The 141,390-nt window shown below is 44.2% G+C and overlaps 6 protein-coding genes, 4 non-coding genes and 2 pseudogenes across 18 annotated transcripts; 9 read left to right on the top strand and 3 right to left on the bottom strand.

Annotated features, from left to right (window-relative positions):
• The first annotated feature begins 48,653 nt into the window (after window positions 1-48,653).
• Window positions 48,654-52,094, top strand: LOC121444518 (zinc finger Y-chromosomal protein 2-like). The gene is made up of 2 exons (XM_041646335.1): window positions 48,654-49,188; window positions 51,925-52,094. The coding sequence occupies exons 1-2, from the start codon at window positions 48,654-48,656 to the stop codon at window positions 52,092-52,094; spliced, it is 705 nt and encodes a 234-aa protein (XP_041502269.1).
• A 134-nt stretch (window positions 52,095-52,228) lies between these two features.
• On the bottom strand, window positions 52,229-56,572 carry LOC121444503 (PIH1 domain-containing protein 1-like). Its single transcript, XM_041646319.1, has 4 exons — window positions 56,532-56,572; window positions 54,091-54,184; window positions 53,502-53,568; window positions 52,229-52,790 (listed from the first exon to the last, which is right to left on the bottom strand). Exons 2-4 carry the CDS (start codon window positions 54,178-54,180, stop codon window positions 52,519-52,521), a joined length of 429 nt encoding a protein of 142 aa, XP_041502253.1. The 5' UTR covers window positions 54,181-54,184; window positions 56,532-56,572; the 3' UTR covers window positions 52,229-52,518.
• Window positions 56,573-56,587: 15 nt separating this feature from the next.
• LOC121444504 (aldehyde dehydrogenase family 16 member A1-like) lies at window positions 56,588-70,619 on the top strand. Its single transcript, XM_041646320.1, has 17 exons — window positions 56,588-56,678; window positions 61,536-61,638; window positions 63,051-63,177; window positions 63,661-63,839; window positions 63,917-63,994; window positions 64,140-64,321; window positions 64,406-64,558; window positions 64,968-65,153; window positions 65,460-65,555; window positions 65,701-65,837; window positions 65,958-66,063; window positions 66,136-66,266; window positions 66,646-66,813; window positions 66,937-67,138; window positions 68,673-68,858; window positions 69,090-69,212; window positions 69,848-70,619. The coding sequence occupies exons 1-17, from the start codon at window positions 56,589-56,591 to the stop codon at window positions 70,007-70,009; spliced, it is 2,409 nt and encodes an 802-aa protein (XP_041502254.1). The 5' UTR covers window position 56,588; the 3' UTR covers window positions 70,010-70,619.
• Window positions 70,620-78,140: 7,521 nt separating this feature from the next.
• On the top strand, window positions 78,141-84,990 carry LOC121444510 (fms-related tyrosine kinase 3 ligand-like). Of its 8 annotated transcripts, none has more exons than XM_041646327.1 (8): window positions 78,141-78,200; window positions 78,459-78,572; window positions 78,894-78,947; window positions 79,551-79,694; window positions 80,032-80,176; window positions 82,247-82,431; window positions 82,532-82,600; window positions 84,642-84,779. In XM_041646327.1, the coding sequence occupies exons 1-7, from the start codon at window positions 78,168-78,170 to the stop codon at window positions 82,553-82,555; spliced, it is 699 nt and encodes a 232-aa protein (XP_041502261.1). In that variant the 5' UTR covers window positions 78,141-78,167; the 3' UTR covers window positions 82,556-82,600; window positions 84,642-84,779. The 8 variants fall into 8 exon arrangements, with proteins under 8 accessions (XP_041502261.1, XP_041502262.1, XP_041502258.1 ...); XM_041646328.1 differs by lacking the exon at window positions 84,642-84,779 and adding an exon at window positions 83,193-83,799; XM_041646324.1 differs by lacking the exon at window positions 82,532-82,600 and having other exon boundaries at window positions 80,086-80,176; window positions 84,642-84,990.
• Window positions 84,991-85,992: 1,002 nt separating this feature from the next.
• LOC121444508 lies at window positions 85,993-88,574 on the top strand (annotated as a pseudogene).
• Window positions 87,262-87,344, top strand: LOC121444527. Its single transcript, XR_005973792.1, has one exon. It is a non-coding gene; the product is annotated as a small nucleolar RNA Z195/SNORD33/SNORD32 family (small nucleolar RNA).
• Window positions 87,817-87,883, top strand: LOC121444528. Its single transcript, XR_005973793.1, has one exon. It is a non-coding gene; the product is annotated as a small nucleolar RNA SNORD34 (small nucleolar RNA).
• On the top strand, window positions 88,051-88,139 carry LOC121444525. The gene has a single exon (XR_005973791.1). It is a non-coding gene; the product is annotated as a small nucleolar RNA SNORD35 (small nucleolar RNA).
• Window positions 88,575-90,859: 2,285 nt separating the features above from the next.
• LOC121444501 (40S ribosomal protein S11-like) lies at window positions 90,860-91,849 on the top strand. Of its 2 annotated transcripts, XM_041646316.1 has the most exons (3): window positions 90,860-90,931; window positions 91,435-91,566; window positions 91,708-91,849. In XM_041646316.1, exons 1-3 carry the CDS (start codon window positions 90,917-90,919, stop codon window positions 91,789-91,791), a joined length of 231 nt encoding a protein of 76 aa, XP_041502250.1. In that variant the 5' UTR covers window positions 90,860-90,916; the 3' UTR covers window positions 91,792-91,849. The 2 variants fall into 2 exon arrangements, with proteins under 2 accessions (XP_041502250.1, XP_041502249.1); XM_041646315.1 differs by having other exon boundaries at window positions 91,435-91,835.
• Window positions 91,820-91,906, top strand: LOC121444529. Its single transcript, XR_005973794.1, has one exon. It is a non-coding gene; the product is annotated as a small nucleolar RNA SNORD35 (small nucleolar RNA).
• Window positions 91,907-91,972: 66 nt separating this feature from the next.
• On the bottom strand, window positions 91,973-113,953 carry LOC121444517 (trifunctional purine biosynthetic protein adenosine-3-like). Its single transcript, XM_041646334.1, has 18 exons — window positions 113,831-113,953; window positions 109,060-109,143; window positions 108,344-108,412; window positions 107,480-107,605; window positions 106,251-106,338; window positions 105,702-105,787; window positions 105,236-105,404; window positions 103,533-103,764; window positions 100,946-101,040; window positions 100,569-100,678; window positions 100,103-100,301; window positions 98,342-98,593; window positions 98,033-98,167; window positions 96,791-96,925; window positions 96,177-96,296; window positions 93,646-93,776; window positions 93,186-93,327; window positions 91,973-92,106 (listed from the first exon to the last, which is right to left on the bottom strand). Exons 1-18 carry the CDS (start codon window positions 113,951-113,953, stop codon window positions 91,973-91,975), a joined length of 2,430 nt encoding a protein of 809 aa, XP_041502268.1.
• A 14,954-nt stretch (window positions 113,954-128,907) lies between these two features.
• Window positions 128,908-133,769, bottom strand: LOC121444516 (annotated as a pseudogene).
• Between the last annotated feature and the right edge of the window lie 7,621 nt (window positions 133,770-141,390).

The raw sequence follows: 141,390 nt of genomic DNA, 5'->3' as shown, positions 1-141,390 counted from the left end.
GATCAAAAAAAAACATCCCCTCGCCATATAATAATCAAAACACAAAATACACAGAATAAAGAAAGAATATTAAGAGCCGCAAAGGAAAAAGGCCAAGTTACTTATAAAGGTAAACCTATCAGACTTACACCTGACTTCTCTATGGAAACCATGAAAGCCAGAAGGTCCTGGATAGATGTACTGCAAAAACTAAGAGATCATGGATGCAAGCCCAGACTACTATATCCAGCCAAGCTTTCATTCACTATAAATGGAGAAAACAAAATTTTCCAGGATAAAAACAAATTCAAACAATACGTAGCCACAAATCCAGCCTTACAGAAAATTATAGAAGGAAAATCACTAACCAAGGAGTCCAACAATGCCCACAATAACTCAGTCATCTAGAGACCTTTCACCAGCACAACTCAAAGAAGGGAAACACACAAACCCTACTACTAAAAAAGTGACCGGAGTTAACAACCACTGGTCATTAATATCACTTAATGTCAATGGGCTCAACTCACCTATAAAAAGGCACAGGCTAAGGGATTGGATACGAAAACAGGATCCAACGTTCTGCTGTCTACAAGAAACACACCTCAACCACAAAGACAGGCACCTACTCAGAGTAAAGGGCTGGGAAAAGGCTTATCAAGCAAATGGTCCTAAGAAACAAGCAGGTGTGGCCATACTAATTTCTAACAAAGTTGACTTCAAACTTAAATCAATCAGAAGAGATGGAGAGGGACATTTTATACTCATAACAGGAACAATTCATCAGGATGAAGTCTCAATCCTGAATATCTATGCCCCGAATATAAAAGCGCCCACGTATGTAAAAGAAACATTACTAAAACTCAAGGCAGCCATCAAACCACACACACTAATAGTAGGAGACTTCAACACTCCTCTCTCACCAATGGACAGGTCAATCAAACAGAAACCTAACAGAGAAATTAGAGAATTAAGGGAGGTAATGAAGCAAATGGACTTAACAGACATCTATAAATTATTCCACCCGAAGAGGAAAGAATATACCTTCTTCTCTGCAGCTCATGGAACCTTCTCGAAAATTGACCACATACTCGGTAACAAAGCTAAGGTACACAGTTACAAAAAAATATTAGTAACCACCTGTGTCTTATCAGATCACCATGGATTAAAGTTAGAATTCAACAACAATGCTACCCCCAGAAAGCCTACAAACTCATGGAAACTGAACAGTCAACTTCTGAACCATACCTGGATTAAGGAAGAAATAAAGAAAGAAATTAAAGTCTTCCTTGAATTCAATGAAAATAAAGAAACAACATACTCGAACTTATGGGACACTATGAAAGCAGTGCTAAGAGGAAAGTTCATCGCACTAAGTGCCCACTTAAAGAAAACAGAGAAAGCACATATTGAAGACTTAACAGCCCACCTGAAAGCTCTAGAAAAAAAAGAAGCAGACTCACCTAGGAGGAGTAGAAGATTGGAAATAATCAAACTGAGGGCTGAAATCAACAAAATAGAAACACAGAAAACAATCCAAAGAATCAATGAAACAAAAAGCTGATTCCTGGAGAAAATCAACAAGATTGATAAACCCCTATCCAAACTAATCAAACGGCAGAGAGAGAATACGCAAATTAATAAGATCAGAAATGAAAAGGGAGACATAACCACAGACACAGAGGAAATTCAGAGAATCATCAGATCATATTACAAAAGCCTGTATAACACAAAACTGGAAAATGTAAAAGAAATGGACACTTTTTTAGATAAATACCATATACCAAAGTTACACCAGGACCAGGTGAACAATCTAAACAGACCTGTTGGTCGCGAAGAATTAGAAGCTGTTATCAAAAACCTCCCTACCAAAAAAAGCCCAGGACCAGATGGTTTCAATGCGGAATTCTACCAGAACTTCCAAGAAGAGCTAATAATACCCATACTCCTTAATGTATTCCACAAAATAGAAACAGAAGGGTCATTACCTAATTCCTTTTATGAAGCTACAGTTACTCTGATACCAAAACCACACAAAGACTCAACCAGGAAAGAGAATTACAGGCCAATCTCATTCATGAACATCGACGCAAAAATCCTCAACAAAATACTGGCAAACCGAATCCAAGAACACATTAGGAAAATTATCCATTATGATCAAGTAGGCTTCATTCCTGAGATGCAGGGCTGGTTCAACATATGAAAATCTATCAATGTAATCCAGCATATAAATAAACTGAAGGAAAATAACCATATGATCATCTCATTAGATGCTGAAAAAGCATTCGACAAAATTCAACATCCATTTATGTTAAAAGTCTTGGAGAGATTAGGGATACAAGGGTCATACCTAAATATAATAAAAGCTATATACAGCAAGCCGACAGCTAACATCAAATTAAACGGAGAGAAACTCAAAGCCATCCCGCTTAACTCAGGAACACGACAAGGATGTCCACTCTCTCCATAACTCTTCAATATAGTACTTGAAGTTCTAGCAATAGCAATAAGACAACATAATGGGATCAAGGGGATTCGAATTGGAATGGAAGAAGTTAAACTTTCGTTATTCGCAGATGATATGATAGTGTACTTAAGCGACCCCCAAAACTCCACCAAAGAACTTTTACAGCTGATAAACAGCTTTAGTAATGTGGCAGGATACAAGATCAACTCCAAAAAATCAGTCGCCCTCTTATACACAAAGGATAGGGAAGCAGAGAGGGAAATCAGAGAAGCTTCACCATTCACAATAGCCACAAACAGCATTAAATATCTTGGGGTAAATCTAACCAAGGAAGTGAAAGATCTATTTGACAAGAACTTTAAGGCATTGAAGAAAGAAATTGAAGAGGATACCAGAAAATGGATGGATCTACCTTGCTCTTGGATTGGGGGGATCAACATAGTAAAAATGGCAATTCTACCAAAGGCAATTTATAGATTCAATGCAATCCCCATCAAGGTCCCATCAAAATTCTTCACAGATCTGGAGAGGACAATAATCAACTTTATATGGAAAAACAAAAAGCCCAGGATAGCCAAAACAATCCCATACAATAAAGCATCTTCTGGAGGCATTACCATCCCTGACTTCAAACTCTATTACAGAGCTACAGTAATGAAAACAGTGTGGTACTGGCATAAAAACAGAGAAGTCGACCAATGGAATCGTATAGAAGACCCGAATTTTAACCCACAAACCTATGAACACCTCATTTTTGATAAAGGAGCCAAAAGTATACAATGGAAGAAAGAAAGCATCTTCAACAAATGGTGCTGGCACAACTGGATGTCAACCTGTAGAAGAATGAAAATAGACCCATATCTATCACCATGCACAAAACTCAAGTCCAAATGGATCAAAGACCTCACTATCAGTCAGAACACATTGAACCTGATAGAAGAGAAAGTGGGAAGTACCCTACAGCAGATGGGCACAGGAGATCGCTTCCTATGTGTAACCCCAACAGCACAGACATTAAGGGCAACATTGAATAAATGGGACCTACTAAAACTGAGAAGCTTCTGTAAAGCAAAGGACACTGTCACCAAGACAAAAAGGCAACCTACTTACTGGGAGAAGATCTTCACCAACCCCGCAACAGACAAAGGTCTGATCTCCAAAATATATAGAGAACTCAGGAAACTAGACTTTAAAATGCTAATTAACCCAATTAAAAAATGGGGCACTGATCTGAACAGAGAATTCTCAACAGAAGAAGTTCAAATGGCCAAAAGACACTTAAGGTCATGCTCAACTTCCTTAGAAATCAGGGAAATGCAAATCAAAACAACTTTGAGATATCATCTTACACCTGTCAGAATGGCTAAAGTCAAAAACACCAACGATAACCTTTGCTGGAGAGGTTGTGGAGGAAGGGGTACCCTCATCCATTGCTGGTGGGAATGCAATCTTGTGCAACCACTATGGAAGTCAGTGTTTCGGTTTCTTAGGAAATTCGGGATCAACCTACCCCTGGACCCAGCAATACCACTCTTGGGAATATACCCAAGAAATGCCCTATCATATGACAAAAGCATTTGTTCAACTATGTTCATAGCAGTATTATTTGTAATAGCCAGAACCTGGAAACAACCTAGATGCCCTTCAATGGAAGAATGGATGAAGAAAGTATGGAATATCTACACATTAGAGTACTACTCAGCGGTAAAAAACAATGACTTCTCGAATTTTGCATGCAAATGGATGGAAATAGAAAACACTATCCTGAGTGAGGTATCCCAGACCCAAAAAGATGAACATGGGATGTACTCACTCATAGTTGGTTTCTAGACATAAATAAGGGTCACGGAGTCTACAATAGGTGAATTTAAAGAAGCTAAGTAAGAAGGGGAACCCAAGGAAAAACATATAGTTATCCTCTTGGCTAAGGGAAGTAGACAAAAGTGCCGGGGAGAAAATTGGGATCTTGGGGTGGGGTGGGTTGGGGGTAAGGGGAGATGGGGAGAGAAAAGTTAGAAGGGAAGGAGGTCGGGCCTTGGGAAAGCAGGAGGATTGGGATATAGGAAGGTTGGACAGGGGAGCACGGAACCACAATTCTTAGTTAAGGGAACCACTTTAGGGTTGGCAAGAGACCTGACCCTAGAGGGGCTCCCAGGTGCCCAAGCTGAGGTCCCCAGTTAGTTCATTGGGCAGTTGAGAATAGGGAACCTGAAATGACCCTATCCTTGAGCAATACTGACGAATATCTTGCATATCATCATAGAACCTTCATCTGGTGATGGATGGAGATAGAGACAGAGACCCACACTGGAGCACTGGACTGAGATCCCAAAGTCCCAATGAGGAGCTGAAGGAGGGAGAACATGAGCAAAGAAGTCGGGACCACGAGGGATGCACCCACCCACTGAGACAGTGGAGCTGATCTATTGAGAGCTCACCAAGACCAGCTGGACTGTGACTGAAAAGCATGGGATAAAACTGGACTCTCTGAACATGGCGAACTATGAGGGCTGATGAGACGCAAAGGACAATGGCACGGGGGTTTGATCCTACGTAATGTGATGGCTTTGTGGGAGCCCAGCCAGTTTGGATGTTCACCTTCCTAGATATGGACGGAGGGGGGAGGACCTAGGACTTACCACAGGGCAGGGAACCCGGACTGCTCTGTGGACTGGAGAGGGAGGGGGAGAGGAGTGGGGGGAGGGGGAGAAGGGTGGGAGGAGGGGGCGTAGTGGGGGAGGAGGGGGAGGGAAATGGGAGGCTGGGAGGAGGTGGAAACTTGTTTTTTTTCTCCTTTTCTCAATAAAAAAAATAAAATAAAAAAAAAAGATACTCTTCAGTCTGACTACAGGACAAGGCCAGTTCAGTCACCCTCTCCTCCACTGCTCAGTGTCCTGGGAACCCTCCAGAGCCCAAAATGGCTCCCTCAATTAAGATATCTTCTTCCATGCTCCCATATCCAGGTGTGTGTGTGTGTGTGTGTGTGTGTGTGTGTGTGTGTGTGTGTGTGTATGTATGTTTTTCTTTGGGTTCACCTTCTTATTTAGCTTCTCTAGGATCATGAATTATAGGCTCAGTGTCCTTTTTTTATGGCTAGAATCCACTAATGAGTGAGTACATCCCATATTTATCTTTCTGGGTCTGGGTTACATCACTCACGGTAGTGTTTTCTACATCCACTCATTTGCATGCAAAATTGAAGATGTCATTGTTTTTTACCTCTGAGTATACTCTGCTGTGTATATATTCCACACTTTCTTTATCCATTCTTCCATTGAGGGGCATCTTGGTTGTTTCCAAGTTCTGGCTATTATAAATAATACTGCTAAAAAATCAGTCGCCCTCTTATACACAAAGGAGAAAGAAACTGAGAGGGAAATCAGAGAAACTTCACCTTTCACAACAGTCACAAATAACATAAAGTATCTTGGGGTAACAAGAACCAAAGAAGTAAAAAAAAACCTATTTGACAAGAACTTTAAGTCTTTGAAGAAAGAAATTGAGGAGGATACCAGAAAATGGAAGGATCTTCCTTGCTCTTGGATTGGGAGGATCAACATAGTAAAAATGACAATCCTACCAAGAACAATCTATAGATTCAATGAAATCCCCATCAAAATCCCATCAAAATTCTTCACAGATCTTGAGAGAACAATAATCAACTTTATATGGAAAAACAAAATGTGAGACCCTCACCCCTTATTCTCAAAGGGGTGAGAAGAAATTTCCTAGCAGAATATTTTAAAAATAGAAACACTGCTTGATACAGGCAGATTTTTAGCTAGCTCTTACATCTTAAATTAACACATTTCTATTAATCTGTGAATCATCATGAGGTTGTGGCTTACTGGGTTAAGTTTTGTTCTGGCATCTGCCACCTTCAGCAGTTACATAATGTCTCCCTGACTCTGCCTACTTTATCTCTATCTCTATATCTCTGGATTCCTTCCTGCCTTTACTCTATGCCATTGTTCAAAACAGCTTCTTTAGTATCCAATGATAATAAAATGTATCCATAGTATACAGAGGGGAATCTCACATCATCTCCACTTTACTGTCTAAATATAAAGGAAAGTTTTATATTTAACATCATAAAATTGCATATAACAAAACAGTTATGAAGCAAGAAATAAAGTTACAATTTACATTTGAGAAAATAAGAAAAACACTTTATCATCTATTCTAACTTTGTGAGTCTAAAATTTTATATCTAATTTATTGTTTATAATTAAAACTATCTTTCTTCAACTCCATCAAAGACTCCAGAAGGAGATAACATTGCTAAGAAAACAAGAAGTGCATTGTAGGCAACTTCCAAAACTCTAGAATTAACAGAGATACCTTGCTGCCAAATTTCTTCTGTATCATCCATCTTCAGTCTACAGCGCATAGAATCTGGCAGATTTTTCCATAAAGCAGGAAATTTAAAAGACTCCTTTTTTATATATTGGTAGTTTGTCAGTTATTTTCCTTTGTGTCCTGCAGAATGTCTGGCAGTTTCTTCTGTGAAACAGGAACCCTGAAGGATCATTTCATCTTTTGGAAAATTCAGTAGTCAATTTTCTGAGGGTCCTGCATGTGTAGTTCATATAGCATACCATCCAATACTCCAGGTAAGTTTCTTGCCCAAAGAGCTAGCTAGTCTTGTCACACTGAAGGCAAATTCCATAATGAGTTTATTCAAAGCCCATCAACCTCTCTGAAGTAATTGATGTTTCCAGAAGCAGACTTGTCTCACTGTCAAGAAAAGTCTTAGTTCTTAAAACATTTTAAATGCCATATTCTGTTAGTCTTCGAAAGGTTGGAAGAATACCTATCTGAAATATATCTTTGTGCATCTAGAAAACCTAACTAACAAGACTACAAGCTTGACTATTATAGATGACTATCTATTAATCTGTATTTCTTAATTATACATTACATTTTAAATGAGCTGCATGAACACAATATCTTAATCAAGAGCAGAAATATACATATAACAAAATTGACCTTAAATTTGTATCAGTAGACCAAGATGAATGCAAAGAATGCATCTCTATATAATACCCCCTTTAAATGTAAACAAACTTTTATAACTAATATTTGGGAATTTGAGCTTAGTTCTGTCCAAACTGCTTCCTGCTTTCTGTTGGGCAAAATTTTTCAGGGGTTTATAGAGACTTATTGGGGGTTTTGGTCCATCATTAGTCTGGAAGGAAGCCACAGAGTCTCATTCTCTGTGGAAAAAAAAGAGCGGAACCTCTTTTCCAAAGAAATATATCCATAGACCCAAATTTTGAAATATATATCTTGGTTTAGCTTAACAGTACCCAGGACCAAATGTCTCTCTGTACTTAGCTCATTCACAGTCAAATTTGAAAGAATCACAACCCAAACTCTGTATGTATATTCCATTTTTATGTGGCCTATGTTTTTTCTCCTTTAGTCTATAACTCTCTGTACTCTTTTATATTACTTTTACTGTCTCTTCAAAAACATTACTTCTTTTAATAACTGTTCATACTCTTTTTCCTTTCTCTCTTAAACCTATATACATTATTAAACATACTATGACCCATTCAGAGCTTTATTTCAGTCTGTATTTGACTTAATTGCATATCGATAATCATTTTCTGGCCAGGAGAACCTTTTGATTTAATACTCAGTGGGTATGGCTAGGACTAAGACTGCTTTGCCTTTTGGTTCCACCCAGTACAACATGGCAGAGGTAAGTTTATTGTTCACTCTATAAGCCATACTCTCTTCCCCCACTCCAGGGATGCAACAGGTTTACTTTGCCATTAATCAACCTGTAGCTCTCTGCTCATAAAACCCATTCAAATGCTCCATAACCAGACCTTCCAAAAGATCAAGAACCTTTCATGCCAACACAAACCATGAAGCCCTATCCTAAAAAAGCCGTGCAACCTTTTCTGCCAATGCTGAGTCTGGAAGACCTCTCTTAAAGAAGCTGTAGGTACACTGCTCACCACCAGAAAACAGAACCCATTTGAAAAATACCATTATTTTGTGTCTAGAATTCCTTTTAAAGCTCTCTAAGGTTTTTTTTCCATTTTTTTATTGAGAAAAGGAGGAAAAAAAACAAGTTTCCACCTCCTAGCAGCCTCCCATTTCCCTCCCCCTCCACCCACCCTTCTCCCCCTCCTCCCACCTTTCTCCCTCTCCCCCCACTCCTCTCCCTCTCCCTCTCCAGTCCAAAGAGCAGTCAGGGTTCCCTGCCCTGTGGTAAGTCCTAAGTCCTCCCCTCTTCGTCCATTTCTAGGAAGGTGAACATCCAAACTGGCTAGGCTCCCACAAAGCCAGCACATTACGTAGGTTCAAAACCCCGTGCCATTGTCCTTGGCTTCTCATCAGCCCTCATTGTTCGCCATGCTCAGAGAGTCCAGTTTTATCCCAAGCTTTTTCAGTGACAGTCCAGCTGGCCTTGGTGAGCTCCCAATAGATCAGCTCCACTGTCTCAGTGGGTGGGTGCACCCCTCGTGGTCCCGACTTCTTTGCTCATGTTCTCCCTCCTGCTCCTCATTGGGACCTTGGGAGCTCAGTCCAGTGCTCCAGTGTGGGTCTCTGTCTCTATCTCCATCTATCACCAGATGAAGGTTCTATGATGATATGCAAGATATTCGTCAGTATTGCTCTAGGAAAGGGTCATTTCAGGTTCCCTATCCTCAGCTGCCCAAGGAACTAACTGGGGACATCGCCTTGGGCATCTGGGAGCCACTCTAGGTTCAAGTCTCTTGCCAACTCTAAGGTGGCTCCCTTAACTAAGAATTGTGCTTCCGTGCTCCCCTATCCAACCTTCCTTTATCCCAATCCTCCTTTTTCCCCAAGTTCCCCCCATTCTCCCCTTCTCCCTTTTCTCTCCCCATCTCTCCTTACCCCCATCCCACCCCACCCCCAAGATCTCAATTTTCTCCCCGGCAATTTTGTCTACTTCCCATAGCCAAGAGGACAACTGTATGTTTTTCCTTTGGTTCACCTTCTTACTTAGCTTCTTTGGAATCACCAATTGTAGACTCCGTGACCCTTGTTTATGGCTAGAAACCAATTATGAGTGAGCACATCCCATATTCATCTTTTTGGGTCTGGGTTACCTCACTCAGGATAGTGTTTTCTATTTCCATCCATTTGCATGCAAAATTCGAGAAGTCATTGTTTTTTAACCGCAGCCTAGTACTCTAATGTGTAGATATTCCACACTTTCTTCATCCATTCTTCCATTGAAGGGCATCTAGGTTGTTTCCAGGTTCTGGCTATTACAAATAATACTGCTATGAACATAGTTGAACAAATGCTCTTGTCATATGATCGGGCATCTCTTGGGTATATTCCCAGGAGTGGTATTGCTGGGTCCAGGGTTAGGTTGATCCCGAATTTCCTGAGAAACCGAAACACCGATTTCCAAAGTGGTTGCACAAGATTGCATTCCCACCAGCAATGGATGAGGGTACCCCTTCCTCCACAGCCTCTCCAGCAAAGGCTATCATTGGAGTTTTTGATTTTAGCCATTCTGACAGGTGTAAGATGATATCTCAAAGTTGTTTTGATTTGCATTTCCCTGATCGCTAAGGAGGTTGAGCATGACCTTCGGTGTCTTTTAACTATTTGAACTTCTTCTGTTGAGAATTCTCTGTTCAGCTCAGTGCCCCATTTTTTAATTGGGTTAATTAGCATTTTAAAGTCTAGTTTCCTGAGTTCTCTATATATTTTGGAGATCAGACCTTTGTCTGTTGCGGGGTTGGTGAAGATCTTCTCCCAGTAAGTAGGTTGCCTTTTTGTCTTGGTGACAGTGTCCTTTGCTTTACAGAAGCTTCTCAGTTTTAGTAGGTCCCATTTATTCAATGTTGCCCTTAATGTCTGTGCTGTTGGGGTTACACATAGGAAGCGATCTCCTGTGCCCATCTGCTGTAGGGTACTTCCCACTTTCTCTTCTATCAGGTTCAATGTGTTCTGACTGATAGTGAGGTCTTTGATCCATTTGGACTTGAGTTTTGTGCATGGTGATAGATATGGGTCTATTTTCATTCTTCTACAGGTTGACATCCAGTTGTGCCAGCACCATTTGTTGAAGATGCTTTCTTTCTTCCATTGTATACTTTTGGCTCCTTTATCAAAAATGAGGTGTTCATAGGTTTGTGGGTTAAAATTCGGGTCTTCTATACGATTCCATTGGTCGACTTCTCTGTTTTTATGCCAGTACCACACTGTTTTCATTACTGTAGCTCTGTAATAGAGTTTGAAGTCAGGGATGGTAATGCCTCCAGAAGATGCTTTATTGTATGGGATTGTTTTGGCTATCCTGGGCTTTTTGTTTTTCCATATAAAGTTGATTATTGTCCTCTCCAGATCTGTGAAGAATTTTGATGGGACCTTGATGGGGATTGCATTGAATCTATAAATTGCCTTTGGTAGAATTGCCATTTTTACTATGTTGATCCTCCCAATCCAAGAGCAAGGGAGGTCCTTCCATTTTCTGGTATACTCCTCAGTTTCTTTTTTCAATGCCTTAAAGTTCTTGTCAAATAGATCTTCCACTTCCTTGGTTAGAGTTACCCCAAGATATTTTATGCTGTTTGTGGCTATCGTGAAATGTGAAGCTTCTCTGATTTCCCTCTTTGCTTCCATACCCTTTGTGTATAGGAGGGCGACTGATTTTTTGCAGTTGATCTTGTATCCTGCCACATTACTAAAGCTGTTTATCAGCTGTATAAGTTCTTTGGTGGAGTTTTGGGGGTCGCTTATGTACACTATCATATCATCTGCAAATAACGAAAGTTTAACTTCTTCCTTTCCAATTTGAATCCCCTTGATCCCCTTATGGTGTCTTATTGCTATTGCTAGAACTTCAAGCACTATATTGAAGAGGTATGGCGAGAGTGGACAGCCTTGTCGTGTTCCTGAGTTAAGTGGGATGGCTTTGAGTTTCTCTCCGTTTAATTTGATGTTAGCTGTCGGCTTGCTGTATATAGCTTTTATTATATTTAGGTATGACCTTTGTATCCCTAATCTCTCCAATACTTCTATCATAAAGGGATGTTGAATTTTGTCAAATGCTTTTTCAGCATCTAATGAAATGATCATATGGTTTTTTTCTTTCAATTTATTTATATGATGGATTACATTGATAGATTTTCGTATGTTGAACCAGCCCTGCATCCCTGGGATGAAGCCTACTTGATCATAATGGATAATTTTTCTAATGTGTTCTAGGATATGGTTTGCCAGTATTTTGTTGAGGATTTTTGCGTCGATGTTCATGAGTGAGATTGGCCTGTAATTCTCTTTCTTGGTTGAGTCTTTGTGTGATTTGGGTTTCAGAGTGACTGTAGCTTCATAAAAGGAATTGGGCAATGACTCTTGTGTTTTTATATTGTGAAATACATTAAGGAGTATAAGTATTAGTTCTTCTTGGAAGTTCTGATAGAATTCCGCATTGAAACCATCTGGTCCTGGGCTTTTTTTTGGTAGGGAGGTTTTTGATAACCTCTTCTAATTCTTCGCGACTAACAGGTCTATTTAGATTGTTCACCTGGTCCTGGCCTAACTTTGGTATATGGTATTTATCTAAAAAAGTGTCCATTTCCTTTACATTTTCCAGTTTTGTGGCATATAGGCTTTTGTATTAAGATCTAATGATTCTCTGAATTTCCTCTGTGTCTGTGGTTATGTCCCCCTTTTCATTTCTGATATTATTAATTTGCAAATTCTCTCTCTGCCGTTTGATTAGTTTGGATAGGGGTTTGTCAATGTTGTTTATTTTCTCCAGGAACCAGCTTTTTGTTTCATTGATTCTTTGGATTGTTTTCTGTGTTTCTATTTTGTTGATTTCAGCCCTCAGTTTGATTATTTCCAATCTTCTACTCCTCCTAGGTGAGTCTGCTTCTTTTTTTTCTAGAGCTTTCAGGTGGGCTGTTAAGTCTCCAATGTGAGCTTTCTCTGTTTTCTTTAAGTGGGCACTTAGTGCTATGAACTTTCTTCTTAGGACTGCTTTCATAGTTTAAGTATGTTGTTTCTTTATTTTCATTGAATTCCAGGAAGACTTTAATTTCTTTCTTAATTTCTTCCTTAATCCAGGTATGGTTCAGAAGTTGACTGTTCAGTTTCCATGAGTTTGTAGGCTTTCTGGGAGTAGCATTGTTGTTGAATTCTAACTTTAATCCATGGTGATCTGATAAGACACAGGTGGTTACTAAAATTTTTTTGTAACTGTGGATGTTTGCTTTGTTACCGACTATGTGGTCGATTTTTGAGAAGGTTCCATGAGCTGCAGAGAAGAAGGTATATTCTTTCCTATTTGGGTGAAAAGTTCTATAGATGTCTGTTAAGTCCATTTGATTCATTACCTCCATTAATTCTCTAATTTCTCTGTTAGGTTTCTGTCTGATTGACCTGTCCATTGGTGAGAGAGGAGTGTTGAAGTCTCCTACTATTAATGTGTGCGGTTTGATGGCTGCTTTGAGTTTTAGCAATGTTTCTTTTATGTATGTGGGTGCTTATATTAGGGGCATAGATGTTCATGATTGAGACTTCATCCTGATGAACTGTTCCTGTTATGAGTATAAAATGCCCCTCTTCATCTCTTCTGATTGATTTAAGTTTGAAGTCTACTTTGTTAGAGATTTGTATGGCCACACCTGCTTGTTTCTTAGGTCCATTTGCTTGATAAGCCTTTTCCCAGCCCTTTACTCTGAGTAGGTGCCTGTCTTTGTGGTTGAGGTGTGTTTCTTGTAAACAGCAGAATGTTGGATCCTGGTTTCGTATCCAATCTCTTAGCCTGTGCCTTTTAATAGGTGAGTTAAGTCCATTGACATTAAGTGATATTAATGACCAGTGGTTGTTAACTCAGGTCATTTTTTTAGTAGTAGAGTTTGTGTGTTTCCCTTCTTTGATTTGTTTTTTTTTTTTTTTTTTTTTTTTTTTGGTTTTTTTTTTTTGAGACAGGGTTTCTCTGTGGCTTTGGAGCCTGTCCTGGCACTAGCTCTTGTAGACCAGGCTGGTCTCGAACTCACAGAGATCCACCTGCCTCTGCCTCCCGAGTGCTGGGATTAAAGGCGTGCGCCACCACCGCCCGGCTCCCTTCTTTGATTTGTGTTTGTGAAGGGTCTCTAGATGTCTGAATTGTTGGACTCCTTGGTTAGTGATTTTCCTTCTATTACTTTCTGTAAGGCTGGATTTGTGGCTGCGTATTGTTTAAATTTGTTTTTATCGTGGAAAATTTTATTTTCTCCATTTATAGTGAACGAAAGCTTGGCTGGGTATAGTAATCTGGTCTTGAATCCATGGTCTGTTAGTTTCTGCAGTACATCTATCCAGGACCTTCTGGCTTTCATGGTTTCTATGGAGAAGTCAGGTGTAAGTCTGATAGGTTTACCTTTATAAGTAATTTGGCCTTTTTTCCTTTGCAGCTCTTAATATTCTTTCCTTATTCTGTATGCCTTGTGTTTTGATAATTATATGGCGAGGGGATGGTTTTTTTTGATCCAGCCTATTCGGTGTTCTGTATGCTTCTTGCACCTTCATAGGTTTATCTTTCTTTAGGTTGGGAAAGTTTTCTTCTATAATTTTATTAAATATATTTTCTGGACCATTGAGCTGCACTTCTTCTCCTTCTACTCCTATTATTCTTAGGTTTGGTCTTTTTATTGTGTCCCATATTTCCTGAATATTTTGTGATGAGAGTTTGTTGGACTTGCTGTTTTCTTTGATCAGTGCATTTATTTTCTCTATGGTATCTTCAGAATCTGAGATTCTTTCTTCTAACTCTTGTATTCTGTTGGTTGTGCTTGTTTCTGTAGACTCTGTTTACTTAAATTTTCCATGTCCAGCCGGCCCTCTGTTTGTGTTTTCTTCTTTGCCTCCAGTTCAGTTTTCAAGTCTTGAACTGTTTCCATTATCTGTTTGATTGTTTTTCCTTGGTTTTCTAGGGTATCATTCACTGATTTATTCAATTCTTCAAACTTTCTGTTATATTTCTCATCCATTTCTATAAGGGCATTTTTTACATGCTGTTTAAGGGCATCAATCACTTTCATGAAGTCAATCTTTTCTACTTCTTCTTGATTAAGGTGTTCATGTCCTCCCGTTGTGAGGTCGCTGGTTTCTGGTGGCTTCATGTTGCTTTTCAGCTTGTTGGGCGAATTCTTGCCTTGGCGTCTGCCCATCTCTTCTTCCAAATGCTCCCTTATGAATCTTCTTTTACCAGATCAGGTCTCCTTGCCTACCCAACGCTGGCTCTCCCCAACGTTGGCTCTCCTGGCGCCAAGAGATCAGGTCTCTGTGCTGGTTGGGAGCTTGCAGCCAAAAAGCCTACCCCCAATGCTGTCTCTCCTGGCGCCGAGAGATCAGGCCTCCGTGCTGGTGGGCAGGTCACAAACAAAGCGCCTACCCTGCTTGGTGCAGGCAGGCGATAGAAACAAAGGGAGTCCTGCCCACTTGAGTGGCCCGAGGATTCGGACCCAGTGCCCAGACAGGCTGGGCTGGGTGATGTTATTTGCAGAAAGAGGACAGTGGGGCCGAAGTGGGGAGGGTTCTGGATGGGAGCTGGGTGGCTAGGTAGAAAGAGGAGGTATGCAGGGAGTGGAGGCCCTGCAGAGAGCCCAAGAAGGATAGGGGACCAAGGAACCTCTGATCTCCCCTTCCGAGGCTGGCGCCCTGGGGCCAGACACTCACCCCAATGCTGTCTCTCCTGGCACCGAGAGATCAGGCCTCCGTGCTGTGGGCAGGTTTGCAAACAAAGCGCCTACCCTGCTTGGTGCAGGCAGGCGATAGAAACAAAGGGAGTCCCGCCCACTTGAGTGCCCCGAGGATTCGGACCCAGTGCCCAGACAGGTCTCTAAGGTTTTATGAACTCCTCATGGTCTTGAATTCATTGCTAAGACTCTGACTCCTTCCACTCTTCAACTGGACCTTGGAAACTCAGTCCAGTGCTCCGATGAGGGTCATTGCCTCTGTTCCCATCTGTTGTTGGTGATATTTAAGATAATCATCAGTCTGACTACAGGGTAAGGCTAGTTCAGACACCCTCTCCTCTACTGCATAGCGTCTCAGCTGGGTTCATCCCTGTGGGTTCTTGGGCATTTTTCTAGAACCAGGTTTATTGCTAGCCCCATAATGGCTCCCTCAGTCAAGATATCTCTTTCCTTGCTCTCATATCTGTCCTTCCTCCATCTCAACTATCCCATTCCCTCAAGTTCTCCTCAACCCTCTCCTCCTTTCTACTCTTGTCCCAGTGCTTCCAAATTTTTGTCTGTTTCCATTTCCAGGAGGTTCTATATGTTTTTCTTTGGGTTCACCTTATCACTTAGTTTCTCTAGGATCATTAACTGTGGGCTCGATGCCCTTTGTTTATGACTAGAATCCACTTATGAGTGAATACATACCAAATCATTTTTCCAGGTCTGGGTTACCTCACTCAGGGTAGTGTTTCCTATTTCCATCCATTTGCATGCAAAATTCGAGAAGTCATTGTTTTTTACCACTGAGTAGGACTCTAAATTGTATATGTGCCACACTTTCTTTATCCATTCTTCAGTTCAGTTCTAGGTTGTTTCCAGGTTCTGGCTATTAAAAATAATGCTGCTATCAACATAGTCGAACAAATGCTTTTGTAGTATGATTGACCGTTTTTTGGGTATGTTCCAAGAGTGGAATTGCTGGATCCTGAGGTAGGTTGACTCCCAATTTTCTGAGAAACCACCACACTGATTTCCAAAGTGGTCACACAAGTTTGCATTCCCACCAGCAATGGATGAGTGTACCCCTTACTCCACATCCTCTCCAGCATAGGCTATCATTGTTTTTGATTTTAGCCATTCTGACAGTAGTAAGATGGTATCTCAGAGTTTGTTTTGATTTGCATTTCCCTGATAGCTAAGGAAGTTGAACATGTCCTTAAGTATCTTTTGGCCATTTGAAATTCTGTTGAGAGTCTCTGTTTAGTTCAGTACACCATTTTTAATTGAGTTATTTAGAATTTTAATGTCTAACTATATATACACATAAAATTATATATATAATGATATATATATATATATACCTATTCTTGACAAAGAAGCAAAAATTTTACAATGGAAAAAAGAAAGCATTTTCAACAGTTCTTACTTCTTATTGGATAGTTCTTATATCTTAAATGAACATATTTCTATTATTTTGTGTATTTCCACAAGGCTGTGGCTTACCAGATAAAGTTCTGGCATCTGTCTCCTGAAGTAATAAGGGCAGCGGCAGGGCTGCATCCCCAACACCCCATCCACCTGCCCGGCTAGCTTATGCCCCGAAATAATTACACGGACACTGTATTCTTTTAATCACTGCTTGGCCCTTTAGCTCTAGCCCTTACTGGCTAATTCTGATATCCCGATCAACCCATCTCTAATAATCTGTGAGAACCAGTCTTACCGGGAAGATTCTAGCCTAGTCCATCCTAGGTCGAGCTTCATGGCATGTGTCTGCCCGGGAGCCGGAAGTATGGCATCTCTCTCAGGCGTCTGCTCCAGAGAGCAGAGCTGTCGAGACTCTGAGCTTACTTCCTCTTCCTCCCAGCGTTCTGTTCTGTTTACTCCTCCCACCTATCTTTGAACCAATAAAATGGGCCAAGGCAGTTCCTTTATTAGCCAATGACCTTCCTCCATCAGTCTCCTTCAGCAGCTACATGGCATTTCTCTGATTCCACTTTCTTTCTTCCAGCATTTTGTTCTATTCTGCTCTGCCACAGGTCAAAACAGTTTCTTTATTAATCAATGATAATAAAACATAGTTGCAGCATCCAGAAGGTAATCCTACATCATATCTCTCACTGATTCTATGTATTGCTTTTTTGTTTCTATTTTATTGATTTCATCACTCAATTAGATTATTTCTTGGCATCTAGTCCTCCTGAATGAGTTTGCTTCTTTTTGTTCTAGATCTTTCAGATATACTGTTAAGTTGCTTATGTGAGATTTCTCCATGTTCTTTATGTGGACCCTTAATGCTATGAACTTCCCTTTTGGCATTGATTTTAAAGTGTCTTAGAGGTTTGATTATATTGTGTATTCATTTTTATTAAATTTTAGGAAGTCTGTAATTTCTTTATTTTTTTTCTAGACCCAGGGGCAGTAGATTTGAGCCTTGTTCATTTCCATGAGTTTGTGGGTTTTCTGCAATTAGTGTTTTTCTTGAATTCTAACTTTATGTCATATTGATCTAATGAGACACAGGGAACCCCCCTATTTCTCTTTCTTTCTTTCTCTTCTTTTCTTTTTTTGCATCTGCTGAGGTTTGCTTTGTTACTGAGTATATGGTCAATTTTGTAAAGGTTCCATGAGGTGGTGAGAAAAAGGTATATTCTTTTATGTTTTTGTATAGATGTCTATTAAGTCCATTTGAGTCATGATATCTGTTATTTCCTTTATTTCTGTTTAGTTTCTGTAACAATACTGTTCAGTCATGAGAGTGGAGTGTTGAAGTCTCCTACTAACTATGTGTAGGGTTTAATGTGCAATCTAAATTTTAGTAATTTTTTTTTTTTACAAATGTGTGCTCCCTTATATTTGGGTGTAAATGTTCAGAATTGAGACTTCATCTTAATGGATGTTTCCTGTGATGATTATTCTTCTTTATCTCTTTTGATTAATTTTAGTTTGAAGTCATTTTGTTAGATATTAGGATAATACACCCACTTGTTTCTTACATACATTTCATTGCAAATCTTTCTCGAATGCTTTACTCTGAGCTTTCATCTGTCTTTGTGGTTGAGGTGTTTTTCTTCTATACAGCCTAAGAATGGATCCTGTTTTCATATCCATTGTTTTAGCCTGTGTCTTTTTATTGGTGAATTGAGACTGTTGATTTTAAGAGATTTAAGAACTAGTGATTGTTAGCACCTGTTATTTTTGGTTTTGTTGTTTGCACTGGTATTGTCTGTATTTTCTTTCTTTGGGGTTTTTTTGGTGTGGGTGTGTTTTTGTAGGTATAAATAACTTCCTTTGGTTGTTGTTTTACTTCTTATACTTTCTATAAGGCTGAATTTGTGAATAGATACTTTTTATATCTGTTTTTTTCATGGAATGACTTGTTCTCTCCATTTATCATAATTGAAAGCCTTTCTGGACATAGTAGTCTGGTCTGGCATTTGTGTTCTCTTAGTTTCTGCGGAAAATCTACCCAGGACCATCTTGCTTTCAGTTTCCATTGAGAAGTCACGTGTAGTTCTGATAGGTCTATCTTTATATGTTACTTGGCTATTTTCCTTTGCAACTATTAATATTATTTTTCTGTATGTTTAGTGTTTTGATTATTATTACTGAGGGGACATTTTTTTTGGTTCAGACTAATTAGTGTTTAGTAAGCTTCTTGTGCCTTCATAGGGATATACTTCTTTAGGTTGGGAAAGTTTTATTTCCTATTTATTTTGTTGATATATTTTCTGTGCCTTTGAACTGGAGTTTTTCTCCTTCTATCCCTGTGGTTCGATTCTGTGGTTCGATCTTCATGGTGTCCCAGATTTCCTTTGTGTTAAATATTTTTTGGATTTAACATTCTCTTTTACCAACTAATCTATTCCCTCTATCGTATCTTCAACAACTGCGATTCTCTCTTCCATCTTCTGTATTCTGTTGGTTAGGCTTGCATCTGTAGTTGCTGTTTTTGTTGTTGTTGTTGTTGTTGTTGTTGTTGTTTTTCGAGACAGGGTTTCTCTGTGGTTTTGGAGCCTGTCCTGGAACCAGCTCTTGTAGACCAGGCTGGTCTCGAACTCACAAAGATCCGCCTGCCTCTGCCTCCCGAGTGCTGGGATTAAAGGCGTGTGCCACCACCGCCCGGCCGCATCTGTAGTTTCTGATCATTTACCCAGATCTTCCATTTCCAGAATTCTCTCAGTTTGTGTTTTCTTTATTGCCTCTATTTCAATTTTCAAGTCTTAAACCACTGTCTTCACCAGTTTAATTGCTTTCCCTTGGCTTTCAATGCTTTCCCTTAAGGGAATTTGTTGATTACTTCCAATTTTTTGTTTGTATTTTTCCCCATTTCTTTAAGGGAATTTTTTATTTCCTCTTTCAGGTCCTCTATCAAATTTATAAAGTTATTTTTAAAATTATTTCCTTCTGCTTCATGTGTATTTTGATATTCAGGTCTTGCTGGTATAGAATCACTAGTTTCTGGAGGTACCATACTGCTCCTTGTCAGAAATATTTTCTAACAGGAATTCTCTGTCGATGCAAAAAACCCAGTCATGCTGAATCAAAACAAGCTGAATTAAAAGATATCCAGGTTTAACAGGACTGCTGTGCTCTTGGGTTCCAAGGCAAACCTGGAAGCTACTAACATGACCACCGGAGGGGGGTGGGAAGTAGAGAAAAGACCATGAGTTGACTTTCTGGGGAGAAGTTTAAATAGACTGGGGAAGTTTAAATAGACTCCTGACCTCTGGGGAGGAGTCAAGGTTTGGCAGGCTACCTTGACCCTCCTTTGGGAAGGAGTCAAGGCTTGGCAGGCTACCTTAACTCTCCATGGGGAAAGGGTCAACTCATGGTCAAGGTGCAAGGGGCACAGGGCAGGGCCTCCAAAGATGAAGGCCAGAGACTGGGATTTACATGCTTTATGTTGTTAAATGTGTTCTTTCATTGCCGTCTGCTCATATTTTCCTCTAGTGAGTGCAGTGGGACCTGTGCTTCAGGAAGGGGGCATGTCCTACTCGAATTGGTGAAGGTGGGTCTCCTGCCTTGATACTGTTCTAGATGCAGAATTCTGAGGAGACTGTACCAGCGGCATTTTGAAATATTGGATCACCTGGACCACTAGTTTTTTTATTGGTGTCTGGTTTCCTAGCTCTGAAAATACACAATCTTTCAAAGGTAATATGCATATCTGTATTAATACAAATATAGACTGTGTGTTGTACAAAAGTCAGTCAAAGATGATTTTTTATGTGTTTGAGCAGGTGAAATATGTGTTATGTTTTTGTAGTTTTTTATGTATGAACATAAGTTATGTCTTTAGTCAGTATTTCAAAGTCTCTTTCTCAATTAAACCTGACTTGTCTTAATCTGGAATAAATCCATAGCCTCTCCTTTCTTGTGGAAACAAAAGCATAACCTCTCCCCAAAAGTAACATATCCTTTGATTTAAATTTTGAAATCAAGATAATTTAAAATATCTAGGTTGATTTAATCTGGAGGTTTCCACAATGCAAGCTCTCTTAGCAGTCAAAAATTTAAAGACAAGACAATAAAATGCACAGTCCAGACTCTCTGTGTATTTCCCATCTTTATGTGGCTTACTTACTTCATGTTACTTTACTCCCCCCTTTAAGGACTTTTTTATTACGTTAAAACTATATTTTTAATCTAAGACTGTATGTACTCTTTCTCTTCTCTCTCCGAATTCTCTCAAGCCCCCCCCCACACACACACACATTGTAACCCATTTAGAGGTTTTTCCATCTGAATCTGTTCTTACTGTGTATCGGTATCTTTTTGTCTGCATGAGCAAAAAAGCCTGCTGTGTAACGTAGATCATGGCATGCTGGTACTAGTGTTGATGACTCCCTCTTTGTTCCCTGAAATTCTAGTCTCATGACAGAGGTATGTTTACTGCCAGCTCTAAAAATCATATTTACCATCCCTACACTGGGGTCCACTTCTCCGCTGAGGAACATGCTGCCCTCTGCTCATAAACATTTTAAGTGTTTGGCAGCAGGACCTCTCAAAAGAACTGCCCATTTTTGTGACTAATACCAAGCCCATACAGAGGCTTAATATTATTTATAAATGCTTAACCAACATCCCAGGCATATACCTTGCCACCTTTTACATTTTAAGTTAACCTGTGTTTATTATTTATGCTCTGCCATATGGTGGTGATGGCGGAAGGTTAAAAAATAAAGAAACTGCCTTGGCCCATTTAATTGGTTAGAACATAGGTGGGTGGAGTTAACAGAACAGAATGCTGGGAGGAAGAGGAAGTGAGCTCAGAGATGCCATGCTCCTCTCTCCTGGGCAGATGCGATAGCTCTGCTCTCTGAGGCAGACGGCGATGCAGCCAGCCACCAGGTCAGACATGCTGAATCTTTCCCGGTAAGACCGGTGCTTCACAGTTTATGAGAGATGGGTTGATCGGGATATCAGAATTAGCCAGTAAGGGCTAGAGCTAATGGGTCAAGCAGTGTTTAAAAGAATACAGTTTGTGTGTTGTTATTTCGGGGCATAAGCTAGCAGGCAGCCGGGGAGCTGGGGATGCAGCCCCGCCGCTCCTTTTACTACATGGTGGTACCTTTATTAACATGCCAATTCATCTCCTGCTCCCTTTGCATCTGGCTTCACCCTTCTTCATCCCAGTATTCTCAAGTTTGATTGGCCTGCCTAATTTTAACCTGTCTTGCTATAGACCAATCAGCTTCCTTATAAACCAATGAGAATAATACATATTCACATTGAACAGAAGGATTATTCCACAGTATTATACATGATGATTTCAGTAAAGATAATAAATAATAGTAATGAACTCTTTTTGTAACTTTAAAAAATCATGTAAACTTCAAGAAGTCATAACTTGAACCCATATGTCACAGATCAAAATATCAGGCAAGCACTGCTATCGTATCAATTAACAGCTTAACCTTCCTTATTCTTGAGGGGAAGTTCTAAGAGTAAGATTATTCTTCAAGTTCCTTAAATTTAACTTTTGTCTCTAGTCTATAGCTTATCCCAGCAGATTTTTACTTAGTTTTCAGACAACAAAGAATCACATGCAGATTACAAACTGCTTCAAAATTGCCATGAGTACTGGTTGCAGAAAGTTGATGATTTGATTTGGATGACTAGTAGGGAAGGTAATGGTTAAAAAAATAGCTCCATTTCAAACTGAGTTTCAAATTAAGTTACTGTCTAAAAAAGAAAAACTTAGAAGTCAACAGGACCTTCTTCTCATTCTAACGATTGTTAGTCACAGGATGCCTGGAGTATAATCTAAGTCATTCCATCAGCAAGTGAATCTTGACAGCAATCTAGAAGACTCATTTCAGAACCTCTTCCACTTATGGTGTAATTGTTATCTAAAAATATTAACCAGATAATAATTATGCTTCTGTATTTCAGTGAGCCACTGATTGTACAGAAAAACAAATAAAAACATAATTCATCACATAGCAGAAAAATGCCGTGTTGAGACAACTTGGGTTTGTGCCTGTAAAACTCTAGTCACTTTCTTCTCCCTTTGAAGTAGTTCTTACTGTGAATCGGGAATACTGTGAGTCTAGGATTGTACAAAGACTCACCAGTTTGACTCACATTTAGATTTCAGTCAACTAAAGATTTTATTAAATACTGGCACTGAAAAGCCATGGCACCAGGACTGCATTCAAGAGTGCTCCCAAGATGAAGCAGCATCTAGTCATATCAGTCTAGGGTTTAGAATGTGTAACCCACAAAATCACCTGTATTTTAATCTATGCTTAGGCATGCTCTAATTTGATCAAATGTCTTGCAGTTGTCCTAGTCATTGAGCAGAGTAAACAAGTTTGATTACGAAGTCAGAAAATAGCAATTAGTGGTATGACCTATTGTCTTGCTAGAAAAGCACATTTTACATGACCCATCTATTTAAGAATAGTCTTTAACATCAGGGAAGAAAAGGAAGTGTGCTGTTAGGGTATAGCTTCTACAAGTTATGGGTTTACATGTTAGAGTCAGTTTTGGTTTTGGTGTCTCATAGTAAGCCTAAATATAATGTTATATAATGTTAAACATCACAGTATCAGATTGGAAAGGAGGCTCTTTGTTGCAACATTTACATGAAAAATAAGCAAACAAAAGAGTTGTTTTTTATATTTCAATTGAAAACAGTCGTAGGAAGCCTAAATATAACATTAACTATCACACTATCAGATTGGGAAGGAGGCTGTTTGTTGCAACATTGTATGGAAAAACAAAGAAAAAAACTTGCTTTACATCTTTGAACTGAAAAATGTTTTGTCTTGTGTTTTCTTTCCTTGGTAGTCTCAAACTGTAAAAACTATCATTTAAATTTCAAAGAAGTTGAACAGTTTTTCTAGGGTAACATGCTTTTTGTTTTCATTTTCAAAAAGATTATTTATGAAATTAAAAAAAGGCAGAGCCTTACATAAATCTGCGGAAGCTTCGAGGAAATAAAAAGGTTTCATTGCTGGCAGGAGTCAGAGAATCTATAAATTTTGGCCTCAACCAGAACAGAAAGACCTCTAGATTTCCATGCCGAGTTCAGTGAACGGTCTAAGCCTCCAGAAAAACAGAAAAACTAGCTCCGAGGAAATCCCTTCAGTGAGATTCAAGACAGAGAACCCACTCTCGCGCTGTCACGCTCTGTACTTTGTTCTCGCGTGCACATGCTGTCTTGTTCTCGCGCATGCGTACACAGCCGTGCCTTCTCCGTTGCCGTTTGACAGAGAGGGGCGTGGAGGAGAGAAAGAACTGAAGGACCGGTAAGTGAACCTAATTTGGCCCTTAAACATTTTGCAGTGTTTGCATGACGCTGAGGTTCAGTGTTAACAGTAATGTCAGCATCCGGAAGTCCGGATTCTTTTTGTTGCTGAGGTTAGGTGTTGATAGTAATCGCCCAGGGTCCGGGAGTTCGGTCTCTTTTTGTCAGCTACTCTGTTAGGCCCCTCTTTCTTCCCTCAGCCTGCCACACCAGGTCCAGTAGCTACCCACCATCATTACCAGCACCAACAACACATTGTCCTCATGAGTCCTGGGTATGGCCTTTGCGTTGCGGCCTAGTGTGAATTTAGAAGCCTGTTTTTGAAGGCCACGGTTTTACCTAACTCTCTTGCTAGTTTATAAGGCACAATTCCTTCTTAGGTTTGTTGATTATTTGGCCCAGAGAGGACGGCATTAGCTGGGCTTATGGGAAGAGCAGTGCTGTTGGGCCTATTTTTATAGCAGCAATAGTGGGCCTAAGGGAATAACAGTATTGTTCAGGTCTAAGAGAATAGCAGCCTGGAATAACAGCGCAGCAGTTTTAGGCAATATCTGTGCAGTTTGGCTTTAGGGAATAGAAATACCTGTATTATTTAGCCTTATGGAATACTGTCTGGAAACCAGCTCAGCTGGGTTTTAGGAAATAACAATGCTATTTGGCCTTAGGAAATCGTGTCTGGAATAGGGGTGCAGCAGGTTTTAGGGAACAGTGCCTAGAATAGCAGTACAGCAGGATTTAGGGAATCCTAAACGTGGACTAGCAACACAGATGGGTATTACACAATAGAGATGCTATTGGGATTTAGGGAATAGTGCCTAGAATAGTGGTGCAGCAGATTTTATGGAATAGTGCCTTGAAATATGACACAGCTGGGTTTTAGAGAATAGCAGTGTTGTTGGGCCTTAGAAGTGCCAGGAATATCAGGGCAGCAGGTTTTACGATATATTGCCTGGAAGAGCTACTCAGCTGGCTTTTAGGAAATAAACGTGATGTTGGGTCTTAGGGGATAATGCCTGGAATAGTGGCTCAGATGAATTTAAGGCAATCGTCGTGCTATTGGGCCTTAGGGAAATAGTGCCTGGAATTGCACCTCACTAAGTTTTAGGAAATACTGCCTGGATTACTGGCACAGGTGGGTTTTAGGCAATAATGGTGCTGTTGGGCCTTAGGGAATAGTGCCTGGAAGTGGTTCTGCTGGGCTTTAGGAGAAAGTGCCTGGAATACTGGCTCTGCTGGGTTTTAGGCAATAAAGGTATTATTGGCCCTAAGGAAATAGTGCCTGGAATACAAGCTCTGCTGGGTTCTAGGGAATAGTGGCACTGTTGGGCCTTAGGGGTAGTGCCTAGAATAAAGGCTTATGTGGGTTTTAGAGAAATAGATGTGCTTTTCGGCGTTAGGTAATAGTGCCTGCAATAGTGGCTAACATTGATTTTAGGGAATAGTGCCACTGTTGGGCTCTAGGGAAGAGAGTTTCACCTGTGTTTTAAGGAATAGCAGTACTGTTGGAGCTAGGGAATAGTATCTGGGATAGTGCCTCATCTGTGTTTTAGAGAATAGTGGGGCTGTTGGGCCTTAGTAAAGAGCATCCTTGAATAGCTGTGCACCTGCATTTTAGGTAATAGTGCCTGGAATACAGACTCAGCTTGGTATTAGGGAATAGTGGCACTATTGGGCCTTTGAGAATAGCCACTCACCCAGGTTTAAAGGGAATGATGGTGCTTCTTGTTTTTAGAGAATAACAGTGCTGTTGGGCCTCGGGGCATAGTGCTTAGAATAGAGGTACAGCTGAGTCTTAGGACATAGTGCCTGGAATAGAGACTCAGTTGAATTTTAGGGAATAGGAGTGCTGTTGGACCTTAGGGAGTAATTCTTGGAATAGAGACTCACCTATGTTTTTGGGAAGGTAATGCTCTTAGACTTTAGGGAATAGTGCCTGGAATAATGGCACAGCAGGTTTTAGGGAGTAGTGCCTAGAATAGCAGCACAGCAGGTTTAGGCAATAGGAGTACTGTTGTGTCTTATGGGGTAGTGCCTGGAATACAGGCTCAACTGACTTTTAGGAAATAATAATGGCACTGTTGGGCTTTAGAGAATAGCATCCTTGAATAGATGTTCACCTGCATTTTAGGGAATGGTACCTGGAATAGGGTTATTGTTCAGCCTTAGGGAATGGTGCCTGGAATAGCAATGCAGCAGGGTTTTGGAGATAGTACCTAGAATAGCAGCACAGCTGGGTTTTAGGGACTGGTACCTGGAATAGGGCAGCTGCTCCACCTTAGACAATAGTGCCTGGAATAGCAGTGCAGCAGGGAATTAGGAAATACTTTCTCTGTTGGGCCTTAAGGGATTGTGTTTGGAATAGCAGCACACCTGGGTTTAGAGAATAGTGGTGCTTTGGAATCTTAGGAGACAGTGTCTGGAATAGCAGCACAGCTGGGTTTTAGGAAATAGTGGTCTTGTTGTGCCTTAGGGAATATTTCCTGAGGTAGTGGCTCAGCTGGGTTTTAGGAAATAGCAGCACTGTTGGGCCTTATGGAATAGTGGTGCTTTGGGGCTTTAAGGGAATGGTGCCTGAAATAGCAGTGCAGCAGGGTTCTAGGGAATCGTGCCTAGAATAGCAGTACAGCTGGGTATTAGACTATAGAAGTGCTGTTGTCTTTAGGGAATAGTGCCTTGAATAGGATTTTAAGGAATAGTACTTGCAATAGCAGTGGAGCTGGGATTTAGGGAATAGTGGTGTTAGACCTTAGGGAGTAGTGCCTATAATAGTTGCAATAGTGGTTCTGTTGGGTCTTAGGGGATAGTTCATGCCATCCAGTAGAGGCATACCTGGGCTTTAAGGAATAGTTCCCGTAATAGTAGCTCAGCTGGCTTTTAGGGAATAGTGACAGTTTGGGGCCTTTGGGAATAGTGGCTCATCTGGGATAGATGGGAATAGCATTTCAGATTGGTTTTAGAGAATACTGACACTGTTGGGCCTCAGGGGATAGTACTTGGAATAGTAGCACATCAGGGCTTTTAAGGAATAGCTGTGTTGTTGAGCCTTAGGGAATAGTACCTATAGTTGTGTCTCAGCTGTTTTTGAGGTAATATTGGTGCTATTGGGCCTTAGGGGAAAATGCCTGGAATAGAGACTCATCTGGGTTTTAGGGAATGATGGCACTGTAGGGGATATTGCTTGGAGAAGTGTCACAGCAGGTTTTAGAGAACCATGCCTGGGATAGCTGGGTGTTAAACAACAGAGGTGATTTTGTGCCTTAGGGAATATTGCCTGGAATAGCAGTGCAACAGATTTTAAGGAATAGTTCCTGGAAAGAGGTGTTATAGTACCATGGGGAATAGTGGAATAGCAGCCAGGTGGGTTTTAGAGAATAGTGCCTGAAATCGCAGCACACTTGTGTTTTGGGGAATAGAGGCATTAGTTAGGCTATAGGGAATAGTGCTGTATTTAGGTTTTAGGAGAAGGCAGCAGTTAGGCAATAGGGAAAAGCATTGCAGCTACAAGCACAGGTAGAAGTGTTAAGTAAATAGGCAGGAGTTTGAGGAAGAGAGGTACAGTAAACAGCAAAGGGTTCCTACTTACTCTTCTCTGTCTTGTCATGCTAGTAAGGCCTCCTGAAAAGGTGACTGACAAAAGTTAAAGGCCATAGCCAGCCTGGTTGATTTGGGCAGTATATAATTGGATGCAACATCATGATGATCTCAAAGCAAGATGTTGGCCTCTTGCTGTCTGAAATGAACTATAATTGAAGGGATTGAGGGGAGAGGAAGCCACTATTTTAAATGTTGGGTTATGATGGAAAATCCTCCTGTAGAGCAAAAGAAGGTGTAGTAGAGCTTGCAACAGTAACTGATATCGATCAGCAGGTACCCTTGTGAAAGGGTTTGTTGGCTCTGCCTGGTGCCTGACTTATGAGAGCACCACCTTAATATTTCTGGTTCAGTCTGTTTTACTAAGTGCTGAACTTAGGTAGTCAGGCAAGGACACATGGAACTTTATAGGAAATTATAATTTAATTTTTGTTCTGTAAAATAAAGCACAAACTATATGGGAAATCATGCGGTGGGGAAGAATAAAACCTATTTTCTAATTTATCTGAAATTATTTTCAAATGGTCAGTTTAAAATTCTTACTGTTTTTAGGAAGTGTTTGGAAGAGAGGCATATTTTAAGCACTGAAAGATATGCGTATATAAGATTTAATTTATCTACAATGTTAAATTGTTCATTTTAATTTGAAAATTCTTAACTTTTCTGAAAGTATTGTTTTTTTTGCATGCTGTACATATTTTGTGGGAATATCAGAATCCTGTCTTTGTTTACTGTGAAGAAGAGATTCAGAGTGTGTCTGTCTTCAGAAAGTTCTGTGTTGAAACTTCGCTGGAAAAAAAAAATTATCCATCAAGAAAATGATCTTGAAATAGCATGGCCTGTTCATAAGGCTACTAAAAGATGAGAAAGGTTTTGTTTGCTAGCTAGTCTTTTTTTTATCAGATAGAAATATTTTCTGAGAATATCGATTTCACTGATTGTCTAGAGTTGATTTACAGGAAGGAGTATGACATAAATACAGATCAGAAAAGCCTGTAATTATGAAATACACAGTGACAGCAGACTTGATTGACATTCACTTAGTTCTGACTACAGCCAATTCTAGGTCTATTGCAGATATGACAAAGTTGAGGAATAATGGGCACTATTAGAAAGTTTTTATTATTACTGAAAAAAACAAAACATCTTATTTTTTAAACTAAAAATGTTGCTTCATAAGTAGTAATTTTCCCTAGAATTAGCTCTATTTTCTTGTAGTCAGTTTTTTGTTTTGTGAATTCTGATAATTTTATTTCTGCTTGATAATAAGGGTAATTTGAAATTTTTCTTAAATTAATTGTTGACAGATACTTTAGAGAAAGCTCTTAATAGGTTTCCTTGTCCCTAAAGATTTACTTGATGATATAATCTTATATTATTTCTCTTATTTCTCATGTTTTAATTTAGAAATGACCTAGGTATAGAAGTTTCAGCAAATAATGTGATCGGGCACTTATTTTATAAAATTTGTGATGAATAAAAAGAAAACATGTTTTCTATTTTTTTAGGTTACAACAAATAAAAGTAGTTATGTTTTATGAAGTCATTCAGTAAAACAAGATTCTCAAGTCTTTCATAGACCATGACTAAGAAGAGGGCATTGCAAAAGGTAGATTAGAAGCAAGTTATAAATGTGTTGTTTGTTGGCAGTTGTTAATTCTCTCTGTTGACCGTAGAAGTAGTTTCTTGATATCTTGACAGCTGAAGAACTTTAAAAAGGAGAGTTGTGTGTTGCACAGTAAGAAGCAAAAGAAGTTCCAGTGTATCAGTTATGAATATGCAAGATTAAGATAAAATCAGAAGCATATTTTCTATAAGCCAGGTAAGAATATAACTTTCTACAGAAATGGTTACATATTACTTTTAATCCTCATTTTTTAAATTTAAATTGTTTTTGTCCAGGTGGGAGGACCTTAATAATTAGGTGAAATTATTAATAAAAAAACTTTATTAGACATTGATGTTGATGTTAATTTGTTACTTGTGTATATGGGTGTATGTGGATATGCATATATGTATGTAAGCTTATATATATGGAAATGAACACATGGATGTAGTCTGCACATACGTTAATAGATAGAAAATAACTCAGCTGTTGTCTCTTAGGTGTTTATCTTGACTTTTGAGACAAAATCTCTCATGGTTTTTTCAAGTAGGCTGGACTAGCTGATCATCAATCCCATTTTCCCAGATCTGGATCACTAGTGTGTGCCATAATGCCTGGTATTGTTTTATGCTAGGTCTGGGAATCAAACTCAAGGCTTTGTGTTTGTAAGACAAGCATTTTCTGGACTATGCTATCTCATCAGTAGTTTAGATGTTGATTTACTGCTTTTCAAAATTGACCGTGTTTTTCATAATGGTTTATAGCACAACCCTTAAAATATACTTTCAAAACTATCAATTTTCTATACACCCTGATTTAAATCCTTTTTTTTTAAGAGTAAAATTTGGGGCTCACCTCAAAAATGAGGAATGAAAAGGGTAAATTTCCCTACAATAGTAATTTCTTGTTATCTCTCTATAACAATAATTTCTTCCTACTATATCTTAAATAACTTGCATTGGACTAAATATAGTCTAAATTTTATTATTCATTTTTTTCTTAGACATATGTCAGTTGAATATGGATGCAGAAAAAGGAAATAACCTTGAGCTCCCTGTTTTCATCATGTGTTCATGTAAAATGGATATGGTTGGAAAATAAATATTTCTAAGATATGTCAATCTGTTTGATATATTGCCTTATTTAAGTTAACATGGAGAACCATTGAATTACATTTAACCCTCGTTTGACCTCCAAAGGCATATAAATAATAAGAAACAAAAGAACTATCAATTACTTGTCATTTTTAATTGTTTATTTTTGTTTTTGAATTTTTTTCAATGTAATATTTGCTGGCCTGGTACTTATTATATAATGTCAGTCATGTTGTCTCAGAGTTGTTAGTTCTCCTGCCTGTGACATAGTAAAAGTATTTTTGTAGGATTTTTCCTTTACCCTGCATCCTTCAAATTGCTGAGACTTAAGTGAACATTTACACAATATTAAAATAGGTTAATAGGAGATACTGTGTGAGATTTAAAATAAAAGAATAAAATGTTATTATATAGTTGAAATATAAAAATGAATTTATGTACTTCAGTAAGTACACTACCTGTGTGTCCTTTATTAGATCTTATAACTTAAGTATCTTTACTTCAAATTTGAATTAGTACTTAGTGTTAATTAAAGTGGAGATTAAAAGACAGAATGCATATAAATGATTTAATACTGATTTTTTCCAATTACAGAATTGTGACAACTTTTTCTTGATTATTATATAATTATATTTCTCCTCTGCCTTTCTTTCTTCAAACACTTCTGTATGCCCCATCTGTTATTCTTCAAATTAATGAACTCTTCTTTCATTGTTATTGCACGTGTGTATGCATGGATGTATGGATGTGTGAATGGATATATATATATATATCTCAACCTCTGTCTGTATGATGTTACTTGTGTGGAGGAATTCAGGGCTGACTATCTGGAACTAGACAGCTAATTGGTGTGCTTTTCCTTGGGAAAGATCACCTATTCCCCTCTCGGCTTTTTGTTCAGTTGCTTGAGCCATTTGTATGGGGTTGAGATCACATGGGTTTATTCCCATCCACTTTAGCATGTCAGTTGATGCAGTCCTTTTGCAATTAATGATTGGGAGTTCACATTGCTTAGACTTCATGATTGTAGCTTCTGATGTTACTAGGAGACACAGTCTCAACAAATTCCCTGGAGCTTTGGTAATTGTCCCTCTTCTACAATATTCCAAAAATTGATGTGAAAGTATTTTATAGACAAATCAATTGGGATTGGAATCCACAAAAGTAATTTGGTTGTTTCTGGTTTTCTGCAGTTTCCTTCTATTTAAAATGAACTCTCTTTGAAGAGATTTGAAGGCTACACTTATCTATGCTTATGAGAAAAATGTTTTTTAGATTGTTTTTAGGAAGTATACTGGTTTATGTAAATTAATTGAAAGTTCTTCTAATAACCATGATTTTATTAGCACTTAGTAGTAGGCTAGTTTTCCAGGATCAGTATTCCTGTTATTAGGGACATCTTTTTTTTTATTTAAATTTATTTATTTATTAAGGATTTCCGCAACCGCTTCCCATTTCCCTCCCCCTCCCCCGATCAAGTCCCCCTCCCTCATCTGCTCGAAGAGCAATCAGGGTTCCCTGACCTGTGGGAAGCCCAAGGACCGCCCACCTCTATCCAGGTCTCCTAAGGTGAGCATCCAAACTGCCTAGGCTCCCACAAAGCCAGTACGTGCAGTAGGATCAAAAACCCACTGCAATTGTTCTTGAATTCTCAGTATTCCTCATTGTCCGCTATGTTCAGCTAGTCCGGATTTATCCCATGCTTTTTCAGTCCTAGGCCAGCTGGCCTTGGTGAGATCCGAACATCCCCATTGTCTCAGTGTGTGGGTGTACCCCTCGTGGTCCTTTTTTTTTTTTTTTGGTTTTTCGAGACAGGGTTTCTCTGTGGCTTTGGAGCCTGTCCTGGAACTAGCTCTTGAAATCACAGAGCTCCGCCTGCCTCTGCCTCCCAAGTGCTGGGATGAAAGGCGTGCGCCACCACCGACTGGCTAGGGACATCTTAAGCCCAATTAGAGAGCTATTACTTTCCCATGAGATGTGTGTCACACAATTGCCTCTAAAGTATTATCATACCATGGTAGTCACTGGTTGTAATTGTTTCATAGATATCATAATTGGGTAGGACTGTTGATTGCTTCCCTGTGGAAGCTTGCATGGCACATTCTGGTACCATGAAAGCTAGACCTTGTGGAGAAGGCATTTATGTAAGATCCAACTCAAAATTTTCTAAACCCTGTTTCTGAAGGGCATGGTGTCTTCAGCAATAAGGACTAACCTACCACCTCTGGAAGTAAACACAGGCAAGAGCAACAGGTCATGTGTTTTGGGAGTGTCTTGGAAAGCCCTAGCTAAAAATTCTAAAGAGGGTTTCTTATATTTGATTCTGAGGTTTCTGTTAGGTAATTTTGGCTCCTGGAGTAAATACTATCAGCACAAATAAGAAATGTTATTAAAATTGTGTGTGTGTGTACACACTGAATTATATGCATTATAGTCTTTTGTTTTTTAGGTAAATTAATAGCCTTATTTCTCCTGACTTTTTTTTTAGATTTTTGTACCCACTTCCCTTCTTCTGTATTTACTTCCATTCTACTTCCATAAAGTATTCTCTTTTCCCCTATCGCATCATTTGAATCCTGCTATTCTCATTTACCTTCCTCCCACCTTCTGTGTTTTTCTATCCTACCTTTTTTCAAAGAGTCCACCTTTATATTTGTGTCACTTGTACATTACTGTGCCTCTCTCTATTGCTACCCATAAAATGGTTCCATTGACTTTCCTGTTTTTTGTAGTTGTGACAGACTATGTACTTAGCTGAACATTTGGAGCTAAGAGCTTCCAGTGAGAGGAAACATGTAATATTTATCTTTATGGGTCTGGGTTGCTTCAATTTCATTTACCTGGAAAATGTATGACTTTGTTCTTCTTTACAACTAAATAATACTCTATAGTATGGATGTACCAAATTTTCATTAGCTATTCCCTAATTTAGGATATTTATATAATATTCATTTCCTAGCTGTTGTGAATAAAACATTAATGAGCATAACTGAATAATTATCTGTGGAGTAAGACATTAAGTCCTTTGGGTATATACCAAAGACTGTTATAACTGCATCATATGGTAGATTTATTTTTAGTGCTTGAGAATTCTTTACAATGATTTTCATATTGGCTGCACCATTTTGCTATCCTACTGGCAGTGAGAGAGGGCCTTTTACTACTTGCCCTTTAGCATTTTTTATCAATTGTTTGGTTGATCATTGCCCTTTGCCTGGGCAAAATCTCAAAGTTGTTTTGATTCCCATTTCTCTAATTACTAAGGACACTGCACATTTTTAAAGATATTTCAAGTCTTTATTGTGTGTGTGCGTGTGTGAGTGGGGGGGGTGTGGATGTAACTCCCAATTCAGAGGTCGTGTGCCCTTTCTTCAAATAGGTCATTTGTTTCTTTGACTTTTTTGAGTTGTGTATATTCCAGTAAATAATCCTTTGTCAAGTTTATTGATGAAAAAAATTCTCTCTCATTTTGTAACTTTCTCTTTACCTGGTTGATAGTTTCTTTAGCTGTGCAGAGGTTTGTAGCTTTTTGTTAGTGTGTTTATTTTGCTTTTTTTTTAAAACTTGTTTTCCGAGACAGGGTTTCTCTGTAGCTTTGGAGCCTGTTCTGTAACTAGCTCTTGTAGACCAGGCTGGCCTTGAACTCAGAGATCTGCCTTCCTCTGCCTGGGTTAAAGTGCTGGGATTAAAGGTGTTTGCCACCACTGCCTGGTTGTGTTTTGTTTTGTTTTGTTTTGTTTAAGGCAGGGCTGCTCTGTGTAGCCTTAGCTATCCTGGAACTTACTCAGTACACCATGCTGACCTTGAACTAACTGAGATCAACACCCACCTGCCTCTACCTTGGAATGCTGAGATTTAAGACCTGTGCCACTACGACTGACTGAAGATTTGTAGTTTTATTAAATTTCATTTCTCAATTGCTGACCTTAATTCTTGGCCGTGAAGTCATAATCTGGAGGTTCTCTCCTATTCCTATATCATGTAGGTATACTGCATGTTTTGTTATTATTGATTCTGTGTATTAGGTTTCATGTTGAGGTCTTTGATCCACTTACAAGGTAATAGACCTGGATCTAATTTCATTCTCTTGAGTGTGGACATCTAGCTTTCCCAGCAGCATTTTTTGGAGATGCTTTCTTTTCCCAGGCATATATTTTGGTGTCTCAAATATTAAGTGGCTAACATTATATGTGCTCATGTTTGCATCTTCCGTTTTGTTTCATTGCTCTGTGTCTGGATTTGTGCCAGAAATATATTGCTTTTATTACTATGACTGTAAGTAACTTAAGATTAGTAATTTTATTTCCTCCAGATTGAAGAATTGAGGCCATTCATGCTTAAATTTGTTGCTGAAATGTATGTGTTAACTGTAGTCATTGTACTGTTAATTTTTGATACTTTTTTGTGTTCTTGGTACTTTGTGTTTTGATAATAATGGCTTCTGGTTTCTTTTTATAGTCTCTCTCCTGTGCTCTCTTCAACTCAAAATTACATTTCCTGTATTTTATTTAGGTTTTGTTCATTTGTTAGGAATTGTTTACTATGCTTACATCATGGAAAGTTTTTGGTTAGCTTTCAATTATAGTTAAATCATTTCAAATCAAGCAGATAGCTTTACTCTGTACCTTAGTCTAGCCTGCCTGTCATTTTATTTTAGGACTAGGAATTTATTCCTCCTGGCTATTCTGGCTTTCAAAATTTTTATTAATAAATCATTCATTAATTTTTCTTTATGAATCTTGCATTTTTCTCCTGTGACTTTCAGTCCCTATTCTTTGGGTATTTTCTTTTCTATTTGGTGTTCTTTGTGGTTGTTGTTATTGTATGAATAGGTCTTTTCCTCAGTTTGGTAAAGTTTTTTGTATTCTATTGTTAAAGATCTCTGTGCCATTGACTTACTGACTGGAGGTACTTCTCTCTCATCTATGCTATTTGAAGGTTATGTTTTCACATGGTGTTCCAAGATTTTGTGAGTTCCTTTCCTCCCTCCCTCCCTCCCTCTCTCTCCTTTCCTCCCTCTTTCCTCCCTCTTTCTCCCTTCCTCCTTCTCCCTCTCCTTCTCCCTCTCCCTCTCTTTCTTCCTCTTCCTCTGTGTGTGTGTGTTTATGTTCCTCTGTTATTTGGTAAATATCTGTCTCATTGCATATAATAGGAGAATCCTATGATTTGGAGAATAGGTATCTGTTCAGACACGGAAGGACAGACTAGGTTGGTGGACTATTGGGGGATGATGACTAAATCTGGTGGGGTGTAGGAGAAAATGGTAAGGATGGTGAGTACAGGTGTGTTTATTAAGATAGACACTGGAGGAGGATGTAGGAAGCTTGAGTATATACTGGGGTAGTGAATTGGGCACACATGGAACCTATAGATGGTTGCAGGTAGGACAGATTGAACCTGCCCGAAGCTGAGAGCTTGGTATCAGTATGAATGGGGGTGGTCAGCCTAGACTGGAGCAAGGAATGTAAGACCCTGCGGAAACCTAGAGGTTGGCTGCTGGGCAGGTGGATGTGTCTACACTTGGCAGGAACACTGTTGTGGATCCCTAGTAGGTTTCAGGAAAATGAGGTAGTAATAACCAGACTAGACCCTAGATGATGGTGTGGGAAGCATTCATGTCATATGGGTTATTGGAGGTAGCACTAAAGTAATTGTAGCTATTTGTTTTTAAGGTACAAGCAAAATACCCCAATACAGAGATGCAAGTTGAAAAGCTATGCTTTTGTTAGAGTTTAGCAGCAAAACAACCACAAAACTATTCATTGACTCTATGGTAATTTGTAAGCCTATCCCATAATAGTTGAGTCATTTCTCTAGTCCTGGCACTAAAGTAACTTTACTATTTGTGCAGTGTTTCTCTAATATATCTACTTCTTTTTTTTGAAATAGGTTTTTTTTTCTGTAGCTTTGGAGCCTGCCCTGGAACTAGCTCTTGTAGACCAGACTGGCCTTGAACTCACAGAGATCCGCCTGCAGATTTCAACTGCTAGTATGACAGGTGTATAGTACCATTCCTTTCTAAAATTTCTAAATAGAGTTAGTGGGATATTTTTAAACTGAAAGTGGGAAGTCCCCTAAATAATTCAGTTATTTCTTTAATTCATATTTCTTCAAGTATGCTAGGTACAATGAGAGGATGAATTTGGATCTGTTGTTTTATAAGTGACATCTTTTTGTTTGCTTTTTTGTTTTTCAAGATAGGGTTTCTCTGTGCAACTTTGGTGCCTGTTTTGGAACTTTGCTCTGTCGATCAGGCTGGCCTCATACTCACAGGGACCCGCCTGCTTCTGCCTCCCAAGTATTGGGATTAAAGGCATGCTTTACCATGACCCAGTTTATGAGTAACATCTTAAAAAGATAAAATAAAGGAAAAAAACAATCATTTGGGTTTTTTGTTTAGAAAATAGATTTTAAAAATTTATACAATTTTTAAATGTGTATATATTGTTTTGTGCCCAAGTGCCTTAGAACAAAATCATTGTATATGTTCTTCCAAGCCTCCAAATATGCATACTGGATTGTAGGGTTAGCCCAGCCCATTAGGGGGCATGTTTGCCTTGGGCTAATGTTTACATATAAATCTGGCGGGCGTGAGCCCCACCGCTCTCTTTTTTGTATCTCCTGCTCATCACTGGATCCCTGGTGTTGTAAGCTATCCCTTTATTAAAATTTGCTGTTTCATATTAAGCTAGCCTGGTTATTAATGCCACTTACACTGGATACAAAACTTTCAAGAGCAGTATATGCCCTTAATGACTGGGCCATTTTTTTTTTATTGAGCTCAACATTTCTCTCTGCTCCTTTAACCCATGCTCCCAATTTACTCAGATCTTGTCTTTTTCTACTTCCCATGTAGATTAGATCTATGTAAGTCTCTCTTAGTGTCCTCATTGTCGGCTAAAGTTCTCTGGGATTATGATTTGTGGACTGGTTTTCTTTGTTTTATCTTTAAAAACCACCTATGAGTGAGTACATTTGGTAATTATCTTTCTGGGTCTGGGTTACCTCACTTAAATAATGTTTTCTAGCTCCATCCATTTTCCTGCAAAATTCAAGGTGTCATTATTTTTTCTGCTGTGTAGTACTCCATTGTGTAAATATACCACATTTTCCTTATCCATTCTTTGGTCGAGGGGCATTTAGGTTGTTTCCAGGTTCTGACTGTGACAAACAAAGCTGCTATGAACATAGTTGAGCACATGTCCTTGTGACATGATTGAGCTTCCTTTGGATTTATACCTAAAAGTGGTATCACTGGGTCTTGAGGGAAGTTGTTTCCTAATTTTCTGAGAAATTGCCACACTGACATCCAATGGGGTTGTACCAGCTTGCATTCCCACCAGCAATGCAGAAGTGTTCCCTTTTCCCCACAACCTCTCCAGCATAAGTTGTCATCAGTGTTTTTGATTTTGGCCATTCTTACAGGTGTAAGATGGAATCTCAGAGTTGTTTTGATTTGCATTTCTCTGATGACTAAGGATGTTGAGCATTTCCTTAAGTGTCTTTCAGCCATTTTAGACTCCTCTATTGAGAATTATTTGTTTAGGTCTGTACTCCATTTTTGTATTGGATTATTTGTGCTTTTGATGACCGATTTCTTGAGCTCTTTGTATATTTTGGAGATCAAACCTCTGTCTGATGTGGGGTTAGTGAAGATCTTTTCCCATTCTCTAGGCTACCATTTTGTCTTGTTGATTGTGTACTTTGTTACAGAAATTTCCCAGTTTCAGGAGGTCCCATTTATTAACTGTTTCTCTCAGTGTCTGTGCTGCTGGGGTTATATTTAGGAAGTGGTTCCCTGTGCCTATGCATTCAAGTGTATTTCCCATTTTTTTCTTCTATGAGGTTCAGTGTGGCTGGCTTTATGTTGAGGTCTTTGATCCATTTGGACTTGAGTTTTGTGCATGGTGATAGATATGGGTCTAGTTTCATTTTTCTACAATGATATCCAGTTATGCCAGCACCACTTGTTAAATATGCTGTCTAAGCCATTTCCTTAGCTGCCAGAAAATATTAGCATTATTATCCTAATCCTTTTATATGAAGGCATGAAACATAACTTCCTGGGAAGTAAATAAGATCAACATTTGAAAACTAATTTATTATATAAATTACAGTTGATTTTATTCTCTGTCTATTTTCTTGAGGACTGTCTAGCTCATATGTGTTGATGTCATGTTAAGAAGTGAACATGAGACTTTCTCTAGGAGCAGTAGAATCCAAGAACAAGCCTAAATTTGAATTTTCTACTTCTCTTTTAAAATATAATAATGCTCTTAACCACTAAAACATCACTCTGTCCCAACTGCATAGTTTTAAATTATCTCAAGGTTTATTTTTTGTGTCAGTGTCTGGCAAAAGTTCAGAAGATAAAAAGTATTATCAGAAAAAGCTTCAAGTATTTTGAACATCTGAAAATTTAGACATAAGTAAGTGTTATTAAGCATACTGGCCAAGGTAACAATGCTACGGAAACTGACAGGATAGTAAAACTTTATTAGTAGCTTTTGATGTTTATGTAGAGGAGAAAGAATACATGTTTGGGATGGAAAATCAATGACATATGATAGGGCAATACTTTTTATTAGAAAATAAAGAACCAGGTATAGAATTTTGAATTTAGAAAAACATTACATTTTACTTACTTTAAAGATTTATTTTCTTTTCTATTATCTGTTAAAGAGAAGTATTTGTACATAGGTACACGTGCATGCAGAAACAAGGAGATGATATCCTTAAGAGCTGGAATTATAGGCAGTTAAACCAGGAACTGAATTCAGGTGTATTGCTAAAGCAATACACACACTAACTACTGAGTCATTTATCCAGCCCCCTTATTATTTTTGACATTTAGATATTTGTCTTAGTGTGCTCACACAAATGTACATGTTCCATGTTCTATTTAGGTGTGTACATGCCATTAAATATGCACATGTAAAGGTGAAATGGTAACAGTAGGAATCAGTTGTCCCCTTTATCATGTAGGTCTTGGGGATCAAACTTAAGTCTTCATACTTGGCAATGGCCTACTTTATCCCCTGAGCAATTTTGGTACCACCAACCCTCCTTTTGTTTTTTGGGCAACTTCCTGAGCCATTTTTTTTCTAAAAAATAAGAAGTCAACTGTAGGAGCAGGGCCAGCTTGCTTATCCTGGCCACCCGGCTAGCTTAGACCTGAAATAACCACACAGAAACTATATTAATTAAATCACTGCTTGGCCCATTAGCTCTAGCTTCTCATTGGCTAACTCATACATCTTAGTTTAACCCATTTCTAATAATCTGTGTATCACCACATGGCAATGGCTTACCAGCTAAGTTTCGGTAGCATGTCTTACTCTGCTGGTGGATAAATGGCATCCCCCTTACTCTGCTTTCTTCCTCCCAAAATTCAATTCCATCTTCCCCACCTACCTAAGTTCTGCCCTATCAATAGGACAGGGCTGCTCATGAACAGAAGACCTCATATCAGTCAACAAATCTCAGAATACTACAATCTGCAGAGACTGATACTGAATTAAGTTACCTGTGATCCATTAAACATTTTGAATGGAGGACTGCCAATATTTGAAATTTGTTTTAGAGAATTCACTTGTTTTTACATGAATTTGTGTGTATATTGTATGTAGAATGTGTGCATTTACATGCATATTACACATGGAATTTGTTTTAATAAGATACAGGCTAAGAATTAGTTATCATGAAGACTATTATAATTTCAGATATCCCAAAATAAAAAGTACAGAGCATACTAGATAGGATCTTATGAGAAGCCACCAGAGATGGCCATGGAGTGCCTGTAGGAGAGAATACCCAAGTCTTTTAAGGTTTTGGGGGACAGAACAAGTGAGAAATTATATGTGAATAAGATTCAGATTGCATAGTTTAATATTTTTTCAGGCTTTGTGATTAGTAGTAGTCCCTAGAGGTATAGAGAATATGACCTGAGGTAAGTTATAGCAAAGAGCATTTTACTTGTACAAAGTCATGCTAACAGTGTTTGGTATTCTAAAAATTATTTCTAGTTTATTGATCAAGTTCTCATAATTCAGAGGATTGGCAGATCAAACAAAAATATTATGTTACTTTTGAGTTTTAAGCAGAAACATGGATTTGGGCTATAATGCAACTTGGTTAGGTGTTTGACTAGCATCTGTGAAGCCCTGAGAATGATGCCCTCTGCCTGAAATTCCAGCACCAAAGAATTAGAGACCAGAGTATCAGGATCAGGGTTATTAGTCACTACCTAGGTAATAGGAGAACAGCCTGAGATTCATAAAACACTCTCTCAGGAAAAAAATCTAAGGCAATGTCTTTGTGTGGGTGTTAGTAACACAGTATTAATGTTTGGGTCAGAGAACATCTGTTGTTTTAAAATATAATACAGATACTTTGTGTTTGATTTTTGTTAAGTAAACTGGCTATTTCTCTTGCTTAGTCTACACCAAATTTAGAAAATGACTTTCAGTTCTGTTTACTTGTCAAAATTTTAACAATTAAAATAATTCATATGTGAGTTGAACTTTATTATTTTTCATGTTTTAAATGGTAATTTATAGTTTCTTTTTACAACTGATGATTAATGAAAGGATTAATAAAAAGTACAGAATCTTACAAACATACTTTTTCTGTAATCTCAATGTCAGTGAACAGGCATTTATATAAAGATGCCTTAAAGAATTTTGAATTTTTACTGTTTTATAATGTGGTGAAATTCATAATTGAAATTATAATTGAGCCTAATTGGAGACTATCTTAAATTTACCATTTCAATGAAATCTTGCAGAAATTCCCTGGGAATTTACAAAATGGATTAATCTGAGCCCTAATATAACATTAGGTTCCCACTAGTAGACAAGAGGAGCTTACCTAGGTCTAAGAGATGTTTGTATGTCTTATTCTGAAAAATCCTTTCTTATTATAAGTTGATATGCTATTGATAATGTATTTTTCAGAAATACAAATATGATAACATTTTAATATGTGATAGAAATCAGTTTTTGATATTCTGATAATTAATTTATTTGTAAAATAATTACTCTGTTCCCTGGTTTAGGAGCTGACTTAAATGAGAACTTAAGGTCATGGATGAAGATGAGTTTGAATTGACCCCACAAGAAGAAAACCCATTTTATGATGGAATAGGTATATTTTTTCTTGGTTATTTTAATTCTTATCTACTAGATTTAGAATTGCTATTAACAAAATGTGTCACCATATTTAATATGATATCCTACTTACTTTACTATCTGGCCAAAAGCTCATTGTTGTCAGTTGCGCTGTCAGTACCCAGGTCTTACTACTATTTTCACTTATTCTGTTTTTTATTAACATTTATTTTTATTCATTGTGTGTCAACATGCATGTATATAGCATATTGTGTGTGGTTAGAGGACTATAGGATTTGGTTTTCTTCTTCTACTAGTTAGGTTTCAGGGATCCCTGTTAATCTGGCTTGGTAGAACTTTTCCCTGCAAAACCATCTAACTGGTCCAGTTTTACTTAACTCTGATTATGTCCAACTTACACATTAAAATCCTACTAGTTGTGATTTGAGGTGCTTTTTGTTGTTGTTGCGTTGGTATATTTCCATAATATACTCCCCTACGAAGGAAATTTACTATAAAATTCTTTAAGTCAAAAACACAAACACTGTGGTGTTCAATTGTAGTTGACAAATAGTATATAACAAGTTGACAAATAGTATAACAAGTTCAAAACAGTATGTGTACATTCTTCTGGAAGAAATTTCAGGAAGAACCTATATTGGTCATTTATAATTCCTTGCAATTGTGAAACAGGTCATTTTTCCTTCTAATTTGATATCCAGAGCTAGTTATATTTGCTTCTAGAGGAAGCCCTCATTTCATTTCTTGCTTTACAAAAGGAAGTGGATCTTATCTCATGCTTCTGAGTCTCCAACCTACCATTAATATCATGATAGAATACTATTCTATGAACTAATCTGATGAGATTTCAACCAATTAAGTAGTGTAAAGTCATCTTCTACTTTTAGGACTGTACCTTAAGTCCATTTGCCAAATTCTTTATTTTTCATTCTACATTATACATTTATAGTGTTATTAGTATTAGTGTTAGTGTGGACAATTTGGAGGGAACTTTCTCTGTCTTCTCATTTTATACTACCTTCCTCCAACTCCCCCGATGTAACATGAATAATAAAACCTTAGGGACAGATATTGAGGTTCAACCTGAAGATCAGAAAAGCAAAACAGCCAAGCCACTAGGAGCGATCTTACTCTGCCAGGACTCAGACAAACAAAGGGGTGATCATGTGTCTATGAATCTTCAGATTGAGACTAAATGAGATCTGTCTCCTCCCATTTTATATTGCTCTCTAGTGTTGGGATTAAAGGCGTACACCACTATTGCCCAGTTCCTATGACTAGGAATAAAGGTGTGTCACCCCAGCCTGATCTGTATGACTAACAAGTGGGGATGCTTTGCATTGATCTTCAGGATAGATTTATTTATTAAAACACAAATAATATACCACTATGCGAGGATATTTTTCCCTTTGCTACCTTTTAATCATCTACTCTTTTACACACATGTTGCATGAGTGAACAAGCACACACACACAGAGACAGAGACAGAAGCACACATACATATATGCTCTCAGGTACATGTACACACTTTACACCAAACCTACATTTTGTTGCCTGCATGGGATAGGTATGAAAACATAAGAGTGGATAGGGGTAGGTTGTGGGGAGGTGAGATGGGTGGGAAGGAGAACTGTGATTGGAATGTAAAATGAAATAAAAAATCATTGAAAAAAGAACATACAATGAAGTAGGGCTAACCCACTAGCTGCCAGACATAAGAAAACAAAAAGATTCTCACCCCACATCTGCTGTCAGTTGCTCTTAGCTTCTGATCTTTTCTTGTTCTTCTTGATACTTTGCTCAGTGTGTGTCAAATAACCAACACTTCATTATTCTTTGATTTTTTTTATTTCCACTTTGTTAATTTTTTATAATGCAATGAAAGTGTCTTATTATTTTCTTTCTTTCATTCTTTCTTTTTTTTCCATTCAAAAATTTACACTTCCTCCCATTTCCCTCTAACTCCTCTCCTTCCTTCCCCGTCCCCTTCCCTCTCCAGTCCTAAGAGCAGTCAGGGTTCCCTGCCCTGTGGGAAGTCCTAGGCCCTCCCCACTCCATCCAGGTCTAGGAAGGTGAACATCCAAACAGACTAGGCTCCCAAAATGCCTGTACATGGAGTAGGATCAAAACCCAGTGCCTTTATCAATGGCTTCTCAGTCGGCCCTCACTGTCAGCCATGTTCAGAGAGTCCAGTTTGATCACATGCTGAGTCAGACCCAGTCCAGCTGGAGTTGGTGAGTTCCCATTAGAACAGGCACACTGTCTCAGTGGATGGACGCACTCCTCTCGGTCCTGACTTCTTGCTTGTCTTCTCTCTCCTTATGCTCTTCATCTGGACCTTGGGAGCTCAATCTGTTGCTCTGATGAAGATCTCTTTCGGTTTTATTTCCTTATCTGTGTCTTTTCAGAGATGTAATGTATATCATTAAGTTATTGGTGAGATCTGATTTCTTAATATAGGCACACTGACCTATAGACTTCCCTTTTAGGACTACATTTGTTGTTTTTATCCTATAGATTTAGTTTGGTTGTGTTTGTGCTTTTGTTTTGACCCAGGAACTTTTGTATTTCTCTTTAATCATTCAGTTGTCTTTTCATCATTCAGTAGCAGATTGTTTAATCTACATTAGTTTGAGGCTTTACTCCATTTGACCAAATAGAATACATGTTTCATTTAAATTTCTCGTAGTTGTTAAGACATACTTTATAGAGGAAGTTTATGGCCTTCTGAGGAAAATGTGGATCCTGCTGTTTTGGGTTGAGTATTTTAGACTCCTGTTGTTCTATGACATTTCTGGCTAATACAGCCTTAATTTTTTTGTCAGAAAGACCTGGTAATTGATTAGAATGAAGTATTGAAATCATCTACTACTATTATACTTATGTTAATCTGTGAATTTGTATTTATTAGAATTTATTTATAAACTTCAGTTGCATCTCTGTTTGGAACATATCATTGTTCTCTGGATGGATTGTTCTCTTAATTAGTGTGAAGTGACCTATTTTACATTTTCTCTCTAATTTTGACTAAAAAACTATTTTGTAAGATACTTTTACAAGAATAACTACTTTTTCCTAGGAATTTCTACTTGTTGTATTTTCATGGGCACATCCTTCTTCAGGTTGGGGAAGGTTTCTTCTATTAATATATTTTCTGTGCCCTTGAGCTAGAGTTCTTCTCCTTCTATCCCTATTATTCTTAAATTTGTTCTCTTCATAGCATCCAATATTTCGTGGATGTTTTGTGTTAAGTATTTGTTGGATTTAACGTTTTCTTTGACTGATAAATCTATTTTCTCTACAGTATTTTTAACACTTGAGATTCTTTCTTCCATCTTTTGTATTCTGCTGATTATGCTTGCATTGGTAGTTTGTGTTTATATACCCAGATTTTTTATTTCTCGAATTCCTTAGGTTTCTGTTTTCTTTATTGCCTCTATTTCAGTTTTCAATTCTTGAACTATTTCCTTCACCTGTTTGTTTGCTTTCTCTTGGTCTTCTTAAATTTCTTTTTTTTTTGCGTGTTAATATATTTATTTATTTTTTTGTGTTTTAATGTGTTTTATTGTTTTTTTAATTTATTTATTTATTAAAGATTTCTGCCTCCTCCCCGCCACCACCTCCCATTTCCCTCCCCCTCCCCCGATCAAGTCCCCATCCCTCATCAGCCCAAAGAGCAATCAGGGTTCCCTGACCTGTGGGAAGTCCAAGGACCGAGTTACTGTTTTCTTCCAAACTTTTGTTGGTCTTTTCCTCCATGTCTTTAAGGAATTTTTCATTTTCTGTTTATGGGTCTCTGTCATCTTTATAAAGTTATATTTAAGATACTTTGCTTCTTCTGGGTTGGGATGATCAAGTCTTCCTGCTGTATGACCTCAGGGTTCTGGTATTACCAATGTTGCCTTTTAGTTTGTTGAATGAATTTTTGCATTGGCACCTACCCATCTCTTCCACCAGTTGGTACTGGCAGTATCTTTGCTTCTTGGTTCAGTCCTTGCAGTCGCTGTCTGTGTCTCTAGGTAGCCTCTGAAGTCTCTCTTTGCTCCTCTGCCCTTTGTCCTCAGTGTGCATTTGCAGCCCATTGTTCAGAGTTCCTCTGAGGTCAACCAGGGTTGGGTGAGTTTGTGGGCAGAGTGGGCCTTGTAGCTTACAGGTTTCTGTCGATGAGTGGTGGGATAGGGAGCTTGTTGATGCTTGCCTGCTGCTGGCTAGAGAAGCTGAGGCAGGTAGGGGAGGACCTGGGGTCTTGCCCCTTTATGGAGGGCCTATAGCGTGGGGAGTCCAGCTGGCTGGCTTGATCCTTCACCTCTTGGTCACAGAGTCTGATAGATGGGATTGGGGTGTTGGACAGCCTACCTGCAGGAAACTTGCCCGAAGGCTAGCTTATGAAGCTGAGGCAGGTGGGTGATGGCCCTGAGTTTTGTCCTAGTACCAAAGGCCTAGTGAGCAGGGGAGTCCAGATGGCTGACTGATAACCTACCTCTTGGTCCCTTGTGTGCAGTTGCAGCTTGTGGTTCAGAATTTCTCTGAGGTGACAAGGGATGGGTGGGTTTGGGGTGGAGTGGGCCTTGTAGCTAGCTTTCAAGGTCTGATCTATATAGGGGAGTTGGAACAGCCTACCTGCAGGAAACTTGCCTGCTGCTATCTAGGGAAGGTGAGCCTATGGGTGAGCCTATGGGGGAGCCCTCGGTTTTGCCCTGGTATGGAGGGCCTAGAGAGTGAGGTGTCCGGCTGGTTGATCACTCACCTCTTGGTCTTCTGTGTGCAGCTGCAACATGTGGTTCCAAGTTCCTCTGAGGTCAGGGGATGGGTGGGTTTGTAGACAAAGTGGACCTTGTAGCTTACAGAGTTCTGTCAGTGAGGGGCAGGTAGTGTTGGAGCAGCCTGTCTGCAGGAAACTTGCCTCTCTACATTGTCTTGTAAAATTCCAATTCATCTTTTGAGACTGGGTACACTCATCCTATCCATGACCTTAAATTCATTATACTTGAATTACATTAAAAAATTTCACATTAGATAAGCCAAAACTTTCCACATTCATGGGAATGTGATTTTTATATTGTGAACATATTTGCATTATGGAATGCGATAGATGAAATAATAGCTTTGACTCTCCTGGAATTCACATTGTAGACCAGGCTGGCCCCAAACTTACAGAGATCTTCCATGTCTGTCTCCCGAATGCTGGAATTAAAGGTGTGCACTGCCACACCTGGCTTCTCATTATTACTACATATAACAAAATCATTTTATCACTCTTAGTCTTGGATCCTCGATCTTGGATTTTGTCATTTCCCTAATATTTACTTAATTTAGGTATTTTCCAACCCTTTTGTGTTTATCCTATATTACTTTTACAACCTTCTGGTTCACATGTTTCCCTATAAAAAAGTTTGCATCAGGAGGATAGTTTATTTTCAGCCCCAAACTATATATGGAAAATTATTCATGAAGTTCTAGTAATGAAGTTTCAGATTACTATTCATTTTGCATTTGCCATATTATAAAATGCTCTATAAGAAAATATGTAACTATTTAGGAATTTACTTTTATTAAACTTTTCTTATTAACCTTTCTAAGTTTTCTCTGTGTCTTTCATAGTCCTTTGAATCACGTTTTGGTGGTTTCAGTTTTTAATAGGCAATGCAATTTATAATTAATTTTTCATAACATATTGAAACATCATACTTCAAAAACAGGAGATTAAGTTCTTTGAAGAAAAATTTCAGAGCTCTTAGTTTGCTTTGTTTTACCATATGTAATCTTAGAACTTGGTAGCAGATTGGAGGGCAATTATGTTTTAGTCTAGATAATTAATACTTAAAGTTATTTATCTATAATAGTGTGTATTATAGATAAATTTTCACTGTCATCATAATAATAAAAAGTCTTTTTATAGTTTTGCAGGATGCTTTGCATACATTCCCATTTGAACATCATCACTCTCCTATGACATGCCTGACAGGTACCACTATCCTAATTTAAAGAGGAGACTGAAATTCAGAGGTTAAATGATTTGCCCAAAGTCACAACTTACATGTACATAAATTTGGGCTTTTATCTAGTTCTTTTGTCACTAAATGCTGTCTTTCATGCAAATGACATTTAACGTAGGAGGCCCCTACATTTGGTTTTTCTATAAGTTAGAATTGTCTTGCTATTTGATTTTTTATGTTACATTTTCTTGTTTTATACATCCTTCCCTCCATAAGACAAATTCTGTTTCCATTTGTGACTTACAGTCTGAACAGAATTTACTGAATGTCATTATTATGTGCCAGTTTTGTGGTACTGGTTAAATCATTTAATCTCAATGAGTTTTTAATGGCTCATTCATTTTACTTTCATTCCTTAACTACAGAATGAAATTGTATTAGTTTTAGTCTAAAAAACTTCTGTGGGATTTGGAAAATTGATTCTTTAGAGGAAGAACTAAGGGAATACTGCAGATATACAGCTTATATCTCAATGCATATTGGTCTATGTCCCACCTCCGATGTCCTTAACATCTAATTCCTGAAAGACAGCAGAAGTTTTTTTTTTTTTTTTTTTGATTTTTCGAGACAGGGTTTCTCCGTAGCTTTTTGGTTCCTTTCCTGGAACTAGCTCTTGTAGACCAGGCTGGTCTCGATCTCACAGAGATCCGCCTGCCTCTGCCTCCCGAGTGCTGGGATTAAAGGCGTGCGCCACCACCGCCCGGCGACAGCAGAAGTTTTATTCATTTAACTATCCAGTCAGATATCTTTTTTCAGCCAGTTGTCTGTTGTCCATAACTGTGGACTTTGCCTCACTTTTCATTTATTCCTTGAATGTTTTAATCTTACTTCCACAAAAGATGACTTTATTTATAGTTGGCAGTATCACAGACTAAGCTATAGATGCTACTTCTCAAAAACAAGTTGGAGAAATACAAATTTTAAGGAAAGAAAGAGGATAAAAACTAAGTGGTTTGTCTTAGTGATAAAATATGGAAAAGGGAAATGAAACTTCAGAAATGTTTTGCTTTCTAAATTGTATTGTTTGCTTTTTACTTAATCATAACATTTCATTTAACATTTTAGCAAAATGTTAAATTGACATTTTCAACACATTATGTTAATACCTTAAAATTTCTTTTCTAAATACTTTTCCTCTATGACTATCCTAAAACTGGTTTTCCCAGATTTGCTGCTTTTTTGTTGATGGAAACTAAGATTTTTAAGTTCTTTTGTTAATTACTTTTTCTTACATAGCTCACTTTATACTAAGGTGATAGTGTGTGTTTTCCTCATAGAAATTTAAAACCATGTACTTGGAGATATGTATGCTTACCTGAAAATTGTCTTTTCAATTTTAATTTTTAAGGAGATGATACAATACACATGGATGGTGATCAGTATATTTTGGAAATACAAGAAACTGTTTTTTTATCCAATTCAGATGTAACTATTCAAAATTTTATTCCTGATGAGCCAGACTCAATTATAATCCAAGATGGTATTGAAAACTTTGTTATTGAAGATGTTTGTTATTCACCTATTTTAGAGGAAACAGATATATGTGATAACATTATCATTCCTGAGCAAGTGCTTGATTTAGATATAACTGAAGAATTGTCTTTAGCACAGTTCCCAGTTCCAGACATTTTAGGTTCTAGTTTTACATCAACCTCATTGACTATGTCTGAACATGTGTTGATGAGTGAAGCTTTGCACATGTCTGACGTGGAACATATTGAGCATGTGATTCATGATAGCATAGTAGAAGCAGAAGTCATCAGTGATCCTCTGACAGCTGACATTTCAGAAATATTAGTAGCAGATTGTGCTTCTGAAGCAGTCTTAGATTCCAATGGTATGCCTTTGGAGCAACAAGATAACATCCAAGTCAACTGTGAGTACTATTTTATAATTTCTTGTAAGTCTTTAGCTACAGTGATTATCAAACCTTTTTGTTTTGTTTGTTTCTGCCTGTTTTGCTTTAGACAGGGTCTCACTACACTCTATGCTGAACACGAACTTCTGATTCTCTTGTCTGACACTGATAAGTACCAGAGTTTTAAGTGTGTGCCAACATGCCTGAATTATCAACGAAATGTTTTTTCTGTTTTGTTTTCTATGTAAATATACATACTTGTTTCTGTATGTACATTCAGGTGCACAATCACAGGTGTATTCTTGAATGTGGAAGTTAGAGATTAACACAGTTTCTATCCTTGGCTTTTCTATACCTTTTTTCTTTGAGACCAAGATCACTCAGTGTACTTGAAGGTGACTGATCGGTTCTGTTAGACTGGCTGGTCAGTGAGCTTCAAGAATCCTCCTCCTGTCTGCCAGCACTAAGGGTTTAAAGAAGGGAATATCATCAATTCTCAAAGTCCAGCTATGGTTTCATAGTGACACCTCATTTCAAACACCAAAAGATAATTTCTTCCTTATTTTGGCCAGTAAAATTATGTTGTCTCTGCATTTGAGCCCTTTTATTCTTAAAATTTTATGGGTTTTATATAAATAATATTTGTAGGTTTGGGCTGTTCTTTATCAAGCTATTTCTTCACCTCATTTCCCTTTTGTCTTCTAGGATTTAGGTCTTTTTTTTCTAACATAAAACTGTTTGGTATTTTATAAGTCATATGTGGTTATCACTTTTAGTATCAATTTATGCTTATATAGTTAAGTATGAGGCCATTTACACTTGTGTTATTGTTTTCTTTTTAAAATAGTGTTAATTGTATTTGTAGGTTTTATGTTTTGATTAGGGTATCTTTTACTGCAATGACATGCATGACAAAAAAACACTTGGATAGGAAAGGGTTTATTAGGTGTACACTAATATATCCTTGTTCATCATTGAAGGAAGTCAATACAGGAACTCAAATGGGTGAGAACCTGGAGGCAGGATCTGATGCAGAGTCCATTAAGGAAAGCTGCCTACTGGTGTGTTCCTTGTGGTTTTTTCAGCCTGCTTTCTTACAGATCCCAGGACCACCCACAATGAATGGACCCTCCTCCATCAATTACTAATAATAAAATGCTTACAGATCCGTGTGCATATCAATATTGTGGAGGCATTTCCTTAACAGAAGTCCTCCTCTCAGACGACTTAGCTTGTGTTCAGTTGACACAAAACTATACAGCACAGTGTTAAAACAAGTTTTAGTAAGCTTGTAGGTGTATGATTATGGTATCTTTGTATACTAGAATAAAGACAAGGCATTGGGAAATTAATACTATTTGCTAGGTTATAGAATGATCACTATGCTAGCAAGGTGTTTTCATTGCAGTTACTGCAAATTTTATTTCAGGACAACATTGTTTTCCTTACTCTTAGATTTTTGTCATTTTACTTATATGAAAATACATACAGCATAATGTATTTTCTTTGAACAGTTGAAATGATATAATTTTAATGGCATAGTTATTTCATTTTAAAGTATTTTTTCTTAAATAAGATACATCATATCAGGAATTTCTTTTCATTGTCTAAGCAAAAGTTGAAGAAATAGGGGTTGGTATATAGCTAAGTGGTAGCATGTTTATCTACTAAGTCCAAAGCCTGAGTTCCATCATCAGCACTGCACATTTATTTTTGTTGGGTTTGATTTGGTTTTGTTTTTAAAAATTTTGGCAACTTTTTGAAATTACTACTTTATGTGTTATAGGTGTTTTGCCTACATGTATGTCTGTGTACCATGTATGTATCTGGTGTCCGTAAGAAAATGTGTACATGAAGGGTACTGTTAACTGACTTTGCATGTTGATACTGTTATTTATAGATGAATAATTGAGACAATATGTTCTTTCATTATTCTCCTAATTAAGAAAATATGTTCTTCCATTATTCTTCATAACTTTGGAGTTATACCAAGAGTTTGGATTATTGTAAATCATTTTATCTTAATATTTTATTACTTATAGAAGTATTTTCATAAGCATTAATTGCATGTGGGTAGAGCAGACATGTATAGCAGATAAACCCGAGTTCAAACGCCAGTACATTCTTGAAAAGAAGGAAAAGGTGTTTATTGCATTTAAATTTTATGTATCAGGTTAGATAATATGTGTTTTAAAGATCTATTTACTCTCCTTTTATATATTAGAGTATTTTACCTCCCTCTATTTTTTTGTCTCTCTAATATTGTGTGTGTGTGTGTGTGTGTGTGTGTGTGTGTGTGTGTGTGTGTGTGTGTGTGTGTTTTGAGTGTTTGAATGTACAGTATATCTGCGCTGTGTCCATGGAGACAGAAGGGGGCATCTCCTGGAACCAAAGTTTGTGAGTTGCCTATTTGGGTACTGGGAACCAGACTTTGGTCCTCTCTAAGAATAGCAAGTGCTCTTAGCCATTTAATTACCCTCTTTGTAAATTTACTTATTAGTGTGTGTATAGTGTGTATGTGTGAGATGGGAAAGAGAAAGTATGCTTGTTTGATCACATAGGTGGAGATTAGAAGATAAATTTTCACAAGTCAGTTCTTTTCTGTTACTGGTTCTAAGGATCAAATGCAGGCTGTCAGACTTGGAGAGCAAGTATGTTTATCAAATGCTGACCAAACTAGTCAGGCCCACTTCAACTCTGTTTCAGAAAGGAAAAAGCAGTCACATTTTGTTTCTAACTCTGCTGTGAAGATTTACAATGCATTTTCTGTCCATTTAGTGGATGACACTGACAAAACAGATCCTGAAGATTCAACTGATGTTACCATTCATGCAGAGCCAGAAATTGATCCTTGTACATTGGATGGCACATGTCCTGAAGTTATCGAGGTGTATATTTTTAAAGCTGACCCCAGAGAAGATGACCTAGGTAAGGAGGAAAACTTATAGTTTTCCAGAATTATAAATTTTCTGGAAAATTATAGTAGTATATATAGTAGTATATATAAAATTATAATAGTTTTCCTCTAGCTTTCAGCAATTCTCCTGCCTCAGTAAGAGCTAATACTGTAAGAGTGAGCCACCATGCCCAGCTCACTAGTCGTCTCTGCTTAAAACCCTCTTCAAATCTTTCCTGAGACAGGTTTCTCTGTCTGCCCTGGCTGTCCTGGAACTCGCTCTGTAGACCAGGCTGACCGCAAACTCACAGAGATCTGCCTGCCTGTGCTACCTAGTGCTGGGATAAAGGCGTGCGCCACCACTGCCCAGTTAACTCTTCAAATCTTCTATCAGACTACTACTGTTCCAGGCAGCCTTCTCTGAAGCCTCCTTAACTCAGTGAAGAGCCCCAGGGCATGTTCCCTGAAGGCCTGGGTCAATCCGCTCTGGCTCCCAACCCTGACTGGAAGCTCCTGAGAATCGCAGGATCTTGAGGGAAGAGACTTGGTGTCTTCTGAGGGTACTGACTTGCATCCAGCTCGGCATGTGGCTCTCCCAGGCTCATGGGGATTCGGAAGCCAGCTTGGTCCTCCTCCAGCATCTGAAGCAGTTCGTCCTCAGTCACGTCCACCGGGGGAGGGATGGAGGGAGAGTGGCAGATGTTGATGAAAACCTTTCCTTCCGATGAGTTGGTCTTTATGCAGAAACCTGCACAGTGGGTTTATCTTGGCCATCTGTCCCTGGGCAGTCTCGTTCTCACCCCACACCCACCCTCTCCCTTTTTTGAGACAAGGTCTCTCACTCTGTACCGAGGCTGGCCCAGACTTGGGATACTCCTGCCTCCTGAGATTACAGGCCCTCACCACCACACCCAGTTCCTTCTCCATTTCAATTTTTATTACATGCACTTACTTTGTGTGTATATGTGGGTGGGTGTGTGCACGCATGTGCATTCATGCCATAGTTGTTGTGTGTGATAGTCAGAGAACAACATTCAGGAGTCACCAGGCTGAGTGCCAGGCCTTTCCTTGCTCAACCCTCTTGCTGGCTCCTCTCACTCTCTGGCTCTGGCCTCTGTTCCCCTCTACCTCCCTCAGGCCCCTGACATTTTCTTACTTTCCCACTCTGCTCTCTGTGGTCCAGTATTTCTGATCTTCCTACCTGTGCATTCACCTAACTACTTCTAGGCCTTTGTATGCAGTTACGATCTCTCTACTTCATCCTGTGTCCCCTGCTCCTAGTTTCTCCTGACCTCTCTCAGGGTCTCCCATCCTTGCTCTGGGATACTCTAAATCTCTCTATGTGTACACACACAAACACACACACATACATACACACATATACATACATGTGTATATACATCTATAAGTATATAAACATTCACATATATGTTCCTATATATCTATATCTGTTTCTCACCAGGCTGGGGCCGGATCTGTGTAGATTCTGACCTTTCCATCTGGGCTTGCTGGAGCTCTTTGGAAGCCTGTGAGGGGAAAAAAAAAACAACCCTCCATGATGCTTCTGTCCTGTCAAAACCTTCATGTGCTTCCCAAATGTTTATAGGGCACCTCGTCTGTGATGGCTGGGGAGCACAGGTTTTTTACTAATATTATATATTTATATGTTTCTGTTTTTGTTTTGTTTTTTGAATCAGGGTTTCTCTGTGTAACCCTGGTTGTTCTGGAACTCACTCTGTAGACCAGGCTGTTCTCAAACTCATAGATATCTGCCTGCCTGTGTATCCCCAGTGCAGGGATTAAAGGCGTGCGGCACCACCACCCGGCTCACTTGTTATACAGTCTAGCTCCCTTTTCTTTTTACAGGACTCCCAAGATCACCCCAACTCCATTTCTTTTAAACTCTAGTAAACTTTGAGCTAAACAACTACGATTCCCATAGGCCTCCTTGCTACCGCAGGGCATTCTGGGAACTGAAGCAGCATCTCTGAGCGCCAGTGTATAAATATTTAAACACCCAGATTCCCAAAAGTCCAGTCAGGCCGCACCTGCAGTAGCATCTCCTGAAACCGCACGGTCTCATCACCCATCGACTCTGCATCGCTTAGCTCTGGTGCCAGAAGCTTCGACTCCGCCATGGCCCTGGAAAAAAGTCCTAGGCGTTCAAAACGTGGAGAACTTTTCCCGGACAAACGAAGCCAGTTTATTGCAGGACCTCGGTCGATTCTAACACACCGCACTCTACCCAGAACTCTAAGATCTGTGTTGGTAATGGTCTACAGTTCCGTGCGAAGAAAGCACTGTCTCCTCAAGCGTGTTGGGTCCCTTGATCGGTCCTGTTTGGCCGATGCGTAAATGAAAGACACACTTCCGGCCTCTGTAACCAAGGAACTGAAGTAACCACACTTCCTACGACTCAAAGCCCAATCATTCAAGCAGGCCCCGCGTGACAATTTGTTTTAGAAAGCTGAAGTCACGCCCCCCTAACTAGCCAATCAAAAGTAAGACCGGAGGCGGCTCGCGAAACGGTATACTTCTTGAATCAATAAAACCTACATTTCTGCTCGTCGCTAACAACTGCGGGCGGTTCAGTGCAGAAAGGACTGTCACTCTGAAAATTTAGTATCTCTGTATGTGGCTCTTGTCTATCGTGTGTTAGGCTCTGGGTCCGACCCACCCAACACACACACCCTTAATTTCAATACTAATAACTACCCTTTTTGGGCAAAATGAAGATTTTTGTTTATAAAAAAACCATGGGGAGGAGAAGCTGGAGAGATAATTCAGTTTTTGAGAGCCTACTGGTCTTCGAAAAGACCAGGGTTTGATTCCCAGCACCCACATGGTGACTCCAGGTCTAGGGGATCCAACGCCCTCTTCCGGCCTCCTGGGGGTACTCCATGCAGGTGATTCACAAGACCTGCAGGCAGGCAAAATACCCATGCACGCAAAACAAAAGCAAATCTTTGCTTACTTTAAAAAGAATAAAATATTAGTGCTGGAGAGATGACTCAGTGGTTAAGAACACGTTGCTTTCAGAAAGGACAGGTTCAGCTCCTAACACCCACTTGGTGGTTCACAGCTGCCTGTAACTCCGGCCCCAGTGGCTCCACGGCCCTCTTCTGGCCTCCACAGGCACTGTACCCACGTGGTGCACAGACATACATGCGGAGAAACACCCATACCAGTAAAAGACAAATATTTTTAGCTGAGTGGTGGTGGTGTACACCTTTAATCCCAGTACTTGGGAGGCAGAAGGAAGTGGTGCTCTAAGTTCGAGGCCAGCCTGGTCTACAGAGCAAATTCTAGGACTGAAAGGGCTCTAGAAGGCCAGAGCATGGCAAGCACGGCTCTGCTGCCCGTGCCCTTCCTCTTTCCTTCTCCCCTGCTAAACCATAGATTACACCCCTAAAACTAGCCACCAAGGTCTAGTCCCTTGTTTGGCCACTTCCTACTCCTGAGGCTGACCGACAAGGCCTAGTAGTCCAGCAATCACAAGTCCCCAGTCCCCTTTGGCTACCCTAATTAACATGGCCAATTAAAATTAAACACCTCACCATAACACGGGCTTCCCCTTTCCCTTTATAAACTGCCATTTCCCCATGTGCCACGTCTGCCTCCACTTTATCCAGAGGCAGCCCTTTGTTCCTCCAGGGCCGATATCCTTCCCCCAGCCATGGCCTCCTATCCCCCTGTCATTGTCCCTCTCCGGCAAATAAATCTCCTTTGTGTTGAGAACTTGGTCTTATGCTCTGATCCTTTCTTTCTATTTCTTTTTGGGTTTTCAAGACAGGGTTCGCTGTGTAGCCGTGGCTGTCCTGGAACTCGCTCTGTAGACCAGACTGGCCTCGAACCCTGGGATCTGCCAGTCTGTGTCTCCCAGGTGCTGGATCAAAGGCCTGTGCTGCCACCGCCCAGCGACTCCTGTCCCCAGGGCTACACAGAGAAACCTATCTCTAAAAACAAACAAACAAAAAAATTGCTTTTCAACTATTCCTGAGACCCAGTGCCAGCTCTTGTTCCCTAGTGGACTCTTGGACTAAAAGCTGCACTATCTGCCTCCAGTTATTTCTTTCTACCCCCACCTCCAATTTTTTTTTTTCCGAGACAGGGTTTCTCTGTGGTTTTGGAGCCTGTCCTGGAACTAGCTCTTGTAGACCAGGCTAGTCTCGAACTCACAGAGATCCGCCTGCCTCTGCCTCCCTAGTGCTGGGATTAAAGGTGTGCGCCACCACCGTCCGGCCAATTTATTTTTCTAAAGAGTCAAAATGACAATATGCTGTCCTCCCAACGCTGGAGCCCTTCTGTTAATGCGGAGATCTCCGCCCCGCCCCGTTGCTGTTATCCAGGAAACTACATTTCCCAGCGTCCGCCCACGGGAGCCTTGGTGTGGCTCTAAAGGGGGAGGGACGCGCCCTCGAGCTCGCGCCACGCCCTAGCCTGTGGGCCCCGCCCCCTTGACTGGAGTGGGCGGTGCCGCCCTTCGGACCTCCACGTTCCCAAGGTCCTTCGTCAGGCAGTCCTCTGCAGAAGCGTTCCGCGAGCGATGGCGGCCACGCGTGTCCGACCCTGCGCCCGCGAGATTTTCACGACACTGGAGTACGGACCGGTGCCGGAGAGCCACGCATGCGCACTGGTGAGAGCTTGCCCGGCGGCGGCGGTCTACTCCCTAGCTCAGGCTTATGGGCTGCATTTGGCGCGCGGGTTCCCGTCGTCCTCTGCGGTATTCTCGGAAGCTCCGCCCCCCCTCCCCCCCCAGCTCGCGTGATTCCCGCCGCGAGTCTCGTGGACGGGATCGCTTGCCGCACGCCGCCGTGGCGTTTCTTCAGCACCCGTCAGGGAGGGGTGGTTCCTCGGAGACTCACGGGAACGCTCAGAACCCCAAGTTGGTCAGAACTTCCTGTGAACCCCCAACCCCTATGAGTTCCCATGATCCTCAGGGACCATTTGAACCCTTCAATTTAGTGGGTTTCTTTTAGAGATTTTTCATGTTCATAATTAATCCTTAAGAGCCTCATGATCCTGGACTTCTTAGGGCTCTTGTAAGCCGTCAGGGTTTTCCAGAACCCACTTGGCTTCCTGGTGGAATTTAGTAGGTGCCTGGGATTTTTTTGCTCCTGGTCCCACTAGATACTAAGGGGATTGGAGAGATAATCCTCACTACCAGATGGGCTCCAGCTTTGGAAGGACAGCATTAGCATTATAACACTCAAGTTTAAAAGTGTTAATCCCAAAGATTAGAGGAGAAAGACACCGACCTAAATCATCATGGCAAAATTAATTAAAGCAAGCTTTTTTTATTTCTACTCTAAGGCGGGGTTCAAGAGGTCAGCCTTGGATGTGAGGAAGATAGGGTTTTTATATTTTAGGTTTCCAAATGAATTCGGAAGGCAAAATAGTCTTTGAGGTTTCAGGAGCAGAACATAAACTCAGCAAGTTAGAATGAGCTTGCTGAAACAGACAGGACTGTAACAAGGTAGCCCTAACCTCTTGAAACAAAGATAGTCTTGTAAGATGGCTACAACTTTTTGAAACAAAGGCATGGTTGCCGTTTCCTGTAGCAGGCAGCACAAAACTATTTGTAGTTCATTTAAGGTTCCAGGTTGGGCATAGCCCAATCCCTGAGAAACAGGTTTAGTCGAAAATAGGAATGAATGAGCCAACCTACTGTGTCTTTACTATAAGATGGTGTCAAGCCTAAGATGGAGGCAGGCTGCTTCATGAAGAGGTGCAAGGAGGTGACACCAGGTGCTGGTTAAGAGGGCAGGGTCTAACTCTGATAGCTGGCTGGAGGCCGGTCAACTGTCCCTGCATGGAGTCCAGGCATAGGACAGACACTGGGCTCTGGTGGTATGGAGACTGACTGTCGTGAGGTGGAGTCTAGTGTTGCTTGACCTTTGGGCTTCTCCACAAACAATTGTAGTGGAGATACCAACCAGAGAAATGCCAGCGTAAAAAGATACTGCACTAGGAGTAACTAGAAATACAGATGCTGGTGAGAGGTTGGGCACAATGCAGAGAATAGCCGCAGATGGAGACTACTTAGTGGTACAATGCCCGGAATAGCAGTAGTAGGTCGAAGGCGGAGATGGATGGATAGTTGAATTGTGCCAACCTCTGTGCTAAGCATGATTTCACTTAATCTGCAGAACAACGAAGAGGGGATTATTCTTGTTATTTTAGTGACAGAACCCAGGGTTGATGAGCTGAGTCATTTTGCCCATAGTCCACACAGCTTGAAGGAGTTTTGACATAGTGGGACACACCAGTAACCCCAGCATTTGGAAGACAAGGCAGGAGAATTATGAGTTCCAAAACAGTCTCAAAAAATGAGAGAAAGAGCTGGTCCCGTCACCATGCTTTGGATTCTGAACCCATCACTTCACGTTCTCGTGCATGTGTGTCTGTCTGGCCTATCTCCTCCTGTCCCCATCCCCCTCCCGCCCTCCCCATTTACTCTAACAAAAGTCTCAAGTTTACAATCTGAGCAGCTCAACTAAGCAAACATGTTTTCCTTGGCTTGAGCTTTGTTTTTGGAAATGTCAATTATTGTACAATTAATTCCATCTAAACATCCTGGATTCTAATTTCTCTCCAAAATAAAATTCCAAAGTTTGACAACTTTTTGGCTCTAGTTCCCTGACAAAACTCATCTGGACCCAATTGTCTTGGCTTCTTTGGAGACATTTTCAGTTCTCCGTGTCCAACAGACGCTCGTCTCCCTCTCCTGTGGCCTGCCAGAACCCTGTGGACATTCTTGTGGGATTTGTTTTTCCCTTTGAAGGAAGTTTTCCATCTTTCACATGGCAGTCACTGTTAGAACTCCCGTGTACTCATCACAACTTCAGCAGTCAGCAGCCCAGCCAGTGCTCCCTTCTGCTTTTTCTCTTTTCTCCAGAGTGGTCTAAACAAATGCCAGCTGTGGTGCTGCTTTCCCATAAATATTCCAGCCTTTATTCCTAACAGATAAGGCTTTGCTGCACAGCAGCCCTGTTATTCAGTCCCATAGCATCAACTGTCGTCCAGTATACTTAATGCACAGCTCACATGCCCTTGCCCCACTTCCGAATGGCTCTGGCCCTATGCACACTTCAATTTAGGACTTTTGGGTGACAGTTTTCCTTTTTAAAAGATTTTTATTTGTTTATTTTTGTTCTTGTTTTGCTTTTTAGTCCTCCCTGGCTGTCCTGGGACTAACTGTGTAGACCCGCTGGCCTTTAAATCATGGCTCCTGCTTCACTGTTCAAGTTATAGCCCTATGCTGCCACACCAAGCCCATTTTGCTTGAAAAAATAAAAGTAAAAATGACAAACCCGATTGTCAAGATAAGGGAAAAGCAACAGAAAGTGGGAAGTAGATGTTGGATTTAATAACCTCAGAAATGTAAGCAGGAAGAGGAAGCAGCATGAAGCCTGCGTAGAGAGTAAGGCACAGTAAAGGCCACAGAAGTAACTGAAGAGGTGCTGTTGGGTGATTCCCTTGTCAGCAGGCTTGGCGATGTTTTAGCAGGGGCAGAGTGTTAGAAAACCCTGGCTAAGCCTGGTAGTGGTGAACACTTTTGACCCAGCACTCGGGAGGCAGGCAGGCAGATATCTGAATTAGAGGCCTGCCTGGTCTACAGTGCGAGTTCCAGGACAGTTAGGGTGACACAGAAACCCCGTCTCAAAAAAATAATAGCTAATAATAATAAATAAATAAGCCTCTGGCTAAGGTTATATGTTAGAGGACTGGAGAGATGGCTCAGTTAATAGCTAATAATAATAAATAAGTAAGCCTCTGGCTAAGATTATATGTTAGAGGACTGGAGAGATGGCTCAGTTAATAGCTAATAATAATAAATAAGTAAGCCTCTGGCTAAGGTTATATGTTAGAGGACTGGAGAGATGGCTCAGTTAGCAGAGTGCTTGTTGCACAAGAGTGAGGACCTGTGTTCAAATCCCATGCACACAAGTCAAAATCCACCCAGACATGGTGGCGCACAGCTTTAACCGCAGCACTCGGGAGGCAGAGACAGATGGATTGCTTCTGAGTTCAAGACCAGCCTGGTCTACAGAGTGAGTTCTAGGCCAGCCAGAGCTACAGAGGGAGACCTTGTCTCAAACAAACCGTAAAAAGCAGTACAGCAACACACATGTAATTCCACTGTGAAAGAGGCTGGGGCAGGAAGATCCTCGGGCCTGCTGTCCGGCTAATTGCTAATTGAAACTGAGCTTCAAGTTCAGTGAGAGACCCTCTCTGACAAAAGACAGAAGGGCTGGACAGATGGTTCAGCAGTCAAGAGAACTTGCTCCTGTAAGGGACCCAGGCACATGGCAATTCATAATCACCTGTAACTCCAGTTCCAGCGACACTGCCTCTGTATTCTGACCTCTGTGGGCACTTCATATGTGTAATGCCTCACATACATTCATGGAAAACACTCATACATATAAAAATGAATCAATAATGAGTCTTTTAAAAAACAAGATAAACAGCAATTGAGGAAGACACCCAACATCAGACTTTGGCCTTCACATACAGTGTGCACACACACAAAATAATAACAGTTACATGGTAGTTAAGTACCAGAGCTGTGACTGAAAGCCAGGCCAGGCCTGTGCAGCAAGTACTTGTCAAGCCTCAGGCACAGACTCCACAGCCTGGTCACTTGCACGGGGCTGCATGGCATTAAGCCTGTTGAGTCCTCGCTGTTCTCCCAGTGGTGGTGGCTGAGATGCAGAGGAGCAGGATTGCAGGAGTGGATGTACTTGGCTAGCTTAGCAGCCCCACAAGACACAGAGAAGCACAGGAGCCCCACAAGACACAGAGAAGCACAGGTGATATTTCTTGCAGAATGCTGACTGGGGACACGGTGTCCTGCACACCAGGTGTCCTGGACCAGTGTGAAGTTGACAGAGCTGAATTAAGTTAAGCAGTAGAGCCCTGGCCTAATATGCTCAAGGCCCTGGTTCCATCCCAGCACCAAGCACCAAACAAACACTACTGTGTGCTTCCAAACTTGGTCATTTCTCTATGGAAGGAAATGTTTTATTAATTATTTTTCTTTGAACATATTCTATTTAAACCAGGTATAGTAGTGCACACAGGAGAAGGAGACAGGAGGTTCAGGAGTTCATTCATGGCACCAGTGAGTTTAGACTACCCTGTCTAAAAAAGAAAGAGAAACAGAAAAAAAAAAGAGTCCAAGATCTTGCTATGTAGCCCAGACTAGCCTGAGTGCTAGGGCTGTATAGAGTATAGCTGAGTATTGGCTAACATGAGTTTCAGATGTTTTAATCATAGTAGAAATAATAATAATAATAATGGGCTGGAAGTATAATTTGATAGCGCATAGGTCCCTGAGTTCAATCACCAGCATAAAGCAAACAAAAAACCAGAAGGAAAAGCATCAGCTGAGGGCAAGAGTTCAAGTGTCTCCTCAAGGAGACTCTGGCTAAGTACTGAGCTGCCCCAGCTGCCTCAGGCCCTTCTCCAAACTCTTGTCTTCCTCCAGGCCTGGCTGGATACTCACAACCGCCTCTTGGGCCACTATATCAATGGAACGTGGCTGAAGCCAGAACACAGGAATCCAGTGCCTTGCCAGGATCCTATCACAGGTTTTTGATGACCCCAGTCATTCGGGAAGGACAAAGGCCTCTCTCAGAGCTGCAGCCGTATACATACCCAGCGACCTGTACTCAGGCTCCTGAGAGCAAGAGCCGCCATTGATGGTGGTCGTGGGATGAGGGTTCTCATCTCTCCTAGTAACAGCCTCACTAATTACAGTTCCTAGTGTACCCCAGAAAGCTCTTTGAAGCCCCTCTCTGTTAAATTTCCTTCCTCAAGCAAAGTGTGGTGGCTCATACCTCTAGCTTGGGCAACCCAGAAGCTAAAGCAGGAAGACCATGGGTTTAAAGCCAGTCTGAACTATAGAGTGAGTTCCAGACCAGCCTTGGCTCCATAGTGAGCCACTGAAGGAGGAGGAGGAGGAGGAGGAGGAGGAGGAGGAGGAGGAGGAGGAGGGGGAGGGGGAGGGGGAGGGGGAGGGGGAGGGGGAGGGGGAGGGGGAGGGGGAGGGGGAGGGGGAGGGGGAGGAGGAGGAGGACGGCTCTGTGGTTAAGTGTTAATGATCTTTCAGAAGACCCAGGGTCACATCAGGTAGCTCACAACCACCTGCAACTCCAGCTCCAGGCAATCCTATGCCATCTTCTGGTCTCTAGGAGGACCTGCACTCCAGTGCTCGTAACACACAGACACATATATATGCACATAATTAAAAATAGATTTAAAGGGCTGAGTGGTAGTAACACATACCTTTAATCCTAATACTCCAGATACAGAGGTAGGCAGATCTCTGAGTTCAAGGCCAGCCTTATCTACACAGTGAGTTCCAAGACAGCAGATTCTACACAAAATCTGTCTCAAGGGGCTGGAGAGATGGCTCAGTGGTTAAGAGCATCGCCTGCTCTTCCAAAGGTCCTGAGTTCAATTCCCAGCAACCACATGGTGGCTCACAACCATCTGTAATGAGGTCTGGTGCCCTCTTCTGGCCTGGAGACATACACGCAAACAGAATATTGCATACATAATAAATAAATAAATATTTTTAAAAAAAATCTGTCTCAAAAACAAAATAAACAATAAATTTAAAAGACATAGTAAGAGAGGGACTAGCGAGATGGCCCAGTAGTTAAGAACACTGGCTGCTTCTGTCAAAGGACCTGGGTTCACAACCACCAGTCCACCAGTAACTCTGGCTCCAGAGGATCTGACACCTGACCCCTATGGGCACTGAGTGTATTATGTGCATACACACATGCAGGCAAAGCACTCATACACATAATAAATCCAAATGAATAAATAAAAGTTTGAAACTCCAATGAAAAGGGAAGAAGGAAAAGGAAGTTGGTTCCTGGCCTCTGGGACGCGGTGAGCGCGGTGACCAGGGAGTGGCTGAAGAAGGAAGGGCTGACTCTCTGCCTCCCTGGTCACCAAGGGCTTCCCAATCCGTCCCCCACTTGATTCGCAGGAGAAACCCTGGCCAGCTGCCTGCCAGCGCAGGCTGAGGACATCGCTGCAGCTGTGGATGCAGCAAGGACAGCCTTTCAGACCTGGAGCCAACTGCCTGGAGCTGCTCGAGCCCAACACCTGACCCAGTGAGGAAGCCCAACCAGGCCTCGTCCCTCAGGAGTCACAGGGACTCCATTTCCAAAGAGCCTTTTGCTTTAATGGCTCGTGTTTCCCGCATGCATGTGGGGCTCTAGTGGCCAGGATAGCTGTTGTTTCCCACAGTTCAGTGTCCTATCGTGGGGGCTCGGTTTCTCAGCACTCCATCAGAATCCAAGCTCCCTGCTTCCCATCACACTTTAGGGACAGCTATGAAGATCCCATTTCCCATAATGCAATTGGATCAGAGACTCCGGTTCAAGTTCCTAGTATCTTTGGGACTGGTTGCTAATTGGGGACCAGGACCATTCTATAGTGTCCCCCCCCAGAGTTTTGAGGCTCCCATGGATTACATTTCCTATACAGCTTTGGTACCTGCTGTCCCTGATAACTTATGGTTCTGCCCCAGAGGCTTGTGGGAATTATAGTCCAGGTTGCCCTGGGCAAGAACCAACTCCTTACGTTTTCCAAAGATTGGCCAAGATTATCCAGAAGCACCAGCAGTTGCTGTGGACTCTGGAGTCCCTGGTCACTGGGCGGGCTGTTCGAGAAGTTCGCGATGGAGATGTCCCACTGGCCCAGCAACTGCTCCAGTACCATGCAGTCCAGGCCCATGCCCAGGAGAAGGCACTGGCAGGCTGGGAGCCGATGGGTGAGAACTTGTAGGTCCCGGAGCCCTCCCCATGCAGTAAACCACCCTGTCCAGCCCTCACTATGGATTTTTCGCAGGAGTCATTGGCTTCATCCTGCCAACTTCTTTCTCTTTCCTGGACATGATGTGGAGAGTCTGCCCTGCTCTGGCTGTGGGTAGGTGAGGGCTGTGTCCTCCCCATCCCCTTTTCTCAGGGAGGATGTTTGGGGTCTGAGGGAGGAGGGCTGACACCTGGACCCTGACTGCGAAAAAGAGCCAGAGACTGGACTGCAGGATTCCTCAGTTGTTCCCCTTCCCCAGGCTGCACTGTGGTGGTCCTTGTGCCCCCAGCCTTCCCAATGCCTCTCCTCCTGGCTCAGCTGGCAGGGGAGCTCGGCTCTTTCCCAGGGATCCTCAATGTGGTATGTGGCCCTGCCTCACTAGGGTCTGTTCTGGCCTCCCAACCTGGAGTCCAGAAGGTGGCCTTCTGCGGAACTGTGGAGGTATCTAAAGGGCTGGGAGTGGGCTGGGCATGGCAGAGGGCCAGGAGGCTGCTGCTGCAGCTGAAACCCGTGGGCCTCCCTCAGGAAGGACGCGCTCTGCGACAGAGCCTAGCAGGCAAGGGGCCCCAGCTGGGCCTGGCCCTTGGCACAGAGTCCCTGTTGCTGCTACTGGACTCAGCAGACGTGGACTCGGCTGTGGAAGGTGTGGTGGATGCCATCTGGTCAGACCGCAGCCTGGTGAGACCTGTGTGCTCGTCCTCAGATCCAGGGGTCCGCCATATTGCTCCAAAGACTTGGGGTGTTCACTCCCAACTTGTTTTACTTTCCGCTCTGTGGACCCTTGTATTATTTAAGACAGGGACTTATGTAGCCCAAGCTGGCTTCCAACTCATTATATAGTCCAGGCTAGCCTTGAACTTCTAATCCTCCTGGGATTACCCGTATGTGCCACCAACTTTGTGCACTGCACCTCTCGTCTACGGCTGCTCCTCCGTCCCTGAGGCCTGGCCCTCTGTGGGAGCCTGTTCTCCTTATACTGCCCCTGACTTTGCTTGTCCTCCATCTCTGAGGCCCGGCTCTCTGTGGGAGCCTGTTCTCCCTACACTGCCCCTGACTTTGCTTGCTTCTGATACACATTTTTCAACAGGGGGGGCTCAGGCTCCTCATCCAGGAATCTGTATGGGATGAAACTTTAAGACGACTCCAGGCTAGGATGGCAAAGCTACGGAGTGGACGAGGACTGGATGGGGCTGTAGACATGGGGGCTCGAGGAACTGCTGCCCGAGACCTGGCCCAGAGCTTTGTGGATGAAGCCCAAAGCCAGGGTGGACAGGTAAGCCCCAGTCACAAAATAGAGTCTTAGAGCTTGGCTACCTAACCCCTGTTTGAGAGTCAGAAACTGCTGCTTTGGGACAAGCCCAAAACCCCTGAGTCTGAGGGAGGAGGACCAGGTCTGGATGTCCAGGTTGAGTGAGGAGGCTAGAGACTGGACCCCTGGGTCTGAGGGAGGAAACTGGAGTCCTGGATACCTAAGTTCAAAGAAGAGAACAAAGCCTGGAGGTTTAGGAAGGAGGGTTGAGATACAGTCAGGTCTAGGGAGGACAGACATCTATATCTGTATCTTTCTTCTCCTTCCCAGGTATTCCAGGCTGGTGATGTACCCTCCAATAGCCCATTCTTCTCTCCAGCCTTAGTGTCCGGCCTGCCTCCAGCTGCCCCATGTGCCCAGGCTGAGGTGAGACTCTGAGACTGCAGACATCCTTCCCTGCCCTTCTGTTCTGGTGACCCTGTGACCTGGGGCTGTGAGCACACTAGACCGTCACTAGCTTGCTCCCCCAATGGGTGAAGCACTGACAGGAGGCCCCTGACACCCCTTCTAGGTTCCGTGGCCTGTGGTTGTGGCTTCCCCTTTCCGCACAGCCAAGGAGGCACTAGCCCTGGCTAATGGGACACCATGGGGAGGCAGTGCCAGCGTGTGGAGTGAGAGGCTAGGGCAGGCCCTGGAGCTGGGCTACGGGTAAGGCTGTGTTTTCCCCCTCTGCCACTGCCCTATCCCCCCTCAAGTATCTCCCTCTCCTCTGCCCCAGCTTCCTGTCCCCTACCCTCCCACGCCCTGGTGTCTTTACTTGCCTCACAGGCTCAAGATGGGCATCGTGTGGATCAATGCCCATGGCCTCCGAGACCCCGCGGTGCCCATAGGCGGCTGCAAAGAGAGTGGATCTTCCTGGCATGGGGGCCCAGATGTGAGTGCTCACCTTTTGCATTTGTATCTCTGCACACCCTCGGATCTCCTTGTGACCGTGCCTCTCTCACAGGGTCTGTTTGAGTATCTGTGGCCATTGGGGACACCTTCCTTGGAGCCCTTCCTTTGCGAGAGTCTCAGCTATGACACATTTGGCCTTGCTGTGCCCTCCAAACTGCCGTCAGAGCCAGAAACAGAGCCCAGGTGAGCTGTTGCAGGCCTGGTAGTCTAAGCGTGAGGGTGAGGAGGCTGGAGAGGGCACTTAGGGTCTCCAGTTCTGAGTGTAGCTTTCTGGGTCTTAGGACCTCATAGTCCTAATCTTAGGTCTGGAGAACCTCAGTTCTACAATGGTTTGAGCTTTCCCAGAAGCAAGAATCTAGGGGTACCTTGGTGCACATAGGAATTTGAGTGTCCTAGAGGCTCGTTACAGAAGCTCACGGGATAGGAATTCAGAGTCCTCCAGAGGTTCATGACAATAAAAATTTGAGTCCAAAAGGTTCACAGGAACTGAAATGGTCCAGCCAATATAATGGAGCATGGGGTCTAAGTGGACCCAACACCTCCTCACCCTCACTCTGTGCAGCCCAGCACTTGCCTATGGGCTGTTCGTTGGGGGCCGTTTCCAGTCTCCTGGGGCCCGGCGCTCCATGCCCATCCAGGATTCTTCAGGCAAAGTCTATAGCTGTGTGGCTGAGGGTGGAGCCAAGGATGTCCAAGGTGCTGTAGAAGCTGCTCACCGGGCTGCCGCTGGGTAAGAGGGTCCAACGGAAGTCCTGGGAAGCCCAGAGGTCAGGGCGCCTGGGCTGGGAGTCCTGTCTGGGAATAGCTGAGGCCAGGCTATGCCCCTCCCATATCTTGCATTGTTTGCCCACAGCTGGGGGGCCCAGTCTCCAGTGGCCCGAGGAGTCCTGCTGTGTGCCCTGGCAGCTGCACTGGAGCGTAAGAAGCCAGCCTTGGCCTCCCAACTAGAGAGCCACGGAGCAGCACCTGCAGTCGCCAAGACTGAAGTAGAGCTGAGTGTGAAGCGACTCCAGATCTGGAGCACGTGGGTTCAGGACCAAGGCCAGACACTTCAGGTCAGACACCTGTAAGCAGGTGGCCAGGGCAGGCAGCAGCCAGGAGTCAGAGCCCAGGCTCAGCCCCAGAAGTTCTAGAAGATACAACTAACCTTGATGAGAGGAGCAACAGATCAGTGCTTGGCTGAGAACCCAGAGGGCTCAGACAGGGCAGGAGGGGAAGGACAGCAGGGTGTTCGCGAGTGTACACATGGTCAGAACTTCTCAGGTTATGCCATTTAACATCTGTGGAATGTAGGCTCGCTTACATACAAGAAGGCTTTGTAAACAGGCATGGTAGTGCAGGCCTGGAAGATAGAGGCAGACAGATCACCCTTGGCCACATAGTAAAATTCTTTGTCCAGAAAAGAGGAGGGGAGGGAGGGAGAAAAAAAGAGGGAGGGGGGAGGGAGGGAAAGGGAGAGGTGGCAAGGCTGGAGAGATGGCTCAGTGGTTAAGAGCCAGAGGACCCAGGTTCAATTCCCAGCAATCACATGGCAGCTCATGACTGTCTGTAACCCCAGTCCAGGGTACCTGACACCCTCATACAGACATGCATACAGGCAAAACACCAGGTACATTAAAACAAAAATACTTTGGCTCATTCATTTCAAAATAAAAGAGAGAGAGATGGGCCACAGTTAAGAGCTCTTCCTGTTCTCACAGAGCATGGGTTTGCCCACAGCCTCCCGTGACTACCTAGCTCCCCTTCCAACACTCACATGTGCACATAACTGTGTCTCCCTACCTCCTGCACACATGTAGACACATAACTCAATAAATCAAGCCAGTACTCGGGAGGCAGAGGCAGACAGATGTTCCAGTTCAAGGTCAGTAGGCTGTACAGAGAAACCCTGTCTCAAAATATCAAAATAATTTAAGTAAATAATACATAAATCAGCAGAAGGGGTTGCACCCTTGTTTGTTTGTTTGTTTTTGTTTCCAAGACAGGGTTTCTCTGTAGCTTTGGAGCCTATCCTGGAGCTAGCTCTTGTAAACCAAGCTGGCCTCGAACTCACAGAGATCCACCTGCCTCTGCCTCTTAAATGCTGGGATTAAAGGTGTGCACCACCCCCTCCCCCTGCCCAGTGCACGTTTTTAGTCCCAGCACTGGGAGGCAGAGGCAAGATCTCTGAGTGCAAGGCTAGACTGTTCTACACAGGGAGACCTTGTCTCAAAACAAATCAGAAAGTAAACCAGACCCAAATAAGGATTAGAGTTCAGTGGGAGAACACTTGCCTAGCCCTAGCATGCTTGGAACCCTCTACAGTACCACAAAACACTGAAAAATCTCAGTTCCTCCATAGGCTGAGGCAGGAGCATGGCAAATTGAAGGCAAGACACAGAGGCCCAGCGAGGTTTCACTCATTCAGATCCACATAGCCAGCAGTGGCCACTGGGCTCCAGGGTTTTGTTCCCGAAACCAGCACCCTTAGTCACACTTTATTGGAGTTGCTCTGAACATAGGAACATGTCAGATGTGGGGAGGGGAGAAGGGGGCAGGCAATGGAGAAGGCTCTGGGAACTTGTCCTGATGTGTCCTCTGTCCCTGTAGGTCACAGGGTTGAGAGGCCCTGTGCTCCGGCTTCGAGAGCCACTGGGAGTGCTGGCTGTGGTGTGTCCAGATGAGTGGCCTCTGCTGGCCTTTGTGTCACTGCTGGCCCCCGCCCTGGCCCACGGCAATGCTGTGATCTTAGTACCCAGTAGGGCTTGTCCTCTTCCAGCCCTGGAGGTCTGTCAGGTAAAATCCTCTGCCTCCCCTCCTGCCTATGGCTGCTCCTAGGTCTTCTGGAGCTCAGCTGGCCTCCTCCGTCCTGGTAGCCTTGGTAACTTGAGTCCCAGCACCCCATCCAAGCCTCTATCACCCAAATCCTATTCCCTGTAGGAGCTCCTACAGCCACTCCCAGCTGCCCACTCCTCACCTGCCCTATTGCTGCTCGACCCCTGGGCATCTTACTCTCTCACATCCTAGGATATAGCCACCCTGTTTCCTGCTGGCCTTGTGAACGTACTGACAGGAGATCAGGACCACCTGACACGCTGTCTGGCCTTACATCAGGAAGTCCAGGCCCTGTGGTACTTCGGTTCTGCCCAGGTACTTCAGAGTCCTTGGTGGTGGTGGTGGTGGTGGTGGTGGTGGTGGTGGTGGTGGTGGTGGTGGTGGTGATGCTGGTGGTGATGGTGCTGGTGGTGGTGGTGGTGGTGGTGGTGGTGGTGGTGGTGGTGGTGGTGGTTTATTTGAGAAAGGGTTTCTCTGTAGCCCTGGCTGTCCTAGAACTCACAATGTAGACCAGGTTGGCCTTGAACTCACAGAGATCCACCTGCCTCTGCCTCCTGAGTACTGGGATTAAAGGCATGCGCCACCACTGCCTGAAGGAAGAGGGTCTTCATTTAAAGGGCCTAAATGCCTCCCCTGCCCAAAGTCATCATTTTGGAAGACCTATTGCTAAGGACTGCACCCTAGCAATATCCTGAGCTCCAGGTCTACCCTCCTAAACCATCTGTTGGTGGAAGGGAAGTCCCGATTGGCAAAAGCCTTGAACAGGAGCACTAGGGAAGACGGGGTTCCCTGGCTCTACTTCCTCTGCATCTGGAAGGAATGCTGGCCAGGATCCGAATGTCCAGCCTTGTCAGGCACTATGTCCTCAGGCACAAGTCCTCGTTGCTAAGGAAGCAGCTGTTCGGCAACTAAACTACTGGCAGTACTAATCACATGTTTCCCCATCCCAGGGCTCCCAGTTTGTGGAATGGGCCTCTGCAGGAAACCTCAAGTCTGTGTGGGTGAACAGGGGCTTCCCAAGGGCCTGGGATAAGGAGGTCGAGGGGGCAGGACCCGAACTGAGTCTGCACGCAGCACGAACCAAGGCCCTATGGCTGCCGATGGGGGACTGATGCCTGGAGCTACCCACTCTTACATGCCCAGAGATACAAGGTGCTTGGAATTTTTCTCTCATATTTCCAATAAACTGAGCAACTTCTACTGCTTTTGAGAGTGCGGGAACAGTGGCTTCTTCGTGTGTGGCCCTGTAGACAACCCTGGGGCAACACTGTTTATGGAATGGCTAAAGGGAACTCAGCCCCATCCAGCACTCTAGGGTCATAGGAGTTAGAGGGAAGTCCCTGGAAGGCTCGGAGGTGGGTGGGCCGCCTCCTTCCCAACAGCCCTCTTTCTGAGCTGGAAGATCTGTATCCTAGCACATCTGAAGGGGAAGGAGATCTGCCTGTGGCAGCCAGAGCCAGGGGCCATAAGTACTGGGCCAGGTAGTGAGGACACAGCTGCCAGGCAGGACCTGGCTTCCTGGACCTAGGCTGTGACTAGGTGTTTGCTCTCAACAAATCCCCATGGATTTAGCTGTAGTTTGGCTTGTGTTTTTGCTTGTTTTTCCCCATCTGGTCATTTTCAGCAAGGCCTCAAGGTATAGCTCAGCAAGTCTGTACATCCGATCCTCATGCCTCAGCCAGAGCCAGATCACAGACATGTGCCTCCAAGCCTGAGTTGGAAGAAAAACATTAAAGTTGTTTTGAAACAGGGTCTCACTATGGAGTCCTTCCTGACCTGGAATTCCGTGTGTGTGTGTGTGTGTGTGTGTGTGTGTGTGTGTGTGTGTGTGTGTAAAAGTCAGAAAACAACTTATGGGCATCAGTTCTCCACCCCCATGTTGGTTCAGGGGATCACGCCCAGGTGTTCATGCTCAGCAGTCAGAACCAGTGTCATTTTATCAGCTAGGCCATCTCAGCAGCCCCTGGTCTGGAATTCTTGTGATCCTCCCGCGTTTGCCCCCCAAGTGCTGGGATTATATGTGTGTGCACGTGGCACACCCTGCGCTTCCTTAACTTCCTCTGCTAAGCCTTTTTACCATGGACAGTCATAAAGCAAGAAACATGAATAGGTACAGAATCTCCGATGCTCACTGAGGCTGAATATGATGGCCACAGGAAAGAGAAGTGGATGTGAAAGACCCCAGTGGTGGGCAGTCCTTCAGGCTAAGGAGACCCTCCCAAGGAACAGCGAGATCACTCTTCGGATGCAAACAGCAAGAGGCTTTATTCAGTACACAGGTCCCTGGGGCGACTTAGTCTCTCGAAAGACAAAGCGCGCCTGCAGACTGGGGGAAGGTCTTTTTATAGGAAAGAGGGCAGCAGAAGCAGATTACAGAAGCAAATGCATCGTTAATGGTCAGTTGGAATGGGGCAAGGGGCACAGGTGGTTTTTCCTCTCCCAGCACAGATGTATGGGAACAGATATCCTGTTAATTGATGTCCTGCCCGAATCTATGGATATAAATATCCTGTTTTGCAGCCAGGGACCCTGACCTTACTCTGCACTTACAGTCGTTCATCAAAAGCTTTGTGAAATGACGTTACAGCAGCCAAGCTGGGATCTTTCATAGGGGGAGTTGTCTCTTCTGTGAATTACTGATATTCTAAGTTGGGCACATGTGCTGACTATAGGCATCCTGTTTCCTTAAGCAAACGGGAGGTTCTCATTAGAGCAGGCCAGCTGCGGGTTCCTTATCGCTTGGGGCCAGATGGCTGACCGGCTGACCGCAGATATCTCGCCTGGCTTCTCCGCCCTTGTTCTCAAGTCGAACTTCCCTGCTCTAATTACTTGCGTTGCTCCAAAGTTTAAGCCTGGCATTACTGCTGCTTAGCTGTTTGTCTATACTGTGGGGGTCTTTCAGATGGAAGACGCCAGGATGGCCTAGGTGTTGCAGTAACCCTGTATCTGGGCTATAGCTGACTGGTTGACTCGCTGCATGCTGGCTAGGCCTGCTCACTTGCCCTCTCCTCCTTTTCTTCTCTTTCTTCTCTGTTTCCATCTCTCTCTCTCTCTCTCTCTCTCTCTCTCTCTCTCTCTCTCTCTCTCTCTCTCTCTCTCTCTGCTTATCAGTGTTGCCTGGGGGACTGGGCAGAGGGAGGCTATCTTAATCCATTTTCTTTGTTTTGTTTTTGTTTGTTTGTTTTCTGAATGGAGCCAGTCCTGGAACTCCTCTGTTGTAGGAGCCCGCTGCTACAAAGTCAGCTGGGGTTCCTGCATTGGGGGGACGCTAAGGCTAAGGAAATATCAGATGAAAGGAACTGAGAGAAACACAGGATAGAATTGGGAGGTCTGTTTGGTCATGCTGAAACTGCCAAACAGCCCAGAGTTTATTCCAGGACTAGCTTATAAGCAAAGGCAGAAAATTGCACAGCACAGACAGTCAGTATCTAAGACAAGACCATTCTGGTCCTTGAGTGAGCAGCCTCCTCTCTAACAGCGCTTGCTGCTCAGAAGCCGCCTTACTTTCTATCCTGATGTTCCTGAGGTTTGGCGTCGGCCGTATTCTTTCTACTAGAGAGGATGTTCTTTTCTCATGGGCAAAATCAGAAGTCTCACAGCCCTCAAGATTATTATAAATAGCAGCCAGGCAGTGGTGGCGCACACCTTTAATCCTAGCACTCAGGAGGCAGAGGCAGGAGGATTTTTGTGAGTTAGGCCAGCCTGGTCTACAGAGCAAGTTTCAGGACAGGCTCCAAAGCTACAGAGAAACCCTGTCTCGAAAAAAAAAAGTATTGTAAGAAGCAGAGCAGACAAGCGTGAACTCAGATGACTTATAAGTCAGAATCGACTCCAGATGGAAAATGAGTCACATGTGAACTCCCACACTCTGTAGACCAGGCTGGCCTCAAACTTAGAGATCCACGCATCACTGCCTCCTGACTGCAGGGATTAAAGGTGTGCACCACCGCCATGCTGATTGTATGTGTCTTAATTAGGGCTACTTTTGCTGTGATGTAACACCATGCCCAAAAGCAACTTGGGAGGGAAAGGGTTTAAGTTTACACATTCCAAATCAAAGTTCACTGAAGAAAGCCAAGGTAGGAGCTGATGCAAGGACCATGGAGGAGCGTTTACTACCTTGCTCCACGTTTGCTCAGCCTGCCTTCTTATAGCACCCAGACCACCAGGCAGGGTTGGCCTCTCTCACTGTGGCTTGTGCTCTCCCACTCACTATTAAGAAAATGCCCGCTGGGCGGTGGTGGTGCACGCCTTTAATCCCAGCACTCGGGAGGCAGAGGCAGGCGGATCTCTGTGAGTTCGAGGCCAGCCTGGTCTACAAGAGCTAGTTCCAGGACAGGTTCCAAAACCACAGAGAAACCCTGTCTCGGAAAAAAAAATGCCCTACAGGCTTGCCTGCAGCCAGATCTTAGCCGATTGAGCTTCCTCCCCTCCCATGACTATAGCTTACAGCAGGGGATCTCTAGAGTTCCAGGACAGTGAGGGCTACACAGAGAAGCCCAACAAAACCCAGCCAGCACAATGTTTTCTCTAGTTTTATTATGTAAGTGGATATGGGCACATGAGGCCAGAAGAGTGTTGGATGCCATGGAGCTGCACCCACCATGGGACTGGACTCAGATCCTGTATGTGATTTTAATCTTGAGTCATCTTTCCAGTCCCATGTTTTAAAGTTTTCTGAGGCAGAGTCTTGCTGGGAGTGGTAGCGCAGACCTTTAATCCCAGAGGCAGGGCAAGAGGGTCTCCTTGAGTTTGAGCGCAGCCTTTTCTATCTTGTTCCATGCCGGAGCTACACTACATAGTGTACGTAGTAAGGGTGTTTTGGGAGTTCATTCAGCCAGCAGCCTTTGGGTGCCAGCCTGTTAGGACGTGGTCTGAGGTAAGTGCAGACAAAAAACATGTTTGCTCTCTCTTAGCTGATGGTCTGGATTCTGTTAGCAGCTTCCAGCGCCCACAGAGCAGAGGACCACAGCAACTTTCTTATTGTGAGTGTTCCCCAGTAAACATTTGTTATCTTTTATTCTGGGTTTTCGTGAACTTCCTTAACTACTACATAAGACTCTCAAAGAGGGCTGGAGAGATGGCTCAGTGGTTAAGAGCATTGCCTGCTCTTCCAAAGGTCCTGAGTTCAATTCCCAGCAACCACATATTGGCTCACAACCATCTGTAATGAGGTCTGGTGCCCTCTTCTGGCCTGCAGGCATACACACAGACAGAATATTGTATACATAATAAATAAATAAATATTTTTAAAAAAAGACTCTCAAAGAGAGAGTTTGACCAACCCTGGCTGAATTGGAACTCACTGTGTAGCCTAAGCTGTTCCAGAATTTACTGTGATCCTCCTGCCTCAGCACTTCAAGTGCTGAAATACCAAGTCTAGTGTATCACTGTATTTAAGTTCCAGCTAGAGATGCTAACAGTGTGAATGTGGGGTTCAGTTTCCAACACACGAGAAAGTTAAGGCAACACAGTCACAACGCAGGCCCACTCCCCACACCCATTCCCACGCCTACCATGAAGAACCTTCACTTTAAAAAAAAAGAAGAACTTTCACTTTTCACTCTCAGGTCATTGGCCAAAGAAAGACATACATGCCGGAGTTCCCAGGAGGGACCTGTAGAGCTGCAGACCATCTACCTCGAGCAGGTGGATCAAGGAAGATACAGAAAACTCTACAGTGTTTGAGGTGTAGGCCAGCAGTAGAGCTCCTGCCTAGTATCCCCCAGTAAGGGGCTGGGACATGGTTCAATAGCAGAGCCCTGCCCAGCATGTGTGAGCCCTGGTTCACTCACTAGAGCTACACAAAGAGAAGCTACATTGTATTTTTGTCCAGTTTACTACCTCATGACCCAGTTAAGAGTAGATAAAAACTTCAACAACTTATGAGGACCAGGGGCTAGCCAAGCTCTCACTGTGACAAAGCCAGCACCAGGTTGTGACAGATTCCCTGGTGCTCTAAGAACATGCTAACCATGGCCTGCGCACCCCACAATCTATACAGCAGCAGTCGGAACTCGGAGCACAGGGGAGCCTAGGCAGACTGGAGTTGGAGATGCAAGACTGGTTGTTTTGCAAGACTTGGGCTGGCTTCAGTCTCAGTGAAGGATGGTTTTGCTGACATTACAGGTGTGCACTGCCCAGCCTGGTTTCTGCTGTGCTGGGGATGGAATCCAGGGCTTTGCGCTTGCTAGCCAAGCTCTGTATGATGTGCGGCAGCAGGGTCTTGCGAAGCGCACAGCGGCAGCAGGGTCTTGCTAGCCAAGTGCTGTATGATCCGCGGCAGCAGGGTCTTGCGATGCGTCATCATGCATTATCGAAGAACATGGAACCTGTGACTCATCGAAAGGACACAGTAGAGGCATGTGCATGAGGAGAGCAGTGATCAGACTGAGGGAGCTGGCGCAAACCCAAGAACACCAGGAGCCTTGGGAAGCTGCTGTCCTAAAGCTCTTCTCCCCTGGGTCCTGCAGAGGGAGCCAGTTGGACTTCTAGACTTTAGACCTAATGGAGATAAACTCCCCACCTCCACCACCACCACCACCACCACCACCACCACCACACACACAAACACCCCACACACAGACACACACACAGCGTTTCTCTGTGTAGCCCTAGCTGTCCTGGAACTCCCTCAGTCCTGTAGACCAGGTTGGCTTCAAGCTTAGAGATTCATCTGCATCTGCCTCCTGAGTGCGTGAGTGCGTGCGTGCATGCGTGCATGCATGCGTGCATGCATGCGAGCGCCGTCACTGCCTTGCTGGAGATAAGGTGTTGTTTCCAGCCACTCAATCTCTTGTTATATCAGCAGGAAGCTAAAATAGGAGTTGCCTCAGATCACTGTGGTCGCAAACAAAGAATGGTGGGAAAAGGGATACAGAGACCCCACATCATCTCTGAGACTGTGGTCCAGCTTGGGGGCTTTTGATGGAAAGACTGGGGTCCTGGAGACTTAGACCAGCATCATCTTCATCATTATTACTGGCTTTTTGAAACAGGGTCTCTTGTAGCCCGGGCTAGGCTGCAGTACAGGAGAGGACCTTTTCGGGGGTGGCACCTGTAGCTGGGGAGTCCTGGATCGCCCAGCAGGAAGTGTCACCACAGTCAGTCCTACCCTTAGCCACTTTTTCCTTTTCAATTTTTTTAAATATTTATTTATTTATTATGTATACAATGTTCTGTCTGTGTGTATGTCTGCAGGCCAGAAGAGGGCACCAGACCTCATTACAGATGGTTGTGAGCCACCATGTGGTTGCTGGGAATTGAACTCAGGACCTTTGGAAGAGCAGGCAATGCTCTTAACCACTGAGCCATCTCTCCAGCCCCCTTCCTTTTCAAATTTTATTTATGTCATTTGCCACGGTTTGCACATGGAGGTCAGAAAGCAGTTTTTGGAGGTGGCCTCTCTCCTCTCCTGTGGGTCCCAGAGATTTAATTCAGATTATCTGGCTTCGAAGTTGGCACCTTTACCTGCTGAGCCACCTTGCCAGCCTGGCTTAGTTTTGTTTGGTTGGTTGGGTTTTCTTTTGTCTTATGTTCCTGAGACGGGGTCTCGCCATGTAGTCCAAGCTGGCCTCAAACTCACAGAGATCCTAGGTGCTGGGGATTAAAGGTGGCATCACCATCCCTGCCTTTTTTGAGACAGGGTCTTATGTAGCCAAGGCTAACCTTGAACTCCTGGTTCTCCTACACCCACGGTGCCACAGTCTTCATTCTCAACCTTTCAGGGACAGTGTGCTCCTTTCTGAAGGGCAACTCAGGTGCAGCCCAGGTGCCAGCCCTGATAAACAACGGCACTCCCCATACTTGGAAAATCCCGAGGACTTATCTCCCAAGAACCAAAACCAAACCCAAGCACCACCTGTGCTCCACAGCAATGATGGACAGGAAGAGTCAGGGCCTGCTGGACAATCTGCGTGTGGTTGACGCTGCAGGCGGGCAGAGTTCTCAGAGCAAGGACTTTTCAGGGTGGAGACAGCCACTGAAGAGGCCAAGACAATGGATAAGATAAGGGAGCCACAGGGCATGTTCAGTGCTGATAAGAGCAAAGTGGGGGTCAGTCCGGTAGTGCAAGGGGTGCAACCTGGAAGAGGGAGTCATGAAGCCTCCGCCTTGTGTGTGTAAGATGGAGGCAGACGTAGGTATCTGGAGGGGAGGGTGTCCCCCATGCTGAGTCCGTGCAAAGACCTTGGGGTGAGAGTAAACCCACCTCACACACCAGGCTAGTGTTGGATTCGAACAAGGTTAGCCCAGCACAGGACCAAATTCTGCAGATCTTTGTGGCACTCTTTTTTGGAGTCAAGGGCTTGGAGCATGATAGACAAGTACTCTGCCGCTTACTCATGGCTTCAAGGCAGCTGCTCTCCAACTGAGCTGTGTATCTGACCCTCTCTTTATACTGCTTGAGACAGAGTCTTAGTAAATTGCTCGGGCCAGCCTTGAATGCGCTCTGAATCCAAGGCCAGCCTCTAATCTCCAGTCCTCCTGCCTCAGGCTCCTTGGTAACTGGGGTGACCGATCTGTACCATCACCGCCTCCGCTGAAGCCCAGAAAGAATCAAGAACACAGAGACTGGAGGAACTTGGCTGGCAGGTTCACAAGTTCTGTGTCCCTGCGAGCAGTTGGGGAAGTAGGAAACTCAGAAGGAAGGCCTCTGTGACATTCTTTGTGGGAGATGGTGGCGGCAAGGCCAGTACGGTGGCAGCTGATGTGATGGGCACTGGTCGTTACTGGAAGGCCTGGTTGCAACCTTAGATCTTTCATGCTGTCCGTGAGCTTGTCCTAGCTGAGGCCTGCTGCCGCACCACTTCTCACCGCTGGGTGGCGCGTCCCGCCCGGGCACGAACTCACCCCTTGCCCTGTCTACCCCAAAGCTTCTTTCACTTTCGGTCTTTGGCTGTCACCAATTTGGTCTTTCCACACCCAGCTGGGGCAAGCCTGGTGCGTGGGGTGAATGGCTTTCTAGGTCCCTGAGGGGCGGTCCCAAGGTCCCCATTCCCGGACTGTGAGAGCAGGGTGCGAGGCTGGGGAGGATTCTGGGGCAGGACCGTCGGTCGGTCGGGGTTCTTAGAAAGGGAGATGAGTTTTCACCGTAACTGGGGCTCATGCAGGAAGCCTGAGGGAGCAGGAGGCGGAAACGCACCCACATCAAGGGTGGCAGGGCGGGGCGGCGGGGCACAGGGGCGAGTGGGTAAGGGGCTGCAGGGTGCGAGGTCTGCTCTTCTGTCCCTCCCAAGACCCTGCCACAGGCTTGAGGGGTCCCCGGCCGAGATGACAGTGCTGGTACCAGCCTGGAGTCCAAATGTGCGTATACCTGAGGGGTGATGGAGCAGGGCGGAGAAGGGAGATGGGCAAGGGATGGAGGCATGGAGAGAGAGACCCGGGACAGCCTCAGAAGAAAGAGGACGGTGCAGGATGAGATGGAGAATATGGACACAGGTTTGTCACAGCAGCCAAGGCGCAGGACAGGCAGAGACAGGGAAGATGACACCCAGTTAAGGAAGGAGCAGGACACAGGGAGCCCCTGCATGGAAGTCAGGTGCTGACACGACCTCCCTGTAGTCCTCCCTGCTGCTGCTGCTGTTGCTGCTGAGTCCTTGTCTGCGGGGGACACCTGACTGCTACTTCAGCCACAGTCCTATCTCCTCCAACTTCCACTTGAGGATCAGCGAGCTGGTGAGCCGGCTCCTGCCCAGGCCAGACCACTGTGCTGGTCCTACCCCACACCTCTGCCCTGCCCTGCCTCTCACAGTGTCTCTGTGGGCTCGCTCTCTCTGAGTCCCTGTTCTACTGTCTGTCTCTGCTTCTCTCTGGGTCGCTCTCAATTTCTGGGCCCGTGTACCTCTGTTCTTTTTCTCTGAGGCTCTCTTTCCTACTGTATCTTGGAGTCCCTTCTTCTCTATGTGGGTCCTGTGTTCATGTTCCCTTGTCTCGGGGTCTGTTTCCAACTCCTCCGATCCTCTCTAATTTGTCGTCTCTCCTTGTTTCTCCCCACAGACTGACTACTTGCTTAAAGATTACCCAGTCACTGTGGCTATCAACCTTCAGGACGTGAGTCACTGTCGGGAGGGCCCTGGGATGGAGGTGGGATCCAGACTCAAGATGCGCCATCGTTCAGGGCAATGCTATGGGGCCACCTCCTGCTTCCTCAGATCTGGCGATTTAGACCCTCGCCTCCCCGCATCAGATCCAGGCGTCCTATCTCGATCTTTCAGAAGTCTGTCCCGCCATCCTCCCTCTCTCAAGCTCTCAAGACTGGTTTCACTGTTCATTTCTCCCTTAGGTGTAGTGGGCCCTCCCTTTCAGGCCCCTGGCCCCGCCTCTCCGTCAGGGATCTTCAGACCTGTAGCCACTTTTCTCCCCTGGTATCCATCTCAGGGGTTTGGTTTTGTCCCTCCTCACACGACCCCTTCTGGTCTCTAGCAAGGCCCCACCTCTTTCAGTACCCTGATCCCACCCAACCTACCTTTGATATCTGGCCACGCCCATCCTCTTCAGCCACCTAGCCCCGCCCTCCCTCAGTCATCTGGCCCCACCCATCCCTTTCAGCCATCACCCGCCCACCCTCCCTCAACCTCTGGCTGGGCCCATCCCCTGTTAGTCATCTGGTTCCGCCCCTCTTCCCTGTGATTTGGCTTGGGTTTTGGTCTGCAGGAGAAACACTGCAAGGCCTTGTGGAGCCTCTTCCTGGCTCAGCGCTGGATGGAGCAGCTGAAGACTGTGGCAGGGTCTGAGATGCAAAAACTCCTGGAGGCTGTCAACACGGAGATACATTTTGTCACCTCATGTGCCTTCCGGGTTAGCACTGGAACTTGGTAACAAACGAAAAGAGCCAAGTCCCTCCCCGGGCCTTAAAGTACATTCAGCTCTGCTAGGTCTTCTGGGGAGTTCTTTTGCCCACAGCAAACCGCAGAGGCAGAGCTGGAACCTCCGAGCCCTGGGGTCACCTGGTACTGGGTCCGTGCCTCAGTAGGTGAAGAAGGCATTACTAAGGGGTTCTCTCCTCTAACAACTGGAGGACCCTGGAGTCTTTGAGACCTGGGCCCACTGGCTCTGTGTCCTCTGCATGTCAGGGCCCTGGGTAGGTGGAGCCTCTGGAGTGACATGGTGATGACCTGTCCATCCCTGCTCCCAGCCTCTACCGGAATGTCTTCGCTTCGTCCAGACCAACATCTCCCACCTCCTGCAGGACACCTGCACGCAGCTGTTGGCTCTGAAGCCCTGCATGGGGAAGGCCTGCCAGAATTTTTCTCGGTGCCTAGAGGTGCAGTGCCAACCAGGTAGCAGCAACGCCGAAAACCAGCACCCCCAGTACCACCAGGCTTGCTTACTGTGTGTCCTTGAGGCTTCTGCTTCCACTAGCTGGAACTTGAAACAAGGTCTTTCTCCTTTCTCTTTTCTCTTTATTTTTTCTTTCCTCCTCCTCCTGCTCCTCCTTCTCCCTCTGACTTACTTTTTTTATGAGTGCTTTACCTACAAGCTGTAAGTGCACTGAATGTGTGTCTAGTGCTGAAAGAGGCCAGCAGAGGGCATCGGATCCCCTGGACCTGGAATTACACAGTTGTGGATCACCACGTGGGTGCTGGGAAATGAAATCAGATCCAATGCAAGGGCAGCCAGTGCTCGTAGCTGCTGAGCCACCTCCCCAGCCCCTTTTTTCTTCTCTGAGGTAGGGTCTCGTTATATAGGCTAAGCTGGCGTTGAGTGCTGAGATTATAGGTGTGAAGCCATCACATCTGGCTTCATAGCACTTGATTTTTTTCATGTTACCACGTATTAATTATATATAGTAATTGGAGCAGGCTTTCTCTTTGGGCCACCAGTCATCTCCCAAATAAAGACATAGAGATTTATTTTTTTAAAGATTTATTTACTTATGGGAGGCGGTAGCGGGGAAGAGACAGAAATCTTTAATAAATAAATAAATTTAAAAAAAACAAAAAACAAACAAAAAATATTTATTTACTTATTATGTATACAATATTCTTTTTTTAAAGATTTATTTATTTATTATGTACACAACATTCCTTCCATGTATGCTTGCATGCCAAAAGAGGGCACCAGATCTCATCATAGATGACCACGAGCCACATGTGGTTGCTGGGAATTGAACTCAGGACCTCTGGAAGAGCAGTCAGTGCTCTTAACCTCTGAGCCATCTCTCCAGCCCCCTGTATACAATATTCTGCCTGCATGTGTCCCTGCAAGCCAGAAGGTGGCACAAGATCTTATTACAGGTGGTTGTGAGCCACCATGTAGTTTCCAGGAATTGAACTCAGAACCTCTGGAAGAACAATCAGTGCTCTAAACTGCTAAGCCATCTCTCTAGCCCCACATGGGATACTCATTAATAATTATAAATTCTTGGCCTTAGATTAGGCTATATTTTTGGTTGTGAGCCTATCCTTTAATGGCTGAGCCATCTGTCTAGACCTAAGCTTGTTTCTATCTAGCTTTTTATTTGTTTGGTTGGTTTTTTTGAGACAGGGTTTCTCTGTAGCTTTGGAACCTGTCCTGGAACTCACTCTATAGACCAAGCTGGCCTCGAACTCACAAAGATCTGCCTGCCTCTGCCTCCCGAGTGCTGGGATTAAAGGTGGCACCAGCACTGCCCGGTTGTAACTAGCATTTTTTTTAACTTAAATTAACCATTTCTGTTAATCTGTGTGCTCTTGTGTGTGCGTGCGAGTTTGCGTGTGTGCATGTGTGTGTGTGTGTGTGCACGTGCACAGAGCTCAAAAGAGGGTATTGTTTTTTTGTTTTTTTGTTTTTTTTTCGAGACAGGGTTTCTCTGTGGCTTTGGAGCCTGTCCTGGAACTAGCTCTGTAGACCAGGCTGGTCTCGAACTCCCAGAGATCCGCCTGCCTCTGCCTCCCGAGTGCTGGGATTAAAGGCGTGCGCCACCATCGCCCGGCTAAAAGAGGGTATTGGATTGGTAACTCCTGGAACTAGAGCTACAGACAGTTGTGAGCTGCCAGGTTGATACCTGGAATTGAACCTGGGTCCTGGAAGAACATCCAGTGCTCTTAACCACTAAGCCATCTCTCCAGCCCCAGGCTCATACTTTTTATATCCAACTTGGTTTATTTTTGAAAGTGTTTCACTAAATATCCCTGTCTGTCTTGGAGCTCACTATGTAGACCATGCTAATCTGAAATCCACAGAGCTCCATCTGCCTTTGTCTCTGGAATGCTTGATCAAAGGCTTGTGCTGCCCAGGCCTGGCTCATCCTCACTCAGGTTTTGACCCTGGTTGTTGGAGGGCCCCTCGTGCACCGTCAGCCGTAGTCCAGGATACTCAGTGTTTGCTCTGATGAGTCCCCTCTGTTACTTGTTCTGCTCTCTCCCCAGAGTCCTCTACCCTGCTACCCCCAAAGAATCCTGTAGCCCTAGAAGCCACTGGGCGTCCAGAGCCTCCGTCCAGTCATCTGTTTTTCCTGCTGCTGCTGCTGCCTCTCACACTCGTTCTGCTGGCAACTGCCTGGTACCTTCACTGTCAGAGGGCAAAATGGAGGAGGACAGTGCACCACCCTGGGGTGAGTCGAGAGTCCAGGCAGTTGGGTGGCGTGGGTGGTGAGGGATGAGGGTGGCAGGTGGCCTTGCGGGTGTACTGAGGCTGACTTTGTGGGGCCTCAGGTGCCCCTCACCTCCCATCCCTAGAATATGAAACTTGTGCAGCGTTGACTCCGCCAAGGTCTTGTCTCGGTGAGTCTTCTGCTTCTACCAGAGCATGGAATGGCCAGGCTTGGGGGATACAGAGTCAATCCAAGATTGGGGGGCTCACTATGTCATAGGAGGGGCAGGAATTCTGGGGAGTGGTGTGTGTTAGGGAAGAACAGTCTTTGATAAGCTTCCAGTGTCACAAAGTTCAGGGGATTTCCGAAGTCGTCACTATCACAAGGCAGCAAAGAGCCATGGAAGTGTGAGGGAAGAGTCTGGTGTGGGGAGAGCAAGCGCGGAGGCAGGCAAGAAGGTGAGGCCCCCTGCAGGCATCCATAATCCCTCTCATATGAGGCCACACCTGTAACCCCAGCACTCGAGAGGCCAGAGCAGGGGGATTGCTGCAAGGTCTGGCCATCCTGGGCTACACGGTGAGTTCGAGGCCATTGTGAGACACACAAAGCAACTCAATCAGTGACCCTGATGTTTTTGCAGATGAGGTCTCACTATGTTGCCCACCTGACTCTGAACACCTTGGTGAATCTTCCTGCCCCTGCCTTCCTAATAGCTGGGCCCACAGGCATGTTACATACAACAAGGCTTTTCTTTTTCTTTTTCTTGGTTTTCTCGGTGTTAGAGTTGGGAACCAAACAAGGAAAAAGCTAGGCAAATACTGTGCTACTGAACTCCATGCCCTGCCAGAGGACACAATGTCCAGGAATGGTGATGAACATTCCAGTACTTCTGAGCTGGCGATGCTGAAGCTGGAAAATACTGACTTTAAGAAAAGCAAAAAGGAAGAAAGAGAAAGAGAGGACACTGTAGCTCTGTGTGGCTGCTTCTGTCATCCCATCTCCTTAAAATAAAAAATGGCTGCTGGGCGTGGAGCTGCCTGCCTGAAATCTTAGTAGTCGAGAGGCTGAGGCAGAGGGGTTTAAACAGCAAGGCCAGCCCTGGGAACTTAGAACACTGAAGAGTAGCAGTGCTGGGCGGGGCTGGGGGAATGCTGGGCGGGGCTGGGGGAGCTCACACAAGAAAGGCTCCGGGTTCCATCTATAGCTGCAGCCAGCCACACTGCCACTGGAAACATTGTATCTGCACTAATATTCTCACTGCGGGGAAACGGGCTCCCTGCTGGCTTAGTTAAAACAATTAGATGGAGGAACAGTGTCTAAACTTTGTGGTTTCCTATTTCTGGGCTTGTTTCTGAAACACACAACATTTATCAGACATAGTGGCACATGTCTGTAATATCAACTCTATTTACTATTTTTTGAGATGGTGTCTATGTAGCTCAGGTGGCCTGGAACTCCTGGGTAATCCATCCTCCTGCCTCTACCCCTGGAGATCTGGGACCACAGGTGTGTACTCTCACACCTGAGAGTAATTGCTCTTTTTTTTTTTAAATTACACTCAAGCCTCCCCAAAATAAATAAAAATTTAAAAATAATTCCGCATGGTGGCCTATGTGCACCACTGTGCCTGTGCACTAGTGGGAAGACAACTTGCTGGAGCCACTTCTCTCCTTCCATCAGATGGGTCCCCGGGGAACTCAGGGTGACAGGCTCAGAGGCAGAGGCCTTTTATTCTTTAAGTCAGCTTGAGGGCCATGATTTGTTTGTTTTGAAACAGGGTTTCAGGTAGCCCTACCTGACTTGGACTTGCTGTGTAGACCAGGCTGGCTTAGACAAATATCCACCTGCCTCTGCCTCCTCAGTGATAGAACTAAAGGTGTGTGTCACCACGCCTGGCTGTGAGACTCCCTTTGGAAAGACAAACAAACAAACAAACAAACAAAAACAAAGCAAAAAACCCTTGGAACAGATTTTGTAGTCAAGTCTGTAGTCCCCGCACACTGGAGAAGAGGCAAAAGGGCAAGGATTCTGGGTTATCTACTAGTACATAGAAATCCCAGACGAACCTAAACCGGGTGGGGTGGGGTGGGAATGGGAGAAGTGGAGAGGGTTAGGAGGATGTAGATTAGTGGTAGAGGGCTTGCTTGAAAGGGGCGTGGCGGGGGCGTGGTTCAAAGGTAGAGCGCGGACCAAACGCCAGTCCTCAGACAGACTATCGATCAATTTTACAGAGAAGGATACTGAGGCAAAGCAGGACTCACCTGACAGACGCCGCACAGCCTGGACACAGGGGAAGCTGGGTGGAGGTTGGCCCCCTCTTGGACTGCGCGGCCACTCCAGCTCTCTCCCCAGGATGGAGTCAACATCAGAATCCAGCAAAAGCCCCACTCACCCCACTCTGTACAAAGGCCTTGCCCCCATTAACTTGTATATAAATGGTTTTTACAAGTTCTTCCGGACCTGTCTGTGCATGGGACAGGGAGTGGGGGGGCTATTTTAGGTTTCAGGATTTTGCGGTGCTTGGTGATGTAATCCCATCTCTCCAGAAGCTGAGGCAGTTATCTCAAGCTTAAGACCAGCCTGAATTGCAGAAATCCTACGTCAAAAGCCAAAACCAACGACAAAAGGTCCTGTTTGTTTTCTGAGGCCTCCAGTAGCCCTGCTTCGGTGCTGGGTAGTGCTCCATAGAACCCTGATGTGAGGCAGGAACAGCCCAGTTCCCCAAGATCATGACAGCAAAGTGGCAGGAAAGCCAAGTGTTGGAGACTCCAGGTAGAATCGACTCAAGCTGGAATGTGTCACGGAGACTGCCAAATCGACTTGTTTGGCTTTTTATTTGCTTTGGGGGGCTATAGGTGCAGAGCAGGGAGGGCATCGCAGATAATGTGCACAGCTAATGCAAAGCCTTTGGAAACAGAAGCAGATGGATGCAGCTCAGGAACTTTCCCCCAACTCTTTTTGTTTGCTTGCTTTGTTTTCGAAACGAGGTTTCTCTGTAGCTTTGGAGCCTGTCCTGGAACTCCCTCTGTAGACCAGGTTGACCTCGAACTCACATAGATCCGCTGGGATTAAAGGTGTGCCTCCACCGCCCGGCTCCCCGAACTCTTATCTTCGATAACTATTTCCACCTGTTTAATACTGGGAGACTGCTAGGCTCAGAAAAGGCCGGTAATTGTCTTGCACACCATGAGGGTGAAGAGAGGAAACGCTAACCGCTATGGTTCAAACGAAACGCGGGTGAGCCGGCCAGGACTGATGCACGCCCCCTTATGGCCACCACGTGTTCTGCAACCGTCGTTACTGGAGGGGAGCAATGGCGGCCCACACAGCGGCCTTCCGAGTGGAGAAGAGCACTCCCTCCAAAATATGGCCGCCGGGGCTGGACGGCCTTGTCCCGGGGAAGCCTCCTCGGGACCCACGTGATCTCCCGCCCCGCACAGTCATGGCCGCCAAGGGCTAACTCAAACGGTGTCCTGATTGGACAATAAAAAGATGACCCACCTTCCAGTCTGCGCATGCACACCGCTTCGACCAATGAGAAGACGGAAATCCTTTAGTTCGGCCCAGCTTGTGTCACTTCCTCCGCCCCTGCAGCAAGGGATAAGAAACCCTGCGCCAAGACCTCCTCCTTTCCCAGGCGGCTGCCGAAGATGGCGGAGGGGCAGGTCGGCTCTGCTTGCTGGGCGGTGAGGGGGACGGGTGGGTTTCGGGCGGGAGCGGCACGGGGCCTGTGCCCCACGCCTCCTGTGCCGTGGGACTTACGGGCGGCAGTTAAGCAAAATAGAAAGTTTCTTGTCGCGAGGGGAGTGTGTAACGCGAGCATAGCAAGCCGCGATGTCTAGGTATGGGGCGCCGAGAATGCTACGGTTTCCCTGGGGAAGACGGGAGTGGGGCTTGGGTTCCCAACACCCGCAAAGAATTCCTTCAGGCTTTATCCCGGGCTGTTGGGATGCGAGGAGCGTAGGGTGCACGTTGCTGTGTTTGTACATTCATGTGGTTCCTAGGTAATGGGAAATGCTGAAACGGAGGCGCCTGCTTTTGTGATTTTTGGGGTGGCCGGTTTCCTTCTTAAAATCTTCAGTAGGGTAAAGTCAGCTGTTCGGGAGACTGAGCAGAAGCATCGTGATTTTTGTGGCTAGTCAGGAGTCGAATTGCACGTTTCACGTTAATTTTAGACGTTTAAAAGTTCCCATTTGGAGAAGTCTGGTACCCTGAAGATCTCTCTAGGAAGACAGTTGTGGAAGGGGGTTCTTGTGTGGCTGTCCCCTGTAGTTTGGGCTGGGCTGTCGGCACATGTATTGAGAGTTGCAGACCTCTTCGCTTCTTGCCCGAATTACTAGACAGGACAGCCAGCCATTGTATACGGAGTTAAAAGGATTTGCTTTATACTGTTAGGATGGTTTCTGTTCTCGTGAGCACGTTGAGACTCTGATGCAGAGCCACTGTGGCCTAAACTTACCCAAAAGCAAGTCTTAGTGTCAAATTTCGTTGTAGTACAGGGCATTCCCACAGGAGCCAGTAGATCCCAGCTATCCAGTAATTTGAGGCTTGGTAGAGAGTACGGTGAAGCTCGCTCAGCTAAGGAATTGCAGGCACCTGAAGTCTCCCTTCCCTGTGCTGAGCCAGCCGAGGCTGCCTTGGCTTATTCATCTGGCTAATAGGCATCCTGTGGGGAAAGGCGCAGGAGTGGTTGGTAGCTCGTAGGGAGAGCCAGATTGCCCCCTGAGCCTTTCTGTCTCCCGCAGGTTCTGGTGTTGGACGGCCGAGGCCATCTTCTGGGTCGCCTGGCGGCCATTGTGGCCAAGCAGGTACTGCTGGGTAAGTTTCTTTCAGGATTTCCCTGTTGGCCTGGGAGTCAGTGATGAGCAACAATCACCATCTTTCGTTTGAGTCTCACGACTGTGAGATCAACCCATGCACCGCTCTGAGACTTGCCAGCCCCTCCGTGTTCTGGACTCCTGGCTCAAGGGATTTTTAGAGCAGGAGATTGGCTTTCCATTCGAGCTGGTTTTGCTGGGTGTTAGGTGTAACTTTCCTGACTGTCTACAACCCACATTCTCTTCTAGGCCGAAAGGTGGTCGTTGTTCGCTGTGAGGGCATCAACATTTCCGGAAACTTCTACAGAAACAAGTGTGAGTTAGGGCTAAGGGATGGTCTCCAGATGGGGCACTGACTTGTCCTGCAAAAACAGATCTCTAGTTAGGAGCTGTTTCTGGGACTGAGGAGGCGTCACCCACCTTTTCTGTTGACAGTGAAGTATCTGGCCTTTCTCCGAAAGCGGATGAACACCAACCCCTCCCGAGGCCCCTACCATTTCCGAGCCCCGAGCCGCATTTTTTGGCGCACTGTGCGAGGTGAGTGAGCTGGGCCTGTGGGCTACGTGGAAGGCACAGCCTCTGTGCGACCAGCGTCTGTGATGTTCTATTACCTACATTGTTTGAGCCTCATGAAAACGCCACTGGCTGAGACGCCTGCCCCAGCAGCCTCCTTCCCAGGTGTTGCTCACAGGTCTCTGAGCCCCTCTCGTTCCCTAACAGAAAAAGCGGATGGTGGTCCCTGCCGCCCTCAAGGTTGTGCGGCTGAAGCCTACCAGGAAGGTAAGCTCCAAATTGCAGAGTGGGCTGGGGGGACCTCAAGACTGGCACATGATGGCTATTTTCTCACGATGGTCTGCGGATGCCGCTGATGGGCAGTGCCGATAATGCCATGGGCTCAACTGATGCCAGGAGGGGCTCCTGTGGGGGAAGGGAATGTGTCCTTTAATAGAATCTCTAGGGTTCTCTAGCTCATCCTTGTGCTGCCGGGGCACCTTCCATGTCCTTACAGCTTTGTGCCCCTGCAGTTTGCTTACCTGGGGCGTCTGGCTCATGAGGTCGGGTGGAAGTACCAGGCAGTGACAGCCACTCTGGAGGAGAAGCGGAAGGAGAAGGCCAAGATGCACTACCGGAAGAAGAAGCAGCTCTTGGTGAGGACGGGGCTGCAGCCCTGGGTGAGGGTGCTTCTGGGAGAGGAGCAGGCATTCACTATCACTTACTTGTCTTTACCCCACAGAGGCTACGGAAACAGGCGGAAAAGAACGTGGAGAAGAAAATCTGCAAGTTCACAGAGGTTCTCAAGACCAATGGACTCCTTGTGTGAGCCCAATAAAGACTCTTTGTGCCTCATGCCTGCCTGGCCTGCTCTTCCTCTACTGCCGACTAGGGAAGTGGAGACAAAGGTGCTTTAGGCACTGCTCCTGTGGGAAAGAGGGTGTTTTTATAAAAGCTCTGAGCTGGAATTACTTGGGCTTTAGTGTTAATGACTGGGCTGCTCAGCCCATCAATGTATTCTGCAGCTGTGAGGATGGAGACCTAACATCTGGGCTGGGATTCAGAAGTGCACACTGGGAAGCCACTGCCTTTTCCCCTTCCCAGCGCTGCTCAGAAAGCAATTTTCCTTTTTGCTGCAGCATTCTGTTGCTAATAAATTATTTGACTGTTAAAGAAAACTGGTATATTTGCACTATGTCTGCTATATAGGCAGGAACAGAGGGGTACCAACAACGGGACCAAAAATTTGGAATTTTCAGGCTGTGGTCTGCTCTTCTGTTGAAGGCACGAAGGTGCTTCGTTGCTCAAAAGGTGCAAACAAATCTTCCCATGGGTCCTTCCTGAAATAGTTTTACTTACTAACTCAAATTCAGCTTCAGAAGTATGGGATTGCCACTAGCACATGGGCTTCAGGAACTCTGCCCTAAATGAGTTAAGGCTGGGGAGGCTAGTTGGAACAGTGCCAACCAGGGAAGGGAGGTCAAACTAAACTTTAAAATGGCTCCTCAGATGTAAAGGTATGAAGGGTTTATTTAAGGGACATCCTTATTGGTGGCTCACAACCATCTAACTCCAGGAGATCTAACCTGGCCCTAGTGGGAATCTCAAATTCCCACCAGCCTACACCAGATAAGAGATTACAGGTGGCAGTGCGCACCTTTCAGGCAGATCTACAGAGTTCCAGGAGAGTCAGGGCTATCAGAAAGCCTGTCAATTAAAGGTATCCTAGGCAGCTAGCACGTCTCGATCATCCTTACGTTCTACCATATGACCAGGAACTTGGCTCCTGAGGTTGAGTTTTGGAGACAGGGTTTGTTTCCCTGTAGCTTCCTATCCTGGAACCAATTCTGTAGTCCAAGCTGATTTCAAAGCTGGAGGTCCTTATGTGTCCAGGTGCTGGGATGAAAGGTGAGACCCACCATGCAACTGAGGGCATTTGAAATGTAGAATTGATAGTGGTTCCCTGAGCCACGTCCTCAATCAACTACAGGTTTACTTAATAGACACACTGTCACAGAAAAAAAGGCCACGTGGTAATGTACGGTTGTAATTTTGGGATGGCTGAACTGGCCCGCCTGGACTAGTTAGCTGGTGCAGGGTAGAGGAGGAATCCTGTCAGTGGTCAAGTTTGTTTAGGGTAGGGTTGACCTCTGTCCCTCAGCTTTCGAGGTGTTGGGTGGTAAACAGTTGACCATGAACACGTCCAGCTTAAAATAATTTTGCTTATGGTTTGTCACACACTGGGTCTGTTTTCTTGGTGATTAAAAAAAAAAACAAACATCAAATCCTTTACATATTAAATCTTTGGTGAAATTGTAACATCCCAGAAAGACACATCTAAAATCCCTTCCTCTTTATGCTGCCCCTAGGTGGATGGAAGGTCGCTTGCTTCGCTAGGCAGTCTCACTAGATGGCCCTAGCTGGTCTGAAACGGAACTGAGTGCTTGGCATTAAAGGAATCCCAACACCATTTGCAAAACGTTATTCTATCTTGACAGTAGCCTTTACTGTCCTGGATATAGCCGGGAAAATCCTTCTAACTCCATTTGGCACAAAGCTTTTCCTGCCTCCTGAGTTTAATGATTGGCGTCCCTCCGTTTCCGAGGGGTGTGGTCCTCTCCAAAGGTAGCCAGGACAAAAACCCAGAGGGAATGGGGGTGGAATGGACACTCAACAAGCAAAGAAACTTGGCTCCTATAGCTCCAGTCTGGGTGGTTTGCAGGAGGGCCACGATGGTGTCAGGAGCGGTCCACAGAGGCCATGCCGCCGGTACACGTGGACGACACTTTAATAAAGGAAAGAAAGCTATAACGTGAGCCGGAAAACATGGCCACCGCCGCCTCCCCCAGGAATCTGAGCCCACCACGCGATTCTACATTCCACGTGACTCCCGTTCCCGAAGAAACCTGACCCCGCCCTGCTGCTTTCGCGGCACCGCAGGAAGTCCCTTCCCAGCCTGCCCATCCCCTGCAATGGCCTCCTGAGATCTCGCGAGATGATAGGCTCCACTCTGGTCCCCATAGTCCTCAACTATCATGGCGGCGTACAGACAGTTCCAGAATCGCGTGCTCTGCACCGGAAGTGCCCCCTAAATCCGTGCAGGACTGGCAATACGTCACTTCCGCTCCGGACCTCGCGCAGTGAAGAAGGAAACCCGGGAGTTGGTCCACCTCTCTTTTCCTCAGGCTGCCGGGAAGATGGCGGACATTCAGGTTCGTGCTGAGGGCTGGCGCCTAGGCTAGCGTGGGTCTCCTTCTCTGCCGTCTCCGTCATCCTCCGAATTAGCCGGAGCGAGGGCGCCTGCCCTGTGCCTTCCGACGTCCCGGGCTTACACAGCCGTGGGGTCTCAGGCGCTTTGGGCGTCAGTCCTGTGGGGCAGCGTGAGGGTGAGCGCCGGCTCGATGGCTCGGTGCTGTGGACGCGGGGCTGCCCCGCACCCCGGCCCACCATGCTGGGCTGCGTGTCCGTGCGGTGTGGCTCCCGAGGGCGAGCGCGTGTGCTCGGGACGGCGGTGCTGAAAGGCCGGGATTCGGGCCTTAAGACGGGAAACGTTTGGACCTGGTGTGGACACTAGAACAGATGCGGGGTGGTTGTGTGTCTAGGGTGATTCTGTGTCTAGGCTGGTCGTGTGTCTAGGGTGGTCATGGCGCTGGCGTTAAGGGGTGGAAGCGTGCCAGTGTGGACAGGTGAGCTCACCGAGCGATTGTCCCTACAGACCGAACGTGCGTACCAAAAGCAGCCCACGATCTTTCAAAACAAGAAGCGTGTTCTGCTTGGAGAAACCGGCAAGGAAAAACTCCCTCGGTACTACAAGAACATCGGTCTAGGCTTCAAGACGCCCAAGGAGGTACAAGACCCTGCAGCAGATGAGACTCGTGTGGCCTTGCATGTGGCAGCAGGGCCACCGCGCCCTTTTCGGAGTGGCTGCCTCCGGGGCTCGTGGGAATTGTAGTTTGGTAGTTCAAGCTGCACTTTCTCATCCTTTCAGGCCATCGAGAGCACTTACATTGACAAGAAATGCCCGTTCACTGGCAACGTCTCCATCCGAGGTCGGATCCTGTCCGGTGAGTAAAAAACTGAGGTTGTGAATGCAGGTCCCCGGCAGATGATGTCTGTTCTCACGATGGTCTTCAGACAGCCCCAAGGGCACTGCTGAGACAGCCAGTTGGCAAAACTGATGCCAGAAGCAGGGTTCTGCTTTTCCAGAAAGGAAAATTCTGGAAAATTATAGTAGTATTTATAATTCTGGAAAACTAAAAAGGCATACTCACGGCCACAAAGTGTACGGTGCACCCGGTAACTGTGACTCCAGCTTTCAGGACTTGCTCATGAGCATTTGAACCCTTGAAAGAAGGGAGCAAGGATGGGTGGATGTTGAGCATTTTACCTAGAAAGCAAAAAACAGTGGCCAGAAATTTTAGATCTTGTTTATTCTAAAGTTAAAGGAACAAGTGCTTAGAGAACCAACTGGGGGAGATGCCCAAACATGTACAGAAGAATGACAATAGGATGTGGTCAGAGCTTTAAAGGAAGAAGGGGGAAAGTGCCTGCCACCAGGCTTGATGACCTGAGCTCAATCCCCAGGACCTACGGAGTCCTACACACTGTCCTCCAACTACCACAAGCATGAGATAGCCCTACCACCCCATGCACAATAGTAAACCAAAAAAGGTACAACAGATGGTAGACAACGCCTTCCTTGCTCCCTTCTGTCCGTGTGTTATATAGGAGAGCATGAACCTTTATCATCCTCTGTGGTACAAGGTCTGAAACCAGGGCCCTGTACATGCCAGTGCTTTACCAGGGAACCAAACTCCCAGCTACTGGTTTGTGTTTCGTTTGCAATTACATCTGCACATCATGAATGGTGCCTGAAGAGGGTGTTGGGTCCCCTGGAAATGGTGGTACAGATGGCTGTGAGCTTGTCACGGGGCTGGGAACGGTATCCAAGTTCTCGAAGAGTAGCAACTGCTCTCAACCACTGAGAATTTCTACACCCACCACTAGCTCTTGGTTTTTAGGGACAGGATCTCATTATATATTCCAATCTGGCCTTAAATGCATTACATCAAGGATGATCTCTGCCCAGCTTTCTTCATCTGGGATACACAGTTGGTTTTTTTTTCTCCTTTCTCTCCTCTTCCTTCACTTTGCTTTTGAGAATTGTGTCCTATAGGACCAGGCTGGCCTTGAACTTGCAGTCCTCCCACCTCAGTCTCAGGACACTCAGGTTGCAGGGGTGGACTGAGCATCATTTTCTCTTGTCTTCCCAATACTCCTCTCACAGTGAAGTGGTCTCTGCAGTATCGGGAGTGATTAGTGACAGCAGCAAACAGCTGAGTGAACTGGGCATCTCTCAATCAAAGCAGAGGGAGCTAATAAGCCCACGTTAAAATTTCATTATGAGGGCAGTCTTAGAAAGCTGATTACTCCGGAGTCCATTTACTGTCCATGACTCTTGCTTACCATCCCATTTCCTGACAAAAGGGCCAGAGAGAATCCTCATGAACCCGGCAAGACAGACCACGTCTACAGAGAACTCTTCTAGGACGAGGTCAACAGCATTGTCAAATTCAACACGGTTCTTATATAATTTATGATTAATCACCTGTAACAGGAAAAGAGAAGTAAATTTTTTCAGTGAATTACCAAGTTTAAATACAACCTTTACAGAGACTACAAGTCAGTGGTGAAGATGGAGCCACGGGAGGGCTGGCTGAGGAACAGGCAGGATGGAGAAGAGCAAACCCAGCACCCACCCCAAACGGGAAGTTCCAGGATTACACAACCACACACACTGTGGAAGCAGAGTATGCATTTCGGCCGAGTGTGCAGTGGCTGCTGCTGTGGCTCTAGGTGGAACAACCCACACCACACCGCAAACCACCCAACAGCCAGATGCAGCCAGTTCTCTGTGGTGACTCACTCTGGTGGGAATGCCAGCCTTTTCTGCTTTGTCTAAGCCAGCGACCCCAGCTTTGTTGGAGATGACAACAACAATGTGTGAGGAGCTCTTTGGATCCCGAGTGCTGTCTATGAGAGCCTGGAGGTTGGACCCTGAAAACCAGGAAAGAGTGAGCACATGCCTGGAAGCTCGGCCCCTAACAATGCCCTCACTCCTCAGAAGGGCCACTTCACTTTATCATAAACGTGAACCTAAATTACAGTCAACTCAAAGAGGATCCTGCAAAGCAGCCATGGCACTGGACTAGGATCTAAAGAAACACTCAGGGGCCTTCAACAAGCACAGTTTATCTGTGCGTTCATGAGCGGGGGAGGGGTCACTACTCTAAACACTGCACTAGAAGGGCTGAGGCCAGGCCAGCTGGGCTACAGGATGAGTTCCAAAAGCAAACAACAGAGTTACGCTACAGCCATCTGATAGAGTACAATGCTCTCAGACCCAGGGCTCTTACTTTAGATAAAAACAACTTTAGAATACTGCATTTTATTCTGAAAGACAGACAGGAACTAAACTACCAGGTTAAAAATATTTACTACTTCTCACCTTTAAGAACATACACAAGGTGAACACCGTAATTACTATTTTAACTTTTAAGTTTTCTCACTCATCAAGATATGGTACACAACAGGGGGGCTCTTCCTTCTTCCATTTTCCCCTGCTTTCTTCAGGGTTTCTCTGTGCAACAACAGCCCTAGCCATCCTGGAACTCACTCTGTAGACCAGGCTGGCTTTGAACTCACAGAGATCCGTCTGCCTCTGCCTCCTGAGCGCTGGGATTAAAGGTGTGCGCCACCACTGCTTGGCTCATTTTAAGATTAAAAAAAAATTGTGTGGAGGCCGGGGCGGGGTGGGGGGCGGGGGTGGGTGCCGCGGCCACCGCCGAGCGGCGCGTTTTGCATGAAGATGGCGGCTCCCACAGCCAGCAAGGCAGCCTCCTTGGGCTGCAACAACAAGCCTGCCTTCCCGGAGCTGGATTTCAGGTCTGGAGCTCGGGTGGAGGAACTGAACAAACTCATCCAGGAATTCACCAGGCACGACCAGCGGGAATACGACGACCAGAGAGCGCTGGAGATCCACACTGCCAAGGATTTCATCTTTTCCATGCTGGGCAACCCAGGCAAGCGTCATTTGACCTCTAAGATAAGACCCACAGATTGAGAAACCCTGATCTAGGTTCTCTGAAGCTACGAGATCGAAGGTGATGGTTTTAAACTGACCCCTACAGGGGCATCTCCCTCTGGTAAGTTTCTGGTTGCCTCCAGCTTTTCTTTGAGGATTTGCTGATTTGGGAGCCAGCGATACTGCTTAGTAAATGGATGGAGCACGGGTGCCACCTATTGGTGGTTACTGGGAATTCGAATATCGATCACACTGTAATCACCCAGAGCTTGCTGGCACTGCTGCTTGGGAATTGGTGCTTTGGAGTGTCTCGGAGTGGAAGCCATCAGAAAACAAGAGGGAGTACTTCCATGGCTTTTGACTGTTCCCCTCCCATTAAAAGGCTGTGGCTTTAGATTGTTTCAAAGTCGCTCCATTAATGGGCTTCTCTTGTCCGTCTGATGCTTTTGCTTGGGGATATGGATGAGATACAATTTATTACAACGTGTGAAAATGACCGCTCGCCAAGGCCAGCTGGACTGTGACTGAAAAAGCATGGGATAAAACCGGACTCTCTGAACATGGCGAACAATGAGGGCTGATGAGAAGCCAAGGACAATGGCACGGGGTTTTGATCCTACTTCATGTACTGGCTTTGTGGGAGCCTAGCCAGTTTGGATGTTCACCTTCCTAGATATGGACGGAGGGGGGAGGACCTTGGACTTTCTACAGGGCCGGGAACCCTGACTGCTCTTTGGACTGGAGAGGGAAGGGGAGAGGAGTAGGGAGAGGGGGAGAAGGGTGGGAGGAGGGGGAGGGAAATGGGAGGCTGGGAGGAGGCGGAAACTTGTTTTTTTTTCCTTTTCTCAATAAAAAAAATAAAAATAAAAATTGTGTATGAGTGTTTTGTCTGCTTATTATGTAAGTACACCAAGTGTGTGCCTGGTACCCAGCTCAGAAGAGGGTGTCAGATGCCCAAGAGTCAGAGCTAGAGATGCTGTAACTATGTAGTTGCAGGGACTAGAACCCAGGTCCGCTGCAAGAGCAGCAAGCACCCTCAACTGTTGAACCACCTTTCTAACATGTTATGTTTTTCTTTTCTCTCTCTCTCTCTCTCTCTCTCTCTCTCTCTCTCTCTCTCTCTCTCTCTCTCTCTCTCTTTTTGAGGCAGGGTCTCACTGTGTAGCCCTGGCTGGCCTGGAACTCACTATGTAGAGGTTGGAATTAAATTCAGGAATCTCCTTGCCTCTGCCTCCCAAGTGCTAGGAGGCCAGGCTAGCCACCAGTTTGCCCTTTCTGTGTCCTTACTATGTGAGGTGCTCTTCCCCTTGTCTGTGTGACTGGAGGTTGTGGGGAGCGCTCTAAGTTCTATGTTCGGAGAAGTCATACTTTACCTGTTCCAGATATTAAGACAGCCACTCTGGCCTTCTTACTTCTCAGGAAGCCATTTGACACCATTGACCCATTTACTTGCATGGTTTCAATCAAATTCTTGACTCTGACACGAGGGAAATCTTCATTTCAATTATATGCATAAAAAGGTAAAAAAATGATGAATTAATAGCAATAATAGAAAAATATCAGGCTGGAGAGATGGCTCAGAGGTTAAGAGCACTGACTGCTCTTCCAGAGGTCCTGAGTTCAATTCCCAGCAACCACATGGTGGCTCACAGCCATCTATAATGAGACCTGGTGCCCTCTTCTGGCCAGCAAGCATACATGGGAAGAATGTTGTATACATAATAAATACATAAATCTTTAAAGAAAAAAGAAAAATATCTTAAGAAAACTTTATTGTATTTTATTCTGAAAGTAAGACATACAGGAACTAAAATACCAGGCTAATAACATTTACCATTTCTCACTTTTAAGAACATACCGGAGGTGGCCACACGGATGACTGTTTCAGCTAGGAGCTGGAGAACACACCAGTGCACTGAAGCACGGCCATAGAAAATGCTTCCTCTCTGTGTTCTCCCCAACCCAACCCACTAACGAGCCCATTTACCTGCCGCTAAGACCCCCTGGCTTCCTGGGAGACGTGCGACCCAGGAGGCTTTGCAAGACTTAAGACGCTTGCTGTTTGGAGAAAGCTTCTTACTGCAGTGTGAACCTAAGGGGTTAGTGTTCAGCACTGGGAAACCTGCTTGAAAATGAAACCCACACAGCAGAGAGTAGAAAGGCAAAAGCAAGGTCAACAAGCACCGACCATCATTGTTAGCTATCTGAGTGGATCTCTGTCACTGTGTCAAATGCTCGTACTTCTGACAGGGTTCTGACCAACACACACAACTGTTCAGGGTGTGCAAGCATCAGTGGGTGGACACTGCCGAAAGAGATCAAAGAGTTCCAGAAGCAGCTGCATCCTGGCTGCAGGGCAGACGAGTCATAATACATCTGATGCTGTGCCAGTGGCTAAACCTAAAAGCCAGTAAGGCCAGGTGGTAGTGGCGCACGCCTTTAATCCCAGCACTTGGGAGGCAGAGGCAGACGGATCTCTGTGAGTTCAAGGCCAGCCTGGTCTACAAGAGCTAGTGCCAGGACAGGCTCCAAAGCTACAGAGAAACCCTGTCTCGAAAAACCAAAAAAAAAAAAATTAAAAAAATAAAATAAAATAAAATATAGGTTCTAAGCTGACTTAGCTCCTCCTTTGCCACAAGCAACACACCACAACTCTTACACTAGCATCAGGTAAAGGCTTATTTACAAACACTGCCACAGAATTCCTCAATAATAAAAAGTAACATGGACAATTTTTTGAATGTACAGGTTATAAGATTTGATTTACAAAAACTATACCGAATTATTTAGAATGTCTATAAAGAAAGAGAATGTGGCTTGTCAGATTACTGTTATCAACGACACCAGCTAGAGTGATCGCTGCCTCCATAAGACTTGCTTATCAGCAAGCTGGTGGGAGGGCCAGATCACCGAGTGCCTGCGGTGCCACTGAAGTGGTAAGGTGGTCCTGGGTGAAGAGAGAAGGCAGGCTGCACTGGACAGTGGTGGTGCACGCCTGTAATCCTAGCCAAGGGAGGCAGATACCTGTGAGTTCAAGGCCAGCCTGGTCTACAGAGTTAGTTTCAGGACAGGCAGCGCTAAACAGAGAAACCAATAGTTGTCTCAAAACCAAAACAACGCAGTATTCCCATGCAGAATCACATGTGCATTCACTACCCACAGTACATGTTTTTTCCCATCACCATTTTTTTTTCTTTTTTAAATCAGAAATTTCCTTTGGTTAGCTTACCTAAATCTACTCCGAGCTCCCGAGGAAGGACTCTGGGGATGTTTTCCAGCAATCCACCTCCAGTAATGTGAGCCAAGGCTTTGACAGGCAACAGCGAATGGCTGTAGATCCTGGTTGGAGTTAGAAGCAAGTCCCCTGGGGATTGGAGAGAAAAGACAAAAACTTAGCCCATACATTTGAAACCCAAACATAAAAACAATTCTGAAATGGACGAAGACTGTGACCTTGCATCCGTCCATTGCAGGTAATCGATTTCCCCTGCGGTAGTTGCTCAGACATTTCCAGGCAGGACAGCAAGAGTCAGTTTACCTAAAGTCTGGTCGCCACATCCATCAGGCGCTGGAGAGGAGTGCTGGAGAGAAGACCTCGCCACAATCTTCCTCACAAGGCTAAAGCCATTGCTGTGAAGACCAGATGAGGCTACCCCAACCACAACATCCCCTTCGACAATCCTTTCTAGCTGAGGGAGTTTCTGATCCCTCTCCATAGCGCCAACAGCAAACCCAGCGAGGTCATACTCGCCAGGAGGGTACATGTCGGGCATCTCTGCGGTCTCTCCACCTGGTGAGACAAGGACAAAGACATCCTGTGATCCTCACGAATCAGGTTAAACAGTGACAGAAGCTACACGTACCATCAACAACCAGTACAACCTATGTGTAGCTCTATCCCGTACTCGATGTGCTGGCTGACATCTCGGGACAGTACTAATGGTGTAGTGATGAGGGACACCTCTGTAGGTGTCATGGTCTTCAGACATCGACTCTGGTATGCCAAGGCTCAGTGGGACTTAACAGCATGTCTACAACAGTGTGATTTCATAAGTGCTTTCAAAATGATTTTTTTTTTTTGGTTTTTCGAGACAGGGTTTCTCTGTGGTTTTGGAGCCTGTCCTGGAACTAGCTCTTCTAGACCAGGCTGGTCTCGAACTCACAGAGATCCGCCTGCCTCTGCCTCCAGAGTGCTGGGATTAAAGGCATGCGCCACCACCGCCCGGCAAAATGATTTGATATTTTATGTGCATGAATGTTTTGCTTGCATGTATCATGTATATATATGGTACCCAGAGAGGACAGTAGAGGACACTGGATCCCCTGGAACTGGAGTTACAGTGAGCTGCCACATGGGCTCTCAGAACGAAACCCACATTCTCTGGAAGAGCAGCAAATGCTCTTAACTTCCTGTCTCCAGCTCCTTAGTCTCACTCCAGCTTAGTGATAACAACAGCACAGCACCGCCCACTCCAAGTGGTTGCACACCACCTTACCAGCACAGTGCTACACCCACATCACGTGAAAACACAACACAGGCAGGCATCAGACTCCAACCTACAAACTGTAATGTGGTCAGGGATAGTGGGGCATGTCTTTAATTCCAGCACTATAAGCTCGAAGCCAGCCTGGTCTATAAAATTGAGGTCTAGGACAGCCAGGGCTGTTATACAGAGAAATCCTGTCTCAAAAAATAAAACCAACCAACAGGTGAAAGGCAACTTTTGGCCTTGGGATCTGATTTGTCTACAGATACAGCTGTACATGTTCTTCCACTGAGACAAGAGTCTTGCTATGTAGCCCAGGCTGGTTCAAACTCTCGGTAATCTTGCTTCAGCTGCCAAGTGCTAGATTGTAGGCATCGTGGGCATCGTAGGATTGTGCAACCTTGACCTGCACTAGAAGGAATAGTTAACCCCCATCTGCATATATGGATGGTTATAAAAGCCAGGTTACATTTGATTCTTTATGTCACTTCTGAGGAAACCACAGTCGGACATGCGCAATTCCAGGTGCACGTCTCCCCTGTTTTAGGCCCACTTAAGAGAAAAAAGCTCTAAGCCCACCCAGTGAGGCTCCTGAGGAACAGGGAGATGGACAGAGGAGAAAGGTAAGCCAGCCTGGCAGTTCAGAAGTATGAGATGGGAACAGAGTCTGAGATGAACGCAGGTAGTTTTATCTACATCTTGTTTTCCTGTCTGTTCATGTAAAGTCTCCCTCACTAGCCACAGCAGAAATCACATTTTAGTTCTACATGACCAACCGGCAGTAGAGGGCCCATGGGTCAAAGAGTTCATACCTAGGAGAGCACAGCCAGCTTGTCTACAGGCTCCAGCAATTCCAGCGATAACAGCTTCAGTTGTAGTGAGGTCGAGTTTTCCACAGGAAAAGTAATCGAGGAAGAAGAGGGGCTCAGCTCCCTGTGCGAGGATGTCGTTTACACACATTGCGACCAGATCCTGACCGATGGTGCCATGCTTATTGCACAGCTGGGCAATCTGCAGGATATAAACAGCTGACAGAACACCTCAGGCCAAAGACAAGTTATACAGAGCCCCTTTCCCTTCTTCCAACCACTGGAACTCGAACACTATTGTTTAAAATGTGCACCTGAGCTATACGGTTAGAACAAATGGTTGCCACGGCTCTTTGGAGCACATGTATGTTGTTAGGAAGAAATGGCTATTTGATAAACAGAGAAACCATTTGGCAGGCAAATTCCCCGTTCTCCTTCACAAAGCCTGTAATCACAAGTGTCCGATTACCTTCAGTTTAGTCCCAACACCATCTGTTCCAGACGCCAGGAGAGGATCTTTGAAACCAGCTGCTTTCAAATCAAAAAGACCAGCAAAGCCTCCAAGGTCAACAGTACAGCCTGTTGGACAAGAAATGAGTTACTTGCTGATTTTAACTGATGAGTTCAATGTGACTATCCCAGCTGTTCTCCTGACAATGGCTAGGATATGAACTACATAATGTTAGTGCTGAGAGCAGAAGAGCCCACGTGCCCACAGACCCGACCAAGCCTTAACGACTTAGAGGACGCCCAACAGTAATTTGAAAGACGTCCCTCAGCTAAATGTAAGGCCCAAATTAATTCCCAATACTGCTATTCTATTCACAGAGTACAGGGTCTAATTACCTGGTCTGGAGGTGGCTTTTGCTAAAGGCTGAATTTTCTTAACCAGCATATTTCCAGCTGCAATGTCTACCCCAGATTCCTTGTAAGTCAGGCCCCTAAGGAAATGAAATGAAAACTAATTTCCTCAATGCCAGGAAAATTATTACTCTATGTGTTCAGGCTGTCCTGTATCTCACAAATATGCTTGCCCCTGCCTCTGCTGGGATTCAAGGCATGCACCACCACACCCAGGAAGGAAAAATATTATCTCCAACAAAACAAAACAAACAAAAAACACACGAACAGGCGAGGGAAATGGCTCAGCACTTGCCATAGAAATGCTGGATGGCTATGGCTGCCTGCTTGTAATTGTGGCCTGGGAAAGTGGATATAGGGAACCCCCAAACAAGCCAGTTAGAGTCTAGCCAGACCAGGGAGCTGGGTTTGACCTCTGTCTGGATAAGGTGGAAGAGTCAAGATGCTCTTCAGTATCATCAGGCCAGCACATGTAGGTACATGCCTGCATATGACCACATGTGGGAACACACACGCACACTCACACATACACAAGTTCCTAGAGAAAAAAATAGCAGAAGGCATTTCATCTGATTTTCATATCTAGTAACCTGCTCAGAATGTTCTAAATCAGAGCCTGCACCCACCCGCACACTCAGATGGCAGTGTTTTAAGGAGGCGCAGGTGACAGATGCGCACAGCCACACCTGCTGTGCACTTTTTCTCAGCTGCGTAAAATATGCACTCAATTCACCATCGCAGCCATCTTTAAGTGTAGTGTTTAACTGAATGGCACAATTTAGCACTGCCATCATTAACACCCCTTGTGCTCACCAGGTAAAACGGGAATTTCTGTGTTCATTACACGGGACCTCTCCTTTTCTGGCCCTTACATGAAAACCTCCATCATCCCACTGTCTCTATGTAGCCCAAAAGGCCTCAAACTTCCAATATGGCAGCTTCAGCCTCACCAGTGCTGACATTATAGACAAGAACCTTGTCTGGCCCCTTCTACTTTTAAAGTTTTTTTTAAACCACATCCATTCTCAGGCTAACTTCAGTTTGAGTAGGAATGAAATGTCAAACCAAATAAAGAAAAAAGGAATAATTAGGATTGTTAAAATTTTGTAAAAATATCCCTAAAAAAAGTGTTCTTACTGTACCAGGGTATCAGCTATCAGTTTTCTCATTGCTGAGGGCCACAGAAACATGAAGAATATTGCTTTATAAAAGCACAAACATGATGAATATTGCTTTATGAAAGCACAAAACTGTGTCTCATGGGAATCAAGTTTGTGAATGGCACTGTGAACTTACTAGTCTCTCTGCAGTGAAGCTGAGCTGCTAGAGCACTTGAGAGGACTGATAAGCAGCTCAGCGCCTGCAGTTCAGGGACACAGGACACAATGCCCTGCAGGTTAACGACTAGCATCGTGACATCTCATTCTCTTTACCTTGAAGAACTCAGACTACAGTTAAGATTTAAGTGGTGGCGCACGCCTTTAATCCCAGCACTCAGGAGGCAGAGGCAGGCAGATTTCTGGATTTCTGGAGTTCAAAGCCAGTCTGGTTTATAGAGCTGGTTCCAGGACAGTCAGTAGATACACAGTGAAACCCTGCCTTAAAAAAACCAAACCAACCAACCAAGATTTAAGTTCCTTGTTAGGCATAGTGGCACAGGCCATTGGATCTCTGTCAATTCTAGGCTAGGCAGGGTGTCATAGTGAGACTTGGTTTAAAAAGACAAAACCAAATCAAAACCAAACCACATTTCAGTCTCTGAAGGTAGAGAACTTCCATGAGCTGGCACAGTATTTAGTGTAATATATGTACAGAAGGGTTAAAAACCTGCCTTTAACTCATGATTTAGCTTAAGCTGCTAAAAATTATTTTTTTGAAATGGCTCAGTGGTTAGGAATGTTTGTGGCTCTTCCAGATGAGGGCTTGGTTCCCAGGATCCACATGGTAGCTCACAACCATCCCTAAGCCCAGGTCCATGATCTCTGAGGGTACCAAGCGCATGTGGTGCACATACGTGTAGGCAAAACACTCATACCATACACACACCCACTGAAGAACTAAATAAAAACAATGTGATATTATGTAATTGTTTTTAAAAAATCAAAACACTCATGTGGCAACCAAGTTTATTTATTTTATAAGGAAATATTTGTTAATAAATGAATCAGTAATTAAAAATACATTCAAGTAATAGATAAAGGGGACAAACCAGGAACTGTGACTCAAGCTCAAGAATGTTTAACTACATAATGACTCAAGGATTAACAGTCTTCGTCCTTATAATCTTGACAAATTTTCAAAGATAAGGAATTGCCAAGAAGAGTTTCCCATTTATTCAAATATTGCTTTGATCAGTTTTTTGGGGGGGTTGGGGTGGGGCAGACATGAAAAGCCTTAGTATAGACTGCTCTCAAATTTGAGCCCTCCTTGTCTCAGCCTATAAATAATTAAGATTCACACAAAATACAAACAAGCTGCAGTCAGCTCCACGGACAGAACACCAAATGACAGCATGGGCTTAGGAGAATATCTCCAGCCACGAGGCCAGTTCTGAACCCTGCCCCTTATTTACCTGGGCCGCTGGAGGAAGGCTACAGCACGGAAGCCAATGTCCTTCCTATAAACTGCGCCCTCAAACTTTATGGCAGCAAGGCCTTTCCTGGCTTCGTCACGGGCTGACTCAAGATTCTCCTGGACGGCCGTTACTGTGAGGACTCTTCCCCCGCTGGTCACCACTCTGCCATCTTTAAGAGCAGTGCCCGCATGGAATACCTGGAGTCCTAAAGCTTGGGCCTCAGGAAACCCTGCAAACAAGCACAGTTAACAAACTGGGTGTTGTTTTTCTGAGACAGTCTTCACTATGTAGACCAGGCTAGCCTCAAACTCAGTGATCCACCTGCCCCTGCTCTGCCTTCAAGTCCCAGGATTAAAGGCATAAATCATCATGCCCTGCAACAAAGATTGAAACACTTCATCCTGGGCTGTGGTCCTATTTTAAAAATTCCCATTTCTGGGGAGTGAGAAAAAGAGAAAAGCCATAGATAGGTTCAGTGAGGGAGGGGAGTTGGTAGAGTTCCTTTTTCTTCATAAGAGGTTTAAAAGAGCCCTAGACTCTGTAACATGCGAGATAGCCTAGCTGCCCGCCACACCACAGTCTCCTATCCCCTTCTCCTCACAGCCCTGGTGTGGTAAAGTGTCATCCAGGTTCCCTGAGGGGTCTGACAACAGCGCCACCCAACACATAACTTGATGCCCACTGGGCATGTCCAATACTGCTCTACTGGAATCACTATTACTTCCTAGGGGAAATTTCAGCACTACAGAGGCTCTTGGTTCAATCTCATTTTTCCATTCCTTTTCAAAAGCAAACAATTTCTTTTAAAAAAATATTTATTTATTTATTTATTTATTATGAATACAATATTCTGTTTGTGTGTATGCTAGCAGACCAGAAGAGGGCACCAGGCCCCATTACAGATGGTTGTGAGCCACCATGTGGTTGCTGGGAATTGAACTCAGGACCTTTGGAAGAGCAGGCAATGCTCTTAACCTCTGAGCCATCTCTCCAGCCCCCCAAAAGCAAACAATTCTTGACAGAGATGACTGAGATTCTTATCTTTTCTGGGCAGGAGAATAAAGTTCTTGAAGCAAACACTATGGATCACTAGTAAAGGCCGCACTACAGTGTGCTGGGGCACCACGGAGGCCTTTGTCTGAGTGCCACTGAGGTGGCACTTCATCTTCATTTATAAACAGACTTACTGCCATCTAAGCAGATACCTTATGGGCGGTGGAGGCAGAGACAAGAGGATCTCTGTGTTTGAGGCCAGCCTGGTCTACAGAGCGAGTTGCAGAACAGCTAGGGCTGTAACAGAGAAACCCTGTCTTGAAAACCCACAACCCCCCCCAACAACACCCAAAAAACCCCAGTAACCTTTCAACCTTGAATTCTGCAGCAGAAACCACAATCTGGCATGCTGCTCACTAACGAGCCAAACTGCATCAAGTAGAGCTGTGCGCTTAAAATCTGACCACTGCTAACCGTGCTGACTCTCATCCACTACCATCCAGGCTCTGGGAAGGTGGAAGTGCAAGGCTGCAAAGGGATTATTCTGGAAACCTGACGAGGTTACTCATGTTTCCTGGTGCAGGAAAGGACATCAATGGCAGCTCTTTAGATACACTAAGTCTCTCAAGAGTCTGATGGCTTCAGACCCTCAACAGGTACAGGCACCTGTTCCATTGTAACCCAACCTCTTAATCACTGCTATTCACCTGTTATCTCCACACCCTTGCTGTAGGCTCCAGGATACCCTTTACTTGCCATGACAACGGTTATGGCAGTGTGGTTTTCTAGCCAAACAGGCAGAGACGCACTCAGCTGGCCATCTAAGGTGGACTGAATCACTTCATAAAGGTCACTTTTAAGAAGTGGGAGGATTACCTGGAAGAACAGAATCAATTTGGTAGAAGAGATGAACTTTAATATTTTATTCATTGTTATACCAACTGTTTAGCAAAAGCAGTTATTTCAAGACTAATAAATTGTGGGAACAAAACAATGCTTTTCTTCTAAAAACTAGTAACTTATGACTATTACTACTATTATTACTATCCGAGACAGTCTCTCTCTGTAGCCCAGGTCATCCTTGAACTCAGAGATCTGTCTGCCTCTGCCTCCTAAGGACTGGGATTAAAGACATGCATCATACCAGGCAATATTCTATTCACTGTTACCTACTTGGCATTCTGGATCACCAAAACGGCAATTAAACTCCAAAACTTTTGGGCCATCTTTGGTCAGCATTATACCAGCATAGAGAATTCCTTCATTGAGAGAGAGAGAGAGAGAGAGAGAGAGAGAGAGAGAGAGAGAGAGAGAGAGAGAGAGAGAGAGAGAGAGAGAGGAATCTGTAATGACGTAGTGACAACAGTGGATTATAACTATAAAACCTAGATGATGAACAAAGCCTCATGTATCTCAGGTTGAACTTGAACCAATTTTGTAGTTGAGGATGGTCCTGAACTTCTGATCCTCCTGCCTCCATATCCCAGCTGCTGGAATTACAAGTGTGCCCCACCACACCCAAGTGTATGGTCCTTGAGATGGATAGAATCCAAGGCTTCAGGTATGCTAGGTAAGCATTCTACCAACCAAGCTATATCCCAAGTCCTAGACTACAACCTCCTAATACTAAACGTTTTAATACGATTACAGCTGTAGAAAAAGAGAACAAGTTCCAGCTACAGTAGAACATTACTATGTAATGATTTAAGCCAGCCAGCTTACCTGTGTAAGGCACACCCTCCTGCTGCATGCCGTCTACTGTTCTCTGAAGAATAGTGTCTTTAATTTTTAGTAACAAATCCTTAGGAACCTGGGGAACACACAGAAATACTTAAATGTAATTAACAAAAATCACATTAGGCTGAATGTGGAGGTATACACCATTAATCCCAACACCTGGGAGGCAAAGGCAGGTAGATTGTGAGTTTGAGACCAGCCTGGTTCACAGAGAGAATTCCACGGCCAAGGCCATAGAAGAGACCCTGTCTCAAAACAAAATAAAACAAACATCATCACAATGCCCCTTATCTTTACAGAACAGGAAAGAACTCTAGGAGATAAGATATTTCAGATCCAAGAACACATCTATTGCAAATGTTTGTGCCTGACTACTTTCATTTCTCCTTAATTCTTCACCAAACACATCAAAATAATAACGCTCTGAGCCCGGCAAATGATGTCAAGTACAGGCCTGCTCACTTCCTGTCAGTAAATCAGTGGCAGTCAGTGTTTCACCTCAGCAGGGCTTACAAACATGTACCTCCCAAGTACCTCAGCTATAATGCTGAAATAAGGACCTCTCTCCTCTCCTCGTGCTCCTTAGTGAAGCCTTCCAGTATATTCTATGCTCATGCTCCTTACTACATCCTTCTAGTATATTATATTCCAAGCAAACTTTTAAGCCTACATATTCACACATAGAAGCTTGTAAGTTTATTGTGGAAATTAAGCTTACAGCTATCTAAAAAATCACTGTTAATGAAACTTATAAAAAATAAAAATGATTTCTAGAGAGCTAATCCACTCTACTTCAATGATGGAGATTTTTTTTTCTTAGATCCTCCTGCCTCTGCCTCCCAAGCACTGGGATTAGAGGAATGCAGCACTGCATCTGGCCACACAAAACCACCCAGAGTTTGGAACAGCGCCTGTCAGTTTCATGCACAGAAACTGCAATTATGGCTTGTCCTAGATACCAATTTGTTACACATACGTATCTGTTTTATGTGCTGGGCCCTGGACCCAGAGAGGAAGAGAATAATTCTAGGTCTCAGGGATTAAATACAGGGGCACACAAGCTGGGAGAGGATACATCCAGACGTCATGGTAGTTCCTATTTCCTAGACTGGCTGTTAGTCCTCAAAGGCTTTCAGAAGTGCTTATTAGAGACCCGAAGAGGTGACTTCTTACTTGGACCATCCAGACTGCCCATTAGTGACGGCATACCGTACCTGAGGTGTAGGGCAGTAGGCTCCCATTCCCCCTGTGTTGGGGCCCTCATCTCCATCCAGCAATCGCTTATGGTCCTGTGCTGGAGGCATTGGGGCCACTGTCTTCCCATCAGTGAAACACAGACACTGTGGAGAAAACAGATTAGTTCACTCAGGGTAAATGTAAAAAGTCAAAAAGGACTCAGGAAAAGCTCTCATTTCTGAAGAAAACTCGAATAGTAATTCTTCATTCACATGGCAGGAACCAGAAGATCTTGGATATTCAGCTGGTAAAGGAGCTGTCATTTATAGCAACCTAGGGAGAAACCAGGTTTCTACCCTGGACAAAGACCAACCGTTCTACTGCTAAGACTGCCAGGTACTCACACTGTATACTAGGCAATGCTATCTCAGCACTTACTGTGTAATAAGCTGTATGTGAAACATGAGTGTACAGAATCTCCACAGTGTAAGTCCAAGAATTCTCACTAATGTCTAGGGCAGTGGTTCTCAGCAAGTGACCCCAGGGATGATGAGATGGGGGAGTGAAAGACCCTTTTACAGGGTCTCCTAAGACCACTGGAAAACACAAATATTTACATTATGACTCATAAAAGAAGCAAAATTACAGTTATGAAGTAGTAATGAAAATAACTTTATGGTTGGGGTCACCATAACATGAGGAACTGTATTAAAGGGTCACAGCATGTGGAAGGTTGAGAACCATTAGTCTAGGGGATGAGTAACATAGAACACATTTCCTCATTTGAATCCTAAGCGAGTACAAATTCTCTTTTAAAACCGCTCCTGTTCTCAGATGATGCTAACAGAGTAAATGGAGTCTGTTTTGGGGCGTGTTAAAGGCAAGGAGAGGGCTGTACGTACAGACACTTCTTCCCCATCCAGGAACTCTTCCACAACAACCGTTTCTCCAGCTGCTCCAAAAGACTTTTCCTAATTGTAGTTGAAACAAAAGGCTTTATAAATCTTAAAGCTTTTGACATGTACCCGATTACTTGTACAGAACTGCTCTATTTGAGACAGGAAGTACACGAGCACTGTAACTTCTTTCTGAAGACTTAATGTATGAATTGTTCTGGTCTTTGATGTGCTAGCTAGCAGGTAGAACTCACATTCCCGAAACTTTCATAATCACTATTTACTCTTTATTCCTGGTTACAACCATGTATGGTTTGGTTTACAAAAATTATACAAACCATGTATGTGAAAATAGATTTTTCTAAGAGGTTAAGTCATAATCATTGACATGGATTATGAAAGAGACATTGTATTCATGCACTGTGCTACTTTTGTTAAGACTTGGGACACATAGGACAAATGCTCTCTTGTCATGGATGTGTGGGGAGTCATCTGGGTCAAAGACTTTCCACCATTCAGCAGCAGACACTAGGATGTTAGAACTTACTTCAAAAGAACGAACCAGGAATTGGCATAGCTCTGTACTAGCCGTTTTCTAGAAATGGACAACACACAGTACAATGAAAACTGACTTTCCAGTGTGTTGGGACAGTTGGACCCCACTATGTAAACTTACAACACTTGTTTACATGAAGAGCGAACCCCTCAGAAGCATCACCTACCTGCATGATCTCCCGTACAGCTTTGCAGGCCTCCGCTTTGTTCTTTGCAACAATCACCCCTTTCCCAGCTGCAAGGCCACTGGCCTTCACAACCAAAGCAGGAAAGTTTGCGCTGTGAAGATACGGCAGTTTTTAATCATCTAATAAAACCCCCACAATGCAAACATTTAAATATTTTTGTGATTTGTAATGGTATGTTCTAGCAAAATTGAAAGGTATATAGAAAAAAATATTACCCCAGTATCATTTAATGTGTTTCTTGCCAAGTTTTCTTATATATCCCTTTATAATTTTGATCGTACAGCATTTTGATCATACAATTTTGCTTTTGTCACATATAGTGAGGTCAAATAAGCAATAATCTTTAAAAAAGCAAGCAGATTTACAGAGCAGATATGAAATAATTTGTAAGATATGCATCTGAGAGTCTCACTTAAGTAAAAGTAATAGGGGCGGTGGGGCTGCGTTCCTAACACCCCAGCCGCCTGCTCAGCTAGCTTGTGCCCCGAAATAACAACACACAAATTGTATTCATTTAAACACTGCTTGGCCCTTTAGCTCTAGCACTTACAGGCTAATTCTGATATCCCGATCAACCCTTCTCTAATAATCTGTGAGAACTGGTCTTACCGGGAAGATTCTAGCCTAGTCCATCCTGAGTCGGAGCTTCATGGCATGTGTCTGCCCAGGAGTGGGGCATGGCGTCTCTCTCAGGCGTCTGCTCCTGAGAGGAGAGCTGTGGAGTCTGACCTCACTTCCTCTTCCTCCCAGCATTTTGTTCTGTTTACTCCACCCACAGGGCCAAGCAGTTTCTTTATTGCTTAACCAATGAAATCAACAGATTGATATATGACACTCACACATCACTTCCCCTTTTTCTGTTTAAACAAAAAAAAAGAAGGCTTTAACTTTAACATAGCAAAATTACATATAACAAAACAGTTATCAAGTAAAAGTTACAATAATCTTTATCATAACTAAGGAAAACTATAACTAACTATTCTTAACTCCATCGAAGACTCCAGAAAGATACAATACTACCTAAGCAAACAAGAAAAAAGCAACTTTTAAAACTCTAGAAATGACAGAGACATCTCGCTGCCTGTACAGTCACCCAAAGTTCTTTTGTACCGTTGGGGCATCAATCTTCAGCCTTCAGGCCCATAGTGTCCAGCAGACATTTCCATGAAGCAGGAAAATTCAAAGTCTGTTCAGTCACTACCTGTTGTGTCCTGCAGAATGTCTTGCAGACTCCTTCACGAATCAGGAACCCCGAAAGATCATCTCACCTTTAGGCAAGTTCAGTAGTCCTCTCTCTGCGGGTTCTCTGTTTCCAGTTTATGCAATAGTCCAGGCAAGAGCAGTTTCTTGCCCAAATGGCTATCAAACTCCATAAGGATCCTCTTCTATGCCCATCTTCCTCTTGAAGTACACTGGTGCTGCCAGGAGCAGAGTGTCTCATTGTCATGAAAAGTCCTCAGTTATTAAAACATTTAAAATGCCATATTCTATAATCCTTGAAAAATATGAAGAATGCCTATCTATATCTACGCACATCTAGAAAATATTAACTAACATGACTACAAACTTGACTATTATTTATGATTATCCATCAACAACCTATATTTCCTAATTATACATTACATTTTAATAATGAACTACACAATCACAATACCTTAATAAAGATCAGAAATGCATATACATATAACAAATTTGACCTTAAATCTCTATCAAAAAAGCAAAATCTATACTAATGCAAATTATTCATATCTATATCATATCCCCCTTTAAATGTAAAAGAACATTTATAAACATTATTTGGGAATATGGGCGTAGTTATTTCTCTCCAAACTGCTTCCTGCTGAATGGGGGCGTAATTAATTAGGTCTTTCATATTATAACCTGTGTGCTAGTTTCTTCTCAGTTGGCAGTTGAGCAAAGCAATTTTCTGAAGATGTTTACACCAACCCTTCAGGAGGGCGTGGTCCATCATACCAAATCGGAATAGAAGAAATGAACAGCATCTCATCCTCTGTGAAAACAAAATAAGAAACTCCTTTCCAAAGCATCATGTCCTTAGATCCAAATTTCAAAGTCAAGGCATCAAAATATCTATGTTGGATCTATGCTTCAGTAGCATTTATAAATAAATATCTTTTAGCAGCTGTTGCTCCTTCCTCAGCATTCACACAATTCAAAGAGAGCATAATAGCATACAGTATCAAGATTCTCTGTGTATTTTCCATCTTTGTTCATTTTATTTTAACCTCTATTTTGTTTATTTTTACTTTTAACTCTTTGCTTTTTGAGACAGGTTCTCTGTATCTTTGACCTGAAGTAACTCTGTAGACCAGGCTGTCCTTGAACTCTCGGGATCCCATGCGCTTGCTTGCTGCTGCTCAGCGACATACAGGTCCTGTGGTGTAGTCTCAGAACACAATGCTCCTTGCCTGCCACTGCTCAGGAACCTGCAGGACCTGTGGTGTCATCTCCGGACACCCTGCCTGCCACTAAGTTACCTGCAGGACCTGTGCTATTGTCTAGGGACTCACTTCTGCTGCCTGTTGAAGCTGAGGTACCCGCAGGATCTGTGCTGTCTCCTCAGGACACACTACTGCACCCTGCCTGCCACTGCTCAGGGATCCGCAGTACACAGAGGACCTGTGATATCTTATATGGACTCACTTCTGCTGCCTGCCGAAGCTGAGGTCCCTGCAGGTTCTGTGTTGTCCTCTTAGCACCCACTGCCCCCTGCCTGCTGCTGTTCAGGCATCCTCAGTGCCTGTGCTTTAGTCTCAGAACACACTGCCTGGTGCTAGACAGCGACCTGCAGGACCAGTGGTGTCATCTCGGGACCCACTGCCCTGTGCCTGCAGGCTCTGAGGGACCTGTAGGACGTGTGATGTTGTCTTGGGACTCACTTCACGCCTCCTGATGTTTCTTAGGTACCAGCAGGACCTGTGCTGTCCTCTCAGGACACACTGCCCTCTGCCTGCCACTTCTCATGGACCCGCAGGACACTCAGGATCTGTGGTGGCATCTCGTGAGACACTGCCCGCTGCAGTCTGCTAAGGGATCAGCAGTACCTGTGCTGTCATCTCCAGAAACACTATTCCATGCAGGCTGCTCAGTGACCTGCAGTACCTGAGCTATAATCTCGGGACACCATGCCTACCAACGCTCCAGGACCTTCAGGACCTGTGCTTTAGTCAGGGAATCCATGTCTGCCACTGCTCAGGGACACACGGGATCTATGCTGTCCCCTCGGGTCCCACTGACCCCTGTCTGCCGGAGCTCATATTCCCGCAGGACCTGTGGTGTCATCTCAGGACTCTCTGCCCTCTGTCTGCTGCTGCTGAGGGGCCTGTAGGACATGTGGTGTCATCTCGGGATTCTTTGCCCCCTGTAGGCTGATAGGGACCTGCAGGACCTGTACTGTTGTCTAGGGTTCTACTGCCTCCTGCAGGCTGCTCAGGGACCCACAGGACCTTTGCTATGTTCTCATGACCCACTAAGCCTGCAGGCTTCCCAGGAATCCACATGTCCTGTGGTGTTGTCTCGGTGCCTTCTGGCCCCTGCAATCTGCTCAGGGAACCAAAGGACCTGTGGTGTCGTTTTATGACCCTCTTTCCTCAGCCTGCCATCTACTCAGAGACCCTAATTACCTGTGCTATTGCATCGTGACACACTGCACCCTGCCTGCCTCTGCTCAGGGAGCTGCAGGGTCTGTGGTGTCATCTTGGGATGCCCTCCCTGCTGCTGCTCAGGGACCCGTAAGTCCTGTGATGTCATCTGAGAATCCACTGCCCTTTGCAGACTGCTCAGGGACTTGCAGGACCTATGGTTTGGATTCAGGACCAACTGCCCTCTGCCTGCCTCTGCTCAGGGACCTGCAGGACATGTGGTGTCATCTTGTGATCTGCTGCTGCTCTGTAACCAGCAGGACCTGTGGTGTCATCTCAAGTCCCCGTGACTGCTGCTGATCAGGGACATGCAGGATCTTCCTTGTCATTTTGGGACACCCTGCCTGCCATTGCTCGGGTCCCACTGCCCCCTGAAGGCTTCTCAGGGAGTCTCAGGACCTGCGATGTAGGCTGTGGAACTACTCCCCCCTGCAGGCTGCTCAGGGATGGCAGGACCTGTTCTGTCCTCTCAGGACATCCTGCCTTCCACTCACTGCTCAGGGACCTACAGTACTTGTGCTGTTGTCTTGGGACCCACTGCCCCCTGCAGGCTGCTCAGGGACCAACAGGATCTGTGGTGTCTCAGGACCCAGTGCCCCTGCCTGCCAATGTTCACAGACCCTAAGGACCTGTGTTGTCTTCTCGGGACTTCTATTTCTATCCTTTGGCTGTTCAAGGACACACAGGACCTGTCTTCTCTGTCCCCACGGCCTCTACCTGCTGCCTGATCAGGGACACGCAGGACCTGTGCTGTCATTTCAGGACCCATGGTCCCCTGCCTGGCCCTGCTCACAGAGGTTCAGGACCTGTGGTGTCATAGCGGGACCCCCTGACCCCTGGCTGCCACTGCTCAGGGACCTGCAGGACCTGTGGTTTAGTCCTGGGACCCCATGCCGCTACCTGCCATTGCTCAGTGTCCTGCATGACATTCGGCATCAACTCGGGACCTCCAGACCCTGCCTGCCACCAATCAGGGACCAGCAGGACCTAGGTTTATTCTCGAGATCTCCAGACTGCTGCTGATTAGGGACCTGCAGGACCTGTGGTGTTGTCCCAGGACCCCTGCCTTCTGCTGCTCAGGGACCTACAGAACCTTTGTTATTGTCACGGGACCCCCTGACGGCGGTCTGAGGGACCCGCAGGATCTGTGCTGTTGTCTCAGGATACCCTGCCAGCTGCTGCTCAAGGACCCACAGGAACTTTGCTGTCATCTCGGGAACCACTGGCCCTTGTAGGCTGCTCAGGGAAACAGAGGACCTGTGGTGTCATGTCGGGACTCCTTGCCCCCCATGCAGGCTACTCAGAGACCAGCAGGACCTGTGCTTCTTCTCGGGTCACCTTGTCTGCCAGTGCTCAGGACCTAGGCTTTCCTGTCGGTTCTCACTGCCCCATCAGGGTCCAGCAGAACAGTGGTGTCATCTCAGGACTCCCTGCCCCCGTAGGCTGCACAGAACCTCCCAGTACCTGTGCTGTCTTCTTGGGACACGCTGTCTGTCACTACTCAGGGTCCTGAAGGACCTGTGCTGTCATCTCAGGACCCACTGCTCCCTGCAGAGTGCTCAGGGACCACCATGACCTCTGGTGTCTTCTAGGGACGAAATGCCTCTTGCAGGGTTCTCAGGGACCCCGGACCTATTCTGTCATCTTGGGTCCCACCACCCCCAGCCTGGCCACTACTCCTGATCCCACAGGACCAGAGGTGTCATCTCAGGACTCCATGCCCCCTGTAGGGTGGTCAGGTATCCACAAGCCTGTGGTGTCATCGAGGGACTCCTTCCCCACTGTAGGTTGATCAGGGAACTGCAGGACCTGTGGTGTCGGCTGGGTACCCACTGCCCATTGCCTCCTACTGCTCAGGAACTGCAGGACATCCTATGTCCTCTCAGGACCCACTGCCACCTGCAGGCTGCTTGGGGACGCACAGGACCTGTGGTGTCGTCTTGGGACACCCTGAGGGCCGCTGCTCAGGGACACACAAAACCTGTGCTGTTGCCTCGGGATAAGCTGCCTGCCACTGGTCAGCCACCTGCAGGATCTGTGATGTCATGTCTGAACTCCCTGTCTCCTACAGGCAGCTCAGGCACCCGCAATACTTGTGGTGTTGTCTCGGAGCCCTCTGCCCACAAAGGCTGCCTAAGGAACTGCAAGACCTGTGGTGTTGCCTCGGTACCCCCTGCCCCCTGCCTTAAGCTGCTCAGAGACCTGCATGACCTGTGATGTTGTCCTAGGACCCTCTGCCGCCTGCCTGCCGCTGGACAGGGACTTGCAAAATCTGTGGTGTCATCCTGGGACACCCTGCCTGCCCCTGCTCTGGGACCTGTAGGACCTGTGGACTTGTCTCAGGACCCCGTGCCTGCTGCTGAACACTCACCTGCAGGAATTGTGATGTTGTTTCGAGATGCCCTGCCTGCCGCTGCTCAGGGACCCTCAGGACCTGTGTTGTCAATTAGGGACCCAATGCCCCCTGCCTGCCGCTGCTCAGGGACCCTCAGGACCTGTGTTGTCACTTAGGGACCTAATGTCCCCTGCCTGCCGCTGCTCAGGGACCCTCAGGACCTGTGTTGTCACTTAGGGACCTAATGCCCCCTGCCTGCCGCTGCTCAAGGAACCACAGGGCCTGTCGTATCATATAGGGACCCGTTACCTCCTGCCTTCAACTGCTCAGGAACTCATAGGACCTGTGCTGTCATTTGTGTCCCACTGTCCCCTACCTGCCTCTGCTCAGGAACTCTGCAGGACCTGCGGTGTCGTCTCAGGACCCACTGCCCCATGCCTGCCACTACTCAGGAACCTGCAGGACTTGTGGTGTCATCTTGGGACCCACTACTTCCTGCCTGCTGTTGCTCAGGGAATTGCAAGACATGTTGCTTTGTCTCAAGACACACTGCCATTTGCCTCCTGCTGCTCAGGGCCCTGCAGTAACTGTGGTGTCATATTGAGACTCCCTGCTGACTGCAGGCTTCTCAGGCACCCTAAGGACCTGTGTTGTTGTATTGGGGCCCTCTACACAAGGAAGGCTGCTCAGGGAACTGCAGGATCTGTGGTGTTGTCTAGGAACTCATTGCCTCTGGTACAGCTTTTCAGGGACCCTCAGGACCTGTGTTGCCATCTCAGGTCATCTGTCTCCATCCTGTCACTGCTCAGGGTCGCTCACAACCTGGGCTGTCACCTCAGGACCCGCAGGACCTGTGTTGGTGTCCCTGGGCCCACTGCCTCGTGCCTGCCGCTGTCAGTGACCCGCAACACCTGTGGTGTCGCCTCGGGAGCCGCTGCTGCCTGCCTGTCGCTGATTAGGGACCTGCAGGACCTGTGGTGTCATCTCGGGACTCACTGCCACCAGCCTACTGCTGCTCAAGAACCCGAAGATCTGTGGTGTTTTCTTGGGATACACAGCCTGCTGCATGCTGCTCAGGGTCCTGCAGGACCTGTGGTGTCTTCTCAGAACACCCTGTCTGCCACTGCTCAGGGACCCACAGGACGTCTGCTTCCCTCTTGGGATGCATTGCCCTCTGCAGGACCCGTGTTGTCACCTGGGGACTCCCTGCTCCCTGTAGGCTGCTCAGGCACTCACAGGAACAGTGGTGTCATCTCAGGACTCCTTGCCAAGTGTAGGCTGCTCAGAGACCCGCAGGACCTGTGATGTATTTCGGGAACACCCTGGCTGCCTCTGCTCAGGGACCCACATTTTTTGTGGTGTCGTCTCAGGATATAATGCCCCGTGCAGACTGCCTAGGGACACTCAGGATCGTGGTGTCTTCTCAGAACACCCTGTCTGACACTGCACAAGAACCCTCAGGACCTGTGCTATCATCTTGGAACTCATTGCCCCCTACCTACCACTGCTCAGGGTCCCACAGGAGCAGTGGTGTCAGCTCAGGACCCCCTGCCACTATAGGCTGCTCATGCACCCACAGTACCTGTGCTGTCATCTTGGGATGCTCTGCCCCTACAGGCTGCTCAGGGACTTGTAGTACCTGTGCTATTGTCTCGAGACACACTGCCCCTTGCAAGCCTCTGCTCAGGGACCCGCACGACCTGCGGTGTCAACTTCAGACTCACTGACCACTGCCAACCACTGCTCAGTGACCCAAAGACCTGTGATGTTGTATAGGGACACACAGACCCCTGCCTGCTGCTGCTCCTGGACCCACTGGACCTACCTGTTGTCGTCTTGGCACCGCATGCCCCCTTCCATTTGCTGCTCAGGAACATGCAGGACCTATGGTGTCTCGGGGCCCACTGCCTACTGCAGGCTGCATAGGGACCCGCAGGACCTGTGCTCTCGTCTTGGGAAGCAATGCCCCCTGCAGGCTGGTCAGGGACCAGCAGTACCTGTGCTGTCTTCTCGGGAGCAACTGCCCCCTGCACAGATCTCAGGGACCTGTGGGACCTGTGCCATCTTCTAGGGACTCCCTGTCTGCCATTGCTCAGGGACACCCCGGACCTGTGCTGTCATCTCAGATTCCACTGCCCTCTGCCTGCCACTGCTCAGGGTCCTGCAGTCCCAGAGGTTTCCTCTCAGGACTCCCTACCCCCTGTAGGCTGCCCATGAACCCACAGGACCTGTGGTGTCCTGTTGGGACACCTTTCCCCCCTGCAGGCTGCTCAAGGACATGCAGGACCTGTGGCACTCACTGTGGACCTACCACCCCTTGCCTCCCACTGCTCAGGGACCTGCTGGTACTGTGGTGTCGATCAGGATGCCCTTCCTTCTGCTCAGGGACCTGCAGGACCTGTGATGTCATTTCAGGACCCATGGCCCCCTCCCTGCCCCTGCCTCTCTCTTCCTACCCAACCCATCTTGCATCCAGAAATCCCCTAGCTTCTGCCTCCCCTCTTTGGGCCCATAATATCCCCCAGCTCAGCCTGCTTGGGTGCAGGGACCAAGTCGTGAGTGCAACTGGGTGGGCGGGTTGCCATTGTTTCAATAGCCTGCCTGCAGCAAGGTTGGCCTTTTGTTTGTGAGCTCCCTGGCCAGCAAGGAGATCCAATCCTATAAAAGAAGATCCATAGGGAGCATTCAGAGGAAGAGATGGGCAGGTGCCAATGCAAGAATTCCTCCAACAATCTGAAAAACAACATGAAATCACCAGAACCCAGCACACTTGCAACAGGAGGACTTGAACACCTTAACCAAGGAGAAGTAGAAAAATTTGACTTTATAAAAGTTATAGAGGCCCTTAAACAGGAGGGGAAAAACTCAATTAAAGACATGGATGAGAAGAATAACAAAAATTTTGAAGAATTGTATAAATCCGTAAATGATATCCTAGGAAACCAAGGAAAAACAATCAAACAGATAATGGAAACAGTTCAAGACGTGAAAACTGAAATGGAGGCAAAGAAGAAAACACAAACAGAGGGCCGGCTGGACATGGAAAATCTAGGTAAATGAATAGAGACTATAGTAACAAGCATAACCAACAATACAAAAGATAGAAGAAAGATTCTCAGATTCTGAAGATACCATAGAGAAAATATTAGTAACCACCAGTGTCTTATTGGATCACCATGGATTAAACTTAGAATACAACAATGCTACCCACAAAGAGCCTACAAACTCATGGAAACTGCTGCTATGAACATAGTTGAACCAATGCTTTTGTCATATGATAGGGCATCTCTTGGGTATATTCCCAAGAGTGGTATTGCTGGGTCCTGGAGTAGGTAGATCCCGAATTTCCTGAGAAACCGCCACACTGACTTCCAAAGTGGTTGCACAAGTTTGCATTCCCACCAGCAATGGATGAGTGTACCCCGTACTCCACAACCTCTCCAGCAAAGGCTATCCTTGGTGTTTTTGATTTTAGCCATTCTGACAGGTGTAAGATGATATCTCAAAGTTGTTTTGATTTGCATTTCCCTGATCGCTAAGGAGGTTGAGCATGACCTTAAATGTCTTTTGGCCATTTGAACTTCTTCTGTTGAGAATTCTCTGTTCAGTTCGGTGCCCCATTTTTAATTGGGTTAATTAGCATTTTAAAGTCTAATTTCTTGAGTTCTTTATATATTTTGGAGATCAGACCTTTGTCTGTTGCGGGGTTGGTGAAGATCTTCTCCCAGTCAGTGGGTTGCCTTTTTGTCTTAGTGACAGTGTCCTTTGCTTTACAGAAGCTTTTCAGTTTTAGTAGGTCCCAATTATTCAATGATGCCCTTAATGTCTGTGCTGCTGGGGTTATACATAGGAAGCGATCTCCTGTGCCAATCTGTTGTAGGGTACTTCCCACTTTCTCTTCTATCAGGTTCAGTGTGTTTGAACTGATATTGAGGTCTTTGATCCATTTGGACTTGAGTTTTGTGCATGGTGATAGATATGGGTCTATTTTCATTCTTCTCCAGGTTGACATCCAGTTGTGCCAGCACCATTTGTTAAAGATGCTTTCTCTCTTCCATTGTATACTTTTAGCTCCTTTATCGAAAATCAGGTTTTCATAGGATTGAGGGTAAAAATCCGGGTCTTCTATTCGGTTCTATTGGTCGACTTCTCTGTTTTTATACCAATACCAAGCTGTTTTCATTACTGTAGCTCTGTAATAGAGTTTGAAGTCAGGGATGGTAATGCCTCCACAGTTTCCTTTATTGTATAGGATTGTTTTGGCTATCCTGGGTTTTTTGTTTTTCCATATGAAGTTGATTATTGTCCTCTCAAGATATGTGAAGAATTTTGATGGGACCTTGATGGGGATTGCATTGAATCTATAAATTGCCTTTGGTGGAACTGCCATTTTTACTATGTTGGTCCTCCCAATCCAAGAGCAAGGGAGATCCTTCCATTTTCTGGTATCCTCTTCAATTTCTTTCTTCAATGCCTTAAAGTTCTTGTCAAATAGATCTTTCACTCCCTTTGTTAGAGTTACCCCAAGATATTTTATGCTGTTTGTGGCTATTGTGAATGGTGAAGCTTCTCTGATTTCCCTCTCTGCTTCCATATCCTTTGTGTATAAGAGGGTGACTGATTTTTTGGAGTTGTTCTTGTATCCTGCCACATTACCAAAGGTGTTTATCAGCTGAAGGAGTTCTTTGGTGGAGTTTTGGGGGTCACTTATGTACACTATCATATCATCTGCAAATAACGAAAGTTTAACTTCTTCCTTTCTAATTTGAATCCCCTTGATCCCCTTATGTTGTCTTATTGCTATTGCTAGAACTTCAAGCACTATATTGAAGAGGTATGAAAAGAGTGGACAGCCTTGTCGTGTTCCTGAGTTTAGTGGGATGGCTTTGAGTTTCTTTCCATTTAATTTGATGTTAGCTGTCGGCTTGCTGTATATAGCTTTTATTATATTTAGGTATGACCCTTGTATCCCTAATCTCTTAAATGGAGGCATTTTACATATGATATGGTAATCATCTTTTGTCTGGCCAGCAGGCTGACTGTGGGCAGGGCTACCTACATTAAGGGTGGGCTGTGGACTAAACAACCAGCCCTGGAAAAATTTCAGAAATCATGTGGAATAGACATGAGGTTTATGGAGCCTTGGCAGGTGGGAGGTGGCCATGACCAGTAGCTGAGCAGCTCTCATTTGGGAACACATATTGTGTCTTGGTTCTTGGGGGGCAGTGCTCCTGTGGCAATGATCTTCCATTTATAGGCCAGAGAATAAGCTCTATGGACCATATCTCCAAGCAAAAGGCCAGTCTCAAGTTCCTACTATGCTTATGAGGACAACATATCTGGTGGGCTGGAGGAAAGCACAATGTAAGACAGACATGCATGTGTCCTGAGACTTTTCATGCTGGACCCATAACCCTTCATAGTCTCCAGAGTCCTGTGCCCTCTGAGGCCTGGTGAAGACTGAGAATGTTCTAACATGACACATCACAATCTGGCCCCACCTGGCCTCATGGGGTGGCCATACCTGGCCTGACAGTAATGAGGTGGGTAACAAGGGAACTGCTCCTCAGCTTGGATCTGTGGGGACTCCTCAGAGTGTCTGCTGAGTTTTCTTGCTGTCTGTAAGGGCCAGATAGAGATTCAGTATTGTGGTCACCATAGAACAGCACAGACACACTCTAGCTCCAGGGCACCGGTCACCACAGAGAGTGTTTAAGCTTGAAGCATGAGGAGATACAGAGACTCCAGAGGTTGGGGACATTGGAGAACAGGAATATAGGGGAAAGCAGAGTTTGGGAAAGTGAGCCATTAGTGGTCGGGGGACATGGCATCAGAGGTCAGGGGAAATGGGGACACCAAAGGTTAGGAATACAGAGAAAGTAGGAGACACCAGAGAGTAAAAAGATTTTTGGGAGGCCACAGGGGACACCATGGTCACCTGAGCTCAGAGTCATAGTGTATTGTGTCCTCCATTCATGACTGTGCTAGCGGCCATGGCCCCTGCAGTCAGCACCCTCTGCTTGGAGCCACCTTACATGTAGGGACACTTTCTTCTGCAAAGTCAAAGCTGCACAGTATCACTAGAGGAGACAGATGTGGTGGCCACCTCACAGATACAGAGGAGCCCAATTAACACTCACTAGGTGTTCTTACAGATTCACAGTCCTCTACCACAGCAGCAATGGAAGGAAGTGTGATGTTGTGGGCAGCAGGCAACACACAGTTCACAACCACCAAACTGTGGGACTTTGGGAAAGGTCCTACCAAGGAACTAGAAGTGGATTTTAGGTGACTCAGATTGCTATGAGGTCATACATGGGCCACTTATGTTCCCACTCTGTACAGCTGACCCAAGCACCAGGGTGGGTCATGTCTGCAGCTCCATAGGAACAGCTACCAAGGGGCATGCTCCATCTTCCCAAGTTCAAGCTACATGTGTTTACTGCAGGCCTAGTGATACTTAGTGAGGTGTGGCAATAGCTAAGCACAAGGCTGGAATTCTCATGTGCCCCTGGAATTGAACATCTGCAGTCTCCGACAGGACCAAGAGGAATACTCCCTCCAGTGAGGAATACTATTTTGGATGGATGTGCCCACCCTCAACTATTCATGTACAATCCATGAACCACCACCTCATACCCCTCATTGTTCTCCCTCTTTCTCTCCATTGCTGCCTGGCTCACTTCTCTTCCAGTTAAATTCAGAAAATCACCAGCTGCCTCCTTTCACTCCCAGGCCCATATCCTGGCTGTTATCTGGTGCCACTGCTGGACATTGTAACTGCAGTTTTTTCCTGAACCACGTCAGGTGCTTGTCCCTACCACAGAGGTCCTGGAAGCTGCATGAGCAGAGATTGCATCAGAAGTGGATCACCTTCCCCTCATTGCTGCACACCTGGGACAGATCACAGCTCAGTTTACCAGTGGTCAGCCATGATGTTCTGTAGCATATCAGGTACCAAGACAACCAGGATTCTCATTCTCCTGGTGAGATGGGAAATATGGTGTCATTCCAGAGATGTGGCATTGCAAGTCAAAGTTCTGCCTCTGAGATGGTTCCTTCCTCCCCTCAGCTCTCCCAAAGGGTGCAAGAGCCCATAACAAGTGATGCCTTGTTGACTTCCATGTACTTTCTTTGGTCCCATGGCTTCTGTCTTGACCAATGGCAGGCCACAACAACCAATTCTATCAGTTGAGTCCTGCACTGGACAAAGCACAAGGTGAGGGAACACATGAGAAGACTTACCAATTTCATCAATTACTGGCACTCTAGTACTGCTGGGACAATCTGGACAGGAAGAAACAATGGAGTGGGCATTGAATGAAGAAGGCACTGCACATGGCAGAAGCTTGTGAGGGAATTTCTACCGTACGTGTCTGTTTCATGGTCAGCAAGATCTCTTCTTGGGCTGGCATTCAGAATCCAGAAATCTCAGGGTAGAGAGCACCTGTTTGATTGTCCAAGAAAACTCTGGTCAGAGTGTGGAAGCCTTGTGTGATGGACAGTTTCTCTTCTTTTATGTCCCAGCCTGGCCTCAGTGGCCCCTCTCACCAAACAGTAAGTCTCAACAGAAGGATCTTGGTACCTGGCTGAGCTTTCCCACCCCCTGGTTCCTCTTAGCACTCTCTTGGAGAAAGAGATAACAAGAACACTTTGATGTGACACCACAGAACCTGTGACCATGCCGGGAGATCTGCTATGCAGCTCTATTCAAAACTCCAGTCTCAACAGATCCTGGGAGCTCTGTGACCAGGTGTCCAGCAGCCTTGCTCACCTTAGCATTCAGCAGCCTCACTCACCTCCTCCCCATTCTCTGTTTCCATGGGATACATGTCCCCACAACTCCTCCTAAGCATCCTTATTGCCTCCTGACATCTTCCTTGGGATGGATGGTCTTCTTTCTCTGGGTTGCCTGTCTGCAGCTCTGGTGGCCCTGTCTAAAATCATGACCTGTTGCAAACTGTGCTAGCCCTAGCCCTTTGCCACAATGCCACAGGAATCTGAACCAGAGGGCAGAGGCTCTTCTTCCTGTGGAAGGTGTCATGGGTAACACAGAATCCTGCAGCCACAGAGGAGAACACCATAATGTCACAGGTCTATGTGGTAACACAACTCAGACTGAGAAAAGTGAGATATTCAACAAGTGGTCAGCAACTGATGAAGAGGGAGAGACCAGAATTCTATTCCAAATAAGTTTTCACAGAGTTAGTGACATAAATCTAGAATCCTTCTTGAAATCAGCAGATCCAGGTACACCATGACCCAATCTGAGAGATCCTGTCTCAAAGCCAAGAGCTAGTCAGTATGTGGTACATGTTTTTAATCCCAGCATTATTGGGAGGCAGAAGCAGATGGGGATTCAAGGCTAGCATGGCTTCAAATCCATAAAAAGTTCCATGACAACCTAGATCCCTGTCTATTCAAAGAAACCTTGTCTAAAATAACTTACCCCCCGCCCCAAACTGTCTGAAAGCTGAGTGGATGCCTCAGTGGTGACCCTTCTTGAATACCCAAGTGAGAGCCTGGAGAAATTATCAGAGGTGGGGTCCAGCCTACAATCTTCTTTGAGGGGCTCACATGTCATCTACTCACATGTGCAGAACTGTAAAGGCCTGTATTCTTGCCTCAGATTGTTGATCCTGTGGCTGGTCCTGACTGGCATGAGGTGTGTGAGCTATGACAGGCTTAAGCTTCATGTTTGACTGAGGTCTCAGGGGTGCTGTCCAAGCCTCAGGTGTAGGAACTACATTACATGAGGCAGATTTTGGGTTTCACTTTAATAAGCATGCCTGGGTTTAGAGAAGAAGAGAGCCATTCTCCAATTACAAAGCTAGCTTTAATCTTTAACTGGACTGGGATGACAAAAGGACCATATGCATTATATGTCTATAAATAATAGCAGAAACAAACTCTTGGGAAAATTTATAAAACTCAATCTCTTTAGAAATGTGATATACCAATAGACCTATTTACTCTTTTTCTTGAGACATTTTTCCCCTGGACATTACATACAAAAAAACTTATCTAGCAAACATTATGTTTATAATATTTATTCCATTTACATTTGGCAAATTAAAGAAAATACTGTATCAACTATCCTATCTTTGTGAGTATAATCTATCTTTTATAATTATACCTATCTTTTTTCAACTCCATCCAAGACCCCAGAAGGATATAATATTTCCTCAATAAACAGGAAGTTCATTGTAAGCAACTTCTAAAACTCTAGAATTGACTGTCTGGATAGTCACCCAAAATTCTTCTGAAACATTGTAACATCCATCTTTAGCCTACAGGCCCATAGTATTTGGCAGACTTTTCTATGATGCAGAAAGTTCAAAGACAGTTCTGCCTATTTTGGCAGTTTGTCAGTCACTTTCTTCTGTGTCCTGCAGGACGTCTGACAGACTCCTTCATAAATCAGGAACCCTGAAGGACTGTCTTGCCTTCTTTAGGCAACTTCAGCAGTCATCTTTTGTGGGTCTTGCATGTTCAGTTCATCAAGCAGTCCAGGGCAGAGCAGTTTCTTGCCCAAAATATTAACAAAATTTATAAAGAATCTTTCCATGTCCATCATCTTTTTGAAGTAGATTGGTGATGCCAGGAACAGATGTTTCTCATTGTCATGATTGAAGAATGCTTATCTATCTGAAGTATATCCCTATACATCTAGAAAACCTAATAAATATGACAAATTTGACTATTATAAATGACTATCTATTAACCTATATTTCTTAATTATGCATTACATTTTTAAATTTCCTGCACAAATACAATACCTTAATCAAGAGCAGAAATATACATATAACAAAATTGACCTTAAATTTGTATCAATAAACCAAGATCCACAACAATGCAAATTATTATCTCTATATCGTATCTCCCTTTAAATTGAGTGAGGTAAAACAACATTTATAAACAATATTTGGGAATTTTGGGCATAGTATTCTCTAAACTACTGCTGGCTTTTTGTTGGGGGGAAGTATTTTGGGGGTTTCACAAATACCTTTTAGAAGGTCTTGGTCTATCAAACCACATTAGTTTGGAAACAATCACAGGTTCTCATCCTCTATGGAAACAAAAGCAGAACCTCTTCTCCAAAGCAACATATCTTTAGAACCAAGTTTTTTTTAATTAATTTATTTATTAAAGATTTCTGAGCCAGGCGGTGGTGGCGCACACCTTTAATCCCAGCACTCGGGAGGCAGAGGCAGGAGGATCTCTGGGAGTTCGAGGCCAGCCTGGTCTACAAGAGCTTGTTCCAGGACAGGAACTAAAAAGCTACGGAGAAACCCTGTCTCGAAAAACCAAAAAAAAAAAAAGATTTCTGTCTCTTCCCCGCCACCGCCTCCCATTTCCCTCCCCCTTCCCCAATCAAGTCTCCCTCCCTTGTCAGCCCAAAGAGCGATCAGGGTTCCCTGCCCTGTGGGAAGTCCAAGGACCTCCCACCTCCATCCAGGTCTAGTAAGGTGAGCATCCGAACTGCCTAGGCTCCCACAAAGCCAGTACGTGCAGTAGGATCAAAAACCCACTGCAATTGTTCTTGAGTTCTCAGTAGTCCTCATTGTTCACTATGTTCAGCGAGTCGGGTTTTATCCCATGCAGGCCAGCTGGCCTTGGTGAGTTCCCGATAGAACATCCCCATTGTCTCAGTGTGTGGGTGTACCCCTCGTGGTCCTGAGTTCCTTGCTTGTGCTCCCTCTCCTTCTGCTTCTGATGAAACTCATGAAGTGAACATATATCCATCATAGAACAAATGTAACTCATGTAGTAACAATGGATTTCATCAATATCTGTCAGTTAAAAACTGAAAAAGCATAAGGGAAACCTTGGGCATTGTGAATTGGTTAGAACAGTGAGGAAAGGAAAGAATCTCACGCAACACTAATGATAACTGGCTGTCAGTGTTAGTTAAATGTGCAAAGATACAAACAGAAAAGTGAAACATAGGAGAGAGAAGAGTGGAAGGGAGACAGGAGTGCTGAAGAACATCAATGAGAAATTAAAAATAATGCTGCTATGAACACAGTAGAGCAAATGTCCTTGTGGTGTGAGTGTGCAAGCTTTGGGTATATGCCAGAGAATAGTATTACTGGATCTTGAGGTAGATTGGTTTCCAGTTGTCTGAGAAACTGCTATACTGATTTCCAAAGTGTCTGTAGAAATTTGTACTCCCACCAGCAATGGAGGAGTACTCCCCTTACTCCACATCCTCTCCAGAATAAGCTGTCATTGGTGTTTTTGATCTTAGCCATTCTGACAGGTGTAAGATGGAATCTCGGAGTTGTTTTGATTTCCATTTATCTGATGGCTAATGATGTTGATCAATTCCTTAAGTTCCTTTTGACCATTTCAGATTTCTCAACAAAAAATTCTCTGTTTAGATCTACACCAAATTTTAATTGAATTATTTGTTGTTGTGTGGCCTAGTTTCTTGAGTTCTTTGTATATTTTGTAGATCAACCTTCTGTCTGATGTGGGGTTGGTGAAGATCTTTTTCTGTTCTATAGGCTGTCATTTTATCTTGTTGACTGTGACTTTTTTTTTACAAAAGCTTCTAGGTTTTAGGAAGTCCTATTTATCAATAGCCCATATCAGTGTCTGTGCTACTAGTGTCATATTCAGGAAGTAGTCTCCTTCCTTAAGGGACAGCCTTTGTTGACTCCCCATGGGAGGCCTCACCACCACTGAGGATGGGAACTTTTTATGGGAATGTGGGTGGAGTGGTAGGAGCAGAGGGAGAGGAAACTGGAATTGGAATGTAAAATAAAAAAATTGCTTAAAAATAATAAAAAATATCAATGAGAATTGAAGCTAGTAACAGTTTTTACTCTCATCATGTTTGGGAGAATTCCTAGAAGATTTATCTTCCCTTTGCTGAGCTTATAGCAATGGGAAAAGTAACTAAACTTCTGCTTTGATCATGCAAAATCTAAAACACAACTAAGAGCTTAACATTATGAATCTTCAGTGTGAGACATGACATAATTTTTCCACTAACATTATTTGGTATGTTTTTACATTTTGATTTTTGGTTTGAGAATTTCATGCATATAAATAATGCATTTGTTAAAAATCCACCCCCATTTTTCTTTTCATTTCCTATTCCCTCGTCCTCCCTCCAACTTAAAAATTATTTTTTAAACATTAGCCCAATGAGTGTGTTTAACACCATCTGCATATACATGTCTATAAGACGACCTCTGGATCATGAGCACCCTCATAGTAGCAACAACCTTAAAGAAAAAAAAATGCCTTTTCTGGGAGTAAGGTGAGGAATGTGATACAGGAACACATTTAAAGCTCGGCATTCCAGTCTCTCATTCTTTACAAGGTGACCAGTGTTGGTCTCTGTATCATGCTTAATAAAATATAACATTTCTCAGTGGGGAGATAGCAGTTATACATGTCACACAAGAAAGAGTAGAATTGCCAGGCGGTGGTGGTGCACGCCTTTAATCCCAGCACTCGGGAGGCAGAGGCAGGCGGATCTCTGTGAGTTCGAGGCCAGCCTGGTCTACAAGAGCTAGTTCCAGGACAGGAACCAAAAAGCTACGGAAAAACCCTGTCTTGAAAATCCAAAAGAAAGAAAGAAAGAAAGAAAGAAAGAAAGAAAGAAAGAAAGAAAGAAAGAAAGAAAGAAAGAAAGAAAGAAAGAAAGAAAGAAAGAAAGAAAGATAGAAAGAGTAGAATTCAGAACCTTAGAATCCATCAACTAAATATGTAGTAGACATGGCAGCCAACTTGATATTCCAGCCCAGCAATTGAGAAAAGCAGGTGCAAGACTAGCTTTATTGGTGAACACTTAGTTTGCTTGAGAGAACATGCCTCCAAAATTTAAGGTGGAAGAAGTAGGGAAGATTAGTGCAATCAATCTTGCAGCTTTATACAAATATGTGCATATACAACATCACATTTATGCAGACATATAAGGACACAATTACAAATGGAAGAAAGAAAAAAGAACTATTTGATATTTAATTCCATAGAAAAATCATTCATTGAGAGCCTGTTTCTCCTGTTTTAAGGAAAGGGACTTCACTTTCCCAAAGCCAGAATTGGGTAAAGAAGCACTATAACACTCACAATTAGTATGATATAAAAAAATTAAATTCTTCAACTGCAAAATACAAAATTTGTTCCTCACAAAGTAGAGTGGAGGTGGGAATGAAGAGATGTGGATGAGGTGGGGGGAGCAGAAGGGCATAAGTGAGACCAAGAACTCGGTGTGTTTTTAACACCCAATCTCTTTCACATTTGAAAACCACAACTAGAAATCATGATGCCAAGTGAACAAAGTTTTAGTGAGGTATGTAGAAGGAAGTGAGCATGGCAATCTAGTGTGCCTAAAGTACTATTAAGACATGAGAAAACCATGCAGAGTAAAGAAGATTCAGATTCTGGTACTGCAGTGGTGTTCAATGTGTGGCTTCCCACTTTTTAGTGTTTCTGTATTTAAAAAACAAACGAAAAACCCAAAAAACCAGTTTTCCAGTGAGAGATGAGGGTGCAGCCAAAGAATGGATGCTTTTTTGATAGCACATTTGATGGATCTGCTTAAAGTGTATGTTTTTCTCAGATCTTACTGATGGGTTCACCCCACCTCACATTCTCTCCTCTCCAGCCTCACAACCTAGTCCTAAACCCAGTCAGGCAGCAGCCTGACTTCTTGTAGGCAAGGATGATTCTTCCAGAAGGCCCTGATTATGATGTCTCACATTGTAGACAATGAGGAGCCCTGACGTCACCTGCAATATGTAAGGCCGGGCAGCAGACAGCTCAAGCCAGTTATTACCAGACTGTTAAGGAAAGAAGCTCATTGCTCCCAGATTACTCCAGCTGGCCTGCGCGCTCCGACTGCCGATACTCCCTGAACCTGGTGCCTTCTTTCCGAAGAAAGCCGTAGCTAGAGAGCGCCATGAACATCGTATTCATCCTCCTGGGCAGCATTGTATTTGCCTTCATCTTTTACACCCTGGAGAAACTATTTCAGGTAAGCAGTATGTATCATTAAAGTAGCTAAAGGCGAGCACGGCCATGTCTTTGAAAGACTGCTAAAAGAGGAAAGGAACTAAGGGAAGAAGACCAAATGACGCCTTTCCTCTCCATAGAGCCCTGATATTTTTGATATTTGTCCCACATAAACTTCTCAAGCTGTCACGACTGAATTCAGTAGTTAGGTTCAGAAAATACATGTGTCACTAATAACATGGTCAGGTTCCACTGATCCTCTCCCTCACCACAAGAAAACTGGTCTGTTCTTCACCATCAAAGTCTCACCTTAAGAATGGGTCCTTTCTCTTGTCTTCTCTCACTTCTCTGATGGTATCCTGTGTAAATGTGAATTTCCTGGTGTTGGTTTAAAATAAGTGCAGTGAATTTATAATAGAATTAATGTCATATGTCAAGGTTACTACTGAGTTTCATAAAGCAAGAACATGGCTGTACAAGGCAACCTCCATACCTTTTTCTTGAATCTTTGCCTGCACAAAACATTGTACCCTTTTCTCAATTTTGTAGTTTGTTTTCAAACTGTTTCCTTTTTGTGTAGAAGCATTTCAATTTCATGTGGTCTTTTTTATTGATTTTTGAGACTGTTTCCTATGATATTGTAGATGTGTTCTAAAGTCCTTAAGTGTGTTTCCTATCTTTTACCACACACAAAAGTCACTCCCACGTGTATCATATACTGACATTTAAAGTCATGACTCCACTTTAAGTGGAATCAGTTTCTTTTCTTCTTGTATTTCTCCCATTGCACCCTACTCCATCTCACCATGGAGCCAATTTCCTGTTTTCCATCCCTCAATGGCTTTAGGAACTGCCAAGTTCTCACAAGTATTCTCAGCTCCAAATGTGTGTGCATGAATGGTACTTAAAATTCCAAGTGCAATGCTTATCATTCGTATCAAAAACATGTTTGGAGGCTTCTCCTGAACTTCCAAAGGCCAGACATGACAAGGTAGCATCATTTTTCTTTGTGATTATGGAAAACAGAGTTGGCATTCAATGTTTCTCTTCTACGTAAGCCAATCTATACCACTTGGTGAAATATCTGTTTTTAGTAGATTTAGAAATTTCTAGGCTGCAAAAAAAGTTGTAATTTTTTTTACAGATAAAAGTGAATGAAAGGTCACCTGAGTCAACCTCTTCTGTACCCCTTCAAAGAAATCCCATTCGGACTACACAGGAACAATGCTGCACATCTCCCAGTCAACAACTTCAATCTTGCCATGTTAACATCACACAGTTGTTATCCATGCACAAAAGAATACTAGTTGATCTGAACAATGTGGAAAATGAGCTCGCTAAACTGAAACAACTCATGTCTATTAAGGACTCACTTGGCCATAAAAAGGCTAGACAAAGACCCACTGTGACAGTTCCAGTAGATACTGAGAGTGGAAGCAACCAATAAATTCTACTGATTTAGATTCTTGCCAATGAGTTTTTATTTAAAGGAGTAAGGTGCTAGTATATGCTTATACACCTAGTATATGCTTATACTTAAGGAATCCTTTCCATGTATATACTAAGACACCTTTCATGGGGAAGGAATTTGAATAACAACACAGGAAAAGCCAGTTCAAACCTTTGGGTATTTGACAGAAAGTTGCATTTAAAAGTTTATAGCTGTGATACAGCAATCTGAAGTACATTCTGTTGGAAGAGTTTTGTCCAGTAGATTGCATCATAATACCATACTCATATACAACTTTGATTAAAGTGAGAGGAATTACACAGGCCTGGTTTCTGTTAGAAAAACAACTGTTTTTTATCAATTTATATAGCTATTATTGGGCTCCCTATAATTTATGTTTTAGAAATTAAGATATTAAAAATTTTTTCATACTTGTTTTAATGATGTAAGTCTTTAACTACTCCTAAAGTCAAATACAATTACCTCTATTTCAATTATCCACTATCAAATAAAGTTTTCTTTTTCTAGTTCCTGAGATAGGTTTTCTTTGTAGCTTTGGAACCTCTCCTGAAAATAGCTCTTATAAACCAGGCTGGCCTTGAACTCAGTGAGATCTCTCTGCCTCTGCCTTCTGGGTGCTAGGATTAAAGCCATTTGTCACCACCACCCTGCTCAACTAAGCTCTTTTAAAAGTCATTTTAAATGTGTGCAATTCTCCCTATAGCACTAGTACAGCCTATAAAAGGGGACCACTCTTTATTAATTATCCCATTTTATTTTTAAATGAGTGTCTTTATTGCTTATACTATACAAATATGAGGAGTAAGAAAAGCCAGTACGGATTGGAGAGAACTATCAGATAACACACATAAAAATGAAAAAGCAGACGATCCCATACCATCATTACACACCCCCACCCTACTGTTTTTTTAATTCCTTCTCTTATGGGTGTAGTGGGAGAGTAAAACAAGGAAAACTCATTTCCAAATGCCCAGAGATATTCAGGATGGGGAAGCTTGGCCACAGCAGCTGGTGGACACCCTCCTCCACTGTACCCCATGGGATCAAACACTCAGGCTGGTGTTGTGAACTGAGCTCACTCACACATGTGCTGCATACAGCTGTGGACACCTGTATCCCATGAACCTAGATGTTCAATGCTAGGGCAGGGTGCTCACTGGCACCTATCACACTGACACAGATTCTGACTCGCACATTCAACTTAATGCTCCAGAACGGGGGACTGAATGAGGTGGCACTCATCCCAATGTGTACCAGAGACATCTATCCTCATCTCTCTCCCCTTTCAGACTGCAGTCAAGTACAAGGGGCTTATTACTGTCTTGTTGTGAAAAGTGTAACACTCAAGGTTGGATGGGATCCAGCAGGAGACAGGGCTGGCTAGAAGGAATCCCTGGTAAGATATACAGCTGTGGAAAGGAAGGCTGGCTCCCAAATGTTCATCCTGCCCTGTGCAAATCAAGAGAGCAGCTTGGGAAAAAGTGGCAGGTTCAAAAGGCAGCTCCTCATTCCCCCACCAAGACCCAAGGGCTTGGCTCCACTTTCTATGGTGCCAAATCCAGATGCCTGGACTTCCAAAGGCCTCTGTCTGTCTCTGGACATTATGGTTTATCTGCCCCAGATGAGGTGGTGGCAGATAGGTTGCTCAGATGACAGCATACAAGGGCTCTGGTGCTGGAGGGGGCAGGTTTCATCCAGATGTGGCCTCTTCTGGCTTGCCTCCAAACCCAAGTGACCCCGTGGCTTCCCACTTTACCCTCTTGGAGGATGTGGTGATATAACTTTTCTCCATCCTCCCAACAGTCCATCCTCCCAATAGCACTCATCTGGGAGCAGAGGAGAGACTGGAAAAGAGGGCTGCCGGGACCGCTAAGGCTGGGCAAGAGCTGAAGAAGAAACTAGATATGGAAGTGAGGGGGACATGGAAGGGAATAAAAGCCAAAACGCAAAAGAATTTTTTTCTCTAAAAGACACCCAGGCAGTGGATGGCACCCACGCTTCAGTCCTATGGTGCCAGAGGGCTGCTTAATCTCTGATGCTGGTGGAGGAGAACTGCGAAAGTGCATCTGCTGCTCCAGTTCCAGCAAGCCCAGGCTGTCATAGCGTTCCAGGGGTGTGACTGTGATTAACTTGGCAGTGACCTCATCATCAAAATACCTTGTGTCCAAGTCAGACATCACCTGACATCGGAAACTAAAGGGTATCATATTTAGCAAGACTTACAACAAAAATGTAGATTGTAAGGCAAAGACAATTGTTAGAGATCAAAGAGTAGGAAACACTATTTGAAGAAAACAATCTATCATGAATGCTTATTGTAGTAAGTATTATGTACAACAAATAATAGAATAGAATAATAAATAAAAATTTAGAAATTAAAAAAAAAAGGTGGCATGAGCTTTCTCTGTACCACATCCTGCCAGTTGATGCCGATGAAGAAGCTGTGCTCCATGACCTCCTTTACATCACTGAGACCCCCACCAAGCCTCTGCTTAGGGCCTTCTTCAATCCAGCCAACAAGGACTTGGCCTCTATCCAAGCATTTCTGGGAAGTAGATCTCTTCCATGAAAATGGCCTCAATGAGGTGCTCAAGATCCTGGTTGTAAAGGACAGGCGGCTACACATCACCTCCTACATGACCGCACTCCAGCCCACTGCACAACTGTAGTCATTGTCTTCCTGCTCCTCAGGTGCCAGGAACTTGGGGTACCACAGAAGGTTTTCATGGTGGCCCCATCACTGATGCCCTCTATGCACAAGCCAAAGTCAGTGATCTTGATATGCCTAATTTTGTCCAGAATAAGGTTTTCCAGCTTGATGTCACAGTACACCACATTCTTTGAGTTCAAATACTCAAGAGCTGACACGATCTCTGTACCATAAAATCGGTACTGATACTCTGTGAAGACTTGCTCCCGAGAGAGATGAAGAATAGCTCACCCCCTCCATCACAAAGTTTGGAAGGCATACTTCAGGATGGTAAGAAAGGGATGCATGGTGTTCTGCAGGACCAGCTCTCAGTAAGTGTGGGGGGCAACTTCATCATTGGCAATGATAACTTCCTTCCTCAGGATCTTCATGGCATAATAGCAGCTAGAGGCCTTCTCCTGCACTAATATGACTGCCAAAGGTGTCCTTACCTAGGAGTTTAGGGTAATAGAAGTCTTTCATGGTCACTTTGGTCCATTCCTTGTTGACAACCACTTCCATCATCTCAGATGTGGAAGAGTCAGTCATTAGGGGAGCCATACTTTACGCTATAGCATCCTCACCTGGGTCCCCTACTTCAACTTGTTGGACACCATCTGGATAGGCCACATCCACTCTTAAGTCTCTTCTGGAGATGAAACATGGAAGTCTTCTTGATGACAATGGTAAACCAAAAAATCACACATCATGATGTTCATGAATAGCTGTGGGGTGGCTGGGGCAGGATCGATTTTCCTCAGCTAGGGGTAGGTATTTCTTGTTGCAGCTCCCACTCCAGTGATCTTGCAGAATCTCAGCTGTATTAACCACAAATCCATGTGAATCCTGGGTGAAACCAGTAGACTAAAACCATAGCAATGTCAGACGTTATAGTTAACCACCACCTCAGAGTGGTTTTTTTTTTTTTTTTTTTTTTTTTGGTTTTTCGAGACAAGGTTTCTCCGTAGCTTTTTGGAGCCTGTCCTGGAACTAGCTCTTGTAGACCACGCTGGCCTTGAACTCACAGAGATCCACCAGCCTCTGCCTCCCGAGTGCTGGGATTAAAGGCGTGCGCCACCACCGCCTGGCTAAGTGTTGTTTTTTTTTTTTTTTTTTTTGTTTTTTTTTTTTTTTGGTTTTTCGAGACAGGGTTTCTCTGTGGCTTTGGAGCCTGTCCTGGAACTAACTCTGTAGACCAGGCTGGTCTCGAACTCACAGAGATCCGCCTGCCTCTGCCTCCCAAGTGCTGGGATTAAAGGCTTGCGCCACCACCGCCCGGCTGGCTAAGTCGTTTTAACAGTTACATTAGCTCAAAGTTTAATGAGTATCAATTCTATATTTAAAAAAAATGACCACATTAACAGAATCTAACCCGCATCCAGTACAGTTTTTATTTAATATTTTCTGTTGTTATTATAATTACCCTGTCTGAAAGTAATTCCAGGAATAACAAGCTTATTTTAGCTTGCTGTTTCAGAGGGATTGAGTTTATAATCTATCATAAAAGAGAACACATGTGGTATGAGCAGGGCTCTAATTAGTTCCATTTACATCCACAAAGAGGAAGCAGAGAGATCACAATCTGAGTAAATATTTATATCCTCAAAGCCTGTCATGTCCAGCAAAGATGTATCTCCTGGAGGTTCCATAACCTGAAACTCACCACCAGTTGGGGACTGAGTGTTCAAATACCTGAGTCTACAAGGATAATTTTCCATGTAAACCACTGAAGTATGATTTTGCACATTTCCAACTCTTTCTTTTGTACATATTGTATTATGCTCTATAGTTGATTTTATTCTTTTTTGATTTTTATTGAGCTCTACATTTTTCTCTGCTTGCCCCTGCCTCTCCCCTTCTATTCAACTCTCTCTCTCAAGCTCCCCATGCTCCCAATTTAGTCAGAAGATGTTGTCTTTTTGTACTTCCCATGTAGATTAGATATATGTAAGTCCCTCTTAGTGTCCTCATTGTTGTCTAGGTTCTCTGGGATTGTGATTTGTACGCTGCTTTTCTTTGCTCTATGTATAAAAACCATTTATGAGTGATTACATATAATAATATTCTTTCTGTGTTTGGATTACCTCACTCAAAATGATGTTTTCTAGCTCTATCCATTTTCCTGCAAAATTCAAGATGTCTTTATTTTTTTCTGCTGTGTAGTACTCCATTGTGTAAATGTACATTTTCCTTATCCATTCTTCTATTGAGGGGCATTTAGGTTGTTTCTGGGTTCTGGCTATCACAAATAATGCAGTTAGAAACATAGTTGAGTACATGTCCTTGTGGCATGATTGAGCATCCTTTGGAAATATACCCAAAAGTGGTATTGCTAGGTCTTGAGGAAGGTTATTTATAATTTTCTGAGAAATTGTCAACGGACCTCCAAAGGGGCTATACCAGAATGAATTCTCAACAACAATGCAGGAGTGGTTCCTTTGCCTCACAATCTTTCTAGCATAAGTTGTCATCAGTGTTTTTGATCTTGGAAATTCTTACACTATAAGATGTAATTTTGAGTTTCAATAGCTAACCAGCAGCAAGGTAGGCCTTTTGTCTGCAAAGTCCCTGGCCAGCAAGGGGCCCTGATCCTGTACCAGAAGATCCATCAGAGAAGTGAGTGAGTTCCTGACCTATGGCAGAAGCATGGGAAATGGAGCACAGACATTCCTCAACCCCCTAAACTTCCTGGTAATTCTGCAGGGACTTATCTCCCCGGCTACTGCCTCTCTCTTCCTATCCCATCCCAGCATGCACCCTCCCTTCTTCCTCCCTTCTTTGGGGCCATAAGATCCTCCAGCTCAGCCTGTTTGGGTGCTGGGGCAGGTGTAAGTGCAACTGAACATGAGTTCCTTTGATTTAATAGCCTGCCAGCAGCAAGGTAGGCCTTTTGTCTGTGAGGTCCTTGGCCAGCAAGGGGACCTGAACCTGTACCAGAAGATCCATCGGAGAGCATTTGAAGGAACAGATGGGCAGGTGGCAATGCAAGAATTCCTCCAACAATCTGAAAAACAACATGTTAATACCAGAACCCAGCAAACTTACAACAGGAGGACTTAAACACCCTAATCCAGAAGTAGAAAAAATTGACATTATGAAGGTGATAGAGTCCCTTAAACAGGAGGTGAAAAACTCCCTTAAAGAAATGGATGAGACCTTCCTAGACTGGATGGAGGGAGGAGGACCTCGGACTGCCCACAGGGCAGGGAACCATGACTGCTCTTTGGACTGGAGAGGGGGGAGGGGAGGAGGGAATAGGGAGTGGGGGGAGCGGAGGGAAAAGGGAGGCGGGGAGGAGGGAGAAATTTTTAATTAAAAAAATTTAATAATAAAAAAAAGGAAAAAAAGGAAATGGATGAGAGCCTGGTCTTCCTGCAGGGGCTATACTCCCCGGCTACTGCCTCTCTCTTCCTATCCCACCCAGCTTGCATCCAAAAACACCCCCTTCTGCCTCCCTCCCCTCTTCAGACGCATAACATCACCCAATTCAGCCTGTTTGGGCACTGGGACCGAGTCATGAGGGCAACCGGGCGGGCGGGAGTTCCTTTGTCTCAATAGCCTGCATGCAGCAAACAAGGTAGGCCCTTTGTTTGCGAGCTACCAAACCGGCATGGAGATCTGATCTCGGCACCAGGAGAGCCATCACTGGGGAGTGCCATCACTGGGAAGGTACATCAGTGGGCAAGGAGACCTGTTCCAGTATAAGAAGATCCATAGGGGAGCATTCAGAGGAAGAAATGAGGAGGCACCAATGCAAGAATTCACCCAACAATCTGAAAAACAACACGAAACCACAAGAACCTAGCGACCTCACAACAGAAGGACATGAACACCTTAATAAAGAAGAAGTAGAAAAAATTGACTTTATGAAAGTGATAGAAGCCCTTAAGCAGGAGGTGAAACTCCCTTAAAGAAATGGATGAGAAGAATAACAGAAAGTTTGAAGAATTGGGTAAATCTATGAATGATACCCTAGGAAACCAAGGAAAAACAATCAAACAGATAATGGAAATAGTTCAAGACTTGAAAACTGAAATGGAGGCAAGGAAGAAAACAGAAACAGAGGGCCAGCTTGACATGGAAAATCTAGATAAATGAATAGAGACTACAGAAACAAGCATAACCAACAGAATAAAAGAGAAGGAAGAAAGAATCTCAGATTCTGAAGACACCATAGAGAAAATAAATGCACTGATCAAAGAAAACAGCAAGTCCAACAAACTCTCATCACAAAACATTCAGGAAATATGGGACACAATAAAAAGAACAAAGCTAAGAATAATTGGAGTAGAAGAAGGAGAAGAAATGCAGTTCAATGGTCCAGAAAATATATTTAATAAAATTATAGAAGAAAACTTTCCCAACCTAAAGAAAGATATTCCTATGAAGGTCAAAAAGCATAGAGAACACCGAATAGACTGGATTAAAAAAAAACATCTCCTCGCCATATAAAAATCAAAATACAAAGCATACAGAATAAAGAATGAATATTAAGAGCTGCAAAACAAAAAGGTCAAGTTCCTTATAAAGGTAAACCTATCAGACTTACACCTGACTTCTATATGGAAACCATGAAAGCCAGAAGGTCCTGGATAGATGTACTGCAAGAAATAAGACACCATGGATACAAGCGCAGACTATTATACCCAGCCAAGCTTTCATTCACTATAAATGGAGAAAACAAAATTTTCCAGGATAAAAACAAATTTAAACAATGCGTGCCCACAAATCCAGCCTTACAGAAAGTAATAGAAGGAAAATCACAAACCAAGGAGTCCAACAATGACCACAATAACTCAGACATCTAGAGACCCTTCACAAACACAAATCAAAGAAGGGAAACACACAAACTCTACTACCAAAAAATGACCGGAGTTAACAACCACTGGTCATTAATATCACTTAATGTCAATGGGCTCAACTCACCTATAAAAAGGCCCAGGCTAAGATATTGGATACAAAATCAGGATCCAACATTCTTCTGTTTACAAGAAACAAACCTAAACCACAAAGACAGGCATCTACTCAGAGTAAAGGGATGGGAACAGGTTTATCAAGCAAATGGACCTAAGAAACAGCAGGTGTGGCCATACTAATCTCCAACAAAGTTGACTACAAATTAAAATCAATAAGAAGAGATAGAGAGGGACATTTTATACTCATAACAGGAACAATTCATCAGGATGAAGTTTCAATCCTGAATATCTATGCTCCTAATATAAAAGCACCCACTTATGTAAAAGAAACATTACTAAAACTCAAGGCAGCCATCAAACCAACACACACTAATAGTAGGAGACTTCAACACTCCTCTCTCACCAATGGACAGGTCAATCTATCAGAAACCTAACAGAGAAATAAGAGAATTAACGGAGGTAATGAATCAAATGGACTTAAGAGACATCTATAAAACATTCCACCCAAATAGGAAAGAATATACCTTCTTCTCTGAAGCTCATGGAACCTTTTCAAAAATTGACCACATACTCAGTAACAAAGCAAACTTCCACAGTTACAAAAAAATATTAGTAACCACCTGTGTCTTATCATATCACCATGGATAAGAGTTAGAATTCAACAACAATGCTACCCCCAGAAAGCCTACAAACACATGGAAACTGAACAGTCAACTACTGAACCACACCTGGATCAAGGATGAAGTGAAAAAATTAAAGTCTTCCTTGAACTTAATGAAAATAAAGAGACAACATACTCAAACCTATGGGACACTATGAAAGCAGTCCTAAGAGGAAAGTTCATAACACTAAGCGCCCACTTAAAGAAAACAGAGAAAGCACACATTGGAGACTTAACAGCCCACCTGAAAGCTCTAGAAAAAAAGAAGCAGACTCACCTAGGAGGAGTAGAAGTTTGGAAATTATCAAACTGAGGGCTGAAATCAATGAAATAGAAACAGAGAAAACAATCCAAAGAATCAATGAAACACAAAACTGGTTCCTGGAGAAAATCAACATGATGGAGGAAGGTCATTGGCTAATAAAGGAACTGCCTTGGCCCATTTTATTGGTTAGAAGATAGGTGGGAGGAGTAAACAGAACAGGATACTGGGAGGAAGAGGAAGTGAGCTCTCGACAGCTCTCCTCTCAGGAGCAGACGCCTGAGAGAGACTCCATGCCCCGCTCCCGGGATGAAGCTCCGACCCAGGATGGACATAGGCTAGAATCTTCCCGGTAAGCGCACCTTGGGGTGCTACACACAGATGATTAGAAATGGGCTAAATTAATATGTGAGAATTAGCCTAGAAGAGAATGGGCCAAGCAGTATTTAAAAGAATACAGTTTGTGTGCTGTTATTTCGGGGCATAAGCTAGCCAGGCAGCTGGGGTGCCGGGGACGCAGCCCCCCGCCACTCTTATTACTACATCAACAAGATTGATAAACCCCTATCCAAACTAATCAAACGACCGAGGGAGAATATGAAAATAAATAAGATCAGAAATGAAAAGGGGGACATAACCACAGACACAGAGGAAATTCAGAGAATCATTAGCTCTTACTACAAAATCCTGTAGGCAACAAACTGGAAAATATAAAAGAAATGGACACTTTTTTAGATAAATACAATATTAAACCAGGACCAGGTGAACTTATCCATTATGATCATGTAGGCTTCATCCCAGAGATGCAGGGCTGGATCATCATACAAAAATCTATCAATGTAATCCATCATATAAATAAACTGAAAGAAAAAACCATATGATTGTTTGATTAGATGCTGAAAAAGCATTTGACAAAATTAAACATCCCTTTATGATAAACGTCTTGGAGATATTAGGGATACAAGAGTCATACCTTAATATAATAAAAGCTATTTACAGCAAGCCGACAGCTAACATCAAATTACATGGACAGAAACCCAAAGCCATCCCACTAAACTCAGGAACACGACAAGGCTATCCACTCTCTCCATACCTCTTCAATATAGTGCTTGAAGTTCTAGCAATAGCAATAAGACAACATAAGGGGATCATGGAGATTTGAATTGGAAAGGAAGAAGTTAAACTTTCGAAATTTATAGATGATATGATAGTGTACATAAGCAACCCCAAAAACTCCACCAAAGAACTCCTACAGCTGATGAACACCTTTAGTAATGCGGCAGGATACAAGATCAACTCCAAAAAATCAGTTGCCCTCCTATATACAAAGGATATGGAAGTAGAGAGGGAAATCAGAGAAGCATCACCTTTCATGATAGCCACAAACAGCATAAAATATCTTGGAGAAAGTCTAACCAAGAAAGTGAAAGATCTATATGACAAGAACTTTATGTCTTTGAAGAAAGAAATTGAAGAGGATACCAGAAAATGGAAGGATCTCCCTTGCTCTTGGATTGGGAAGATCAACAGAGTAAAAATGGCAATTCTACCAAAGACAATTAATAGATTTAATGCAATCCCCATCAAGATCCAACAAAGTTCTTCACAGATCTTGAGAGAACAATAATCAACTCTATTTGGAAAAACAAAAAACCCAGGATAGCCAAAACAATCTAATACAATAAAGGAACTTCTGGAGGCATTACCATTCCTGACTTCAAACTCTATTACAGAGCTTCAGTTTGAAAACAGTTTGGTATTGGAATAAAAACAGAGAAGCCGATCAATGGAATTGAATAGAAGACCCGGATTTTAACCCACAAACCTATGAATACCTCATTTTCGATAAAGGAGCTAAAAGTATACAATGGAAGAGAGAAAGCATCTTCAACAAATGCTGCTGGCACAACTGGATGTCAACCTGTAGAAGAATGAAATAGACCCATATCTATCACCATGCACAAAACTCAAGTTCAAATGGATTAAATACCTCAATATCAGTCCGAACACACTGAGCCTGATAGAAGAGAAAGTGGGAAGTACCCTACAACAGATGGGCACAGGAGATCACTTCCTACTATAACCCCAGCAGCACAGACAGACATTAAGGGCAACATTGAATCAATGTGACCTCATGAAACTGAGATGCTTCTGTAAAGCAAAGGACACTGTCACTAAGACAAAAAGACAACCCACTGACTGGGAGAAGATCTTCACCAACCCCACAACAGACAAAGGTCTGATCTCCAAAATATATAAAGAACTCAAGAAACTAGACGGTAAAAAGATAATCAACCCAATTATAAAATGGGGCACTGATCTGAACAGAGAATTCTCAACAGA

The sequence above is a fragment of the Microtus oregoni genome, unplaced genomic scaffold (assembly GCF_018167655.1).
Source record: "Microtus oregoni isolate MIOR12 unplaced genomic scaffold, Mior012 000129F_ref0000347, whole genome shotgun sequence".
Classification (NCBI taxonomy): Eukaryota; Metazoa; Chordata; class Mammalia; order Rodentia; family Cricetidae; genus Microtus; species Microtus oregoni.
This window is presented reverse-complemented; position numbering and strand designations above follow the sequence as displayed.

Bases quoted from the DNA above. Each gene is read 5' to 3' on its own strand.
- LOC121444503 (XM_041646319.1), bottom strand. From the start codon at position 54,180: ATGGCGGAGTCGAAGCTTCTGGCACCAGAGCTAAGCGATGCAGAGTCG. The intron at 53,569-54,090 runs GTGCGGCCTGAC...TTCCCCTCACAG, and splicing joins TTCAGGAGATGCTACTGCAG to GCTTCCAAAGAGCTCCAGCA. The intron at 52,791-53,501 runs GTGAGAAACAGA...CCCACTGTGCAG, and splicing joins ACAGATCCGGCCCCAGCCTG to GTTTCTGCATAAAGACCAAC.
- LOC121444504 (XM_041646320.1), top strand. From the start codon at position 56,589: ATGGCGGCCACGCGTGTCCGACCCTGCGCCCGCGAGATTTTCACGACA. The intron at 65,556-65,700 runs GTGAGACTCTGA...CACCCCTTCTAG, and splicing joins CCCCATGTGCCCAGGCTGAG to GTTCCGTGGCCTGTGGTTGT. The intron at 68,859-69,089 runs GTAAAATCCTCT...CTCACATCCTAG, and splicing joins CAGCCCTGGAGGTCTGTCAG to GATATAGCCACCCTGTTTCC.
- LOC121444517 (XM_041646334.1), bottom strand. From the start codon at position 113,953: ATGACAGCAAAGTTCCTGTGGGTCCTTGAGCAGCAGCTGGCAGGGTAT. The intron at 109,144-113,830 runs GTAGGTCCCTGA...TTGGTTGTGAAG, and splicing joins GTGACAATAACAAAGGTTCT to GCCAGTGGCCTTGCAGCTGG. The intron at 93,777-96,176 runs GTAAAGTATGAC...CCTGGTTTTCAG, and splicing joins TGTCTTAATATCTGGAACAG to GGTCCAACCTCCAGGCTCTC.
- LOC121444510 (XM_041646323.1), top strand. From the start codon at position 78,168: ATGACAGTGCTGGTACCAGCCTGGAGTCCAAAT. The intron at 78,948-79,550 runs GTGAGTCACTGT...TTTGGTCTGCAG, and splicing joins TGGCTATCAACCTTCAGGAC to GAGAAACACTGCAAGGCCTT. The intron at 80,177-82,246 runs GTAGCAGCAACG...CTCTCTCCCCAG, and splicing joins AGAGGTGCAGTGCCAACCAG to AGTCCTCTACCCTGCTACCC.
- LOC121444518 (XM_041646335.1), top strand. From the start codon at position 48,654: ATGGATGGTGATCAGTATATTTTGGAAATACAAGAAACTGTTTTTTTA. The intron at 49,189-51,924 runs GTAAGTCTTTAG...CTGTCCATTTAG, and splicing joins GTACTATTTTATAATTTCTT to TGGATGACACTGACAAAACA.